The 144,179-nt window shown below is 45.7% G+C and overlaps 2 protein-coding genes across 6 annotated transcripts; both read right to left on the bottom strand.

Annotated features, from left to right (window-relative positions):
- Positions 1 to 24,702: 24,702 nt before the first annotated feature.
- LOC109776940 (uncharacterized) lies at positions 24,703 to 28,083 on the bottom strand. Of its 5 annotated transcripts, none has more exons than XM_020335599.4 (5): positions 27,595 to 28,083; positions 27,373 to 27,491; positions 25,597 to 25,671; positions 25,318 to 25,416; positions 24,703 to 25,088 (listed from the first exon to the last, which is right to left on the bottom strand). In XM_020335599.4, exons 1-5 carry the CDS (start codon positions 27,992 to 27,994, stop codon positions 24,846 to 24,848), a joined length of 936 nt encoding a protein of 311 aa, XP_020191188.3. In that variant the 5' UTR covers positions 27,995 to 28,083; the 3' UTR covers positions 24,703 to 24,845. The 5 variants fall into 5 exon arrangements, with proteins under 5 accessions (XP_020191188.3, XP_020191187.3, XP_020191190.3 ...); XM_020335598.4 differs by having other exon boundaries at positions 24,703 to 25,091; positions 27,595 to 28,082; XM_020335601.4 differs by having other exon boundaries at positions 25,327 to 25,416; positions 27,595 to 28,082.
- Positions 28,084 to 61,937: 33,854 nt separating this feature from the next.
- Positions 61,938 to 130,097, bottom strand: LOC109782467 (protein YABBY 1). The gene is made up of 6 exons (XM_045233012.2): positions 129,842 to 130,097; positions 109,628 to 109,747; positions 108,740 to 108,857; positions 105,248 to 105,296; positions 94,482 to 94,557; positions 61,938 to 62,419 (listed from the first exon to the last, which is right to left on the bottom strand). The coding sequence occupies exons 1-6, from the start codon at positions 129,911 to 129,913 to the stop codon at positions 62,354 to 62,356; spliced, it is 501 nt and encodes a 166-aa protein (XP_045088947.1). The 5' UTR covers positions 129,914 to 130,097; the 3' UTR covers positions 61,938 to 62,353.
- Between the last annotated feature and the right edge of the window lie 14,082 nt (positions 130,098 to 144,179).

Below are 144,179 nucleotides of genomic sequence, written 5' to 3'. Positions count from 1 at the left end.
GGACGAGATTCATTTTAAGGGTGGTAGGTTTGTAACATCCCAAAATTCTAAATTTTGGAATGTTATAATAAACAGATAGATTGGATTGATTGTTTGATTGATTGACTGAAAGTGAGTGGAATTCGAAATCTTTTGAAAGTTAAATGAGAGGGAATAAAAGGACTTTCCCAAACTTTCATTTTTGCTTTTATGATCTCCATGAAATCAAATTCTTTTCACCACAAAACCCTGGAGAGAAGATGACATGACTTCTTCCATTTATTTAAATGACAAGGGGTGTTGAAAATATTTGAATTTTATTTGAAAATATTTTCATTTCTGAAACTTTATGCAACTCAATGATTTTCACGAGAGAAGATAAAATGACTTCTTCAAAACAAATGAAATATGAGTTGGGAGTTTCAAAGGATTAAAAATCAAAGTCCCATTGAAATTCTTTTCAATATTGGAGTTATTTGAGTTTTATTCAAATTATTTTTCTCCAAAAACAAAATATACAGAAAATAGGGTAACATGATTCCCTACATGAGAAAATTGGAGAAAAATAAATTTGAAATCATTTTGGTATTTTTAAAATGATTTTTATTTGATTTTAATAAGGCAGCAGCACTGTTGGATTTATTAAAATTTGTGTGAATTTTATTTGACTTTACAAAAATGTTCACGTTGTAGGAAAAATTTTTCTGAAAATATTGATATATTATATGCCTATATAATATTTTACTTTTATTTGTTTTTATTTTGTTTGCCGGGGTTTTTTTTTTAAAACAAAAAAAACAAAACCCTCCGCCGAACTGGGCCGGCCCAGCACCCAGCCAGGCCACGGCCCAGCCCGACGCCCGTGCGTCCCCGACCTCCAGGCGGGAGTCCGCCGCCGCCACGGCTCGCCGGAGCCGTCTCCCCGCCGGACTCCTCCTCTCCTCTGCCCCCTCCCGCACGCCACCGCGCCGCCTTCCCCCCCTTAAATAGCGCCGCCCCGGGCCCCTCTCTCTCTCTCTCTGCCCGCCGCCGCCTCTCCCGCATCTCACCGCCGCCGCACGCCATAGCCGCCGCCCTCGTCGCCATCGACCGCCGCCGACGCCACCATCGGCTCCGCCGCACTGCGCCGCCCCTCCCCGACCTCTCCGTTGCCCTCCTCGACGACCGGAGCCACCTCGCCGCCCTCGCCGGAGCCCCGCGCCATCTCGCCGGAACCGCCGCCGCCGCCGGACCGCCGCGAACCGGTATAACCGCCGCCCGGTTTTGTCGGTTTTTTTTCTTTTGTTCGGTTTTTCTAAAAAAAACTAGACTAGATATGTTTTTTTTTTGTTTTACTAAACTGTGAACGTTCTCTGTTTAGAACTAGTTAGCGAGCGTTCGCTATTTAGACTTTTCCTTTTATTTTAGTTTTCTGCCAGGGACCCGTTTGTGGTGATTTTTATTTACATATTAGTCCCTGATTTTCAAACGTCTATAACTTTTTACTCGTTTGTCCAAATCCAACGAAACCAACGCCCACTTCCTCGTTATGATCTCCTCTATCCAGTAAAACAACTTAAACATGTTTTTGAAAGTTTTAAAATTTGATTTCAAACTGATTTGTATTCAAACTTCTTTTGATCATAACTTGAGTTTCGTAGCCCCGTTTGAGTTGATTCTTTTTGCAAATCGAAGCTCTTGACCTAAACTTTCTGATAAGGCCAAATTCATATAATTTTGGTACTGTTAGAAATTGTTTTATGTTGCAAGAGTTATTTGCTTGGTTTTGATGTTTGCCGAATCGTCTTCTTCGTTCTTCTCGATCTTTTGAGTGATTGCTTATGTGTGGTTACTATTGCTTGCTTACGATAGATTGACCGGAGTGTGACGAGTAGATCTATCAAGAGTTTTGAGTGCGAATCATCTTCATCAACATTGCAGGCAAGTTCACACTTTGATCATATTCCGTTCATACCCAGTTTTATTGCATTAGATCTTTTTTCCCCAAACACATTGCATGATTAGGATCTAAATAACTTGTGGGTATCTGGGAAGTAGTTGAGGTAGTACCTATTACCTGTTTTACTATATCAAACCCTTGGGAGTTACTTCTACGTTGCTATTATATTGCCATGCTATGCTCGTAGACGTGGATTGGGTTTGAGTGATATTCATGACAGATGTGAGATTGTTAATAATGGTTTACTTAAGGTGGCAACTAAAACTCACATCTGGGTGGATTGAGGCACCTGGAGAACCCAGTGTTGCCTGTATGTATAAGGTCCGCCACCCAGGCTCAAAGGGATCATAAGATTATTCATGCTAGAAACTTCCGTGTGCAGCCACAAGCTATTATGGGCTCTAGCATAGCTGAGTAGGTTACAGGATCTCTTGAAGAGGTGGACTAGCAGATGTAGGGGAAAGTAGGTGTACCGGTCCATCCAGAGTAAAGAGTGATTGTTTCTGAAAGACTGTGTCTCGGTCATCCGTTTCTCAAACATCATGCAGTGCGAGAATCAAGCGGAGGCGATCGAGTCTTGTGGGGAAAAGTGCACAAACCTCTGCAGAGTGTACAAACTGATCATGATTAGCCGTGTCCCCGGTTATGGACAATTAGAGTATCTAGTTCTTGGATTATCCCGTTGATCTCATCATGTTACTTTTAATTAATATTGTTGGGTTAATGATGTTACTTAATTGGGATTGAGATGCTGTCAACCATCTCAATGTTTCACAACCACCATGATAGTTAAATAAAATTTATTCCTTTGAAGTAGGGAAAAATTGGCTTTTCGCAAAAACCTTATAACCATAGAGCTTTTCCACCAGCCATATATGCATGTAGTGATAGCCTTTGTTCATCATTTCTCTATGGTGTAAATTTGCCAGTACATTCAATGTACTGACCCGTTTTCAGGCTGCAACGTTTCATGTTGCAGGATATCTTACGACGAGTAAGTGATACGTTAGGGTTACGATTTCTACACTCAACTTTGCCGTTGGTGTTGATGGGAATCCACAACCTTGTTACTTCCGCTATTTGGATTGAGGTAATAGTATTTACGTTACTTTATACATGTGATTTACCTCTGTTATAAATCCTCGAGTACTGTGTGTGTCAGCATACCGATCCAGGGATGACACTGAAGCACAGAGACTTGATCCATTCGGGTCGGGTCGCTACATTACAATCAATAAGCATTTCTCCTTCGGATTCATCTGTACTAGTTTTCTTAGGGAACTTTTCATCCACTCCAATCTCTTGTGAAGAAGGCTACATTTTTCTAGAATGTAATCAAATGCCCATGTTAATCATGTCAGATCGAAGATTGCATGTTAGTTCATTTTACAAATCCTGCAAACCAAATAGGCCTGTAGTAATGTTCAAAACTGCATGTAGGCACTAACACTGTTTCTTCTTTTGCAGATAATATTAGGCCCAGTGGTGGATAATGTGATACAATATAACAATCACGTCGAATGCCTGGATCTGCATCTCTCAGAAATTACTTTGAACTCCTACCGAGGGACCTTACCGGAGATTATATTCGCCAGGTTCTTTGTTCTCAGAGAAAGGGTGCTGAAGGAAATGAGGTTTTCCCTACATTTATTTCACAAAAATGAATGGTTTGTTGATCAGCGCCGGCGCCTGCAGCAGAATGGAGTAGGCTCCAAAAATGCTGAATTTCATTTTGGAACTTCAGATGACAAAGTAATCGGAAGTCATCGTGTCAACCCCATACATGACTTCTCAGTGGTTGACCCCTTTGCAAAAATTATGAGGTTTCAAAACCAGACTTAGAAGCAGTGATATTAGTTTGAACCTCTCTGATATCCATGTTCAGTGGATCAACGCGAGTGTTTGCGGCTGATGAGCTGAATTCCGTTACTAATATCAGTTTGAACCTTGTAATCTTTGAATTTGAGCCATATAACTCTAGAATTTCAACCATGTAACATTTTGACCTTTTGTGGTACAATCGTTGAAATGGCATCCTATGAGACTCGTATATTGCTAGCACTATTTTGACCTTAATATGCAATGGTCTTAGATTTTATTAACCATTCTCGAATCTGTTTACCTTGCTGATCTCACAGCACACGATCTGTATAGCTAACTCGACTGCGATCTTCGACATTATTGCACACAGTTGGTTTCTTCCACCGTGTGCACTGTAGAGCGCAGAATTAATTATCGCACTCGAGTGTCCATCATCACCCTTCTGTGTAACTTTGACCTCATCATCCACGGGTAAACTTATGACCGAAGTCATTCCACACACTTTGTTTTTACAAAGCTTTTTGCCAATAAACACCCACAATTTGTCCCTCTTCTAGCCGACGCGTGGCCAAACTAGCCGGGCGGGAAGCTTGCGCGGTAAACAGCGCAGGAACAGCCTCACCGACGATACATTTGGCGCCTCTTCGAGCCCACGCGTGCGGTACGGTGTTGTCAACCGTGCACTGGAATCCTCCGCTGTGAACGCCGTGACAGGACATGACGATTACCGGCCGGCCGGCCCCCATTTATTACAGCAGCCATTTAACCCTTTTGTCTCTTCAACCTTTTGATCGCGCCCCACCATTGCAAGAAGCACACCCACCACGAGAAATTCTTAGAGGGTATCCTGCGCGGCTCCAATGGCGCTCCAAGCGGCTGCCGCCGACGAGCAGCAGTTCACCATGTGTGACGTGGTGGACACCCACAGAAGGTTCATGGACCTCTCGGTGGTGTACACCAACAACCTGGTCTGGGTGGAGCACTCCATCCACATCATAGAGTTGTTGCTTGCTGAGGATAAGTACAAGGTGGTCGGGTTCGACCTCGAGTACACCCGCACTCCTGCCGGGTCTTGTCTCAAGGTCGTCGTCGCCTAGATGTGCATGCGCCACCACGTCCTCGTCTACCACTACTGCCTGGCCACAAGGCCTTGTGAGCCTTTCGCCAGGTTTGTCAATAGCCCCCACTACATGTTCGCTATGGTGGACATCACCAACGATGTAAAGGCGCTCGAGGATTTGGGCATCACCTGCCAGAATCTTGTCGACATCTAGGGCCAATACAAGATCTAGGGCAGCAAGGAGCATGAGAAGGACTCACTGGTTCACCTCGCTGAGGCCATCATCGACCCCTACTACAAAGACATGAAGGATTCGTGCAACAAGGACAAGCGTGCCTGGCACTCGGCCTGGATGGAGAAACTCAACAAAGCTCACGGTATGGTCATTTTTTGAATGCCCAAAATGAGTTTTTCTATGAAGGAGCTACCATATATTTGTTGCAAAATTGATCCATCAATTTTCTAAAATATTAGGCCATATTTAATGCACAATTGACCAAATGGTTGGGTGTCAAAAGTTTTGATCCACCTCTATGAAATAGACAAATTTCTGCCGATTCAGCTGGAAGTGGGTCAGATTTGAACTGCAGCTGCCTCATAGTTTGCTCATGATTTTTTCCAAAAACTATTTCTAGGTACCAAAGTATCTATTTAATCAGAGAAACACCAAGAGTTTCCAAGATTCAACCGCTAGCTAGGAACTGTCATGCCCGCCGTTTTGACCACATTTTGAAATGGGCATGAAAAAATCAAAATAAATAAAAAATTGGAAAACCTTCGCATTGTGTCATTATATGTGGCCAAGTTACCATGAAAAATAATAAACTTGTAATACGGTAATTATTTAAAAAAAGTGTTCTCAGAAACGAGCTATCATGTGTGAAGATCAATGGCTTTCAAGCCAAATGATCAATCTTATGGTAGCATTCATGGCATCGTTTGTTCAAATGATCTCATATTGTGCACAAGGGTGCTTTTTGGAATGGCAAAAAATGTTGCCTAAGGAAGTTTTCATTTTATTTGGATGGAAATTTCTTTTTCCATTTTCGAGTGCCCAAAATGAGTTTTTGTGAAGGACCTACCATATATTTGTTGCAAAATTGGACCAAATAAATTTTCTAAAATATTAGGCCATATTTAATGTACAATTGAAAAATGGTTGGGTGTTAAAAGCTTTGATCCACCTCTTGTGAAAAAGAAAATTTTCTATCGATTCAGCACGAAGTGGGTCAAATTTGAACTGTATCTGCATTATAGTTTGCTCTTTATTTTTTCCAAAAATAATTTCTAGGTGCATAAGTATCTATTTAATCAGAAATACATGGTTTGGTGGTGATACGTCAAGGTTTGGACAGTGGTCGAGGGCTCCAACTCGAGAGCATGTAAACTCGCATGCCTGCCGCGTGGTCACCGCGTGACCGTTGCCACGCGTTATGGGTGGCCTAGGCATGTCTAGTGGGTTGGGCACTCCCCCTGTAGGTGTTAGGAAGAAGAAGGCAATAGAAGAATGTCACGAGGGGACTGAACTAAGCTTAAACATGAATTAGCAACCAAGTGTTTGATTAGTCCTGGGGGAAATGCACATGGCCAATGGGTCTGAGTTTTGGCCGAGGATGATCATCTACTAAGGACACTGTCTTGGAAAATTTGCAGCTCAAATGGAGGATCCTCGGTGTCACTTGCTTTGCAAAGTACCACACTAGACAAAAATATGAATGCTGAAGCTGGACTCAAATGAATGAATGGATTGATCTGAATTTCGGGGAGGATGATATTTTGGGCATATGAAGGCACTGTAAAAATTCCATACCATTTGGATAAATAAAAATGGCACTTTCTTCATAGTGCTCTCCACTGAACAGAAAATTGGGAAAAATATTGAGGGAAATTGGCTAGATTAAATGAGATAAAATTTGGTGGAGGGAGGTTCTATGGGCACGGTCATGTCTTGGTAAATTATCAAGAATTATAAATTAACATAAAATATAGTTGCTTCACAAACTGAAAATATTACCAGAAACAAAGATTGGATGGTGAGCTCACATGGATTGTTAGATGGGGCTCAAATTTTGTGGAGAGCTATGATTCGGGAATATAGAAGATGTGGCAAAAATTCAGGTCATTATGATATGCATAGCTAGTACTTCCTTCACAACGGTTCTAGCTGAACAGAAACCTTGGAAATTTGCCAAGGAAGATTTACAAGGCAAATGGAGCTTAATTTTTTCATGAAGCAATGATTTGGATAGTATAGAATGCCCAATTTTTTCGAATTTTGGGAATGACTGAAATATAGGTTGCTTCACAACCTAGGGCAAAAATTGACACATAGGCTAAACTGATGAGGTGGCACCTAGTCATAGCAATGCACCACAATTTACAGGGCTATGACCATCTATATTGGTCGTGATCAGCTAGAAATAAGGCAGCGAACCAGTGTTGTTTGCTTTACGACCATTTCGTGTAAGGGAATTATGACCTTTCTGACCAAAATGGTCATTACAGTTTAGGGTTTGGAGCCCCGCGAACAACTTGTGACCAATTGGTCTCAAATGGTCGTAGATTTACGACCAATTCTTCCAAGGTCACTGACAGAAGGTCACAAGTAGACATATTTCTTGTAGTGCATGAGGTTCGCTCGGCTTCAGTAAGCACCAGCAGTGGTCGATCATGTTCAGTTAGCAGCGAAGGAGTCCGTCGGGTTCAGTTAGCAGCGAATTGATCGATCGATCGGCTTCAGTAAGTGAACGCCTCTCGCTTGGATTCAGTTATAGAGACACGGCTTGCACCACGCGTGCATACGAGAGAAACGCGCAAACCACACTACATCGCTCGGCCCCGACCGCCCACCTTAACCGGGAACTCCGCGAAAATTTCCTCCCCTCACTTCTTCCACGATTTTTTATGTCATGGATGGCCCAAAGAATGTCACGCAGGTGTGCCCCCGGCCCGCCCAGGACGAAAAGCCCATTTTCTGTCATGATTTTTTGTCATAGAAGTAGGAGCCCACCACATCTATGATGATACGTATTTTTGTCACAATTATCATCATAGAAGTGCCATAACCATGACATGATTTTTTTATTCGGGCCATAATGTCGACCAAGGTGGTGTGGAAAAAGTGGAAGACAGGCCCAACATCCACAGACTTCTGCTCCCACATCGGGTTGGCCCAGAGTTGGAGCAGGGGAATGCGGCGGTGGAGCATGACGATGACAATGTCAGCGAGCTAGAGGTTCCTTGTGGTAGAGCACCATTTGATCTTCTTGATCATGGCCTCCACCTCATCTGGGTTCCCCCAAACGACGCTCTTCTCCCTCTAGGACTTGAGCTTCTTTGGAGGCCCGACAAAAAAGGCTGGGACCTCAATTTGGCCAGGGGCAAGCGGCTCGGTGATGTAAAACCACTCGTGCTGCCACTCCTTGCCATCTAGATGAAGGTGCCCTTGAACCAATCAGCATTTTGGTTCTTGCTGACCATGGCCCCTCCACACTCCACCAGATCGGAGCCGCTGGACTTTGTCTTGACCCCGAAGATCTTCAACCACATGCCGAAATGCGATTCACAGCGGAGGTAGGCCTCGCAGACCATGATGAAGGAGGTGAGGTGGAGGATGGAGTTTGGAGTTTGGGGCCATGTGGTGGAAGTCGAGCCCGTAGCAGAACCTCATCCCCCGAATGAATGGGTGCAGCGGGAACCCCAGGCCTTGGATGAGGCGGGGAACGAATACTACCCGCTCCCCTAGGTTGGGAGCGGGCACTTGCTGGTCAGCACCGGGAGAGTGGACGCCGATGTTGGTGGAGAGGTATCCCACAGCACGCAGCTCCAGGATGGTGCCGTCCGTCACGGTTGAGCCACCCCCAATGCCCTTTGAGGGTATCGGCCATGGCTGGATGAGGGGGTGGATTTGCTGAGGAATAGGAGTGCGGGATTGGATCTAAGCGCTGGAGCTAGACGGAGCAGCAGGCGGGGGTAATGAGAGCGTGGTTGCTTGCGCTGTTCTCTTTTTACTCTTATAGGATATTGAAAGGCCAGGAGTCCCCTTGTCACGCCGATAAAAATGTCGCTCCCCCGCGAAAGATGTCGTTAAGCGTATAGGAAGAAACAAAATCTTGATGACATCCCTGAGAAAACAGGAACGATCTCCACCTTGATTGGACGCACCGGTAAAAAGGCCGCCTCAAGCCACAATTTAGGGGGAGCAGTAACTGCCCGACCCATCATGGGGTGCACCGCTTCAATAAAGTTGTCAGACTAGGTGGTACTGTTCACACCTATGTGGTTAGCCTTCAAGGCTCAGTTACCCCGTCTCTTCGGGCAGGATATGAGCTCGGCTAGGTCTTGTTTAACACCGCTCCTTTAAAGAGTGATCTGTGAATCTTCAAATCACAGAGGGTAACTCATCTGTCGAGCCAAGGACTTCGGATCCGAGGTTGTCCTTGTCCAGAGAATCGTCCTCGGCATAGAAGACCAGTTTGGGGGCTACTAACGGTGTCCTGGATTAGGGGGTACTAACCTAGTCGGCCCATGCTCCTCAGATTGGGCTGGTGGGCCCTCATTCTTATCAAGATGGACTTCGAAAGCTGCACGATGCGGTGGGATCAGGACTGCATCTGCCGAAGACTTGTTGTATACTCCAAGACTTCTCCTGCCGCCACCACGCCAAGATACTGACCTTGTGACCCTAAATACCCTACCTGGCGTGTATATAAGTCATAGGGTTTATCCCATAGAGGGGACATCAACACAATCTCATTCACCTAGCCCTAGAGTTAGACCACAACTTACGATCTCAAGGTAGATCAACTCTGTAATCAATACATCTCCATCAATATAAACAAGAGTAGGATGTAGGGTTTTACCTCCATCAAGAGGGCCCGAACCTGGGTAAAACATCGTCTCCATGTTCCTGTTACCATCTGTCCAAGATCCACAGCTCGGGCCCCCCTACCCCGAGGTGTGCCGGTTTTCACACCGACACCAAGGACATAGGTTCACAAGTGGCATCTCTCATAAGCATAACATTGTAGTGTGGTGAGTAAATTATATTTGGGAAGTGATTAAATTGGAATGTTTATATCCGTGACTATGATCATTCATGGTATAATCTCATATAGGCATTACGTGGGAAACTCGTATCGTAGAAGAAAACTTGTATGAATGATCATAACCACGGATATAGATATTCCTGGAATGATCATAGTAAAATCTTCTAGGATGCGGAGAAGATTAACAGAATAATATTCTTTCCATACTATGATCCTGGAATGTGCGACTCAGTGGAAAACTCGTATGCATGTGTGGAATGATAAACTCGTCTTCTTCCACTGCAACTCGGGGTCGGCAATGATCTGATACAAACCATTTATCACATCTTCATAGTATTCCTGGGTGATTGTAGGGCAATTTTGTTTGTTTTCTACTACGTTTCCCAATAGTGGCAATAATACAATATATGTATTGGACCTTTCCCTCATTGGTATAGATCACCTCAAGATTAGAACCCACTATAATGCACCACTCCCTCTAAATATCTACCGATCAAACTTGACCAAAGAAGACAAATAGATCGTAGAGCATACAAAGCTATTCAATTATAAAACAAATTTCAGAAGATTCAACTGATTTGAATGAACAATCTAATCATACAGTGACAATTCATCATATCGCAACAAACACACCACTGATTACATCAGATGAGGATCCCAATCATGTGAGGCAGCTCATGGGAACTTAGTATAGAAGAACAAGAAGAGAGAGAGGATGCCATCTACCTACTGCTATGGACCCTAAGGTCCTAAGGGAACGACTCACACATGGATTGAGGTAGGAAAGTTGAGAGAAGCCTCCCGTGGTGGACCCCCCCAACAGAGTGTCGTAACATGCCTCCAGATCGGATCTCCTCGGAACAGAAGCTTGCAATAATGAAAAAATCAGAGAAAACTGCTACTATGGGTTTCGCAAAATATGGGATTTATAGGCGGAAAAATGGAGCTAAGGCCATTCACAGGGGGCCCATAGGGCCAAGGGGCGCAGGTCAGCCCCTGGCCGCACCCCTACCCACATGGGGCCCTTGTGGGCCCTCTTGTTTGGCTCTGGTACTTTTCTGGACTCCTCTCTTGGAGAAAGAAATTGTATTAAATCCCCGTGGCTTTTTGACCCTTCGTAAATATTGATTTCCTGACAAACCAAAAACATGCAGAAAACAAAATTGGTACTAGACACTAAATTAATAGGTTAGTCCAGAAAGATAATATAAATTGCTATCAAAAGTGATAATATAGTAGCATGAAACGATCAAAAAAATTGATACATTTGAGATGTATCAGTGTTGATCTCCATTTGGGCGCCTTCGGTGTCGGTTGAGCTTCTTGGAGCCCAAAACACAGTATGTAGAAGGCGAGCGCTCGATTGCATTTGACTAGTTTCCCCATGTTCGCTCGACCGAATTGACCTGTTGCGGTTGACTAGTCAACTGTTGAATTTTTAAAAGTATATGGAAAACCGAGAACAAAATCATAAAATATCGAAAAAGTTCGTGAATTAAAAAATGTTCATGGATTTTTAAAAAAAATCACAAATTTGTATAAAGTTCAATGATTTTGAAAAGAAGTCCATCGAATTTGGAAAAAAGTTCATCAATTCTTGAAAAAGCTAATTTAATTTAGAGAACATTCATCAAATTCAAAAAAAAGTTCATCGAACTTGAAAAATGTTCATTGAAATTGAAAAAAGTACATCAATTTTGAAAAAAACTTCATCGAATTTAAAAAAATTGGATTTCCAAAAAATAGTTTATCATGTTTTTCATTCTAATGTCTCGAGTAGTGGCGCTGTGAACCCTAATTTGGGACTTCGATCCTATTGGGCGCCTTATGCTCGGTTGAGCTATTTAGCGCCCACACACATGATCAACTTGGCCGGCCTTATAGAAGGTAAGCGCTCAATTGCACTTGACCGGTGTCCCCTGGCTCATTCGGATGACATAACCGTGCATGATTGACCGATTAACTGTTGACTTTTGAAAAAGAGAAGGAAAAAGGAAAAGCATTAAAAAGTCCGTGCATTAAAAAATGTTCATGGATTTTGAAGAAAAAGTTCACGAACTACAAAAAAGTTCATGAAATTGATTTTTTTTCGCTAATGTCTACTACGCAACTTTATCCTTGTAGACGTTGTTGGACCTCCAAGTGCAGAGTTTTGTAGGACAGTAGCAAATTTCCCTCAAGTGGATGACCTAAGGTTTATCAACCCGTGAGAGGCGTAGGATGAAGATGGTCTCTCTCAAACAACCCTGCAACCAAATAACAAAGAGTCTCTTGTGTCCCCAACACACCCAATACAATGGTAAATTGTATAGGTGCACTAGTTCCGTGAAGAGATGGTGATACAAGTGCAATATGGATGGTAGATGTAGGTTTTTGTAATCTGAAAAATATAAAAATAGCAAGGTAACTAGTGGTAAAAGTGAGCGAAAATGGTATTGCAATGCTTGGAAACAAGGCTTAGGGTTCATACTTTCACTAGTGCAAATTCTCTCAACAATGATAACATAATTAGATCATATGGCAATCCCTCAACATGCGACAAAAGTCACTCCAAAGTTCCTATCGCAGAGAACATAAGATGAAATTGCTTGTGGGGTACGAAACCACATCAAAGTTATTCTTTCTGATCAATCCATTGAGCTATTCCTATAAGTGTCGCACACAGCCCCTAGAGTTCGTAGTAAAATAACACCATATGACACACATCAATCAACCCTAATGTCACCTAGATACTCCAATGTACCACAAGTATCTGTGGGTCAATCATACGATATGCATCAAACAACTTCAGATTCATAATATTCAATCCAACATAAAGAACCTCAAAGAGTGCCCCAAGATTTCTACCGGAGAAACAAGGACGAAAACGTGCATCAACCCCTATGCATAGATTACCCCAATGGTACCTCGGGAATCCGCGAGTTGAGTGCCAAAACATACATCAAGTGAATCAATAGAATACCCCATTGTCACCACAGGTATCCCACGCAAGACTTACATCACTCGTACAACGAGGTGCTATACAAACGGTTTTTAAACCCTTTCCGCGATGGCGTTCAGAACCGTCACCTAGTGAGTGACTGTGATAGGGGGGTCCTTCCCACATGATCCAGAAACCATCGGGGATATGCCCTCCTAGCACACACACTCGGCAAAATGAGGTCGTGTGCGACTGGCGAGCGACCAAATACGGTTATACGTATAGTAGTGCTAAAAAACTACAATTATACAGGCGAAATCGTTTTTGGTCGTAAGTACATCCCACACAGTCAGTCCCCACTAAACGCTTCCATTCGTATATACATCCCACACAGTCGCTACAAGGAAAATGTTTGCGCAAGGTGGCCTAACGCAAACAGTTTCCAAGAGAATGTCGTGTGTGATTGTTCATTGATCCAACACGGTTTATTCGTAGAAACTGTGTGCGTTGCCTGAGGTCATCGCCCATGGTTTTTTCTCAATAACCATTTGCAATAGGAAAACCCAATTAGCAGGCTAATTGGCCAATTAGCAAGCTAATTGCCCTATTATTAATAAACCATTTATTAATCTAATTGACATTCATATTAAGCACATAATATATTTCATTTCCATATTAAGGAAGCAGGATTTCATAATTGAAATACATCCGACTACAACATGATATAGCTTCAGCACTCAGCTACCCCATTACACAGCTGCACCAGCACCAAGTTTCACATGCAACATCTAGAACCTTTTGAAATTAGCATCATAGACGGTACATAGATAGATGCATCTCATTTGGAAAACTGCTGAAGCGGAAGGCAAATATTGAGCCTTCATTCATGTTGAAGGTCTTTGCAACTTTAGGCCAGTTCCTGTGGATGATTGACCATCCATCCTTCGTCCTCTTCAGGAACTCTTCAATATTGAACAGTGGGTGTTGTATGAAAACCTTCCTCGCCTCCTGACCATAGAGGTGGTTTGAGAGGTAATCATTAGTGAACTGCTTTGGAAAGGCCTGAAAACAAGGATGTGCAAAAACATCTTCTCTATATTGTAAATGGGGCAAAGGAATAAAAAAAGGGCAAGGCATAATAGTTAGTACCATCTTGTAGTGAACTGATGTCTTCTGCACTGTGCAGACAAAGATTTTGTTGTTTTTGTCGCTAATTTCTTTATCCTAACAATCTTTCTAAGTTTCTTGACTTGATTGGTATTCATGGACAACACATTTCCCCATATGCAAAAAGGGTCAAACAGTGGGTCAAAACCTCTGGCAGCAGGACCTACATGTGCAAGACCAAATTGTTAAAAACCTAAATATTAGACTGGTTCCTGCAATTGCACAATAATGTGCTATTAGACAATGGACCATGCACGTGCTAACCTCGATTGTAAACCTCAGTGCTTCCCATTGTTTCCCTGCAACACATATAAGGTAGTTAGTCATCAGGTTAACTTAGGGTTCGCATGCTATCAGTAAAATATGTTGATGAAAAATAAGCACATTGCAGATTCATCAGATTAATTCAAGCCACATGGAAACCCCATTTATCCAAACCAAGCATGATTAAGAACTAGGAAATATAGCACTTGTATATGTTTCTCATGTATTAGGTTCAGCCAAATTCGATTTATTCCTTACATGCACAACAATACAAAATTCTACCCACGACAATTGTACATCGCATTGCAGAATTGAACCAAGCAGTTAACTAAACACCACAACAAATAAACCAAATGTTAACTGAGCACCACATTGCACAATATAACATACTCCTAATAGAAGATCAGACAGTTAACCAAACCAAGCATGCTTAACAACTTGGAAACATAGCAATTGTATTTGTTTCTCATGTATTTAGTACAACCAAATTCGATTTATTTCTGACATGGTATACAATAACAGAATACAACTATAACAATTGAACATCGCATTGCAGAATTGAACCAAGCAGTTAACGAAACACCACAACAAATGAACCAAACGTTAACTGAGCATCACATTGCATAATATAACATACTCCTAATAGAAGATCAGACAGTTAACCAAACCAAGCATGCTTAACAACTTGGAAATATAGCAATTGTATTTGTTTCTCATGTATTTAGTACAGCCAAATTTGATTTATTTCTCACATGGTATACAATACAAGAATGCACCCACAACAATTGAACATTGCATTGCAGAATTGAACCAAACAGTTAACTAAACACCACAACAAATGAACCAAACGTTAACTAAGCACCACATTACACAATGTATAACATACTAGAAAATCAGATAGTTAACCAAACCAAGCATGCTTGACAACTTGAAAAACTGCACCCTGAAGAATTGAGCATCACATTTGCAGAATGGAACCAAACAGTTAACTGAACATGACAACTAATTAACCAAACAGTTAATAAGTGAGCACCACATTGCACGACATATAGAACATATACACTAGAGCAACAGATTGCATGGTAAAAGTAGATAACACAATTCACTAGAATTTGTTAACGATAGGCAGTAGCTAGCAAACTGAACATGGGTCCTTATAATGAGCTAATAAGACAAGCTACTCCTCATTGTCGGAGATATCAATGACGATTGGCTCCTTGGACATGGAAGAGGGCGAGGCCTCCGCATCGTGGGTGCCCTCGTCGTACTGGTAAGTTGCCTGAGCCGCTCAGGGCACCAACCTGCTGGCTCTCGAGATGAGGTAAGCATGTGCACGCTAAGAAAACACATCGTAGTCTTTGTCGAAGGCACCTAGGGTGGCCTCGAGAAAACGCCATGAACTGTCGTTTAAAGCAGCCAACCGCGTCGTGGCGTTGGTGCGCGAGGCGTCCACGGTGGCGTCCACGGTGAGGTGCTCCTCCAAGATCTGGGGGTCGGCATGAATGGCATCCATCGCGACCTCATCCGCTCGTGCGGCCACGATTTGCTTCTCCGCTGACAAGTGCTCCTTGAGATCCAGGCTATACTTCGTGCACCATGGCTTAGGGCGGTGCTTATTTGGTGGAGGGGTCAGTGATTTGGGTGGAAGGTGTCGTGCCGGTGGTCGGGGCATGTGGGCCGTGGAAGGAGGAGGAGGAGGATTGGGGTCGGGTGTGGATTACCTGCCTGGATAGGCGAGGCCGAGCAACATGAAGGAGGGTCGCCAGTGAGGAGGCGGCGCTGCAAGCAAGGAGTGAAGGTTTCAACTTGTAAAGGAAGGCAGAAACAGGGGAAATCTGGCTCTTGGTAAGGGGGAGGGGCGGGGAGGTAGATATTTCCGCGGAAGCCAAAAAATTTGAATCGCTTCAGCGAAAAAACTGGCGCGCAAAGTGTCATTACACGACACTCCAAGATATTTTGTACTGCATCTCACACGGTTGTTGATAATAAACTGTGTGGGATCTACTTGATTTTTCATCTTGATTTGAATTACATAATGGGGTCACAGCGGCAATGGGCGGTGTTTGAATTGCTAGAACTTTTATCTGCAGTGAACATGCAACTATATGTGTGTCGTAAAAGAATTGGAATTATTCAGGGTTTGTTTGGACATTTTATACATTAAATTGGTTTTCTAGACATTTCAGGTGCACAATTCAAAATTAAACTACATGCACATGCTCTGGTGCAACAACATGGGTTGTAAAATCATATATGTGTCCATGGGTCTATGCTTATGTCACATGCAAGAAATAGGGATGAATTTCGAACACCACAGCACCCTGGCTCTCCGACAAACATTGAGGTACTTGATTTTGTAATTCTAGTAAATCCAAACCCCGTCTGAAATTCATGAACCTTGGCATGCTATCATGGAATGGCATCAACATGCTGGGGTAAAAAATATTGTCCAATTCGGGGCAGGTTATGGTATAATCTTCTCACAAACCAGAGCTTCTCAGAAGAAGCCTCATGGTTTCGTTAGGGAAACGTGTCACCTTTGTGGACAAAACTATATTCGTCGCCTCTTCATCCTTTCAATTTTTTTCCTGGTGTCAACATAGAACAACACGAGTGTTTTGTCAATTTTTGGGATTTTTCGGGGTTTGCTTGGACATTTTTATATATTAACTGAGTTTCCTATGCATTCATGTGCATAATTCAAATTTGAACTACATGCACATGCTCCAATGCATATAAATTGGTTCAAAATTGGAATGTGTGTCCTTGGTTACATGCTTAAGTCACATGCAAGAAATGAGAATGAATGTCAAACACCTTGCCACCATCACTCGGCCGCTAACATTGAGATACATGGTTTTTAAATTCTAGTAAATCGAAAACGTGTGTGAAATTTATGAAACTTGACATGCTAGCATGGAACGGCATCAACATGCAGTGGTAAAAATATAAGCTTCTCACAAACCAGAGCTTCTCACAACAAGCCTCATGGTTACGGTAGGGAACGTTTCACCTTTCTGGACGAAACGATATCCGTTGCCTCTTCTTGATTTCAATTTTTTTCTAGTGTCAACATAGAACAACATGAGTGTTGTGTAAATTTTTGGAATTTTTTGGGGCTCGTTTGGTCATTTTTATACATTAACTGAGTTTTCTTTTCATTTATGTGCATAATTCAAATTTGAACTAGAGGCACATGATCTAATGCATATAAATTGGTTCAAAATTCAAATCTATGTCCTTGGTTGCATGCTTAGGTCCCATGCAAGAAAAGGGAATGAATGTCAAACACCCTGCCACCGTCACTCGGCCGCAAACATTGAGATACCTGGTTTTTAAATTCTAGTAAATCCAAAACTCGTCTGAAATTCATGAAACTTGGCATGCTATCATGGAGTGGCATCAAACATGCTGTGGTAAAAAATTGTCCCATTTGGGGCAGGTTTGGGTATAACCTTCTCACAAACAGGAGCTTCTCACAACAAGCCTCATGGTTTCGGTAGAGAATGTGCCACCTTTGGGGACGAAACGATATCCGTTGACTCTTATTGCTTTCCAAAATTTTCTAGTGTCAACATAGAACAACAGGAGTGTTGTGTTAAATTTTGGAATTTTTCGGGGTTCCTTTGGACATTTTTATGCATTAACTGGGTTTGGTAGGCATTTTATGTGCATAATTCAAATTTGAACTACATGCACATACTCCAGTGCATATAAATTGGTTGAAAAATCAAATCTGTGTCCTTCGATGCATGCTTAGGTCCCATGCAAGAAATAGGAATGAATTTCAAACACCCTGCCACCGTCACTCGGCCGCAAACATTGAGATACCTGGTTTTTAAATTCTAGTAAATCCAAAACTCATCTGGAATTCATGAAACTTGGCATGCTATCATGGAGCGGCATCAACATGTCGTGGTAAATTTTTTGTCCCATTTGGGGCAGGTTTGGGCATAAGCTTCTCACAACAAGCCTGATGGTTTCGGTAGGGAACGTGCCACCATTGGGGACGAAACGATATCTGTTGCCTCTTATTGCTTTGAAATTTTTTCTAGTGTCAACATAGAACAACAGGACTGTTGTGTTAAATTTTGGAATTTTTCGGGGTTCCTCTGGACATTTTTATACATTATCTGGGTTTGCTAGGCATTTTATGTGCATAATTCAAATTTGAACTACATGCACATGCTCCAGTGCTTATAAGTTGGTTGAAAAATCAAATATGTGTCCTTCGATGCATGATTAGGTCCCATGCTAGAAATGGGAATGAATTTCAAACACTACGGCACTGATAATTGCAGGCAAAACATTGAGATACTTTGTTTTTTAAATTCTAGTAAATCCAAAACTCGTCATGCTATGGCACCCGACATGCTGTGGTATTTTTCGTGTCCATTTTGAGAGAAGGCGCACTCGTATAACAGCCAACAAAGGCATTTTGAAAAAATAGTTGCCACTTTAATATCTCAGACGTTTGTATAATTCAAATCGTGTGTGTTCTGTTAACCATTCACGTGACGCCATGTGTCTTGGTTTTAATGGCTATAAGAGGTGCCGTGCGGACAGCTGCTTGACTCACTGGGAAGCGTGCGAGCGCAATCCGGTGTGCAGGCTCACCGGGAAGTGTGTGAGCTGTTCAATGCAGGATTTGTGCATCTCTTCAATGCAAACAGTTCAGATTGAATACGGTATGCAAATTAAAGCCACACTTCGATGCTAAGCCAAGAGACACTGCGGTTTGTCAAAATATGCACCTAAAAATCAATAGCACTATCTAATTTTTGCAACTAAAATTCAGTAATTAAGCATAGATTTCATTCATAGATTAAGCAGTCGTTCTCACCGGGAAGCGTGACAGCATTAGACCGCCGCCCGCCTCGCACCCACTGGTCTGTATTGATGGCGCGGCCGAGCGGCCGTACCCCCCATCCTCGCCACACACACAATCCTCTCTCCCGCATACTCAACGCCGCTCTCAGTCCTCAAATCCTTTAGTGTATGAGGATGCCGCCGAAGCACCCCATCGGAGGGAGTGGCGATGCCGGGGATGCTGAAGCACCGGAGCATGGCATGAATATGGAGACAGAGGTTTCCGATGCCGCCGACGAGGTGGAGAACGAGGCTGCCAACAAGCGGAGGCGGGTCGAGAAAGAACCGCAAGCGACTCCAGCAGGCCTAGACTTAATCGGCAACCTCCCCGATGATATGTTGAGAGTCATCATATCCCTCCTCCCAAGCAAATATGGGGCGAGACAGCCGCCCTTTCTCGGCAATGGTGCCCCCTATGGCTCCTCACCCTTGTCGACCTCCTCGACGCCCACGAGCTCTGCCATGGCTATTGCAAAAGCTTGGATGCATTCTCCCACATCCTCGGCAGTCATCATGGCCCAATCGGAGGCCTTATCACGGGCAAGTTCCGTTCCAATGGCAAGGACCGAGCCAAGCTTGACGAGTGGTTCCGATCCCCCGCCATAGATCAGCTCGAGAAGCTTGGTTTTAATGATCGGCATATGCACTCGCTGCCAACGTCCGCACTCCACTTCGCGCCCACGCTACCCCTCGCCAAGTTCATGAACTACCATTCCCCCCCTTAATGATGCGCCCGCTCTTTTTCTACCATGACTGAAGCACCTCGAGCTCGTCGCTGTCTGCATCCCAAAGGATGACATGGAGCGCCTGCTCTCCGGTTGTACTGCACTGGAGTTCCTTCGTCTTCAGGCGATGAATTGGTCAACTACCTTCCACATCACCTCCAGGCTCTCCGGACTATTTATGTGTGTTGCTGGTGCTACAATGAGAGATCACAAAAGGTGGACCACAGTATGGTCATTGAGGACACACCTTCACTTGAGAGATTACTTGTAGTTGATCAACAAGGTCCAACAAGAATCAATGTCATTTCTGTGCCGAAATTGATGGTGGTGGGCTACTCGTCTGTCAAATACTACTACTTTCAGGTACAACAGTCGCCTTATACCTCTCCTTCTTGATATCAACATTATTTCTAGTTTTGAAGATGTATGTTCGTCAGTCATCCAGCAAAGTTTCACCCAGATTCTGGGCACAGTGAAGGTCTTGGCACTAGAATCTATCGGTCCCAACCTGGACCAAGTGGTCAGTTGCCTGAGATGCTTTCCGTGCCTGAAGAAGCTGTATATTGAGGTGATGTTCCTTTCCTGTTAAATGTTAACCATAAGGGAGTTCAATTTTTTGCACCTTTTCCCAAGTTTACAATGACAATGTACTACGATTTCTGAAGGTATTTTGGAGGATTTCAGGACATACACCCCCACCCCATATTGGTTGCTTGATTCATATTGTTACAATCCATAAGCATTTCTCCTTTGGATTCATCTGTACTAGTTTTCTTAGGGAATTTTTCATCCAATCCAACCTCTTGTGAAGACGGCTGCATGTTTCTAGATTGTAATCAAATTCCCATGTTAATCATGTCAGATCGAAGATGGCACATTGGTGCATTTTACAAATCCCGCAAACCAAATAGGCGTGTAGTAGTGTTCAAAACTGCATGTAGGCACTAACATGTTCTCTTCTTTTGCAGATAATAATAGGCCCGGAGGTGGATAATGTTTATAACAACAATCACATCGAATGCCTGGATCTGCATCTCTCAAATATTACTTTGAACTCCTACCGAGGGACCTTACCCGAGATTACACTCGCCAGGTTCTTTCTTGCCAGAGCAAGGGTACTGAGGTTGAACACACGCATTTAATTAGGAAAGATGAATGGTATGTTGATCGGAGCCGGCAGGTACTGCGGAATGGAAGAGGCTCCAAAAAAGCTAAACTTCATATTGGTAGAGCATATGACAGAGTAATTGGAAGTCATTGTGTCAAACCCAAACATGACTTGTCAGTGGCTGATTCGTTTGTAGAAATGACGATGCTTGCAATGTTTGAATTTGGGCATTGTAATCTTTGAATTTGAACCTTGCAATATTTAAGGTATTTGTTATATAATGTAATTGGATATTTAATTTGGTATTGCAATCACGTCATGTTACAAGTGTATATATATATATATGTTGTTCTTCTGTACATAGAGCATAGATGTTCTGCAGACAGAGCATATCACAACACACACGGACCGCACTAGGTAACCCGTCAGCGATGAATTCATCAATCGCAAACGGTTATATACCAGCAAGCGTTTGCCCACAGTTTGTCTTATTTGCCACGTATCACTATGTCGGCCACTGCTCGCGTCCCTCGGCAAGCTGTGCTCGCTGTTAGGCACCACGGCGCACTCTGCTCACGTCCGTCGGCGTGCTCTGCTTGCGTCCGTCGGTGCGCTCAGCTTGTGGACAGCTTTTCCTTGCATGTTCAACTGTTATATGCATATATATGGTTGCTCGCCGTTGAGGCGACCGCGGAGCGCTCTGCTTGCGTCCCTCCGCGCGTGCTCTGCCAGCGGTTGGGCGTGCGCACGATCACGTGGGGGCTCCATATGCACGCGGTTTGCACCGCGCGCATTGCCACGCGATGCAGTTGCGTGCGGCACGATGGAACGCGCTGCAAATTAGAACTGCCATCAGGGTCTACCGATATTCCAGGCCATTCGGCTTCCCCTTCAATTCCCGTGGCCATTATAACCTTAGTCTCTTCAACCTTTCGATCGCGCTCCACAACACAGCAAGCACACGCAGGACGACACATAGAGAGGGGATGTCTAGCGGCGCTACAATGGAGTTCGACGAGCATAAAGTGGAGACCCACGCGAGGGAGACGGATCTCTCGGTGGTGTACACCATCGACCCGACCGTGGTGGATGACTACATCAACACCGTTGAGTAGTTGCTTGCTCGAGACAAATACAAGGTGGTCGGCATCGACCTCCAGTACACCGCCGGTCGTCCCAACATAAATCAGAAGGTTGTCATCACCCAGTTGTGCATGCGCCATCATGTCCTCATCTACCACTACTGCATGGCCACATAGCCTTGCGACCGTTTCACCAGGTTTGTCAACAGCACCGACTACAAGTTCGCCACGATGAAAACCACCAACGATGTAAAGGCGCTCAGGGTTATGGGGTTGGCTTGCCAGAACCTTGTCGAAATCCGTGAGCACTACAGGGTCTGGGGCAGCACGAAGGACTCCCTGGTTGAACTCGCCTCGGCCATCATCGACCCATACTACGAAAATATGAAGCAGGATGCCAACACAACACGTCCCATATCCTGGCAAGGGGCCTGGATGCGGCAACTGGATGAACCTCACCTCAGGTTCGCGGCCAAGAGCGTGTACACATGCTACGAGATGCACAGGCGGATCGTTGACATGAGGAAGTGCCTTGTTACGGAGATCGACGAGGCTGCATCGAGCCACAACCACAGAAGCCATGACAAGAAGTAGATGATGATCAGATGATCATTTATCCTAGTTAATCATGCATGTAATATATAGTTTACTTTGGTGTGTGGAAATGTCATGTGTGTAGTAGCCACGTATGTAATTATGCATGTAATAGTTTACTTTGGTGTGTGCAAATGCCATTGTTGTAGTAGCCACCTATGTAAGTGAATGTTTAATTTGGTTATGCAACCATGTCCTGATATGTGTGTGTGTCCATATATATATTACATGGACTTTTTGTGCTCTAAACTTTCACAAGGTATGTTTTTTCTATCAGTAAGTGTTCTTTTCTTCTGGGCATTCTTTTTTGTACCTTTTGTATGTATATATATATACATACATCTGGGCTATTCTGTTTTGCGTAACAAAATATTATTTTGTTACCCTACTTTAACTGATGGTTTCACGCGGTTGTACTGATGATTTTCATTTCGTCGAACTGATCATCTTTTCGTCGGAATGGGGCATGTAATATATTGTTGGAAAGCTCTTGACATCTACATTACAAATATACAGGAATTTTTTGTAAAATCATCACGGTTTAAGAGCAGTTTTAAAAAAACCATTTTTTCGAAACCGAAAATGTGAATCGTATTTTGGACTGAATTTTCAAACGGTTTGTCGGAATTGAGCAAATAAGATGGCGTTGGAAAGCTGGTAAAAATCCGCATATTCCATGTATCTATTGTTTTATCAAATTATATACAGTTTAAAAGTAATTTGATAAATGGTGAAATTCTGGGCGAAAAGTATTTTCGCTTTTTTTGCAAACGGTTTTTCGGATTGATGCAAATGATACGGCATTGGAAAGCTATGGAAAATGCGCAACTGTTTTGTATAGAAATGTTTTTCTAATTCCTTATGGTTTAAAAACAAATTCGAATACGGTCAAATTTGATTTTGAACGTGATTTTTTAAAAAAGTTTGTCGAAATGGGGCAAATAATATACCGTTGGATAGCTATCGAAAATGCGAAACTTAGTCATGTTTAACATTTTCTCAAATTCGCACTCGTTGATGAGTAATTTTGAATACGATGAGACACGTCGTGATGTTTTTCCGTCAAAAAAAGCAGAGTACTTGTACTGAACTATGCATGTGTCCGTACTGATTTATTTTTCATAGAGTAACTTTGAAAGGTTTCAAAAAGAGAGTACTTGAACGGATGTCCGTATGGATTTGTACTGAGCGTGTTTTGTATTCGGTGAAATTTATATCAGACGACATGGCTTGAACTGTTGAACCGTTTTCTGAGAACGGAGCATGTAACATACCGTTGAAAAGATGGGTGAATAGAACAAACTTTTACATGTTGAAGTTTTTTGAAATTAATTACAGTTTTAGGAGTAGTTTTGAAAAATGGTAGAAATTTTTCCTTTTTGTTTTTTGAAATCCCGAATCAATATTGGACCGATCTGACTGAACATTTTGTACTGATTTAGGATGAACTCATGGACACGCAAACTTACATCAATGGTTTTCTTGACCTTTTTCCTGCACCCAAACTTACAATGTCATCATCTCCAAACTTGTACCGTTTATCTACATGAACGGACCAAATTTTCTTCATCAAACGTTACATGAATAACATACAAACTCCCAAAATTATGTAGTTTTATCTACATAAAAATTTAGTTTTTGAACGGAAATAAAACCAAGAAGATTGAACTGATTGTACTTTCTTCAAAAGAAAATATTTTATGTGTTCTATTTTTGAACTTCTAATTTTTGTTTTGCATCAAAGTTATGCACTTCATTCTTTCTGCAACTTGAACTTTTTGTGCTCCATTCATTTTTTGTACCTTTTGTACAATAATATTCAAAATTATGGTACTAGAGAGTTTGTACTTCTCAAAAAATAATCACTTGAAGCTCTTTTTGTTTAGTTTTAATTTTTCCTTCTCATCCTTACTGACGGCGTCATCGCCATCGCACCTGCATGATTTATATAGTTGAACGGACTTAAATTTTTACCATTCCCTTGTTTTAAAAACTTCTGTTTTCTTCTCCACACTTTCTACCGGACAAGTCTTGAATGACATTTTCACTATTTTTCTTTGTTTTACCTCATCGAACAAGGGAACAACACATTATAAGAAACAAAATACACATTTGAAGAAACAAAATAGGGGGATAACCATAGCACATGATCTCATGTGTGCCTTCATCATAGAAAAATAGAGTGAATATCTCCAAGTTCTAAGGTTGAGCAAATCAAACATACATAATATTGTCACTCAATGAGATGGCGTTCTCACTGTGTGGGTGCTCAATGGGTGCAGCACTGGGTGAAGATGGTGGTCGCAGTTCCACTTGGACTGCGGTCATAGCTGGACTTGGACAGCTCCCAACGACTGTGGATCCCCTGGCTGTTGCAAGTTTGACTTGGTGAAGATGGTGCAGCAGCAAGTTCAACTTTGTGCGATAACTTTGCTGCTTGAGAACCTGGGGTGTCCGTCCTCGAACTGCAGGAAGCCGAGGGGAGCACGTCGGCAGCGCCGTGGAAGCCGAACTGCTGTAACAAACAAAAAGAAATTGTTGACCTCTAGAGTTTTTGCAAAGTGAATCAATTTTTCCAACCAGACAACATGCTATACTTAGCAAAGGTGAACTACTAACACATATAGGCTGAACTATTTTATTTAGTGTAGTAACCGCACCATGAGCTTGAAATAGTTCACATAGACAGTAAAGTTTGGAAAAAAAAAACAAGTGCACCATAGGTAATTAAGTGTACATACATCACACACCTCTCCCTCCTGGACTTCTTCTGCTCCAGCTTTCATTACAAGATCCAGTCCCAAACCTTCTGTATACAAGATAATTGATAGCCATGTTTCCTAGTATTTTGAAATATACATGAGTACAATAGATCAACCAAATAGGGAACCACGTAAGTGATGGAGAAGGCAGAGAATTAGTTCAACATCCAGTCAGCAATTTAGAAGTAAAGAGGGCACAAAATGTAGTTGAGCTATACTGCATCACACACAAAAAACTTGAACTTTACATAATCACACCTGCTTAGCGACGAACTCCAGCTTAAGCTGCATCCTGTATGAAAGCTTTATCAAGACCAATCTAGAGAACCAGAACTGCAGGAATTAGCAAATTTGAACTTTTAGTAATTCATTCCATCGGCAACTATGTACATCAACAACAAAATCGAAGCAACAACTGTAACCATATTTGAAAATCGCAGAAGCAATACATAGGTGTACTGATGCGCGGGGAATTTTAGAACTGATGCAAAGAGGTGCAGGTGGCTCGAGCGCCATGGGCAGAAGGTCGGGAAGAAGCTGCACTGTTGGACGATTGATGCATCACCTTGGACTTTTGTGTGTGCTCGACTTTGACGGCTGTGTAGCGCTTGGTGAAGATGGTGGCCGCGATTCTACCTGGACTGATGTCGGCGCTCCACTTGGACAGCTGCCAGTAACCATGGTGGACGAGCTCGTGGCCGAGGGTGGCCAAGGCGACCAGCGGGAACTGTAGTTGGCCGTGCTTGTTCTGGGCAGCGAACTCACACGAGGTGGAAGTGATGACGGGAAGCAGGGATCACGGGTGGCCTTCATCTCGCCGCCGGACACGGGGTGCTCACGCTCGTGGATGCCGAGGACGGGATCGACAGCAGAACATGACACTGCTGAAATTAGACAGCATTGACAACAAAACATGACACTAGTGAAAAAAATCCTCCAGAAAATGGCCGTTCTCCTAGATCGAAATCAGGGTGTATGTGTTTTCAAAAATAGGGAGATGGATTGAACTGATTTTCTAGGTACGGTGGAACTGAAGGAAAAGATTTTCAGAAAGGGGAGGTGGATTGAACTGAAGGCGTCGGTGAGCGCGTTCGAAGACGGGTGGCCACGGTCGGGGCGCAGGCCACCATGGATGACAGTGCACGTCACCGGGCGGACCGCGACGACGGAGGCCGTCTGGCGGAGAGAATTAGGGTCAATTGAGGTAGTTACTAAGCAGGAGTGTGAACCTTTATGTACTGAACTTTTTAAAGTTTTGAGCTTGAACTTCTGTTCTTATTTTAAGTACTGACACTACATAAAGCTTCTTTTTAAGTTTTGAGTGTGAACTATTTGTGTCCTTGCTCAGACATTTTCCACAAACAGATGACATGCACAAATTGTAGGTTTTTGCTTTTACCTCGACGCTTTTCTGGACTTCCAAAATAAACTCTGGTACATGTGCTCATTATCAGGCATAACGACAAGCACCTCTTGTACTATAGAAAGAACATGGGAACACAAAGGAAATTGGACTTATGATCGGGGAAGTTGATGCACTGAAAAGCAATCAAAATATGAACTGAAAACAATTGATGCTCTTCAAAAGCATTCGGGAGAGATAACAGCTTCAAGTTGTGTTTTGGGGGCTCTTCCATTAGCAGACTAGTAGCCGACCATCTACCATGTGCATGTAGGGAATGAGAGTTGTTCCATATATCTATATGAACATACATATTGCATAGGAATGCATCTAATTACTCTGTCCATCTACTATAGTAATACATCTAGAGAGAAGGAAAGTCGAGTAGTTCTATGTTAAATGATTCCAACCAAAATTCACATTTTCTTTAACAAAACCAAAATTCTTCAATTAACTTCTTTAGGTTTATGTGTTTGAACCTACAATCTTTCCAAACAAGTACTTAGCTCGCTTGTCTTTTTTCCTTCATGATGGGATCAGAAGTGCACAAGCAGCACAACATAGAAGCAATAACACAAGGATCAACTGGGGCAAACAACAGAACACAGAACTAAATAGATGAATGTGCTTACAGAAAATCTGCATCTTCTCAATGGGCATGACGCCGGCAATACTTCACGCACCGGAGAACCTGCACTGCTGGATCCGTCGACAGAGGACTGAGGGCAGCACGTCCCCGTGTGTTTATTTTCTGCAATAGTCACCATGAGAGGACAAGGGAGGAATTACTTCTCGGTGAGAAGAAAATGTATAGGGAGCAACGGAGAGCCGCGGAAGACGGGGCATTGACCAACGGCGGCGTGGCGCAGAAGCACCACGACTGCAGTGAGCCGCGCCGGTGGGATGGGGTTCAGGCACCGGCTGGATGTTGCCCATACTGACACGAGGAAGGGGAGGGTTAGGGCGGCGGGACGCGTCGGCGGGGGTGGACACACCGCGCGGGGAGGTCGGATGCATCGCCGGGAGGTGGAGGCGCCGAGCCATGGCGATGGTGGTCGGGTCGGATCCGGCAGTAAGAGGCGGCTGGGGGTGGCGGCGCACGGTGATAGGGCATGGGGCGGCGGCGCGCGGCGACGGGGCATGGGGCGGCGACGCGCGGCGGCGGGGCATAGGGCGGCGGGACGCGTCGGCGGGGGTGGACACACCGCGCGGGGAGGTCGGATGCATCGCCGGGAGGTGGAGGCGCCGAGCCATGGCGATGGTGGTCGGGTCGGATCCGGCAGTAAGAGGCGGCTGGGGGCGGCGGGTAGTATTCAATTCGATAAGAGTGAAACCTCAAAGGTAAAACTCAATTCATGACAAGAAGATAGAAGGGAAGAAGCACTATAGGATTCAACTATAATAACAAAGCTCGCGGTACATCAAGACATGCCAAATCAAGAACATGAGAGAGATCAAACACATAGCTACTGGTACATACCCTCAGCCCCGAGGGTGAACTACTCCCTCCTCGTCATGGAGACCGTCGGGATGATGAAGATGGCCACCGGTGATGGTTTCCCCCTCCGGCAAGGTGCCGGAACAGGATCCCGATTGGTTTTTCGTGGCTGCAGAGGTTTGCGGCGGCGAAACTCCCGATTTAGGTTTCTTTTCGGGTGTTTCTGTATTTATAGAAATTTTTGGCGTTGGTTTGGCCTAGGGGGTCCACGAGTCAATGACAAGACCGGAGCACCCTCCCAGAGGGGTAGGGCGTGCCCTCCATCCTTGTGGTTGGCTTGGGACTCTTCTGGCCCAACTCTTTTGCTTCGGGGGCTTCTTTTGGTCCGTAAAAAATCACCACAAATTTTCAGCTCATTTAGACACCGTTTGATATTCCTTTTCTGGGAAACTCAAAAACAAGAAAAAAAACAGAAACTGGCACTCGGCTCTAGGTTAATAGGTTATTCCCAAAAATAATATAAAATAGCATATAAATACATATAAAACATTCAAGATTGATAATATAATAGCATGGAACAATCAAAAATTATAGATACGTATCAAGCATCCCCAAGCTTAATTCATGCTCGTCCTCGAGTAGGTAAATGATAAAAACAGAATTTTTGATGTGGAATGCTATCAAGCGCACAAGTTTGATCAATGATAATTTCAGTCACTTTTTCTAGCATCATCATTATATATCATAACAGTAGCTCATATCATAAAACTTCTCATGATCAAGTAACAAGCTATTCACATGTTAAAGCATAGACCATAAACTTTCTTGAAAACTAACAAACTATGTTCTTGGTCATCAAACAAATGCAATTCATCTTATTTTCAGGAAGGGTCTATGTAAGAGCTTTGATTTAGCAAATCCCACATACTCAACTATCATATAGTCTTCCATGATTGCTACCACTCAAAGCATATTTTTAGAACAAATAACATCCATTGAACACAGAGAAAGATAGGGGCTTAATGTTTCGCCTCCCAACTTATTTATCATATAGATAATTGACAACAATAATAATTCATGATCAAATATATTTGAATGGCCATATATGTTTAGATCTTTCCCCATCACATGATGCTTGCCACCTAAAGAGTAGGTTGGAATGAGAAGGAATACTACTGAATCTTGCATAAAAGTAAAAGATAAGCCCTTCGCAGAGGGAAGCAGGGATTTGCAGAGGTGCCAGAGCTCGAAGCTTTTAAAACAGAGATGAAAATAATTTTGAGAGGTATGCTTTCATTGTTAACATAACAACCAAGAGTTCCCAATATCTTCCATACTAGAAACATTATAGGGGTTCCCGAACAGAATAGTAAAGTTTTTACTCCTCCACCACCAACAAGCATCTTCCACGGCTAGTCCGAAACAACGGCTACCATCCAACTATAACAATCCTGGGGGAGTTTTGTTTGCAATTATAATTTGATTTGATTTGAGCATGGAACTGGGCATCCCGGTTACCAGCCATTTTCTCGTGAATGATGAGCGGAGTCCACTCATCGTGAGAATAACCCACCTAGCATGGAAGATACTGACAGCCCCTAGTCGCTACATGAGTGATTCGGGCATACAAAACAGATTATTATTTGAAGGTTTAGAGTTTGTCACATGCAAATTTACTTGGAACGGCAGGTAAATACCGCATATAGGTAGATATGGTGGACACTCATTGTCGGCGTTCTGGGAACGGGGTCCCCAGACTTGCCTGCCTGCGGCCGAGCGTGGCTCTGCGAGCAGGCCCGAACAGCCCATCTTCACCAACAAGCACTCAAGCCCCTCGTGAGGCGGACAACGCAAGACCTCCTTAGGAGCGGCCTCACCAGGCTGGCTCGCGAGGGGCGGAGAGATCAAGGAAAGGCAAACCTCGCGAGGATCTCATGACGTAAGCCATGACGACCAAAGCCAGGCGGGCACCAGCGGGCACAGTGTCCTTGTTTCCTCTTTGGTGCTAAGGAGGCAAGCGCAGGCGAGGAGTACCGAGGCGGCAAGAAAAGGTTTCCATATCGGTGCAACGAGACCAAGACCAGCAGGACGGCAGGACGGAGGTCATCGTGGAGCCCAAGACGGCGTCATCACCAGAGCCTTTGGCAGTCGAAGACTACTTTCGTCAGGATAAGCTGTACTAGCTGTCCTCCTTCAAACTTGGCCGTTGTGGGATCCCTTTCCGCTCAATATTTGGGAAGAGGACCAGGGCCTCTATAAATAGGACTAGCCACCACATTAGAGGGAGGATGGAGATCGGATCCACACACCCACAAGTTCACCAAGCACAAGAACACCCCTCCTCAGGAGGTTGTTCTTCCCCTTGTACTGTTCATCCTCAGCCCAAGAGGCAATCCACCATCACCACACTGTAGTAGGGTATTACACCACAACGGTGGCCCGAACCAGTATAAATCTTGTGTCTTGTGTGTTGTGAGTTCGTCGTGCCAAGCTTAGAGATCGCGAAGCGTGTGAGGGTGTGATCGGCGAGGGGGAGATATTCGCGCGCACCCCAGTGTTCGAACCTTAAGGGTTTTGCCGGAACCCGAAATCCGACATTTGGCGCGTCAGGTAGGGGTGCGCAGGAGCTTTCCTTCCGTCGATTCGCGCTCCACCATCTTCACGCCCGCTCCCCATGGCTGGCGCTGCTCTTCCGGCTAGATCTGCGGGCGCCCACGGCGGCGCCTTGGGGCTCCGGGCCCTTACTCCCGCCCTGCGGTGGGTGCATTGGCCGCCCAAGTTCAAGCCGAAGATGCCGCCACGCTACGACGGCACGGCAGACCCGTCAGTTTTCCTGCTAGCGTATGAGGAAGCCGTCCTCAGGCCCGGGGGCGACGACAAGGTTATGGCAAACTGGCTTCCCTTGGCCCTAACTAGCGTGCCACGCGCCTGGCTACTCAACCTCCCCGGATCCACGGTGGCATCTTGGGAGGAGCTGTGCAATCTCTTCGTCGCGCGCTTCACGGCACCGGCCCCCCACGCGGTCGCGGCTCTCCTCGGTGGCTCTCAAGCGCCGCCCTTAGACCGTCACATCAAGCCGTTCCTCCGCCAGATCGGCGCGGCTTCCAAGCGGCCGGGGGCTCCCCCGGTTGGGCCGCACCCGAGCCCGACCTCACCTTCGACTCAGGGTATCATCCGGTCTCCACTGCCGGCTCGGGAATGCTCCCAATGCTTTGCACGCCCACCATCTGCAACATGTCCATCACCAAGACCCTCATCGACGGCGGCACCGGCCTCAACTTGCTCTCCGTGGAGGCCTTCAGCCTTCTTCACATACCACTCGAGCGGCTCCGCCTCAGCAAGCCTTTCTTAGGAGTTGGCGGTGTCGCCGCCCACTCCGTGGGACAGATCCGCCTTCTAGTCACCTTCGGCACGCGCGACAACTACCACACCGAGCTGATCGACTTCGACATCGCCCACATCGGCCTCTCGTACAACGCCATCCTCGGGTACCCGGCCCTGGCTCAGTTCATGGCGGCGACCCATCCGGCCTACAACCTCATGAAGATGCCCGGGAGCAAGGGTGTCCTCACAGTAGTTGGGGACACCAAGGAAGCCCTGATGACGCTGAAGCTTGCCCTCAAGTCCGCCGTGACGGCGCGGCCCATCGACACGGACGCCTCCAAGGCTGAGGGAGCCGCACCAACCAAGAAGAAGTAGTTGTTCACTCAAGACAAGGCAGAAACCAAGCAGGTGCCAGTCGATGAAGACGGGTCCTCAGGAGCCACCTTTACCATAGGCGCCGACCTCGACCCTAATCAAGAGGGAGCGTTGGTGAAGTTCTTGCGCGCAAACAAGGAGATATTCGCGTGGGAACCCAAACCCGAGAGGGGTGATTGAGCATCACTTAAAGGTGTGCCCCAACGTACGCCCTGTGCAGCAGCGGGCGAGATGACATTCCACGGAGAAGCAGGCCTTCATCATCCAAGAAACCCGCAAGCTGGAGGCGGCGGGTGCCATTCGCGAGGTTCGATACCCCGAGTGGCTGGCGAACCCCGTTGTTGTGCCGAAGAAAGGCGGGAAGGAGCGCATGTGTGTCGACTTCACCAACCTCAACAAGGCCTGCCCCCAAGACCCGTTCCCGCTTCCACGCATCGACCAGATCGTCGACTCCACCGCCGAATGCGATTTGCTGTGCCTCCTGGATGCGTTCTCTGGCTATCACCAGATCAAGATGGCGGTAGAAGATGTGGAGAAAACCGCCTTCCTGACCCCGTGCGGGGTGTGCTACTATACTTGCATGCCTTTCGGACTGCGCAACGCGGGAGCGAACTTCCAGCGGCTGATGCACATCGCCTTAGGGCGGCAGCTCAGGAAAAACGCGGAGGCCTACGTCGACGACATTGTAGTGAAGTCTCGGGAGGCGAGAACTTTGATCCAAGACCTGGAAGAGACCTTCGCGAGCCTACACCAGGTGAACTTGTGGCTCAACCCGGAGAAGTGCGTGTTCGGTGTCCCTTCCGGCAAGCTGCTGGGATTTCTCGTGTCCCACAGAGGGATCGAGGCAAACCCGGAAAAGGTCAAGGCAATCGAAGACATGAGTCCACCGCAGACCCTCAAGGAGATGCAGAAGCTTGCCGGTCACGTGACTGCGTTGGGGTGCTTTATCTCCAAGCTGGGAGAGCGTGCCCTACCATTCTTCAAGCTGATGAAGAAGAAAGGCCCATTCGAGTGGACTCCGGAGGCCGACCAAGCGTTTTAAGACCTCAAGAGATACCTGAACAGCCCGCCAGTGATGGTGGCGCCTCGGCCCCTCGAGCCCTTGGTGCTCTACCTGTCTGCCACACCCCACTCCGCCAGCTCAGCGCTGGTGACCCTCAGAGAAGAGCGCAGGGTTAAGGGCCCACCAAGCGGAACCTCCAGGCCGGACGAAGCGGCGTAGCACCAAGGCGAAGCTCCCGAAGCAGCGGCTGCCCTGACAGACCTCCAAGCCCCTGAAGCCGAAGACCCCGAAGAGACACCTCAACCCTCGGAGGTCGAAGACTCCGTCAGCTCTCCCGCCCTCGTCGAGCACTCGGTGTACTTCGTCAGCGCGGTGCAGCGGGATGCGAGGGCACGATACCCCATGCCTCAGAAGATCCTACTCGCGCTCCTGGTGGCCTCGCGCAAGCTGCGCCACTACTTCCAGGGTCACCCCATCAAGGTCGTCTCGGCTTACCCGCTGGAAAGAGTGCTCATGAGTCCCAATGCTATTGGGCGAGTCGCTGAATGGAACATCGAGCTGCAAGCATTTGACCTAGAGTTTAGCACGACCAGGGTCATCAAGGGGGCTGCGCTCGCAGACTTTGTGGCGGAATGGACTGATGCCCCCGAGCTCGAAGCAGGCGAGAACCAATCCCTATCTCCAGGGAGCAAAGCGCCAGACGGCTGGGTCATGTACTTCGACGGCGCGTTCTCGCGCCAGGGCGCGGGGGCTGGAGCGGTGCTCATCTCGCCCACCCAGGACAAGCTCTACTACGCCGTGCAGCTCTGCTTCTAGCAGGGCGAGAAGGTCTCCAATAACATAGCAGAGTACGAGGGCCTCATAGCTAGCCTCAGGGCTGCGGTGCACCTGGGGGTGAAGCGTCTCACCATCAAGGGTGACTCGCAACTCCTCGTCGACTTCTCCAACAAAGTATATGAGCCAAAGGACGAGCACATGGAGGCATACCTCGCAGAGGTGCGCAAGATGGAGAAGCAGTTCTCGGGCCTGGAGTTGCAGCATGTGCCCGTGGCACCAATAAGGAAGCCGACGACATCGCCAGAAGGGCATCCAAGCGGCTACCCCAAGAGCCCGGCGTCTTCGAGGAGCGGCTCTTCAAACCATCGGCAACACCGCCACTCTCAAGAACAGCGCTACCTCGGGAGGAGCTCCCCCAACCACCCACCTTAGGAGCCCCGGCCTGCGGCCTGACCTCGGGAGCGCGTTTGCTCTTGGCGCTCGAACCTCAGGAGGGGTGTTGGATCAAGGAATTCAAGGAATACCTGACGAAGGGGACGCTGCCGGAAGAGGAGGAGGACATGGAGCGTGTGGCCCGACAAGCCACGGCATACTGCATCCGGGACAGTGAGTTATACAGGAAGCGGCCAAATGATGTTTCCTTGCGTTGCATCTCCAGGGAGCAAGGAAGAGAGCTGTTGGCCGAAGTACACGGAGGGGACTGCGGGCACCACTCGTCGTCACGAACCCTCATCGGCAAGGTGTTCCGCAGTGGATTCTACTGGCCCACGGCACTCAACGACGCGACTGAGTTGGTGAGGTCCTATGAGGCCTGCCAGTTCCACGCCAAGCAGATTCATCAGCCTGCTCAGGGCCTCCAGACCATCCCACTCTCATGGCCATTCGGGGTCTGGGGGCTGGATATCTTGGGCCCGTTCCCTCAAGCGCCCGGGGGTTACCGCTACCTCTATGTCGCCATAGACAAGTTCACCAAGTGGGCGGAGGTAGAAGTCGTCCGCACCATCCCAGCTGGCTCCACGGTCAAGTTCATCAAGGGTCTCGTTCGGGGTCCCCAACCGCATCATCACCGATAACGGCTCACAGTTCACTAGTAATCTCTTCAAGACATATTGTGCTAACCTTGGAACGCAGATCTGCTACGCTTCGGTGGCGCACCCCAGGAGCAACGGTCAGGCCGAACGCGCCAACGCGGAGGTCCTGAGAGGCCTCAAGACCAGGACCTTCAAGAAGAAGCTCGAGGCCTGCGGCAGGGGCTGGCACGACGAGCTCCAGTCCGTGTTGTGGTCCATCCGCACCACCGTCACCAAGCCGACGGGCGAGACCCCATTCTTCCTCGTCTACAGAGAAGAAGCAGTTCTCCCTCACGAGGTCAGGCATCGCTTCGCACGGGTCCTGGTGTTCGATGAAACGCAACAGGACGCCAGGCGGGGGATGGACCTCATGATGGGGGAGGAACGCCGCCGTGAAGCCGCGCTACGGGCGGCAAGATACCAGCAGGCGCTGCGACGGTACCACTGCCGCATCATCCGCTCCAGGACGCTCGAGGTGGGTGACCTCGTCCTGAGGTGGGTGCTCTCTAGGGAAGGGCTGCATAAGCTTTCACCCATGTGGGAGGGCCCGTTCAAGGTCGTCCATGTCTCCAGGCATGGCTCTGCGCGCCTGGAGATGCAGGACGGGGTACCCATCCAGAACGCCTGGAACATCCAGCACCTCACAAAGTTTTAACCATGAAGAAAGGCCCGGTGCCTGTGAAGGTCTCCGCTCGTGACACTCTCACGTAATAATGAGTGGGGCTGTACACGCCCTGGAGTCTCAGGAGTGCCGCCCTTGGGCCTCAGGGGCTCCCTCCCACGTCCTAGTGGAAGCACTTAGCTCCGCGCTGGTGAGAAGACATGAAGACTAGACTAGATGCCGGACGCGGCTTTTCATTTGCTTTCCGAAGTTGGCTCGCCCCTCTTTATTTGCTTTCTGGTGTCTCTTGCTGGTCTCGACTTGTCGCTTTCCGCCTCTGTTTCTGCCTTCGTTTCTCTGGTCGGCCTGTACTCTCTCTCGCGTCCCTCGCGAGGGGGCTGAACAGGTACCCCCGTGAGCGTCCTCCTTCTGTTTTTCGCGAGGCACCCTCGTTCGAGCCCGCAAGCTGGCGCACCTCTCTCAATCCATGCCCCACAGGTACCGCGATACGAAGTGCTGGGCCATGGCCAGCGGCGCCGCCGACCAAGGCTCGGATCCCCTAACAAATTTTTGCAGTTCCTCCTTACCAGGTACTGAGAAACGCGCGCCTCCCGAGGCGGAAACCGCTTCAAGCGCGTCAAGCTAAGTTTTTCTTACGTACCTATATAAAGCATGGATGTTGCAACATGTCACGGGAATAGTAAATACAACATAACAATTTGGAAATCATAGTTGTTGCGCGCCCCCACGGGGCACCATACTTGTCTCTCTCAATGCAGGAAGGAAAAGAAGAATGAAAAAAAGCGGTGCGTGCCCCGGCGGCAGTTCGCGGGGACAGGCCCATGACGCTCTCCCGAGCTTAGCCGGACCCTTCCTCGCGCTTCACTGGGACGCGGCAGTGAGACGACCCGCTGCCACCTTCGAAGCGAGCGCGGCGGCGTGGCGGCTGGTCATAGCCGCCGCTGCTGGAGCTATCGCCGGGGGAAGAGCCGCCGTAGCTGGACGAGACGCGGTCGGCACCAGGGGCAGGCTCGCCTTCATCCTCGTCACGACCATCACCAAGACCGAGCACCTCGTCACCGTCGTTGATCTCGGGGCAGCACCCAGCGCGGCGACCGTCTTCCCCGAACACCCTCACGTAGAGGGTCGCGTCGCCGTCTTACTTGAAGTGGAGGGTGCACCGCCTGCCCAGGCCTCACGCGCGGGCAAACGTCTGCCAGCCGCGAGCCAGGGCTATGTTGCCCACGACGGAGACCTCAATCGCGACCCAGGAAGCCCTGCTGCAGCAGTCGTCCGCCTGCAGCCAAAGCCCGCCTGGACCGACGGCCGGCAGCTCATCGGCGAAGAAGCGCGGGAGCTGAAGCCAGTTGCCGGCCGGGTTTTCCGACCAGACGACGAACTCCGGCAGCACCTCCGCCGAGTGAAAGCGCGGTCGGGGAGGCCGCGCGACCACGTCACATCTCTCCTCACCGACAGGGCTGCCACGACCAGGGCGACCCCCACCACGCGAAGCGGCGCCGCCGCGGCCGCCGGGGGCAACAGCGGGGGTCGCGGCGTGCTTGCGGGGACGACCGCGTCCACGCTTGGGCACTAGTGAGCCGGGCCCCTCCTGACGGGCCTTCCCCTTCTCCGCGGCGGAAAACCCCTTCGGCGGCACCATTGGTGTCGCTACTAGTAATGGAGCAAAGGGGGAGAAGCGAGCGGAATGGGAAGAGATGGGCGACGGGGGCTCAGCCCCCCTCCCCATTTATAGCAGGAGAATGCCAACCAGCGCCCCCCACGATCACAGGTAATGATGGTTTTTCCTTGCATGCAGCAGTGACTCGTCATGTCGGGCAGTTGCCGAGGCAGTGTGGGGAAGCGAAGACGCCCACGTCCAATCAACCGCCACGCGTCGACCAAGGCCGCAGGCTGTTGGGGCCCGCGGCGCTCCGCACTTGCCCTTTGGCTTCGCCCCGAAGCCAAGTCCGAGCACGCCTTGGGCCCGGGGGCTACTGTCGGCATTCTGGGAACGGGGGTCCCCAGACTTGCCTGCCTGTGGCCCACGGCGTGGCTCTGCGAGCAGGCCCGAACGGCCCATCTTCACCAACAAGCACTCAAGACCCTCGTGAGGGGCCAAGCCTCGCGGGGCGGACAACGCAAGACCTCCTCAGGAGCGGCGTCACCAGGCTGGCTCGCGAGGGGCGGAGAGATCAAGGCAAGGCAAACCTCGCGAGGATCTCATGACGTAAGCCATGACGACCAAAGCCAGGCGGGCGCCAGCGCGCATAGTGTCCTTGTTTCCTCTTTGGCTCTAAGAAGGCAAGTGCAGGCGAGGAGTACCAAGGCGGCAAGAAAAGGTTTCCATATCGGTGCAACGAGACCAAGACCAGCAGGACGGCAGGACGGAGGTCATCGTGGAGCCCAAGACGGCATCACCACCAGAGCCTTTGGCAGGCGAAGACTACTTTTGTCAGGATAAGTTGTACTAGCTGTCCCCCTTCAAACTTGGCCGTTGTGGGATCCCTTCCCGCTCAGTATTTGGGAAGAGGACCAGGGCCTCTATAAATAGGACTATCCACCACATTAGAGGGAGGATGGAGATCGGATCCACACACCCACAAGTTCACCAAGCACAAGAACACCTCTCATTAGGAGGCAATTCTTCCCCTTGTACTGTTCATCCTCAGCCCAAGAGGCAATCCACCATCGCCACACTGGAGTAGGGTATTACACCACAACGGTGGCCCGAACCAGTATAAATCTTGTGTCTTGTGTGTTGTGAGTTCGTCGTGCCAAGCTTAGAGATCGCGAAGCGTGTGAGGGTGTGATCGGTGAGGGGAGATCTTCGCGCGCACCCCGGTGTTTGAACCTTAAGGGTTTTGCCGGAACCCGAAATCCGACACTCATGGAAGAAACTTGGTTCAAGGATTTTGGATGCACAAGCAGTATTCCCGCTTAGTAGAGAAATTTTGGCTAGCAAAAAGATTCTAAATAGCAAGCACCACATGTTGGAGGATCCATAACAATATAACTTCTATACAAATATACCCAAGCATAACTCATTATGTTGTCTTCTTTGTTCAACTTTAACTAATTTACTCAGGTTTGAAAATAATTAATGGGGCTCACAATCATGGAAGATGTCCAAGATAGTATATTTATATGTGAAATCTCTCTTCCTTCAATATTCTTTCATGAATTGTTCAAGTGACCAATACTATGTTTGCTAACTTTCAATAAATTTACCACCTCTACTTCTTATATGTGAAGTCATTACTCCCCATGGCATAATCATATGAAACATATATAAATTCAGATTTGTGATATTCAATTCATTCAACCATTTACTCATAGGATATAAGTGAAGCACACCAGTAAATGACAAACTACTCTAAAAAATATGAGTGAAGATCAATGAGTAGTTGAATAATTATGTAGCTATGTGAAGACTCTCTCTCATAAAGAAAGTTTTGACCTTAAGTACTTCATTCAAACATCAAGCAGAACAAAATAAAATAAAATTCCAAGGATAGCACATATCATGTGAAGAAGCAAAAACTTAGGCTCAACCAAAACTGACCAATCATTGTTGAAGAAGAAAGGTGGGATGCCAACCGGGGCATCCCCAAGCTCAGATGTTTGAGACTTCTTGAAATAAAATAAAAAATATATTCACATTCTCAAAAATTCTACGGGATTTTCAAAAAGAAACATTTACAATTGTTCCCCTAACTCGAACCCACTACTCACGTTTACCCCTAATTTTTCATCTAGTTCAAAGTCGTTTGACCATTTCTTTGAAAATTCATAACAAATTTATATGAAATCAAAAGAATGTAAATAAGATATGAAAACGTTCACAAAAATTCTCCCCGGTCCCGAAAAGCTTGTCTTAGATATGCGTGAATCTAGGACCAGGTTTTTGGGACGGAGATAATATCACCTATACACCCATGTCATTTACGTTCATCACCTCTACTGCATTTATTTTCATTCACCATAAATAGTATTTTAATGTTGTAATCCCTAAAAAATTAAACATTACTTTTTTCATGAATGCAAACTACATCCACAAGTGATGTTTCTATGAACATTTTAATATATTATTTGCATTATTCTAACTTGGTATGAATTTGTTATAAATCAGAAGGGCATTCAGGTGACCTAAAATGATTTTATAGGGGAAAATTTGACCACATTAAAAACTGGGGTAAATTTAAGTAGTGGGTACGAGTTAGGGCACAAAAAATGGTCATAATGTCAAATCTCAAAATGCAAACAAAATATTGAAAACGAACAATTTTCAGTTCTCTAAAAAGTTTCTCAAAACAAGGAAAAAGTTAGGAATTTCAAACATTTCTCAACAAAACAAACAAACAATTGAAACCACTATATTTTTTTAATTTCTCTAACATTTTTAGTTTGTGAACAAAAAATTGAAAACCTGGACATTTATGAGATTTTTTTTTTGAAAGCATGAACAATATTTTAAACTCCCTATTTTTTTGAATCCGTGAACAAATTTTGAAAGAAGGAACTTTTTTGAATTTTGAATGAATTTTGAAAATGGGATCATTTTTCCAAATTCCGAACAAACTTTTGTAACCGAGAACATTTTCTGAATTTATGAACAAGTTGAGAAAACACATTTTTTTTAATCTGTGAACAAATTGTGTAAACGAAAACATTTTCTGAAATTCTGAACAATTTTTCAAAAAATTTAACAAGTTTTAGAAAACAAGCTTGAAAATATAAAGGAAAAAGGGACAATAAAATTAAAAAACAGGAAAATGAAAATTTAGAAGAAGTAAGAAAAAGAAAAAATGAAATGAAAAAGGAAAAAGGGGAAGGAAATTTGAAAACTAAAAAAACGGTGAAAAGATGTTGAGGAAGTTTCTAGAAGGTTCCCAAAAACAGTCATGAATCTTCTGGAAGGTTCCCAAAACCAGGTACTGTAGCGCCTTTAATACCTGATAATTAGGCCGACCTATATCATTCTTTGGTCGCTCGCCTCTGTGTGATTCAGCAAGAATCTTCTGATGAATGCGGTAGATAGGATTTTCATGAGAGCAACTAAGTGAGGAGTACCCTTTGCTGGAGCCCCTTAAGGGTCATTTTTGTGGGCCGAGAGCGCGTCAGTTGCCACACTATTAACCGTCGCCCCGTGTCGCCGTGCTGGGTGCTCCCTCAGGATTTTAATTTTTTAAACGTGTTTTCGGGCTTGAGATAATTTTTTCAATTTTCACCGTTTTTTCCTAGATTTTTGGAGAAAAAAATGCGCAAACAAATTATTTTTTTTTCTTCCACGAGAGGCATGGATTTGCTTCCATGAGAGGAGAGGGGCATAGTTATGTCTCTCAGAAAGGAAAAAAACATGTTTTTTTGTTTCCATGAGGGACACCAATTTGCTTCATGAGGGTGGCGCCTCTCGAAAAAGGAAAAAACACATTTTTTGGCTTCCACACGAGAGGTGCTTTTCATGGATGCATAGATTTTGCTTTAGGAGAGGCGTAGTTGTGCCTCCCAGAAAAGGAAACAAAACACGTTTTTTGCTTTCATGAGAGGCATATGTTTGCTTGCACAAGTGGCGGAGCTGTGCCTCTCGAATAAGGAAAAACCATATTTTTTGGTTCCACGAGGGGCACAGATTTGCTTCTGCGAGAAGCACTACTGTGCCTCTCGCAAAAGGGGAGAAGTGGAAAAAGCGAGTTTTCAGCTATGCTTTTTTCTATCGGGGTTTCCACACATTTTTTGTGAAAAAAGTTTGTAGAAACCTATTAACATATGATCTAGTTTCGAATATCTCGACGCGAGGAATCCAACAGTGAAAACGGTTTAGAATCTGGACGCACGGTTCAAGAGGTAAAGCGTTTTGAAAATTGAATCTACAAAAATCAGGAAAAGTCCAAGGTTGCCACTTGTCAGCTTCTGAGGAGGTGGGATTGACCTTTGCAAAGGGTATCCTTAACTAGTGATTTTGGCTTGGAATTGACCTTTGCAAAGGGTATCCTTAACTATTGATTTTGGATTTTTTCTGCTCGCAACGAGATAGAAGGTTGTCTCGCCGCAAGAATTGATTCTATTTGGCCGCACAATTTGTTCGTTTATTCGCTCTTGGCTCGCTCACACAGGGACCATAGTTTCTTCGTGTGGTTTTCTTCTGCCAGCTTCTTTCTTTTGATTTCTCATCGAATTCTCAAAGATAGTGCATTGTTTAACAGAGAAAATGGAGACATGAGCACATACACATAATTATAGTGTCCTTTGACAGTGTATTGAAAGAATTTCCATCAGCTAGTTGACAGAAAAGTTCACCCATTGCTTTGAGAAAAATGCTCAAAGGTGAAAAGAAACTGTTAGTTGTGTTCTTGATAAATTATATCTGCAATACTTGAAGTTGCACATAAACTTAACTAGAAGCAAGTTGAAAACTAAAGTAACCTGTTACTTATGTAAAAAAAAAGAGAATTCCATCTGGAGTATAAGTATAAATAACAGTTAGATATAATTTCAAAAGCTGATAGGATAACACTTGAATAAGGAAACTGAATAACAAGAAACGATGGTATGAGCAAAATACTACCCGAACGGGTACCTACTGGACACGGTGTTCGCGTCTGATGCTTCCCCGGCTTGGCGAGGTATTAAATTCGGTCTTAAACTTTTAAAGTAAGGGGGTGATCTGGAGGGTAGGAAACGGAAGAAGAATTCAAATTACCAGGGACCAGTGGATCCCAAGGGAAGAGGGCCTTAAAATAGCTAACTTCATTTGTAGAACTCGGCTAAGATGGGTGAACCAACTACTGAACCCAGGGGAGAATGAGTGGAACACAGCTTGGTTAGGCAACTGTTCCACCCTTTTGACGTAGAGGAGATATGCAGAATTCGCATCCCCATGGGTGATGTGGAGGATTGTGTGGCACGGCATCATGAGAGGTCCGGGATGTTCACTGTCAAGAGTGCATATAGGCTTGCAGACACTATTAAACGGAATGGTAATGAGTTGGCTTCAAGTTCTGGCAATGATCCGGGCGAGAGGACCATATGGGACGTGATATAGAAAACAAACATCCCAGGGAAGATCAAAATTTGTGGGTGGAGAGCTGCCACCCAATCCCTAGCTACCAAGCATAATGCGCTCAGAAGAACTCTGGCCAAAGAGGACGTGTGTGCCATATGTGGAGTAGAAAGGAAAGATGAGTATCACACCGTGATCACGTGCACCAGAAGCAGGGCATTGCGATTCGCTATGAGGGCAATCTGGGTACTGCCGAAAGAGTCAGCCTTTAGGTGGACAGGTAATGATTGGTTACAGATACTTCTAATACCGCAGATCGAGGAAATCAGGAAAAGAATACTGCTGATTCTCTGGAAGGCCTGGCACCTTAGGAATTATATCATCCACGGGGATGGAAAGGACACGGTCTCAGGAGCCGTGAAACACTTGATCCGACTGGAGGATGACCTGTCATTGGTCGCGCTTGTAGATTTCCCGACTACTGGGCAGCAAAACCATTCACTACTGGCTGACAAAGGATGCAGACCACCAGACCCAATGCCAAATGTGTGGCTTGCCCCGCCAGTGGGTAGAACAAAAATAAATTGTGATGCCGCCTTTTTATCAGAGTCAGGTAACACCTGGGGAGGCACAGTGGCAAGGGATCATCGAGACTTAGTCCTCCTCTCGGCTGGCGGTAGCTCCCTCAGTGTAAGTCTATAGAAGAAGTAGAGGCTGCTGCGGTGCTGATGGGTCTGATGGAGATGTCAAAAGTGTTCAACGGCCCAATAATCATAGAAGTTGATTGCTCCACCATCGAGAAGGAAATCTAGGTTGGAGGGGCATGCCGATCGCCTTGGTACGCAGAGCTGATGGATATTAACAGAATGAAGACTCACTTTGACAAGGTGGACGTGAGGGCGATCAAGAGAGGGCAGAATTTCCTGGCACACGGGATCGCTGCGGCAACAAAGGAGTCAGGGGATCACCTGCTGATAGCGGGCGTCCATGCAAGTGTCAGAAGTGCCATGAGCTCTGAATGTACCACCACCAACGCATAATTTATGCTTTGGTTCTAAAAAACGATGGTACGAACATTTGAAAAAGTTATGCCTGGATTCCATTGTACGTTCAGATGAACTAGTTGGTATCGGCAATCCAGTTCAAAATCCCTATCCTAGCCTTCTCCGCCATGCGATAATGGCATGAGGGTGTTTATCCCTTCTTGAAGACTTTGCTGAGGAAAAAGTTGAATTAGTCGTCGGTTTTAAATTTATGTATTCCGTTTGTTGATGATTTTGGTGGTGTTGCCCTGCATCAACTTTAGTAAATATTGTCGTGGATGCAGGCACTACAGGAATCAGCTGATTTGCCATCTGCTATGGCAGACGCAAAGAACCAACAGTTTTCTGTTGAGGTCTATCCCGTAGAGGTAGTCAAATTGGATCCACCCACTTTCCTTCGTTATCTTCAACTCTTTCTCTTTTGATAGAGGAAGGCATTCCCAGTATAAATGATGATTCTTGCTTTCGTATTGTTAATGTTTTCAATTGTACACGGAGGACTTAATGATTATTCGTTCGCCGGAACCAGAAGTAAAAATTGAACCTCTCTACATCTGCGGGCCGGTAGGCCAGCCAACTAACTCTTCAAATTTTTCGATCTGGTAAAAATGAAATTAGTACTATAATGAGTCATATTTATTGTAGAAAGCTGGCGGCAAAGGTCTTTGCCGTCAGCCGCGGATGGCAAACATGCCCAGCACAGTAAGTTACGGTAATGAGCTTCTTTACCGTCTGTTTTCGCGCAGCGGACGACAAAGACATTTGCCGTCAACTTTCCTAGTGAAGCAGACGACAAATAAGCTGGACGGCAAAAAATAGCCGTTAGCCACGTTAGGTGGCTAACGGGAGGTTTTGCCGTCTGCCAGCTGACGGAAAACATTCCCTCCCCTTTGTCGTCTGCCATTTGACGTTAGCAGACGCCACTCCTCCCCGCTCTTTGCCGTCTGCCACCGACGGCAAACCACCCCAGCCTTTGCCGTCTGCCACAGACGGCAAAGTGACCAAATGGGTTAGCTCCCAGGTTGCACAGGGTTGCTGCCACATGGCCACTTTGCCATATGTGGCAGACGGCAAAGAGCCTGCACTGCCTCTTTTTTCTATTTTTTCTTATATCCAAGCATTTTCACAACAAATATATATATATATATATATATATATATATATATATATGGGCAAGTTTCACAGCAAACATGTGAGATATCCAACACATAAGTTTCATCCATACATACATAGCAAGTTCCACATACATAGTTCCATCCATACATATTACAATAGTTCATGCATATAGCACGTTCCACATTGTTCGCCGATAGAAAATGAAAACAGAAAGGGAAAATAAGCACTCCATCAATGCAAGCTTCCGTGAAGTGAATGAAATTTGTAAAATGGGAAATAAGAAAGTTAGAAGAAGAAGAATAGAAGAAGAAGACTAGAAGAAGAAGAAGAAGAAGAAAATGAAGAAGTATATGCCAAGGTTATCATGCCATTTTGAGCTAAGTGAGCTAAGTATATGACATTTTATTAGCTTACCAAGGTTATCATGCCATTTTTTACCTAAGTAAGCTAACTATATGACATTTATGAGCTTACCAAGGTTATCATGCCATTTATGAGCTAAGTAAGCTACTTATATCATAAATGAACTAAATAAGCTAATTATATGTCATTATTGAGCTAACCTAGGTAATTATGCCATTTTTGAGTGAACTAAGCATATTATGCCGCTTTTGACATAAGTAAGCTAAGTATAGGTCATTATTGAGCTAACCTAAGTAACTAAGCATATTATAGCTAACTTAGCATACTAGAGCTAACTTAGAGCTAACTTAGGTAAAATTGATCATTTTGGTGCTAAGTAAGCTTATTATGTCATTTTTGAGGAAAATAAGCAAAGTATATGACATTTATGAGGTACCAAGGTTGTTATGCCATTTTTGACCTAAGTAAGCTAATTATGCCATTTTTGACATAAGTAAGCTAAGTGTATGTCATTATTGAGCAAACCACAGTAACTAAGCATATTAGAGCTAACTTAGGTCATTTTGGAGGAAACAAAGTTAAGTATAGATCATTTTAGAGCTAACTTAGGTAAAATGGATCATTTTGGAGCTAAGTAAGCTTATTATTGTCATTTTGGAGGAAAATAAGCTAAGTCTAGGTCATTATGGTAAGCATATTGTCATTATGCATTTGTTAAGCAAAACACTAGAGAAAACTTACCGTCATCACGAAGGTGAAGCACCGGGGTTGCTCGTGCCGGTACCACCTGGAGAAGGATCGTGCGATGCTTGTTTGGAGTTACACTGCACCAAAGATCATTTGCAATGTCTCGTTAGCATGATGACACCCAAATGTTAAGACTAGTAACTAATGACCATCCAAATGAAACTCATCATGGTCCCCGGAGCAATGACTGGCATCGACGGAGGGGTCTGACCGGTCTTCTTGCACACAAACTGCACATTTGGTTTTGATGAGTCAGTCATACTAGTTAGTAATGAAACGAACATTGCGTGCATGATTTGGCTAATATGCAGAAGAAACTTACCACGAGGTGCTCGTACATGGCCCGCTTCTCCATGCCATTCTGGGCCCTCTCCTCCTCCAACAACCTTGCCGTCCTCTCCTCGAACTCTCGCTCCTTCTCCGCTGCCTGCCGGTCCCTCTCCTGCATGAGCGCCTTGGTTCTCTCTCTCTCTCTCTCTCTCTCTCTCTCTCTCTCTCTCTCTCTCTCTCTCTGAAGAGCAGCCAGCAACACCACTCCTTGTTAGCATTGTAATCATTGATGGCCGCACACACAATGTAATGGAGGAAAGATAGATGAGTCCGTATAACTAACGTCGAAGGCGAGCTCGATTGGCCGTTGACGAGGCCTTATCTCAGGAGCGGAGCTCAACTGGCGCGCCTTGATCTCCGAGAGAGTGCGAGGACAACGTATAAGTCCATCTCCAATAGCTATCGAGCCATGGGACCTCCTGCCACCAGATATCATCACCAGATCTGGATCAATGGGACCCTGGCTCGGGTTAAAGTCTTCCTCTTTCCTCGAGTTCCCCTCATCTCTGTACCTCACGAGCTTGTTGTGGGAGGAGATGTTGGTGAAGTTCTCTGGATGTTCGAGGTCAGACGCAGAGAATGCCTTGACCTTCTTGTACGAGGCAGTATGGGCCATGGCATAGAGGTCGTACACCTCTGGCACCTCCTCCTTATTGTGTCGCGCCAAAAATAGAGGAACAAAGTAAATTAGAATTAAAGGGCTCAAGCTAGCATGAAGAATGAATTGCACGAATCATGAAGCAAACCACATACCCAGTTCCACCCGAACTGATATAAGTTGGCGCTGCCTTAATGGTGTGACACACCTTCCATTTGGGCACACCGGTCCTTGGCATTGTTGTGGAGGGCTAGCCATTGGTCTGAGCACCACTCATCCGCCAACACCTCCCAACAATCCATTGATCCGCACACCATCTCCGGGGCACCTACGTTAGTAAAGAGAACTTGAGCGCTACGCCTACGAATCAAATCAAGGAAACTAAGTACAAAGCCTTAAGAATAGGTAATTACCGTCATGTACTACTCCTTCTTCAGAAACTTCTCGCGGCATGCCAGCTTGGTCTTCTTAATACCACGCGAGGCGTAGTAGTCTCGAACAGCCTGCACCCGAGCCTCGTGCCATAAGTTTTGTAGTAGGCCCTTGCACTCGGCATCGATAACCTGTGCCACAGCCTCCTCGTATCCCTCCTCACACCTGTAGATGTCTGCAATCAAACGAGACAACATTGATTAGTACAATAACTAGCTATTTGAAGATTTTTAATTGTGTAAAGGAGAAATTACCCAAAACTTTCTGATCACCATGTCTGCCCTCGTGTGGCACAAGACACCATCGATCATCTCCTCAGGCGGGGCCGGAGAAGCCAAGTAGTGCTCCTAGCTCAATCCTAGCTATGGAAGCTGACCCTCACCGGGCAACATGACAAACCCCGGGAAGTTTTGCTGGCAAAGCACACCAAGGACGGTGTTGGGCCTGCGGACAACCTGAGCGCGGTCCCAACCCCTGCAGTATGACAAGGCCAACACATTAGATATATTTGAAGAAACGTGAAGGCAAAAGGTACAAAAAGAGTAAATGCACTTACCTCCCCCATCAGGGAAAATCAGCCACCTCTGCTCGCGGGTCGCCGGCACGGGAGGGAGCCGTGTACAACCACGATGGTAGACGGTGGCCCCCTCAACCACCTCGCCCTCGCTATCAGTTGGATCCCAGCCACCATCAGCATGGCCACTCGGCCCCTCGGGCGGATCCGGACAGGTACCCCATCCGGACGTCTCCTGGGATGTACCCTGGTCCGGAGTCTCGTGAGCTGAAGTCTCGTGGGCCAGAGGCTCGTGGACCGGAGTCCGCGTAGCCTCCTCCTCAGACATGTCCACCATACCAGTCCTATGCTCGGGTGAATCAGCTGGGGGTGGCGGCGAGGAAGGCGTAGGAGCCTGCCTACCTCTCCGACCACCACATCCTCCCCGACCTCCTCTCTTCTTCCCTCCCCGACCTCCTCTCCCGGTGGGCAACGAACCCGACGAAGAAGCGCCCACAGGTGTCTGCATACTGTCGAGCAATGCTCTCCGGAGAGACTGGCATGGAATGGAACTACCCCTCCCACCACGCGCCGACGAAGAAGGAGCCTCGGAGCGGTCCGGACCCGCGCACACCATCTTTCAACACCTATCATGACAAAGAGTTAAAAAAATTAGTACAACATAAAAAAATTTAATACCGACATGAAGAATAATATGTATATGACTTAAGTGTATCATCATCAAGTACAACATAAAAAAATTGAATACCTAACATGAACTAACAATATATATATATATATATATATATATATATATATATATATATGTATGTATATATATGTATATAATAGAAATTGAATACCTGACATGAACTAATAATAATCTTGATCGTCTATATATGCTCCGGGATCAATAAATGCATCATCATCATCACTATCATGAACGACGTCCTCATCGGGTTCAGCGGCATCAACATGTGAAAGGCCACCTTTATGTAATCCGTCAAGCATTGACAGGTCATCCGCAACAGTAACCTCTTCTTGTTCCGGCTCAGGGTGAAGTCGGATTCACTCTCGCTGTCTACTTCAATGTTCTGGGGTGAAGTAGAGTGGTTCTTGAAATGTTTTTTGGAAAGACGTGTTTCTTGGACTAATTCTCCTTCATATGTGTCTGGGTTAATGTGTGGTTCATAATCCTCTTCATTGGGGAGAGGTGGTCTAACACGTGGCGGCACTTCATAAACGACATCCCAACCATTCAGATTTGGATCAGTTTGGCAAGCCCACGGTAGATAGAAAACTTGGGTCGCCTGTTGAGCCGTAATATAGACACCGGGAACATCTAAATGTGTGCTTTGATTGATTTCGACTAGCCTTATATCTTCATGGTTCCTTCTAGTCTCCTTCGGCTAAAACCAATAACATTTGAAGACTACGACATTCGGTGGGCTTTCACCATAGAATAGAAGTTCATAAATTGCTTGAACTCTCCCATAATACTCGGTACCTCCTTCGCCGATAGTAGACACAACAATTTGTAGACTTTTGGTCGGCCATAGATAGCTCTTTGCTGAAGGTAAGAAAGCGATACTCGTTGATGTCGTATTTGTCAAATGAACGGACCTTATAGTCAAAACAATTAGCGACTTGTCTCAATTCGGCGTCCATAGACTCTGAATTAGCCTACAAGTTTAATACGAAAGGATTGTTGCATTGGCCACAAATTAGACGAAGAAATGAGAATGGTCTAATGGAAATAACCATTTGTTTCAACCAAGAGATGAAACCGGGAAAGCCGCCTCCATGCTTTGCTAGAAGCTCATACTCTTTGATGGATTCCTTTTGGATCACCGCTCCATCCGAGAATTTGGCGACATATCGACTGTATCAAATATCCGGGAATAAGAGCAGTTCAAAGGAATTAAAAGTTGTGAAACAATGTACCAAGAACTTACTCGATGTACGGCCGCACTTCTGTTAGGTTGTTGAAGATATACAACGAAATGGTCCGCCATTCTTCGACATCCAACGATATTGTTTTCAAAGCACCAGCTGGTGCGAGATTCCCTTTGAATAGGCCGAGGTTGGATCCACCTTTTTTAGGGTCGCCAGCATTGTACCTAGGCTTCAGATTATGCAAATGATGATTTTTGGCTTCGTAGTGTGCTGTCACGAAGTTTGTCGCCTCCTCAGTAATGAATGCCTCGGCCATCAATGCTTCAGTTCTACATTTATTTTTACATTTTGCTTGAAGCGTCTTCTGCATCCTCTCAGTTGCGTAGCACCAACGATTTTTCACGCCCCCCAATCTTGCCTCGGTCGGGAGATGCAAAATCAAATGCTGCATTGGATTAAAGAAGCCCGGTGGAAAGATCTTCTCTAACTTGCAGATCAACTCCGGCGCCAACTCTTCCATTTCTTCTAGCACGCCAGGCGATAGTCATGTCGCACAAAGAACATGGAAGAAATAGCTCAGCTCTGCTAGTACTAGCCATTCATCCTCAGGGATAAAGCCACACAACATCACCGGCATTATCCGCTCAAGCCATATGTGCCAATCATGACTCTTGAGACCAATTGTTTTCAATTTTTCAAGACTTCCTCCCCTCTTTAGATTCGCTGCATACCCATTGGGGAACATCAACTGCATTTTCACCCACAAGATAATTTCCCTCATAGCTGGCCTTCCAAGACCGAACCATGCCTTTGGCTTCGTCTAGTTCCGCTTTCCTTTCGGTTCTTGCATGTTTTGTAACGGTCTATCACATAGTGCCTCCTGATCGACTCTAGCCTTAGTATTATCATTTGACTTCCCCTCTATGCCGAACAATGTACCAAAAAGGGCCTCGGCGATATTCTTTTCAGTGTGCATCACGTCTATGTTGTGTGGGCAAAGGAGGTCTTTGAAGTAAGGCAGATCCCACAAGCATGTCTTGTGAGTCCAGGCGTGTTCCGAATTATACCCCTTGAAATACCCTGGACGCTCTGGATCTGGCTCGAGAGCATTTAACTGATCTAGGGTCTCTTGGCCTGTCAACGTAGGTGGTGCAGAGTTTTTGACAACTCTACCTTTGATGAAGTTCTTCTTGTCTTTCATGAACTTATGGCGAGGATCCAGAAACTATCTATGCAAGTGGAAGAAAGAAAACTTGCGACCCACCTATAGCCAATGAAACTGAAGAGCTGCCTTACATGTGGGGAACGGGAACCTTCCATGCACACACCAGCCAATGAATAGCGCATACGCTAGCAAGTCATGCATCGAGTCAATGTACCAGACATGCATTATGAAGTTCTGTTTGCTAGCGGTGTCGTATGTCTTGAACCCATTATCCCAAGCTTCTTGCAATTCATCCTTAAGCGGCTGCATGTACATATTCATATTCTTCCCCAGATAGTTGGGCCCTGGAATTATCAACGTGAGGAAAATGTTCTTTCTTTGCATAATCTGTCCAGGGGGGATTGAGTGGAATGACAAATACGGGCCAACAACTGTATTGCGTTGCCATCAGGCCAAACACATTGAACCCATCCGTGCTGATGGTGACTTGAGGATGCCTTGGATCTGTCGCTCTTTGCTCATATAATGCATCGAAGTACTTCCACGCAGAACCATCCGATGTGTGTATCATCATCAGATTCCCATCTGCATCTAGTTCGGTTCTTTTGCCCATTTTGTGCCATGTCATCTGTCTGGCCGCCTCTTCGACCATGAAAAGATGGTGAAGTCTTGGTATTGGCATATACCGAGGAACATTAACGGGGATTTTGGTCTGCGTCTTCTCACCCATACCGTTGTCTACCACAACATACCTGGAAGACTTGCAAATGGGACAATAGTTCAAGTCCGCATACTCAAGCCTAAATAAGGCACATGCTTTCTCACAGGCATGTATCTTCTCATAGGGCATCTTAAGTGCACGGAGGATTTTGTCCAACTGGTACAGGTTTGCAGGCATTACATGGCCTTTGCGTAGAAAGCATCCAAATACTGTCATCATCGCGTCGTAGCATTCTCTTCCCAAGTTGAATTGAGCCTTTAGAGCCATTACTTGTGAGATGACATCCAACTGACAAAGCTTAGTGTGCTCATGGAGAGGACGTTTTCAAGACTCGGACATTTGGTTGAAGGCCTTTGCAGATTCCTCCATCTCATCGTCCGAATCCCGAGCATCATCGAAGTCTTGCACCATGTCTTCCATACGGTACCATGCTCGTCGGGGCGACGACGAACCACCTCAACTCTGGCTCGTTGAGCAGACTCACCATGAAATGTCCACGCCGTATAACCGGGCATAAAACCACTCTTCTGCAGGTGTTTGCCCATTTCATCCTCTGTCCTCGTGTGCCAATTGTTGCACCGGACACAGGGGCACCAGGTTTTCCTCTGGCCATTTGCAAATGCGACTCTCACAAATCCCTTGGTTTTTGTTAACCATTCATTGGTCATGTCTTTCTGACTAGTGTGACCAGTGTACATCCACGCACGATCACTCATCTTGCCTCTCTACTGAACACACAAGAAATATATATATATATATATATATATATATATATATATATATATATATATATATAATTCAGCATGTATATATTCATCAGTTAATCTAGTTTGTCAATTTTATTACGTCCATGCAACCTACACTCTAATAGGTAAAGATAGGTCCTAATCCCACCCGAGTATGTGTACATTGGGTTCATTTTCCCATGCTCTGCTCCGAATCCGACGCAAAATTTCGGTAGCACCTCCCTACTGTTCTCCTGATACATGTCTCTGCAATAAAAAGAGAGGATGTGTACCCGGAGAACAACATGGAGGCACTGACGAAATTTATGGGTCGGATCCAGAGCAGAGCATATGGGAAAACGAATCCAATCAACACATACTTGGGCTGTCCATGGATAACGTTGGACAATTCGAAAGAATCATGGTTATAAATATGCAAATGCATGCCTATTTATAACTGTAACCCTTTCAAACGGGAGATGCATACTAGTCATGCATAATGATGATTGAAGACACCTATAGCTAGCAAGTTTCATCGGCACGAAGACCGGATCAGAGCAAATAATGAAGGGGGGAGGAGGAGATGTCATTTGTGCTCACCCACGAACGCAGGGGCGGAGCTCGTCGAACACCAGACCCTCGCAGCAACGAAACAACTTCACATTTAAATCCAAAGATGAGTGCTACTTCTTGAGCTTGCGTTGGTTTTTCCCTTGAAGAGGAAAGGGTGATGCAGCATAGTAGAGATAAGTATTTCCCTCAGTTAAGAACCAAGGTATCAATCCAGTAGGAGAAACGCGCAAGTCCCCAATCGATGCACCTGCACAAACAATCAAACACTTGCACCCAACGCGATAAAGGGGTTGCCAATCCCTTCAAGGCCACTTGCAAAGGTGAGATCTGATAGAGATAAATAAAACTAAACAAAAGATAATTTTTTTGGGTTTTTTGGTTTATAGATCTGAAAATAAAAGGTTACAAAATAGTAGATCGGAAACTAGTATGATGGAAAATAGACCCGGGGGCCTTAGGTTTCACTAGAGGCTTCTCTCATGAAGGCAAATAATATGGTGGGTGAACAAATTACTATTGAGCAATTGATAGAAAAGCGCAAAGTTATGACGATATCCAAGGCAATGATTATGCAATATAGGCATCACGTCCGTGTCAAGTAGACCGACTCCTGCCTGCATCTACTACTATTACTCCACGCATCGACCGTTATCCAACATGCATCTAGAGTATTAAGTTCATAAAGAACGGAGTAACGCCTTAAGTAAGATGACATGATGTATAGGAATAAACTCAAGCAATATGATGAAAACCCCATCCTTTTATCCTCGATGGCAACAATTCAATACGTGTCTCGCTACCCCTACTTTGTCACTGGGTGAAATCGCGCAAGATTGAACCCAAAGCTAAGCACCTCTCTCATTGCAAGAAAAACCAATCTAGTTGGCCAAACCGAACCGATAATTCAAAGAGAAATACAAAGATATCAAATTATGCATATAAGAATTCAGATAAGATTCAAATAATATTCATAGATAAGCTGACCATAAATCCACAATTCATCGGATCTCGACAAACACACCGCAAAAGAAGATTACATCAGATAGATCTCCAAGAACATCGAGGAGAAAATGGTATTGAGAATCAAAGAGAGAGAAGAAGCCATCAAGCTACTAGCTATGGACCCGTAGGTCTGTGGTAAACTACTCACGCTTTATCAGAAGGGCAATAGAGTTGATGTAGATGCCCTCCGTGATCGAATCCCCCTCCACTAGGATGCCGGAAAAGGCCCCAAGATGGGATCTCACAGGAACAGAAGGTTGCAGCGGTGGAAAAGTGTTTTCGTGGATGCTTCTGGTGGTTCTGGAATAGTTGTGAATATATAGGAGGAAGTGCTAGGTCAGGAAGTCACCGAGGGGCCCACAAGGTAGGGGCGCCCCCCTAGGTCGCGCCCTCCACCCTTGTCGCCGCCTCGTGGCTCTTCTGACTTGCACTCCAAGTCCCCTGGGTGTCTTCTGGTCCAAGAAAAATCATCGTGAAGTTTGTTTGGACTCCGTTTAGTATTCCTTTTCTGCGAAGCTCAAAAACAAGGAAAAACAGAAACTGGCACTGGGCTCTAGGTTAATAGGTTAGTCCCAAAAATAATATAAAATAGCATGTTAATGCATATTAAACATCCAAAATAGATAATATAATAGCATGGAACAACCAAAAATTATGAATACGTTGGAGATGTATCAAGCATCCCCAAGCTTAATTCCTGCTCGTCCTCGAGTAGGTAAATGATAAAAACAGAATTTTTTATGTGGATTACTACCTAACATATTCATCCATGTAATTTTCTTTATTGTGGCATGAATGTTCAGATCCATAAGATTCAAAACAAAAGTTTAATATTGGCATAAAAACAATAATACTTCAAGCATACTAATAAAGCAATCATGTCTTCTCAAAATAACATGGCCAAAGAAAGCTATCCCTACAAAATCATATAGTCTGGCTATGCTCCATCTTCATCACATAATGTATTTAAATCATGCACAACCCCGATGACAAGCCAAGCAATTGTTTCATACTTTTGATGTTCTCAAACTTTTTCAACTTTCATGCAATACATGAGCATGAGCCATGGATATAGCACTATAGGTGGAATAGAATATGGTGGTTGTGGAGAAGACAAAAAGAAGGAGATAGTCTCACATCAAGTAGGCGTATCTACGGGCTATGGAGATGCCAATCAATAGATATCGAGTGAGTAAGGATTTCCATGCAACGGATGCACTAGAGCTATAAGTTTATGAAAGCTCAAAAGAAAACAAAGTGGGTGTGCATCCAACTCGCTTGCTCACGAAGACCTAGGGCAATTTGAGGAAGCCCGTCATTGGAATATACAAGCCAAGTTCTATAATGAAGAATTGCCACTAGTATATGAAAGTGACAACATAGGAGACTCTCTATCATGAAGATCATGGTGCTACTTTGAAGCACAAGTGTGGAAAAAGGATAGTAACATTGCCCTTTCTCTCTTTTCTCTCATTTTTTGGGTGGGCTTCTTGGCCTCTTTTTTTTGTGGGCTTCTTTGGCCTCTTTTATTTTTTTGTAAAGTCCGGAGACTCGTCCCAACTTGTGAGGGAATCATAGCTTCCATCATCCTTTCCTCACATGGGACAATGCTCTAATAATGATGATCATCACACTTTTATTTACTTACAACTCGATACTTGGAACAAATATGACTCTATATGAATGCCTCCGGTGGTGTACCGAGATGTGCAATGACTCAAGAGTGACAAGTATAAAAATTATGAACGGTGGCTTTGCCACAAATACATGCCAACTACATGATCATGCAAAGCAATATAACAATGATGGTATGTGTCATAATAAACGGAACGGTGGAAGTTGCATGGCAATATATCTCGGAATGGCTATGGAAATGCCATAATAGGTAGGTATGGTGGCTGTTTGGAGGAAGGTAATATGTGGGTGAATGTCAGCGGCGAAAGTTGTGCGGTACTAGAGAGGCTAGCAATGGTGGAAGGGTGAGAGTGCGTATAATCCATGGACTCAACATTAGTCATAAAGAACTCACATACTTACTGCAAAAATCTATTAGTCATCAAAAAAAAGTACTATGCGCATGCTCCTAGGGGGATAGATTGGTAGGAAAAGACCATCGCTCGTCCCCGACCACCACTCATAAGGAAGACAATCAATAAATAAATCATGCTCTGACTTCATCACATAACGGTTCACCATACGTGCATGGTACGGGAATCACAAACTTTAACACAAGTATTTCTACAATCCACAATTACTCACTAGCATGACTCTAATATCACCATTTTTATATCTCAAAACAATCATAAGGAATCAAACTTCTCATAGTATTCAATGCACTTTATATGAAAGTTTTTATTATATCCCTCTTGGATGCCTATCATATTAGGACTAAATTCATAACCAAAGCAAATTACCATGCTGTTTAGAGAGACTCTCAAAATAATATAAGTGAAGCATGAGCGTTCAATAATTTCTACAAAAATAAAACCACCGCCGTGCTCTAAAAAGATATAAGTGAAGCACTAGAGCAAAATTGCCTAGCTCAAAAGATATAAGTGAAGCACATAGAGTATTCTAATAAATCATGATTCATGTGTGTCCCTCTCAAAAGGTGTGTACAGCAAGGATGATTGTGTCAAACTAAAAAGTAAATACTCATATCATAAAAGTCGCTCCAAGCAAAACACATATCATGTGGTGAATAAAAATATAGCCTCAAGTAAATTTACCGATAGACGAAGACGAAAGAGGGGATGCCATCCGGGGCATCCCCAAGCTTAGGCTTTTGGTTGTCCTTGAATATTACCTTGGGGTTCCTTGGGCATCCCCAAGCTTAGGCTCTTGCCACTCCTTATTCCATAGTCCATCAAATCTTTACCCAAAACTTGAAAACTTCATAACACAAAACTCAACAGAAAATCTCATGAGATCCGTTAGTATAAGAAAATAAATCACCACTTTTGGTAGTTTTGTGAACTCATTCTTTATTTATATTGGTGTAATATCTAATTTATTCCAACTTTTCCACGGTTCATACCCCCCGATACAACCCATAGATTCATCAAAATAAACAAACAACACATAGAAAACAGAATCTGTCAAAAAACAGAACAGTCTGTAGCAATGTGTAACTCTCGAATACTTCTGTAACTCCAAAAATTCGGAAAAATTAGGAAAACCTGGAAAATTTGTATACCAATCTTGTGCAAAAAGAATCATATCAAAAGCACGCTTATGTAAAAAATGAAAATTATTTTCTTGGGCTCAAAAGTTCTTTTTTTCAGCAAGATCAAATCAACTATCACCGTAAGCCATCCCAAAGGTCTTACTTGGCACAAACACTAATTAAAACAAAAAAACAAATCTAACCAGGGGCTAGATGAATTATTTATTGAATAGAACCAAAAAAGCAAGAACAAAAATAAAATTGGGTTGCCTCCCAACAAGCGCTATTGTTTAATGCCCTTAGTTAGGCATAAAAACACATAGATCTAAGTATTGCCATGTTTGGTATGCAATCCATAAGTAGCTCTCATAATAGATTCATATGGAAACTTAATTTTCTTTCTAGGGAAGTTTTCCATGCCCTTCCTTAACGGAAATTGAAATCTAATGTTTCCTTCTTTCATATCAATAATTGCACCAATCATTCTAAGGAAAGGTCTACCAAGAATAGTAGGACATGTAGGATTGCAATCTATATATAGAACAATGAATTCTACTGGCACAAAATTCCTATTTGCAACAATAAGAACATCGTTAATTCTTCCCATAGGTTTCTTAATAGTGGAATCCACAAAAGGCAAATTTAAAGAACAATCATCAAATTCACGAAAACCTAACACATCACATAAAGTTTCTGGAATTGTGGAAACACTAGCACCCGAATCACACAAAGCATGGCACTCATAATCTATAATCTTAATCTTAATAGTAGGTTCCCACTCGTCATAAAGTTTTCTAGGGATAGAAACTTCCAATTCAAGCTTTCCTTCAAAAGATTTCATCATAGCATCAACGATATGTTTAGTAAAAGCTTTATTTTCATTATAAGCATGAGGAGAATTCAACATGGATTGCAACAAGGCAATGAAATCTATTAAAGAACAACTATCATAATTAAATTCCTTGAAATCCAAAAGAGTGGGTTCGTCGCTACTTAAAGTTTTGACCTCTCCAATCCCACTTTTATCAATTTTTGCATCTAGATCTATAAACTCCAAATCATTGGGACGCCTTTTAACTAAAGTTGACTCATCTCCAGTCCCATCTTTATCAATATTTATATTGGAAAACAAAGATTCAATAGGAGTCACATCAATCACTTTAAGATCTTCATCATTATTTTCACAAAAACTAGAAAAACACGCTTTTACAAATCAATCTCGCTTAGCACGCATCTTAGCGGTTCTTTCTTTGCACTCATCAATAGAGATTATCATAGCCTTTAGAGATTCATTGATATCATGCTTGGGTACAATAGATCTAATTTTCAAAGAATCAACCTCAAGAGAAATTCTACCAACGTTCCTAGCCAAATCATCAATCTTAAGCATTTTTTCTTCAACCAAAGCATTGAAATTCTTTTGCAAACTCATAAATTCATTAATACTATTCTCAAGATCAGAGGGCATCTTATTATAATTTTCGTAAGAATTGTTGTATGAATTACCATAATTTTTAGAGAAATTACTAGGGAACGACCTAGGATTAAAATTGCCTCTATATGCGTTATTACCAAAATTGTTGCTACCAACAAAATTCACATCCATAGATTCATTATTATTTTTAGTCAAAGTGGACAAAGGCATATCATTAGGATCAATAGAAGCACTCTTGCTAGCAAACAATTTCATAAGCTCATCCATCTGTCCACTCAAAACATTAATCTCTTCAATCGCATGCACTTTTTTACTAGTGGAAGATCTTTCGGTATGCCATTGAGAATAATCAACCATAATATTATCTAGGAGTTTAGTAGCTTCTCCTAAAGTAATTTTGATAAAAGTACCTCCTGTGGCCGAATCTAAAAGATTTCTAGAAGCAAAATTCAATCCGGCATAAAAAAATGGTATGATCATCCACAAATTTAAACCATGAGTAGAGCAATTTTGTATCATCAATTTCATCCTCTCACAAGATTGTGCAACATGTTCATGATCAAGTTGCGTAAAATTCATAATATCGTTTCTAAGGGAGATGATCTTAGCGGGAGGAAAATACTTGGAAATAAAAGCATCTTTACACTTATTTCATGAATCAATACTATTTTTAGGCAAAGATGAAAACCAAGTTCTAGCACGATCTCGTAGTGAGAACGGACATAGCTTCAATTTAACAATATCATTATCCACATCTTTCTTCTTTTGCATATCACAGAATTCAACGAAATTATTTAGATGGGATGCGGCATCTTCACGCCGGAAAATTGATCTTTCATAACAAGATTCAGCAAAGCGGCATTAATTTCATAAGATTCCGCACTAGTGGCGGGAGCAATCGGAGTACTAATAAAATCATTATTATTAGTATTGGAAAAGTCACACAATTTGGTATTCTCTTGAGCCATCGTGACAAAGCAAGCAAACAAAAAGCAAACGAAAAGTCAAACGGAAGAAGGGAGAACAAAAAGGAAAATCTTCTTGAAAATCATTTTAGAAGTGGGGGAGAGGAAAGCGAGAGGAGAATGGCGCATAATGTAATGTAAGAGATGAGAGTATATGATGGGTACTTGGTGGGCTTGGCGTAGATCTCCCCGGCAACGGCGCCAGAAATTCTTTCTGCTACTTCTTGAGCTTGCGTTGGTTTTCCCCTTGAAGAGGAAAGGGTGATACAACACAGTAGAGATAAGTATTTCCCTCAGTTAAGAACCAAGGTATCAATCCACTAGGAGCAACGCGCAAGTCCCCAATCGATGCACCTGCACAAACAATCAAACACTTGCACCCAACGCGAGAAAGGGGTTGTCAATCCCTTCACGGTCACTTGCAAAGGTGAGATCTGATAGAGATAAATAAAACTAAACAAAAGATAAAATATTTTGGGTTTTTTTGGTTTATAGATATGAAAATAAAAGATTGCAAAATAGTAGATCGGAAACTAATATGATGGAAAATAGACCCGGGGGCCATAGGTTTCACTAGAGGCTTCTCTCATGAAGGCAAATAATATTGTGGGTGAACAAATTACTGTCGATCAATTGATAGAAAAGCGCAAAGTTATGACGATATCCAAGGCAATGATTATGCAAAATAGGCATCATGTCCGTGTCAAGTAGACCAACACCTGCCTGCATCTACTACTATTACTCCACACATTGACCGCTATCCAGCATGCACCTAGAGTATTAAGTTCATAAAGAACAGAATAACGCCTTAAGTAAGATGACATGATGTAGAGGAATAAACTCAAGCAATATGATGAACACCCCATCTTTTTATCCTCGATGGCAACAATTCAATACGTGTCTCGCTACCCCTACTTTGTCACTGGGTGAAATCACGCAAGATTGAACCCAAAGCTAAGCACCTATCCCATTGCAAGAAAATCCAATCTAGTTGGCCAAACCAAACAGATAATTCAAAGAGAAATACAAAATATCAAATCATGCATATAAGAATTCAGAGAAGATTCAAATAATATTCATAGATAAGCTGATCATAAATCCACAATTCATCGAATCTCGACAAACGCATCGCAAAAGAAGATTACATTGGATAGATCTCCAAGAACATCGAGGAGAACATGGTATTGAGAATCAAAGAGAGAGAAGAAGCCATCTAGCTACTAGTGATGGACCCATAGGTCTGTGGTAAACTACTCTCGCTTCATTGGAAGGGCAATATAGTTGATGTAGATGCCCACCGTGATCGAATCCCCCTCGGCAGGATGCTGGAAAAGGCCCCAAGATGGGATCTCACGGGAACAAAAGTTTGCGGTGGTGGAAAAGTGTTTTCGTGGATGCTTCTGGTGGTTCTGGAATATTTGTGAATATATAGGAGGAAGAGCTAGGTTAGGAAGTCACCGAGGGACCAACAAGGTAGGGGGCCCCCCTAGGGCGCGCCCTCCACCCTTGCCGCCGCCTCGTGGCTCTTCTGACTTGCACTCCAAGTCCCCTAGGAGTCTTTTGGTCCAAGAAAAATCATCGTGAAGTTTTATTTTTTTTTGGACTCCATTTAGTATTCCTTTTCCGCGAAGCTCAAAAATAAGGAAAAAAACATAAACTGGCACTGGGCTCTAGGTTAATAGGTTAGTCCCAAAATTAATATAAAACAGCATATTAATGCATATAAAATATCCAAAACAGATAATATAATAGCATGGAACAATCAAAAGTTATAGATACGTTGGAGACGTATCAATGAGTAACATAGCATTATTGTTCTTGCCATCAACCTAGCTAAATATTTACAACAGTATGCCACCGAAATATATGTCATTCAGGGTTCCGTCGACGTCGAGGCACCCCTAACCTATATAGATGTCATTTAGGCTTTCGTCGACGCTAAGGCAACCCATAACCCGCTCGTCCCCGGGCGCCCTCAGGTATGGCGACGCACGGTCGATGGGTCAGCACTCGGACCGGGGGATTCTCGGCCTGGGCGACGGCGCTGGGACCTGCGGGACCCACTGGCTCCACCATCTATCCCCTCAGCGACCGGCGATCCTCGACCCTCTGCCCCGACCCTCGACCCCTCGGCGACCGGCGATCCTCGACCCTCGTTCCCGACCCTCGACCCTAGTTTTGGCGACCGGCGATCCTCGACCCGGTTCCGTCGGCGCCGACCCACCCCTCAACCCGGTTACTACTACTACTCTTCTTTTCTTCTCTTCCTCTTCTTCTTCTTCTTCTTCTTCTTCTTCTTACTCTTCTTTTTTCATCTTTCTTCTTAACCTAAACTAAACTAAATCTAAACCAAAACCTAAAAAAATAGAAAAAACCTAAACTAAACCTAAACTAAACTAAACTTAAACTAAACTAAAAAACAAAAAAAAAAGAGGAGAAGAGCTCACCTTGAGAGGGGCGGCCAATGGAGCAATGGAGGAGAGGGTGGTGGAGGAGGCGGCCGGTGCAGGAGAGCCGCCGCAGGGGAGGGAGGCAAGGCGGCCTGGGGCAGGGCAGCGGGGCGGTTGCGCCAGGCGGCGGGCCGGGGCGGCGGGGGGTCTGGGGCGGCGGTGGCGGTGGGGGTCGGGGGCGGCGGCTGCGGTGGGGGTCGGGGTGGAGAGAGATGGAGGCAGAGAAAGAAGAGAGAGAGAGGAGGAGGAGGAGGAGTGGGGGGTGGGCCGTTAGCCGTTAGGTAGTAACCTCTTTACCGTCTGCTAGCAGACGACGACTAAGAGGGAGGGTGGGTGGGCCGTTACAGTGATGACAAATAGGATCTTTGCCATTAGCGAGTTCTTTATCGTTTGTTTTTTAAAAGCAGACGGCAAAGACCTCCTTTACCGTCTAGAGGACAAAGTCTTAACTTTTTGAAGAAAAAGACAGACATCATTATCAGCGCATCAAGTCTTTATCCACAACACCATGATAGTACATCTAATAAAACAATAATTAAACACACTCCTGTCCATTTATTAAGCGTAGGATCTAAATCTACGCAGGATCGACATGCAATAGTCCAGAGATCGATCGATGGCATGAATCATGTAGTAGCAACTTAGACTTAATTAGGCACACGCACGATACGTGACAGAGCATGCATGCATGCACACACATGCATAAACAGATAGCTATACGACGATGGAGAACGATGAACGTGAACACACGGTGTCGATTGCACGAACCATCGTCTTCTGCATGCATGCGTGGTCTTGATTGGAGCTAATTGGCACCGCCGCCGCCGTCGGCAACGCTCAGGCCGAAGTGCAGCCGAGGAAGATGGGCCCACTGCAAACATGCACGCAAACCCACACAAATTAATGTCATATTTGATAGTGTAAATTAAGCGCTAGTATTAAAAAAATTACAATTAAGCCAGATCAAATTATTAAATGAAATTAAACATGAAAAATCAGCAGCGCGGGTTCACCAACAGATCCTACTGTATTATTGGTTAAACAAACACAATGTCAAGCATCAAGTTGTGCACAAGTAGTGTACGGCTAAATGCTAAAGAACCAACAAAAACATGAAGATCATGGACCAGATCATCACCTTTTTGGAACGAAGGCTCAAGAAGAGCCCGGCTTTGAATTAACAAAGCCATCAACCGGCCAGGATTACACAAGGTCACCAAGCATGAGCGACCGAAAGATACATGAGAGCTGACTGAACAGCTAACAACGCAACGCCCACTACTGCACACCAAGACAACACACGAGAAAATCCTGCAAGTAATGTCGAAGCCCGCTGCACCCGGGACCAGATACAGGAAAACAAAGAAGCATCGAGGAGCAATCAGTAGCATGGAAGCACCGAGGGTCGCCTGACCATGTAGCATCGGACGAAAACAAACACTTGTCTTCCAACGCCGAAGAGGAACCCTATCCTCTCGCCTAGGCTCGAAGGCGCCGTACCATCGGATCGTTGGGAGCTCACCCGAGAGCTAGAGCAAGCGTCGGCCGACACACCTGAGCAAGCACACAATCGGTCCTCGCCACACCGAAGACACACCACATCCGCTGCACTGCCCCCTTCCTTGGACACCGAGAAACAGAAGGAAAGCTGCCAGGAGGATCGTCGAAGAAGCACAACAGAGCACCTGGGGCGAAAAGTGGAAGCACTAGGAGTCGCTCCAGTGACCGCACAGGGGGAGATGCATCTGCAGTGGGCGTCACGGCTGTCCACAGGACGGGGAACCCTATCCCCCTCCGAACATGGCACAACCACGACCTTGCCGCCGCAGAGCAAGACTCCGTCGAGGCATACACCTGCAGGAACGCACACCCTACACAAAAAAATCACCCCTTGGGCTCGCCGCCGACGAGAGCTCTCCAATCTCACTACCACTCTCCCGAAGAACCAGAGAGCCCCAGGCGGCGTCTCCAAGAAGAGAACGGCGCGCAGGGCGCCGCCGCCGCCCAACCCCGGGACGGGTTTTGAGCTTTCACCCGGGATCTGGGACGGGGGTGGATAGAGCAGGTCCTCAGCGGCGCCTCCAGGGAGAAAACCACGCGCGCGCGCGCCGTCGCCGCCGTGGCCGGAGAACCGGCCAAGGGATTACCCCAGACGCAGTCGTATACCACCGACACCCCGCCGGCACCGGATCTACTTGCCAAAGCAACAGATCTGACACGGCCAGAGGGGGGAGTGGAGCAGAGGAGGAGAGAGGCCCGACCTTCAGATCTGGAGTGGAAGAAGCCCACGCCACGACCACCTCCTGCCGGCTCCTCGCTGCCCAAGCTGCCGAGGAGGCCGTCCGCCGCATCCCACGCCCGCCACCTGCCGTGAAGGTAGCGCCGCCTCGCCGTCCGGGGCCGCCGCCCCGGCGTCCGGGGTCCTTCGCCAAGGGACGAAGCGACGGAGAGCCTCGCCGCCACCTTCATCGGCAGCCTCCTAGGCAGGCGTACCTCTGGTGGCGGCAAGGGGAGGAGGGGCTGGAGGGGGTGGCGGCGCGGGGAAACCCTAGTCGCCCCGAGTCGCCCTAGGAGGACGACACGGGAGCCGCGGGAGGGGGGCCCTACAAGTAGATACTCCGACCAGATCATCACCTTCAAGGTCAAAACGAACCAACTATCATATACTAGCTTCATGTGGAAACTGCATATTCGACAACATAATAAACAAAGAAAGGAATGTCGGCTGACCCCTATTGCAAAGCAAACCACTATATCTCATTGGTGAGTCTCGACGAAGTCCACAATCGATGTTGTCCATCCAAAGACGATGCCAAATTTGGACATATATACTCGTACACTAAACTGTTACTCGTTGCCAACGAAGAGGTGAGGTCCAAAACTCAAAAACAACACCTCCAAAATCGTGGCCTCAACCGGCAAAGCCAACCCATGGGGGGTTTTGTTCACCCGGGGAAGGAACCTGACTGGAGAATACAATGCTTCATTGATAGAGAGCAGCGCACCACCGTGTCAATCTCTCTTTGTCTGCAAGTGTCAAGCGCCTATCTTTCTTACACAAGCTTTCGGCTTTCTAAAAAGGAGGACTTATTCAGGCTAATTGTTGTCGGCTTTGACTTATTCTCCATACAGGAGTTTTTCAGGCTCACACATCCTCGCTCGATCATGGACTACCTCAGTAAGGAGGAGGAAACAGAGCTCAAAGTTTTATTAGCTGCAAAGTTATCTCCAGAAGCTTTTGGGGAGTTATTCGCCCCTGACAAATCACCCACTCATGAGAAAGGTTCTGCAGTGCCAGTCTCTTCGGTTTTTGATCGACTCCAGTAGGACTTGGCTGCTAAGTCTGTGACGGTGGATACTGCTAACATGACAGCAGGACGGGTCTCAGTTTTTGACAGATTGGATAGGCCAGTTCTTCAGAGGAATGTCACGGCTCATGAAGGAAAACAATAAGTATTTGAAAGACTGGAATGGCCCAACACATCGGCTCAGCCCGGTCCGCAAGTGTAACGCCCCGGACACACCCGCCGGTGGTTGTTACTCCTGGCATTTGTCTGAAACCAGGGCACATCAGCCGAGACTGCGAGTCTTTTTTGCTTCGAAAGGTCAATCCCAGACCAACCAAGTTTGGGTCCCTAAAGCTCATCCCAAGCCTCCCAGTGGATCATCTAAACAGGCAAAAAATCATACTATTTTGGACACAAATCAGGCAAATCATGTTAATCATTTAAATTAGGCAGGTTTCGATTTGGACTTGAATTTGTCCCCTGGGCAAGCGCGACACAAGGTATGTCTCGATCTCAACCTTGGCCGGTCGCAGGACTTAAATGATATACCAACTAGTAGTTATCCCCTACATGATTTTTTATCCTTTTCTTTGGGTAATAATCACTTACCTGCCAAACTGCTGGATGAGACGGGAGGTAAAGAAAGGACAGCCAGCATTTACCCCAAGGAAATAGAGCCCTCCCCCCTTGCCGCTTCGCCTTCTAGCCCCCTTCAGCTTGACGTTGCCGCCTCTGCTTGCCCCGTGCCGCCGCAGCATTCGCTCATGGCCGCCTACCCCATCGATCCCACACCTTTCCTTCCGGGTAGGTACAATGCGATGGAGGTGGCCGGGCGGCCGACATAGTGTCGGTATCACGTCAGTGCGCAAGTATCGGGAGTAATTGAAAAAAAACTACCACATTTCATGTATTCGTTCCACAGAACTACCACATTTTGAAAACTGAACAAAAACTCCAGATTAGTGCTAATTTCGTGACAAAAAACTACCAAGTTGAGTTGATGACCGTTTTTATGATTTTAAACCTGTTTATGACATGTGGGACCAACAGCAAAGTCAACTCTGTTTATTTTGACCGTGAAGTTAACCGTTATGACAAATGGGACCCACATGTCATCATCAACCTTCTTCTTCCTCCCCTCCTTCTTGTTTGACATTTCAACAAGCACCTTATGTGCATCGGGCAGCACCACCGTGCCGACGCGTCGACGCCGGTGAGCAGCGCCAGCCCGTGGCACCGGCGACCTTCTTCCTCCTCCTCCTGCTCCCTGCTCCCTGTTAAGTGACAGCGCCCCTGCCTACTGATGCACTGCTGCTGCCCCGCCCCGCTAGCTCCGCTCACTGCCGCGCTCGCCTGCCGACAGCGCCCAGCCCCCCGCTAGCTCCGCCCACTGCCGCGCTCGCCTGCCGACAGCGCCCAGCCACGCCCTGCTAGCTCCGCCCACTGCCGCGCTCCCGCCGTCGTTGATGCTCACCATGGCCGGAGCACCACTGCCGCCCGCGCTCGCCACGACTCAGACGAGGTGCGCGCCGACTACACCGCGCAGCTCAGCCACTCCTTCCGCTTCCTCGCCTGGTTCCTCCTACCCTGCTCCCTCGCCGGCGGGCACGACGCCATTCTCGGCTTCTCGTGACCGTCGTGGCAGCAGGGGCCGCCGGGGAGCAGCAGTGGTGGGGGCGGCAGGGCAAGCTGCTTCTCATGGCCGTATTGGTCTCTGCTGCTACTTGTCGCCTGTGGCCGCGGCTGCAGCCGGTGGCCGTGCGTGGGCACAGGTGCAGCTCGTCCCCATGTGTGCACATGTAGTGTTTGTTGAAATGCCACATAGAGAGAGAGGAGGAGGAAGAAGAAGGTGATGCTGACGCGTGGGCCCCATCAGTCAACTTGACGGTCAAAATAAACGGAGTTGACTTTGCCGCCACGTCAGCCCTGACGAGTGGGCTCCGCTTGTCATAAACACGTTTAAATCGTCTAAACCGGCTATTTTTCAGAAGTGGTAGTTTTTTGTCACGAAATTAGCACTAATCTGGAGTTTTTGGTCAGTTTTCAAAATGTGGTAGTTTTGTGGGACGGATATGTGAAATGTGGTAGTTTTTTGTCAATTACTCCAGTATCGGCGAAGCACGAGGATGTCGCCATTGCCACCATCACTCCTGCTCCTCATGCTCAAGTTCCGTTCAGTCAGGTTCGGGCTTTTCTCCGTGGTTTTCTTGAGGATCACCTGCAGTTCTCGTTGGAGATGACACAGCGCTGTCCTCTTGGTACTGCTTTTGTGCAACTGGATTCTGTCGCTGATAGAGATTGGCTTGTGGATCATAGCCGACATATGTTTCAAAATCATAGCATTAGTTTTGTCAAGCACAATGAGGGGATTAATCATCGCAGTTTTACTTATAATCAAGTCTACTGGTTGGCTCTGCTTGCTTTTCCTGTCGATTTGTGGGAGCTACAACACATCCAGGATGCCCTGAAAGACTTTGCTAGAGTTGAGACGTGGGATAAGATGGCAAGTGACTATACCAGGGTTGTCGTTAAGTGTTAGTTGCGGATATTGCCTTAATCCCTCATAGTTGTATGGTTTCCGTGTGCAATAAGAATCAAGTTGAATCTTGGTCTGTACCAATTATCATCCTAGGACATAATTTATTGGGTGCTCTGCCAGCGGATGAGGATGATCTGAACCCTATGGGGGGGATCCACATCCCATGCCTGCCCCACAGGAGATCCCTGCTCCTCCACCTGTGGAGCTATGGCCAGGATGGGCACCACAAGCACAGAACAATCAGTTTGGTCAGAACCTGCAACATGTATGGGGAATTCATGGTGAACATCATCAGCAGCCTAATGCTCAGGGCCATAATGCGGTGCCCAATGATTTTCTTGAGCTCAATGATCTTCAGCAGCCGCATGAATTGGATGAGATGGAATTTGAACAGCTGCAGGAAATGCTCAATCCTGTAATCCAGAATCACTTAATCCCTGGAGATGAAGAGGTGGTTGCACCCTTTGATCTAAATCTTCCAATTGCTGACAGTGACAGTGATTTAACTGTCACCATCAGTTCAGCTTCTAGCCATTCCTCAGAAGGGGCTGCCAATAATGATATTGTTCAACCACTGAATATAGTCCAAGTTTCAATCCAGCAAGAGAATGGCCCGTTCTTTCAGAATATTCAGCTTGGTATGGTTTTTATTCAGGATCAGGTTAACTATGCTGCTCTTCCTACCCCTACACCATATACTTCCTCTCCCATGAACACCATGACTATGCTTCTCAGGCCTCGAATCGGTCCCATGTGTCACTGTCCAGTCTGAGGTTCAGATCATTGAGAAAGAGGACCATAGGACTCTCCACATGCTCCTGTTGTCTCACAAGCAGAGTTGGTGGTCCCTTTTGCAGCACAGCAGGACACATTTGTTTCTGAAGTAGATCAAGATCAACTAGAGACAAACAGACTTTTCACATCTGGCTTTGTCGATCTCGGTTTCCCAGGAGGGGGAAAGAGCATGGGCGCAATTCTTCTGTCCCATGGACTCATCTCAGACATATGTTTCTGTTCCTGCCCAGTGGGTGGATTTCTTCACAGCAAAACTATTATCACCAGCGGATTTTGATTGGGCTAGGTCCATTCTTAAGTCCAAGCTGTGCGAAATTTTTCGGCAATGTTGCTCGGCTAGTTCTCTTAGACAGTTTGTGCTTCCCACAACATGTCCAACCAGTTCACCTCCATTATGTTTTCTGCAGGCTGCTAGTCAGCAAGTTAGTAGAGGCTTCTCCACCCCTCAAGCCACCAAGATTGCACCAGTTGTTCAGGTTGAGTTGCTCAGTACTTCTCTGGTTCATGCTCGAAAGAAGAATGTTAAAACACCTCTGGTTATATCATAGGTGCGAAGGAGTGACAGGCTCAAGCACCTTCATAAAGGTTATAAGGGAAAAACATGCTTTGATAAAAACTGCCTGGCTTGTTCTGCTGTGGAGCCACCCCTTAGTAAGCAAATTGTGAAAAATCTTTATGATAAGTTTGGTCTGGCTGAGGATCAACCACAGCCAAAGAAAGCAAAGAAGGCAACCAAGAAGAATGTGGATGACCACAAGAATGTCAAGCCCAAGAAGAAGTGAAGAGGGGGCCTTTGCTCTTCTGAAAAAGTTTCTTATGTTATTTTTATATTCTAAGTACTCTGTAAGGAGTTTGCTTTTGGACATGCTTATGTGGATCTGTTATTATATCTCTATCCTTATGTGGACCAGTTTACATGTTCAGTCCCTTGATATTTGCAGGCCTGGTCCAATCCAGGCTATGATGTATGCTTATATCTTGCATGTTCCTGGTTGTTTTGGATTTTGTCCTGTTCAGGCAGTTGATAGTGACACTCTTTCCCTGTGGGATTGGGGCAGTGGTCAGTGGGAAATCAGTCCCTTGTTTTATCAAGTCCATTCTAATGACTAAACAACACTGGGAAGTATTAAACTGGAATATTAGAGGACTTAACTCCCCAGAAAAATGGTTGCATATACAGAATAAGATTTCTGAAAGTGGTTGTTCCATAGTATCTTTTCAGGAAACTAAGAAGGAAACTATTGATATTTCTTTCATCCGGAATTTTTGCCCCTCGCGGTTTGATGCTTTTGCTTTCACACCTTCTATTGGTCGGTCTGGGGGAATACTTATTGTTTGGAACTCTACTCACTTCAAAGGGAAATCTTATTTCAAAATAACTATGCAATTTCAGTTGGTTTGCAATCTACTAAGTGTGGTAGTTGTTGGACACTAACAAATGTTTATGCTCCATGTCAAGATGATAAGAAAACATAATTCTTGGGATGGTTAGAAGGAATTCAAATCCTAGATGATGCAGATTGGCTTCTGGTAGGAGATTTCAATCTCATTAGGAACCCTGATGACAGAAACAAACCTGGTGGTAAAATTTCGAACATGTTGCACTTTAATGTTGCTATTAGCCAGCTGGGTATGATTGAGATTCCATTGAAGGGGAGAAAATATATTTGGAGCAACATGCAAGATAGCCCACTCTTAGAGAAGCTAGACTGGGTTTTCACATCTAGTGCCTGGACCATTTCCTATCCAAATACTATGGCTTTTCCTATGGCAATGACAACATCTGATCATATACCATGCATTATTTCTATCCAGAATTCCATGCCCATAAGCAATGTGTTTAGGTTTGAAAACTGGTGGATGGATCATGAAAGCTTCTTACCCTTGGTTGAGTCTGTCTGGAAGCAAAGCATTCACTATGCAGATGCAGCAAAGAGGATTAATGCAAAAATGAAAATCTTGCGAAAAAGTTTGAAGAACTGGACCAAAACACTCTCCAATCTTAAAGAGGATATCATATCACTCAATGCTCTGATTGCTATGCTGGATACTTTAGAACAATCCAGGGATTTATATCCTTTTGAATCCTCCTTTAGAAAGGCTCTCAAGCTTCACTTGGAGAAATTGCTCTCACAGTAGAAGGAATATTGGCGGCAAAGGGGCAAGATTAATGGGGTAACTTTAGGCAGTGAAAATTCAGTTTTTTTCATGCTTTAGCCTTTGTTCAGCACAGACATAACTGCATCACTTCTCTTGTTGGCTCTGATGGTGTAGAGGTTTTCAGCACACACAATCCAGTCTTTCAACAAGAAGCATGGAGCCAAGGCAGATCAGGATGGGCGACGGGCGTGAGTCTCCACCACCGCCGATCCAGCCAGAGCCACCGCCGCCGCTCTTGCCAGCCGATGGGGAGGGCTTGGGGGCCGACGGAGGGGGGATTTCACCGCCGCTGATCCGCCTCGCGGAGTGACGACTCCGCCTCAGCCACCGCTGCGGTTGTCGCCGGATCCGCCTCTTCCTCTGGATGAGGTGCGGCCGACGCTCGTGGTGGCTCCCGTGGCGGCGCTCGATCTGCCCTCTTCCCCGGCTTCTCGTCGAGATCCCTCGACGGAGGATCGGGATCGGGGTTTTTTGAATCCTACGAAATGGTACGTGCATTTTGAAGATGCTCGAGAGGTGGGGAGATGGATCAATGGCCTGATCTACTCGCACCCGTCTCATTGGATGACGATCCGAGATGAAGAAGGAGAAATTTTGTCCGGACGACATCTCAACATTGACGAAGAGCTTGATATCGGTAAGCATTTAAAGATTGATTTTTTCCATATCGAGGTTCTTGAATGTGTGCAGGTCCCCATGGACTGCGAAGAACAAACTGCCGTAGTTGATCTTACGGAGGACGACGATGGACCCAAGCCTTCGCAGCGGTTTGGGGGACGTTTCTGGATTCTTGCTGATGACGATGAAGATGATGAGGATCTGCCGGAACCGACAGTTCGGCCGCCATCTACGAGTGGCTTGGTAACATCTATCCCTGTGACTAAACCTGTGGTGAGTTGCAAGAAATCGTTATCGCTCGGTACTCCGGTTCCTTCGCAGAAGTCGAAAGTGAAACCATGGAGTGGTCCGTTGCCGAAGGAGGGGCCGCCGGCTATCACCTTGTCCGATTTTTTCGTCCCGAGTGCTAGACGAGAGTGGCTAGGAGAAAGAAGAAGGGTGGTCGGATGGTGTCGCAGCAATTGCCGGTGGTGACCGGTACGCGTGATATTCGGGAGGCTAGATCGGCGCGTTTGAATTCGCTTTTGGGCATAGTTGGGCCGCAAGCGAGCGATGGCGATGTGGGTTTGGCTAGTACTGGGCTAGAGGCCCAGGGGGCTGGCCAGGCCTGCATTGAGGTGGGTGTGGGCGACGTGCATGTGGTGGCCTCGGGTCGGTCGCCCCCGCATGCACGTTCTCCCTCCTCCTCTCACCCCGTTCATGCTAGGGTTCGCCGCCGCGGGAGGCCTGGTTTTCCGTCCGTGTCCTTGCGCCGTCTTGCTCCGGGGATCGCCGGCGTTGGCCGCCGCCTGCCACCTGGACTTTGTCCGGCTGCGATGCCGCCAAAACCACCTCCGCCGCCGGTCGCGCCGGTGGTGAGGAACCCGACCGGGGCTGCGGGGGTCTCCGCTGCTCAGGCTGCGGCTACTGCCGCGCCGGCTCCCGCGCGGGCGGCGCCTGCACCTCGGGGGGCTCCGCCGCCGCCTCGGGTGGCGCCTCCGTCTCGGGTGGTTCCGCCGCCGCCTCGGGCGGCGCCTCCTCCGCCTCCGGCTAGGGCAGCCCTTCCCCAACCGCTAAGGGCTGCGCCTCCACAACTCCAGCCTAGGGCAGCCACGCCGCCGCCACCTAGGGCCGAGCCGCCGCCGCCCCAACAGCCGTGGCCGAGGCAGATGGCGGGTGGTAGCGGTGCCTCGGGCCAAGGCTCGATCGGCCGCCGGGCGGGTGCATCTGCGGGCGATGATCGTAACCCTCCGCGTGGCCAGTGGGGCGATGATGGATATGATGCTTATGGTTCTGGTCTGCATCGGGGCTCTTCGTCTACCGGAGGTGGCCGTGGCTATGCTTGGGTGGACAAAGGCAATGCCAACCAGGGTTTTCAAGGGCCGCCCGGCAACTTTGTGGAGGGTGCGGCTGGCCCTAATAACCGCTCTTTCTAGGGTCATTTCTGTGAAGGTCGGGGCGGGAACCGGCGTCACTTTCCGCCAAAGCACCTGAAGACTTCTGCCGAGCCGGAGGTGGCTGACGGTGGATCGGCTTTACCGCAGGTGGCGGTGGAGACGGTTCAGGCACCGGCTGCAGTCACGTTGCCGGAGCCCATGCAGACTGGAGACTCTGTTTCTGAGCAAGGTACGGAGAAGTCCGAGGTTGACAAGGTGTCCAAGTGGGCGACTAAAAAGAAGAAGCTAACCTGTTTCCGTTGTGGTGAACCGGGACACTTTATGGTTGAATGCACTGTGGAGTTATGTGACTTGTCCTGGAAACCTAAACATTCAGCTGCCGAGTGTCCTCTTATGTTGGGGCCTAAACCTTCCGTTGAGACATACGGGGTTTGCTGCTCGGAGTTGATGCTTTTCGAGTCTCCCAGTGTGGAACCCTTGACACCCGCGGTGGAGACCTCCTTCCCCGGTGTGGTGAAGGTGGTTCATGGACCGTTGACCGAGGCGCAGATCATTCAGCAGTTGAGGGAGCTCGCTCCGGGTAATTTTCAGTGGTCGTTGCTCAAGCTCACAGATACAACTTATAAAGTAGATTTCCCGTCTAAGGAGGATCAGTTGAGAATCCTCAAGTTCGGTATGAGCAAGGTCATGGGCACTAGTTTTGTGTTGTAGTTTGATGAGTGGAAAAAGAAGGAGCCGCAGGGCACGCCGTTAACTCAGATTTGGGTTCGTTTCTCTGGGGCGCCATCTGAGCCACTGGACAGCTTTTTGGTGACACGGAGCCTGGGTTCGTTGATTGGCAAGACTTAGCAGGTGGATATGCAGTTCACACGTGCTCACGGGGTGGCGCGTCTACTTGTCAGTGTTGCTAACATTGAGTTCCTGCCAGACGTGGTGCCTTGGCATATGAAGGCGTTCTGTATCAGTTGGATGTTGAGTATGAGGATCCTAACCTTTTCAGTGAGTTTGAGGATGATAACCCCATGGACACCTCTGAGGGAGGAGGTGCTCCGGGGAACCAGGATGATACTGCTAAGAGTGATGATGATACGGCCAAGGGGCCTTCTAGTCTGTCTGATTCTGGTGACACTACTCCTGTTGGGTCAACTGGTGCGGTCCCGATGAGCACCTTGCAGCTTGGTTCCTTGGGGGCATTCTCGGCTCCGCCTAGGCTTTGGGGTGACCGAGTTGATACCGTGAGCCCTATGGTGAGTCCGTGCGTGACGAAGCCTGTTGAGGTGGGAGGTTGTAAGGGCATATTTATCCCTAAGATATTTTGGTGATTGATGACAATGCTTTTGCGGACTAATCGTGTGCATTGAGTTTTTCAGAGATTCATCCTTTGGCACGAGACGATTCCCTCCCCTCGGAGTTTGAAGCGAAGACGGTGTAGTACTTTCAAATTAGTTTGGTGGACTAGTTTCGTAGGGATCACCGTACTATCAAGAGGAGGTCCGCTTTGGAAAGGCTAGGGTGGAATCATCACGTACACTTCCTTTGCACACCCTCCGAGCCTTTCCGCTTCGTTGATGAGCTCGTTCCCCTCTCTCAGTGTGCCCTCTCTGGTCCCAGCGGTAGTACCGCGGGCCGGAGCGGTAGTACCGCTTGGGTGCTACAAGCGGCAGTACCGCTGTAGCCCCCAGCCGTAGTACCGCTGCGGCTTCGTGCTAGTACTGCCTCGATTCGAGGGGTCTTTTTCCGTGTCGGGTTTTACGGTACTTGCCGCGGCAGTGGGGGGGGGGTAGTACCGCTCGAGTGCGGTAGTACCGCCCTGACCACCGCGGTAGTACCGCTCTGGGCCCAGCGGCAGTACCATGAGAGGGAACGGTAGTATCGCTGGCTAAGCGGTAGTACCGCTGGCCAAGCGGTAGTACCGCTCTCTGCGGGGCTGAAGTGGGGGTAACGGTTGGATTGCTTCCCCCACTATAAAAGGGGGTCTTCTTCCCCAAAGTTGACTCACCTCTTCCCCCAAAAGCTCCATTGTTGCTCCAAGCTCCATTTTCGCCTGATCTCTCTCCCTAGCCAATCAAACTTGTTGATTTTCTCGGGATTGATTGAGAAGGCCTCGATCTACACTTCCACCAAGAGAAATTTGATTCCCCCACTTATCCCTAGCGGATCTTGTTACTCTTGGGTGTTTGAGCACCCTAGACAGTTGAGGTCACCGCGGAGCCATAGTCCATTGTGGTGAAGCTTTGTGGTGTCGTTGGGAGCCTCCAATTAAGTTGTGGAGATTGCCCCAACCTTGTTTGTAAAGGTCCGGTCGCCGCCTTCAAGGGCACCAATAGTGGAATCACGGCATCTCGCATTGTGTGAGGGCGTGAGGAGAATACGGTGGACCTAGTGGCTTCTTGGGGAGCATTGTGCCTCCACACCGCTCCAACGGAGACGTACTTCCCCTCAAAAGGAAGGAACTTCGGTAACACATCCTCGTCTTCACCGGCTCCACTCTTGGTTATCTCGTCCCTTTACTTTCGCAAGCTTACTCGTGTTATATCTCTTATTTGCTTGCGTGCTTGTTGTCATTGCATCATATAGGTTGCTCACTTAGTTGCATATCTAGACAACCTATTTTGATGCAAAGTTTAATTTGGTAAAGAAAAGCTAAAAAATTTTAGTTGCCTATTCACCCCCCTCTAGTCAACTATATCGATCCTTGCAATTGGTATCAGAGCCTCGTCTCTTTCTTAAGGACTTTACCGTCCAAAGAGTATGGTTGACGTCGTAGACGGTGTGGAGGAGCACTTCGGTGTGAATCCGGTCTCGTCTACGGGAGATGGGGGAACCGCGGTCTCTCGTGAGGGATTCAATGTGGCGTTGGACACATTGAAAACCTCCATGACGACCGAGGTCGAAAGCATGTTTAATAAATTCTTAGAAGGGCTTAAACTTTCCACCGCACGGTTGAAAGTGGGTGATCCCGCTAATAAGGTGACGGATGCTACCACCGACAAGGGGGAAGCTACTAGCGAGAAAGCTCCTTCTTCTAGTGGTAAAAATGGGACCGGCATCTTTGCCCATGTGGAACCTCCACCTGTCTATGGTGGACCGCTCCCTTCCACTCATTTGAATCATGCCGGCCCGGCCCCTAAGATTGAGAAGAATGTAGATTTTGATTCTTGGGTCTATCGTTTTAAGCGTCATTTAAATCATGTGAACACTAACCTTTGGAGAATCACTGAAGAAGGTTTTTATCCGCATGACCGAAGTAACTTCACTCCTAGAGAAGTTGTGGATCATCAATTCAATGAGAATGCTCTCTTCATCATCCAAGAAGCAATCCCACCCGAAGATCTTCCTCATCTCCGGCCTTACACCGTGGCCAAAGATGCTTGGCTCCAAGTTGTTTCCCTCTATCGGGGAAGCGCAAGCATTCAACGCTCCAACTATGAAGTGGTGCAAGATGAAGCCGACGAGTTTGCAATGAAAGAAGATGAAGAACCTCGTGAGCTTTTTCGGAGAGTAACCAAACTCGCGGTCTCTCTCCGAGATCATGGAAGTAAGGACATGGATGACAATTGGATCAAGCGCAAATTCCTCAAGGCAATGATGCCCTACCACAAAGCCATGTCCTCCGTAATTCGTCAAAGGCCGGACTTCCACACCTTGTCATCAAGTGAAGTGTTGGATGAGTTTGTTGCTATGAGCATCTTGGACAAGACCGCCGACAATGCGGTTCTTCGCTCTCAAAGAGTAAAGAAGCCCAACCTTGCTCTAAAGGCCAAGGTTAGTATGGAGGAAGAGGATGAAGAGGAAGAAGAGGAGGGCAACCTCGAAGATACGAAGTATGCCTATCATGAACACATGGCTCTTGCTTCAAGGCAATTTTGGAGCAAGAAGAACACAAGGCCAAACTTCAACAAGAGAAATTCAAGTGGCGCAAAGGGCAAGCAACGAGTGAGGACTTGCTTCAATTGTGGCAATGTGAGCCACTTTGTTGCGGAGTGCCCTTACGAGAAGAGGGAAGACAATGGTGGCAAGCTCATTAGAAAGGACAAGGCCAAGTCGTTCCCCAACAAGAGCAACTTCACCAAGAAGACTCCTCCCAAGGCATTGGTGGTACAAGAAGAGTACAATGAGGATGATGATGATGATGAAGATGGTGAGTCGGTTGCCATGGCCTCCGTTGCCATTGCGAAGACTCCACGGGTGTCTCTCTTCAACCCACCCAATGAGAACATCACCGCCAAGCGCCTCATGGCTAAAGCCACCAACAAGGTAACCCCCAACATCAAAACTACCATCATTAATCATCCTTCTTCGACGGATAGCATTGATGGACATGAGGGGACAAATGTGGAGGAAAATGAGTTTGAGACCTTTATGGGTAAACTCAAGGGTAAATCCAAGAAGCACTTCGTTGCTCTCTTGGAACAACTTGGTGAAGCCAATGACATGATCGAGGCTCATGAAGATACCATCTCTAAGATGGAGGGGCATAGTCGTGACTATGCCGATGAGATTTCGGATCTTTCCAATGCTCTTGATGAAGAGCGTGGTCTTCGTTTGGCTCTTGAGGAGTCATACAACGATGATCATGCTAAGTTAAAGAAAGATCTTGATCATGCTCTTGTTGTGTCTCGTGTGCTAAATTCCGAGAAGGCAAAACTTGGGGTTGATCTTGCTAGACTTAAAGAGGAGTTTGACATTCTCGACAAGGCTCACAAAGTCTTGAAGGGTGTTCATGCTAGCCTCAAGGAGTCTCATGATCAACTCCAAGTAAAGCTAACTAAGGAGAAAGCCACCTTTCCTCATATGGTGTTAATTGATAATGCAAATGCTACTAACCCTTGTTGTGAGCATGTGCACCTTGTTGAGGAGAATGCTAAGTTGAAGGAGCAACTTGAGAAAGGCCTTGTGTCATGCATACAAGGTGAGAAGAACCTCAACGACCTTTTGAGAAACCAAAAGGAAGTTGTGGCCAAGGAGGGGATTGGGTTCGCACCCAAGCCCAAGAACAAGAAGAAGAATGACAAGACCAAATGACCTCCTCCTCTCAAGCAAACTTTTGTGAAGGAGGGAGAGGGTGCTTCCAAGGAGAATAAGAACAATGCGAAGGGTGACGGTGTCAAGAAGGGCAATACCACCCCATCCAACAAAGCCGGCGACTTTAATCCTTCTTATGTGTTATGCCATGCTAGTGATGGGCATGTTTATGCCAAATTTGTTGGTTCTCCTCATGAGTATATTGAATGGTCCATTTGGGTTCCTAAGACCCTTGTTACTAACATCAAAGGACCCATTACAAAATGGGTACCTAAAACCAAGCATTGATCTCTTGTAGGTGTTTGCTTCCGGTGGGGGATCATGGTTGCTTGATAGTGGAGCTAAAAATCATATGACCGGAAGCAAGGACTTGGTGGTGGACGTGCACAAGATTCCATCTATGCCCACCAATGTCGAGTGGGGTGATGCCTCGTCTTCTAAGGTATTGGGACTCGGCAAAGTTGTCATTTCTCATGATCTCACGATCGAGAAGGTCATGCTAGTTGAGTCCCTTGCATACAATTTACTTTCCGTTCGTCAACTTGCTATCATGGGCTTTGCCACTTTCTTTGATATTGATACCGTGGCCCTCTTGTGGAGCAAGACTCTTAAAGTAGCCTTTGTTGGGCATGTCGAGAACGATCTCTATGTGATTAACTTTTCGGAGCGACCCACTAAGACCGCGACATGCCTAATGGCTAAAGTTGACGTGGGATGGCTTTGGCATCGCCGTTTAGCCCATGTCAATATGAGATCTTTGCAAAGTCTTCTCAAGGGGGACCATGTCCGTGGACTAACGAACGTTAGTTTTGCTAAAGATCGTGCTTGCAGTGCTTGTATCGAAGGAAAGCTTCATGAGAAGGCTCACCCTCCCACGACTCTCATTTACTCGAAGAGGCCTTTGGAGCTCCTTCATTTGGATCTCTTTGGACCTCCATCCTTTGATAGTCTTGGGGGTAGAAAGTATTGCTTGGTAATTGTGGATGACTATTCAAGATACACTTGGGTGTATTTCTTCAAGAGGAAGAGTGAGACCCAACAAACCGTCATTAACTTTGCAAATGAAGCCCAACGTCAACACAATGCAAAGATCTTGACAATAAGAAGTGACAACGGCACCGAGTTCAAGAACTACACCTTGGATGAGTTTCTTAGTGATGAGGGGATCAAGCATCAATATTCCGCACCTTACACCCCTCAACAAAACGGTGTTGCGGAGAGGAAGAACCGGACGTTGATGGATGCCGCAAGGACCATGATGGCGGAGTTCAAGTCTCCATACAACTTTTGGGCCGAAGCCATCAACACCGCGTGTCATGCATCCAATCGGCTCTACCTCCGCAAAGGCTTGAACAAGACTCCATATGAGATACTCACCGGTAACAAGCCCAACCTCAAGTACTTTCGGGTGTTCGGGTGTAAGTGTTTCATTCTCAAGAAAGCTGTTCGATTGTCTAAATTTGAGGCTAGAGCATATGAGGGCATATTTGTTGGTTATGCTACAAACTCTCATGCTTACCGTGTCCTCAATAAATCCACAGGACTTATTGAGGAGACGTGTAACGTGGAGTTTGATGAGAATAACGGCTCCCAAGTGGAGCAAAGTGGCACTTGTGATGTAGGTGATGAAATTCCTCCTCAAGCCATAAGAAGAATGGGTGTTGGTTTTAACCTACCCATTGAGGAAACCCTTGTGGCTGAAGGAGAAGGACAATGCTCCACTCAGGTGGAGCCATCACCAACCCAAGGCCCACACGCTTCCGAAGAAAAAAGTGAAGGCCCTCAACCTCATGAACAAGACCAAGGGCAAAATCATGATCAAGACGGTGGAGACACACCAAGTAATGACCAAGGTCAAGTTCTCTCCTCCGAGCAAGTTCAAGATCAAGAACAAGCTCAAGACGGCGCTCAAGATGATCAAGTGACCGCTCCTCAACTCACCTCCGAGGAGGAATTGGAGCGTCGTGCCGCCAAGATTGCTTCCAAGCTCTCCACCAAGGGTCATCTCATGAAGAATGTACTTGGAAGCATTCAAAAGGGGGTAAGCACTCGTAGACAATTGGCAAACTATTGTGAACATCACGCGTTTGTCTCTTGTGTGGAACCCCAAAAGGTATATGAAGCTCTCGAAGATCCGGATTGGCTCAATGCCATGCATGAAGAACTCAACAACTTCGAGTACAACAAGGTGTGGAGATTAGTGCCAAGGCCAACGGGGAACCACAATGTCATTGGAACAAAGTGGATATTCAAGAACAAGCAAGATTCTCATGGGACCATCATCCGCAACAAGGCATAATTGGTGGCACAAGGCTACTCCCAAGTCGAGGGTATCGACTACGGTGAAACCTTTGCTCCCGTTGCTCGCCTTGAATCTATTCGTTTGTTGATTGCTTATGCTTCTCGTCACAACTTTAAGTTGCAACAAATGGATGTGAAGAGTGATTTTCTTAATGGACCTATTAATGAGTTGGTGTATGTCAAACAACCCCCCGGGTTCGAGGATCCCTACTTTCCCGATCATGTGTATCAACTCGATAAGGCACTCTATGGCCTTAAACAAGCCCCACGTGCGTGGTATGACCACCTTACCGAGTTGTTACAAGATCGTGGGTTTGAAGTTGGGCTAATCGACCCCACTCTTTTTACTAAGAAGGTCAAAGGGGAGTTGTTTGTGTGCCAACTATATGTTGATGACATTATCTTTGGTTCCCCTAACAAAGCTTTCAATGAGGAATTTGCCGCACTCATGACCTCAAAGTTCAAGATGTCTTCCATGGGAGAGTTGAAGTTCTTTCTCGGTTTCAAAGTAAAGCAAAGAAGAGAAGGAACCTTCATCAACCAAGCCAAATACACTCAAGACATGCTCAAGAGATTCAAGCTAAGTGATGTCAAGCCGGCGTCCACTCCAATGCCCACCAAGTGCCAACTTGACATCGATCCCAATGGTAAAGTAGTGGATCAAAAGGTATATCGCTCCATGATTGGTTCATTACTTTACCTTTGTGCATCTAGACCAGATATCATGTTGAGTGTGGGAATTTGTGCACGGTTTCAAGCCGCACCTAAGGAAAGCCACTTTGTGGCGGTCAAGAGAATCTTTTGATATTTGGCTCATACCCCAAACTTTGGCTTATGGTACCCAAGAGGAGCAAACTTCAAGCTTGTAGGTTATTCGGACTCCGATTGGGCGGGAGACAAAGTGGATAGGAAGTCCACTTCCGGAGGGTGTCAATTTCTTGGTTGCTCGTTGGTAAGTTGGTCTTCTAAAAAGCAAAGTTGTGTGTCTCTCTCGTCCACCGAAGCGGAGTATGTGGCGGCCGGGAGTTGTTGTGCACAACTCTTATGGATGAGGCAAACTTTAAAGGATTACGGTGTCATTTGTGACAAAGTGCCTCTTTGGTGTGACAATGAAAGTGCCATCAAGATTTCTCTCAACCCGGTGCAACACTTCAAGACGAAGCATATTGAGATTCGGTATCACTTCATCCGGGATCATATTAGGCAAGGGGAGATCGAGCTCAACTATGTCAACACTCATGATAACCTTGCAGATATTTTCACGAAGCTATTGGATGAAGCAAGATTTCGCGAGTTAAGGCATGAGCTAAATATCATTGATTCGAGCAATGTTGCTTGAACACTTGCACTCCCCACCATACTCGACTTGTTATCTTGTTTAGGTGTAGGCATAGACATAGGGGGAGTGTTGTTCTCTTAATGAACTCTCCCTCCCCTTATTATGCATAAATTGATCAACTCTTTCACATTAGCCATTTTTGATGGTAATTGTGCTTCAAAGACGAGGTTTGGTCATGGGCCCAAGGATAATTCTTCGCGGTGCCATACCAATTGACTCAAACATAGGTGGCCTCGGCCACCGCCCTCTCTTGTAGAGGTGTGTGGTTCTTGTCCTCGTGCTGATGCTTTTGTTGCTGTGTGTTTTGCTCTCTTTTCTTGCCGTTTGTTTCTCTCTTCTTTTGAGCTAAGCCTCTGTGTCTAGTCTTTGGAGTATTGGCTGGGCGGTACTACCGCTGGTGGTGCGCGGTACTACCGCTTATATGGACAAGCGGTACTACCGCCCACCCGAGCGGTACTACCGCTGGGGGGCGGGATCAGGGGGTTATGTCGGGGCAGGGGGAGGTTTCTCCTCCCCCATACCCATTCGCACCACCCCTTCGTCCCTCTCCCTCTCTCCAGCGACTCCTCGCCGCGGGAGGGCTCCGGCGGGCCGCCGTCTTCGGGCCATCCCTCTCCATTCCCTTAGGTGGAGTCGATCCCCACCTCGTCCTCTTGCCATGGATGCCGGTATTGCCCTCGTTCTTTCTCTCTTTTTGTCTAGTTCTCAGATCTAGTGTTTTTGGGGCAATAGTGGTTGCATCTCTAGATTTTTGGCTAAATCTCGGCTTGAGTAGTTTGGAGAAGGCGTCTAGACTATGTGGATTAAGTTTTGGTAGGATTATTTTTGAATTTGGCAGTACGGTAGTGCTGGATCTGACCACGGCAGTAGGAACTGCCGATTCCCCGTCTTGCGCGGTACTACCGCTCCCGCTGGGGCGGTACTACCGCTTGGGCGGTACTGCCACCTATGGCCAGCGGTACTACCGCTGTCTGCCAGATTCCATCATTCCCTACCTTTGTTTGATCCATGTTGTTTTGTTTGGAGGCTTACGCTTTTTTTCTTTCGTGTTGGTTTTCTGTTCGTGTGTTTGGTTCCAGGTGATGAACATCCTGAGCAGCAAGTCCGCCGTGTCAACCCCGGGCGTTCAACGTCAAAGCAGTACCGCACATCTGAGTCTGCTGGTGGTTCCTCCAGTGCTCCACCGCCGCCAGTGGGTGCTTCCTCAAGTGCTAATCCTCAACGTCAGAAGAAACTTGCCAACAAGCCGAAGCCAAGGGCCAAGACTGTGACTGAGATGTCTGCAAAGGAGTTCTGGGCAAAGCGTCGCCGCAACCCCTATGCGGAAGACCAAGAACCCAGTTTGGTCAACCGCCCGTTCTGGAACCGCTTTCAGTTTGCCATCTACTTTGATGTGATCAAGGCCAAGAAGAATCTCTTTGTTAATGTTCGCTCCATCGACACGGATGCCATGGAGAAGGATCCCGAATACTTTGGTGAAGCTCTTCAGATGTGTACTCAGCTCAACATTCTCAGAATCATGCAGTTCAACAAGGACTTTGATGCAGATTTGGTGGCTCAGTTCTTTGCTACTGTCCATCTTGGAACTGATGAAGAAAGGACTCTGACCTGGATGACAAATGGCAAGTTACTGTCTGTCAAGTGGAAGGCCTTCATGGAGTTACTTCATGTGGAAGATCGCGGGCTTGAGACTCCTGTTGGCTTTCGCCCTCACCACAACGTCAACTCCACTCACAAGCAAGCCCTCTGGCCCTACTACACTGTGAAGGTTCACCCTGTGACTAAGAAGGAGACCTATGAGTTGTCCGCCTACCTGGACATCCTTCATCGTATCTTTCGAGAGACCCTCTTTCCTCGCATCGGGAATCTGGATATGGTTCACTCCTATCTCGTGGATATGCTTCTCTTCTGCCAGTGTGAGAAGGAAGCAAACACTGGCGAGTCCCTGGACATCTCTCATGTTATGTGGTCTGAACTTCTCACTGCCATTTCTGAGCGCAAGTGCCCGATCTATGGTCCATTCATCATGTTGCTCATTGAGAAGGCCTGGAGACGTTCCTTTCCCGCGGAGCAGCTGGAAACTGGGAGTTGGTTTCTCATGAGATCAAGCGTCTGAGGAAGAATGATAATTGGGGCACCTCCGTTCCTACATCTGGGGTTCCGTCTTCTGCTGCTGCCATGGAGACCGAGGGCGAGGATGAGGCCGATGATGACGAGGAGGATTATGTGCCTTCTGGGACAGAGCTTTCTGCGGCAGAGCCCTCTTGGGCAAAGAAGCTCAAACACAAGATGAAGAAGCTGTTCTGCATAGAGTCTCACGGTCAGTACATTACTCATGTGGCTGAGAAGAAGGCAAGGGGACGTCACAAGGAGCTTATGCGTCTGTTGGGTGCGACAGTCACCAGCGGCTCTAAGGGTCAGATCACTAAGGAGGAGGAGTGGATCCAACAGCACTGTCCGTGGACCGATTCAGATGCCGAGTAGTTTCCGGCCGAGGATGGTGGTGCAGATGATCACGCAGAGTCCTGATGTTCGAGATCCTCAGCATGCTCTCACCTGGAGCCGTAGGTTAGCTCTTTGCCCCTTTTGGTGTCTCGATGCCAAAGGGGGAGAGAGTTTAGGGATTTGCGTCGTTGTGTTGCGAGTGTGTCTTTGTCTTTGTGCTTTCATTGTGTTTGCTACCTTGTGCTTTGTTTGGTTTTGTGTTCCGTGAGACCTAAGTTCCAGTCATATGGTGTGAGACATATGCTACCTTATCCCTTATCATATATTTATCTATGTCTCTAGTCTTTTGGTATCTCATGAGTTGCATGCTTATTATGTTATATATCCTGCTCTCTTGAATCACGCTTAGGTTGTTGGTCTCTAAAATACAGGGGGAGTGTTGATCCTAGTATGTGTGTCGTGCAGACCAAAGCACTTATCTTGATGGCACACGTCTAGGGGGAGCCCGTCTATATTTTAGAGACTTGGGGGTTTGCTTATGTCCTTTGTCTTTTCCCGTTTGTGCAAATCCCGTATTGTCATCAATCCACCAAAAAGGGGGAGATTGTAAGGGCATATTTATCCCTAAGATATTTTGGTGATTGATGACAATGCTTTTGCAGACTAATCGTGTGCATTGAGTTTTTCAGAGATTCATCCTTTGGCACGAGACGATTCCCTCCCCTCGGAGTTTGAAGCGAAGACGGTGTAGTACTTTCGAATTAGTTTGGTGGACTAGTTTCGTAGGGATCACCGTACTATCAAGAGGAGGTCCGCTTTGGAAAGGCTAGGGTGGAATCATCACGTACACTTCCTTTGCACACCCTCCAAGCCTTTCCGCTTCGTTGATGAGCTCGTTCCCCTCTCTCAGTGTGCCCTCTCTGGTCCCAGCGGTAGTACCGCGGGCCGGAGCGGTAGTACCGCGGGCCGGAGCGGTAGTACCGCTTGGGTGCTACAAGCGGCAGTACCGCTCCACAGCGGTAGTACCGCTGTAGCCCCCAGCCGTAGTACCGCTGCGGCTTCGTGCTAGTACTGCCTCGATTCGAGGGGTCTTTTTCCGTGTCGGGCTTTACGGTACTTGCCGCGGCAGTGGGGGGGGGGGGGTAGTACCGCTCGAGTGCGGTAGTACCGTCCTGACCACCGCGGTAGTACCGCTCTGGGCCCAGCGGCAGTACCGCGAGAGGGAACGGTAGTACCGCTGGCTAAGCGGTAGTACCGCTGGCCAAGCGGTAGTACCGCTCTCTGCGGGGATGAAGTGTGGGGTAACGGTTGGATTGCTTCCCCCACTATAAAAGGGGGTCTTCTTCCCCAAAGTTGACTCACCTCTTCCCCCAAAAGCTCCATTGTTGCTCCAATCTCCATTTTCGCCCGATCTCTCTCCCTAGCCAATCAAACTTGTTGATTTGCTCGGGATTGGTTGAGAAGGCCCCGATCTACACTTCCACCAAGAGAAATTTGATTCCCCCCACTTATCCCTAGCGGATCTTGTTACTCTTGGGTGTTTGAGCACCCTAGACGGTTGAGGTCACCGCGGAGCCATAGTCCATTGTGGTGAAGCTTTGTGGTGTCGTTGGGAGCCTCCAATTAAGTTGTGGAGATTGCCCCAACCTTGTTTGTAAAGGTCCGGTCGCCGCCTTCAAGGGCACCAATAGTGGAATCACGGCATCTCGCATTGTGTGAGGGCGTGAGGAGAATACGGTGGCCCTAGTGGCTTCTTGGGGAGCATTGTGCCTCCACACCGCTCCAACGGAGACGTACTTCCCCTCAAAAGGAAGGAACTTCGGTAACACATCCTCGTCTTCACCGGCTCCACTCTTGGTTATCTCGTCGCTTTACTTTCGCAAGCTTACTCGTGTTATATCTCTTATTTGCTTGCGTGCTTGTTGTCATTGCATCATATAGGTTGCTCACTTAGTTGCATATCTAGACAACCTATTTTGATGCAAAGTTTAATTTGGTAAAGAAAAGCTAAAAATTGTTAGTTGCCTATTCACCCCCCTCTAGTCAACTATATCGATCCTTTCAGAGGTGCCGAGGGGCAGGAGGCCCCTCCCTCTTCTCTTACCTTTCCTCCGGCTACGGTGGAGGTGGCTGCGATGGTGGTTTCGGTTGGAGGTGTCGGGCAGGAGGTCCGGCGCTCTGAGTTGCCGTCACCGTCGGTGCCGAGGGCGAGCTCGGCGTTCCCTCCCTTGAGGCCGGCTGCTTGTGGAGGGGTGGGCGTGCAGGAGGCCGCCGTATCCCCTCTGGCCAGGACGCGTTCGGCCTTGGAGGGCGGGTCAGGTGGAGTGGCCGTATCACCACACTCCTGGATCGCCCTAGGCTGGTCTCGCCGGTCTCGGCTGTCGGTGGGACTTCCGTGGACAGGCCGCGGGAGTTGGCGTCGTCCTGTGGTGCTGCGCCGGTCATCCCGGCCGAGGTCACCGCTGTTGGGGGAGGGCAGGAGGCCTTTCCCCTAGCAGAGCTTCGCGCGAGGAGGTCGTCGCCTTTGGTGGGATCCCGGATCCTGTCTCTGAGGGGAGGCGGATCAGCGGGAGGCTACAGGAGCAGCTGGACGTTGATGACATGCAGCTGAGGTGTGCTATGAGGGCGGCCAAGCTGCGTGACGTCGAGATCTCCACTGGTATGTCTGTTATTAATTCGAATTCAATTTTGCATTTTACCAATGATGAGATTGTTCACAATGCAAACCAACTAGGAGTATCACTTGGTAATAATGATATAGAAATATCTAGGTCTGTTAATGACATTCTTGATTTGGAAGCTGAATGAGCGTTAGAGAAATGATCCGTCACATAGCTGCCGTTAAGCCTATGAATGAGTCGGAGATTGATGCGCTTGGGGTTAGGGTTCTTGATGGTTTGTGTGCCGATCTTGACCCTGCGGTACCGGAGACGGAGGAGGAGGAGGGGTATGCCTACCCTGAGATCTCTAACCATGTATAGAAGTCTTTGGTGATTGCGGCAGAGCCCGAGTGTGGTGTTCGATCTGATGATCGCATTAAGCCTAAACGAACTTGGAAACGGAAGGTTTATCCGGTTTCGGCTGTGCGTAGAAGTGCTAAGATCCGTACCTCTAAAAAATTTCATGATGAAATATGAGAGGCATTTTCTGGAATAGCAGAGGTCTTAAAGATTGGCTAAAAGAAGATTTCTACCGGATGCTTCTCTTGAACATCATTTGGACTTTATTACTCTGTCTGAAACTGGAAGAGGCAACTTCACTCCACATTTTCTTAGTACTTTATCTGGGGGTAGATTTCGACTGGCATTGCCTCCCCCTCGAGGAAGATCCGGTGGGATTTTACTTGGGGTTAAGTGTGAAACTTTGGAAGTTCGGAGTGTAGTTTTGGGAGAGTTTGCGGTAAAGTTTCGAGTCAGAACTAAGGCCGATGGATTTGATTGGGCTTTGGTCGCGGTTTACGGAGCCGCGCAACCAGAACTCAAGCCAGATTTCTTGGCCGATCTGGTCCGTGTCTGTGGTAATGAGCAGCTCCCTGTTTTAGTGGGGGGTGATTTCAACATTATTCGAAGAAGGGAGGAAAAGAATAATGAGAATTTTGACGGCAGATGGTCGTTTATGTTCAATACTATCATTGAAATCTTGGATCTTAGAGAGATAGAGCTCTCGGGTAGGAAATTCACTTGGGCTAACTCGTTACCGGTACCGACTTTTGAGAAGCTTGACCGGGTTTTAGCTAGTGTCGAATGGGAACAGAAGTTTCCCCCTGGTAACAGTGCAGGCGTTGACTCGAGGGATCTCGGATCACACGCCGCTACTAGTTGACTCGGGAGCTCAAACTCATGTGGGTAACAAGAATATTTTCTCATTTGAACTTGCTTGGTTTGAAAGAGAAGGTTTCCTCGAGTTGTTAGCTAGAGAGTGGGCTAAAGACTCAGGAGGAAGGTCACCCATTGAGAGATGGCAATGCAAGATTCGTCATCTTCGAAGGTTCCTTCGTGGATGGGCTAAGCATACGCATGGGATATATAAGGCGGAGAAGGAGCGACTCCTTCTACTTATCCAGACCCTTGAAGTAAAAGCTGAAACTTCTATCTTAGGTGCCAGTGAGATGGAAACTAAGATGGAGGCTGAGTTGCGGCTGAAAGAGCATCTCCGTGAGGAGGAATTGAAGTGGGCATTGCGCGCTAAGGTTCGCAAAATCGTCCAAGGCGAGGATAATACTCAATTCTTTCACATGATTGCTAATGGGAAGCATCGTAAGAAGAGAATTTTCCAATTAGAACAAGACGAAGGAACGATAGTTGGTCAAGAGAACCTGAAAGTTTACATTACCAACTATTATAAGCAGTTGTTTGGACCTCCGGAAGAGAATTTTGTGTCTTTGGACGAGTCAAGGGTTGAGGATGTTCCTCAACTTGAGACTGTCGAGAATGAGATTCTGACTGCTCCCTTTACGAAGAAAGAGGTGTTTGAGGCCATCGCACAAATGGAAAATAATAAGGCTCCAGGACCGGCTGGATTTCCGGCGGAGTTTTATAAAAAGTGTTGGCACTTCATTAAGGGAGACCTGATGCCGATGTTTCATCAGTTTTTTAATGGCCAGCTTCATTTGTTTAAGCTGAATTTTGGAACGATAACTCTTCTTCCTAAGAAGACAGAGGCCGTTCGCATTGAGTAGTTCAGGCCTATATGTCTGCTTAATGTTTGTTTCAAAATATTCACCAAGGTTGGGACGAACAGACTTACGCAGATTGCGCATTCAGTTGTGCAACCGTCCCAGACTGCTTTCATGCCAGATAGAAATATCCTTGAAGGGGTTGTCGTCTTGCATGAAACGCTCCATGAGATTCACTCAAAAAAACTAGATGGCGTTGTTTTTAAAGTGGATTTTGAAAAAGCATACGATAAAGTTAAATGGCCTTTCCTTCAACAGGCTCTGCGTATGAAAGGATTTGACATGGCCTGGAGAAACCAGATTGAATCCTTTACGCAAAAATGGAGTGTTGGGATTAAAGTGAATGACGATATAGGTCACTATTTCCAGACTCACAAAGGGTTAAGGCAAGGAGATCCCATGTCACCGATCCTATTCAACATAGTGGTTGATATGCTGACTATTTTAATAGGACGGGCTAAGGATGCGGGGCAGGTAGGTGGCCTGGTTCCGCATTTAGTTGATGGCGGTATCTCCATCCTTCAGTATGTTGATGATACTATCATCTTCATGGAGCACGACTTGGCGAAAGCGAGAAACATGAAGCTTCTGTTATGCTTATTTGAACAATTGTCCGGGCTCAAAATTAACTTCCACAAGAGCGAATTGTTCTGTTTTGGAAGAGCTAATGATGACCAGGAGGCGTATAAACAATTGTTCGGATGTGAGTTGGGCACGTTACCGTTCACGTATTTAGGTATACCCATCCATCATCGTAAGCTGACTAGCAAAGAGTGGAAATGCATCGAGGATCGTTTCGAGAAGAAACTGAGCTGTTGGAAAGGGAAGCTCATGTCATATGGAGGGCGATTAATTTTGATTAATTCGGTCCTCACCAGTATGCCTATGTTTCTTCTATCCTTTTTCGAAGTCCCGGTGGGTGTCAGGAAGAGGCTAGACTTCTATCGATCTCGATTCTTTTGGCAGAGTGATGAGCTTAAACGAAAGTATAGGCTTGCTAAATGGGATATAATCTGTAGGCCGAAGGACCAAGGGGGTCTAGGTATTGAAAATTTGGAAGTCAAAAATAGATGTCTCCTTAGCAAGTGGCTGTTTAAACTTTCGTCCGAGACAGAGGCTACTTGGGCTCAGATTTTGCGAAATAAGTATCTTCAGTCTAAAACCTTGGCCCAGGTGACAGTGAGGCCGACTGACTCACCATTTTGGAAAGGATTGATGAGAGTCAAGCCACTCTTTTTCAACAGGACAAGGTTCTTAGTCGAAAATGGAGCTAATACGAGGTTCTGGGAGGATACGTGGCTTGGGGGGACTCCCCTTGCACTTCAATATCCTTCTTTACGTTGCAACCGTTCTACAATCCACTCCCCTCAATATTAGTTTTCGGAGGACGCTAGTTGGAAATCGTTGGGAGGCCTGGCTTCATCTTGTAAGACGTTTGATGGATGTCCAGTTGTCTTAGCAGCCAGATCAGTTGTATTGGAAACTAACTAAGAACGGCGTGTTCTCGGTCAAATCCATGTATCTGGACGTCATAAACTCTAGCGTCATTCCTTCCTTGAAGCACGTTTGGAAAGTAAAGGTACCTTTGCGAATCAAAGTCTTTATGTGGTTCGTGCATAAACAAGTTATTTTGACTAAGGATAATCTGGCAAAACGCAATTGGGTGGGTTCTGCTAGATGTAGTTTTTGTGACCATAACGAAACTATCAAACACCTCTTTCTTGATTGTTCGCTCGCTAAGATTCTATGGTGGTCGATTCATATTGCTTTTAATATTAATCCGCCTACGTCCATCAACATGTTATTTGGAACGTGGCTTGATGGGGTTGACTCCGATACAGCGAGGCACATTCGCGTTGGCGTCTGTGCTTTATTATGGGCAGTCTGGAACTGCAGAAATGATTTGGTTTTTAACAGATCAACGAACATGTGCAGAAATGATTTGGTTTTTAACAGATCAACGAACATTCATTTTTTGCAGGTTATCTTCAGGGCCACAGCGTTGATCCGTATGTGATCGCTACTCACTCCGACGGAGGCCAGGGAGCGTTTGATTACTGCGTCTACCCGATGGGAGATGGTAGCTCGGGATATTTTCAACCGGTTTGGATGACGGTCATGTAATAGGATAGGCATGTAGTGCTCCTATTTTTTTGCCAGCCGGTTGTGGCTTTTCTGTTTAGCTCTTATGAGCGTTTTGTTTTTTTTCATACTTCGAGACTTGGAGACTTGTTGCTGGTTTTTATTAATAATATGAGCCGTATGCATCTTTCTGATGCAGAGGCTGGGTAAAACCCCTTTTCAAAAAAAAGAAAAAAAATCGGTAGTCAATGACTTCAGACTAATATCACTCTTGAGTTGCACTATTAAACTCTTGACAAAACTACTGGCTAATCGATTGCAATCTGTTATTCTGGAATTAGTACGCACTAATCAATATGAGTTTCTCAAATCAAGGACGATCCAAGACTGTATTGCCTGGGCATATGAGTTTCTATTTCAATGTCATAAAAGTAAGAAGCCAACTATTGTACTCAAGTTGGATTTTGGGAAAGCCTTTGATAAGATGGAACATGGTATGATTCTAGCAATTCTTAAGGGAAAAGGTTTTGGAGACACTTGGTGCTCTTGGATCAAGCACATTCTTGGCTCTGCCACTTCATTTGTCCTCCTTAATGGCATACCTGGAGCTCAGTTCAAATACAGATGCGGGGTGAGATAGGGGGACCCCCCTCTCTCCTTTGCTCTTTGTTTTGGCCACAGATTTCCTACAAACAATTCTCAATGATGCAATGCATAGAGAGCTCATTCAGCCACCCATCCGGTTTCGGACATGTCCAGATTTTCCCATTCTTCAAGATGCGGACGACACCTTGATTATCATGCCTGCTTGCTCCAATCAGTTGGAACATCTCAAACACCTTCTGGGCATTTATTTCTAAGGCCTCTGGTCTCAAGGTAAATTTCCAGAAATCCAACATGATTTCTATCAACGTGGAAGAGGAACAAATGCAATTACTATTCGCTATCTTGGGTTGTGCAATTGGAAAGTTCCCATTTACCTATTTGGGAACACCCCTTAGCTTTACTAAACCAAAAATGGAGCACTTCATGTATCTCATTGCGAGGATTCAGAAGAGGCTTTCCACATGCTCTCAGTATTTAAGCTATGACGGGAGACTGCTTATGGTCAATGTTGTCTTTTCCTCATTGCCAACCTTTCTCATGAGCTGCCTGCTCCTTTATAAAGGTATTATTGAGCAAATTGATAAATATAGAAGGCATCTTTTTTGGGAGGAAAAGACCTTGAAAAGAAAAACCCACCTTTAGTAGCATGGGATATGATTTGTTGACCCAAGAACAAAGGTGGTTTGGGTATCTTAAACCTGTGGCTTCAAAACAAATGTTTACTAATGAAAATGGTGCATAAATTCATCGATCATGCAGAAATTCCATTTGTGCATCTGGTTTGGGAAATATATTATCCAGAGGGACTCTCACCAATTAGTACTCAAACTTGCTCCTTCTGGTGGAGGTACTGTCTTAAGCTACTTCCTGATTACAAGGAACTTGCGGTCTGCTCTTTGCGGGATGGAAAATCTCTCTCCTTTTGGTCTGATATATGGGATGATTTACCCAAAAGGGACTTATGGCCACACCTATTTTCCTTCTCACGGAATCAGAATATTTCCGTCAACAAGCTGGGCAGTTTGGAGGATTTAGCTACAACTTTCATGTCCCTCTGTCAGAAGAAGCTTATGAGCAATTTCAACAATTGAAACTTTTGTTGCATAATACTAGTCTAGTTTCAGAGCATGATATCTGGCAACTACCACAAGGAGCACATGCTTACAGCATCTCTAAGACATATAAGCTGATAGTCACTCATCCAGAGCCCATTCCAGTCGTTAAATGGTTATGGAAAACCTGCTGCCAACTAAGACACAAAATCTTCTACTGGCTTTTGATCTTTAACAGATTAAACACGAGAGCTATGCTACACCGGAAAAATTTCTTCATTGAGGATTACACATGTGTTATGTGTAATCATCACTCCCTGGAAACAAGAGATCATCTCTTCTTTCAATGCCCATATGCTCAGCTATGTTGGCAATATGTGTGCCCCTCATGGCAGCCCCACAACACAAATATTCAGGATGAAGTGACGCATCTCAAGCATCTTGTCAATTTGTCTTTTACTTTGGAAATCATAATTCTGGTCTCCTGGGCAATATGGACAACGAGGAATGATTTCATATTTAAAAAGATTCCCCCAAATCTATATACTTCCAGGCGCAAATTCAAAGAAGAGATGAACTGGCTCATTCATAGAGCAGGAAGACAGGAATATTCTGGCATGGCGGATTGGGTTGCAATGTTCAGATAATTCGCTGGTTCAGATTCAGATTGAGACTGTTTTTCCTTTTGTGGGATGTTACTGTTGCTTGTATTTGTTGTATGCTTATTATTTTTTTACCTTTCCTAGGTTTTCTTTTTCTTTTTGATGTATAGTTCTTTTTCTCTTTCATGGACTATTTGCATTCATTTATTTGAAATTAATAAAAATACGCAGCACAGTCCTGCTGTTTTCCTCAACAAAAAAAATTCTAACATGACACCTCCACGAAGGTGAGTGGCCGCATGTGTGCACCGTCATTGCTAAATCATCGTGTCAAGTTTTATCCCGAAGTTGACACCAGACCATGTTCATTTCTTTTCACGAATACACAAAAGATTTGCGTATCTTTTCATTGATAGAGAGTGTTCAAGAATAACAACTAAGACTGCCCATGGAGCGCGTATACAACCTATTGGCGTGCACAGGGGTGGGTTTGAGAAGCCTAAGAGGCCACTCGAGCTACAACCTACGTCTACGTCTCAGGTAGGATGACATCCAGGCCGCTGGCCTTAGCACATGCCCAACGGCGAGCCTCATCGCGTCTAGACCGAGTCATGTTAGAGACAGAGGGATGTTCCATGTTGTAGATGCAACCACTCCGAGCCTTCCAAATCCACCATGCAGTGAGAATGACCAAGGTTGATAGGCCCTTGCGTTGGCCAGTGGGCGATGCATCGAAGGCTGAGGCCCACTAGTCAATGAAATCCCCGCCGGCGTCGAGCGGTCAGGTGCTCGAACGACACCACGAGAGCATATTATGCCACGCTTGGCGACAAAATAGGCAATCAACAAGCAGGTGAGTCATTGTCTCAAGGTCACAGAGCACGCAACACGGGGCATGTGGAAGGCCATGTTCCAACAACCAATTAGCCGCCCATTAGCGAGCGCTAGCCAGGGAAGAGTTTTATTGGTGCGGGGCCCAGGTGCATCAATCGAGCTCCCAGCGATGTTGAGTCGTGAACCCAAGGAACATCTCTTCATAGTAGGAACGCGCTATGTAGATGCATTGGGTGCACCACTTCCAGGAAAAACCGTCATGCTCCGTCGTTAGCACGAATTGGTGCAATCGCAGCCACAGTTCAACGTACTCGATGAGAACGGAGGGTCCATGACTGCCGTGGATATCATGGATCCAATCTCTCATGTGAAGGCCCCTCAGCGACCATACAACACTTGTGATGTTGACATGGCACCAACACGAGGACGGCGGGAGCGGCCTCAACGATGGATTGACCATCAAACCAATGATCCTTCCAGAACAGATGGGTCTCACCATTTCCAACATGCCAAGTGGTCGAAGCGCGGAAGATGGTGCGTACATCCACCGAGTGACTGCTCGGGAGGCACGGCCAAGGTCTGGTCGGGTCGGTCTTTTGGAGCCTTGGCCAACGGGTGCGGTGTGATGCCCATGTGATGAAAGTCATGGATGCGGAGAGGATGACACACACGCTGCTCATTGACGTAGCAGTAGCCGTCACTAGCGTCTTTGCGTGCATGCCAGAGGAAAACGCGGCGAATGCAATCCATTTTATGCAATAGTCCAAACACATAAACATAACAGAGAACCTTTGAACATTGCGGTGCATGTCGGAAGTCGCATCTTGGTTGGGACGCCTAGATCCACGAAACATTCTCCCTAGACGTTAGGCAGTGGGCTGAAGCGACTTTGGGTCGTTTTAGATTAGAGTAATTGTGGTTGTACTTTCTGGAGTATTTTTTTCTTGTGTCGCTGTTCTTTGGACAGTTTGTATTGGTCGTTTGTATTTTCTGAATAATTCATGGTAGTTTGCGGGCCTACCTCGGCCTGCACTTGCATCGGCATAGGAGCAAACCTGGCCGGGAGGCTATTCATGATAACGTTACCTCAGTCCATTGAGAAATGGCAACGTATTGTGTTTATATACTCAAGTTTATGTACCGATGATGACGCGCGCACATGAATAATAAAAATGTACTATAATTAAGAGTACTTACGTTTTTTGCAGCAGTACTGAATGCCTCTCGGTGGCTAATCTCAGGATTGCTTGACTTTATCCTTTGTATCTCTTCCCTGTCAATCGAAGCGAGCTTAAATATGTATAATACGACTCCTGCATGTCTCCTCATCTTAAACAATCATCATACTTGCGTGTATTCAGGGTCTCGTATGTATACATGAAATTTGAGACCAGAAAATGCAATAGCTTAAAAACATAAATTAATTAACTACCCATCAACCTTGACATATACTTCTGATTCACGCTGCACGTGGTTTCTTTTTGCAGGGCACCATACACGTAGTTTTTTAGGTGATTAGTGAAGCAAACTAAAGCTACCTCATTAAATTCTAGTTTCATTTTAATTTGGATTTTTTTGCTCCCAGTGGGCTACACCTCTCTGCCATCTATTGCCTCCTCTTAGTGTTAAATACATCTGTTTGAGTGACAATTAATATAGAACGAAAGGATTATATATCTTCCAGTTGTGCTTTGAGGTTACACATTTCATGTGTCTACACTATGCAACATTGTACTAGCCGTGATGAACCAATTCGTATTTAACTTGAACTAATCCATATGAGTGCATATTAATTAGATGTAAAATCAATTAAACATAAAATAATACTCAAATATAGACCATATTGTTCATGTTTTAGACATGATAGTACTCTAAACTAGAATTTATTAAGACATAAAATGAGGATATGCTGCAATAAAGATGGTAAAAATATGCAAATATCAAAGCACGAAGTAACTTTAGTCCTAGGTGTGATATATCCCAGCGGGGCCAGCAATATATTCCCCATATACACGTAAAGGGTTATCAAGCAATGTTGTTTTATTGTATGAGGAACCACATCTGTGAATAGATATAAAACTTTATGTATAGTCTAACCATCTAAAAGATTGCTTAAATTACGGAATTCATAACACAGTCCAGTTTAATCCACGAAATGTTTCAGGTTAAACACACCAAATAACAATGAAAGGCACTAATATGTAAGCGGTTGTTTCTGTCGCGCGTTTCCAAAGATAAAGTTGAAATTGTTTTGTCCTAGCAATACCTCCAGGAAATCTTATTTAAGTAATCAGTACTTGATCTGACCCTGTTTACACGAATTAAAAAGAACTAATCTATTGCACTAGAAAAGGTATTATATTGTCTATATGAACAGGAAGAAGCAGAATTCAATAGTTTTTGTTGAGGGAGATACTCCCTTCCGTAGTTCCATCTGGGTTTAGAGGCCTATTATTAATGTTGCCTTTTGCCAGACCATTTCAAATTTCACTAAGCCTATAAAAAAACCAATCAATGTCTAGATCTATCATGAATATGTATTAAAATTCATTTACTAGGTACTTTATATACTGGGGCCGCGAGGTTGCTGGTCAGTGTTGTGAGCATTGAGTTCATACTAGATATGGTTAGATGGACACATGCTGGAGTCACTTACGCTTTAGAGCTTGAGATCGAGGACACTCTGATTTCCCAGGATGGGGATGAGATTTAGGATATGGACACAATTGAGGGGGGCGGAGCCCCCGGGAATCAGGATAAGGGGTCAGATAACTCACCACGGGAGTCGGCCAAGGGGCCCAATGCGCAACCAGATAAGGCAGATAACTCCGCCAAAGAGGCGCCCCCGTCCATAACTCCGACGAACACACTTTGCTTTGGTTCGTTTGGAGCGAGGTCGGCTCCTAGTCGGTTATGGAGCTCCAGAATCGAGGCGGACGACCTGGCGGAACTTGAGCTACCACCGGTGTTGGTTCCGGCCTGTGAGGCGATGACGGCCCTTTAGGTTTCCGATACCCCACAGCAGGCACCACAGGGACTACGACACGCTGACAGCGACCCAGTCAGGATGGGCTCTACGCCCGGTGGGCAGGTGGACACTTGCGGGTTGGCCGCGAGTTGGGGGGGGGGGGGGGCGTGGGCAGGAGGCCCGGCCCATAGCGCCTGCCTACACGTGTCCGACTCGACCTCTCTGGGAGGGGCACCTGGACAGGAGGTCCGAGGTGCTCTTTCTATCCCGGTTATCCCGGGCGAGCTGGGAGTGAGGTGCGGGCAGGAGCCCAGTGCCTTAACCCCTCCGTAGGACCGTGCCGTGCAGAACGGACAGGGGCCGCGCTGCTATGTTGGCAAGGGGGAGCGGGACTAGTGAGCAGGTGGCTCCATGGTCCTCTTCCCCCTTGACCACTTCGGCTGATTTCCGCTCGACTACGCCTTGCGCTCCTTCACCGACGCTAGGGGAAGTGTGTGGGAGTCGGGAGCATACCCCCCGGGAGAGGACAGCCGAGGAGCTTATCGCTTTCGGCGGGATCGCAGATCCGGTGACGGCTGGCAGGCGTGTCAGCAACCGGATCCAGGGACAGCCTGACGCGGACGACCTGCAGCTACCGCGTGCCAAGAGGGCAGCCATGCTTCGTCATGTCGAGGCTACTACAGGCGCGTCTTTTGATAAAAGTTGTTCAATTTTGCACTTTAGAGAAAATGAAATAGTGGATAAGGCAAACGACTTAGGAATTTCTTTGGGGACTTGGAAGTGGAGAGGGCTTCCGAAATTATTTGTAATCTTGCATCTATCAAACCCATGAATGACAATGAAATGAACAATTTAGGAATGGTTGATCTCGCAAATATATGTAACAATCTTTTGCCTAGTGCGGAGGCCGAGGATGAGGAGGGATCGGAGACTACAGACACGGTAGAGCCTCTCCTGATGGAGGGCGTAATTTTTGTCATCGCCAATCCTATTTTCCTGCAGGGTGTTGGGGAGAAGCCCAAACGACCCTGGAAGCGGAAAATTTATCCTACTTCGGCAGTACGCAGAAGCGCTAGAGTTAAGCTTAAGAAAAAAATTTCATGATGACTTATGAAAGGACTCTTTTGGAATAGTAGAGGTCTAGCTGACTTGGCTAAACGAAGGTTCTTAGCGGAGACAACGATAGAACATCACTTAGACTTTATTGCACTTTTGGAAACAGGACGAGATAATTTCACATCATAGTTTCTTCAAACTCTCTCTAGTGGTATCGATTTTGACTGGCACATCTTACCTCCTAGAGGAAGATCCGGCGGGATTTTATGGGAGTGCAGTGTGAGATGCTAGAGGTGCTTAATGTGGTTCAGGGAGACTTTTCGGTTAAATTTAGGGTGAGATCAAAACTGGATGGGTTCCGTGAAGGAAATATGCCCTAGAGGAAATAATAAAGTCATTATTTATTTCCTTATTTCATGATAAATGTTTATTATTCATGCTAGAATTGTATTAACCGGAAACTTAGTACATGTGTGAATACATAGACAAACAGAGTGTCACTAGTATGCCTCTACTTGACTAGCTCGTTGAATCAAAGATGGTTAAGTTTCCTAGCCATAGACATGAGTTGTCATTTGACTAACGGGATCACATCATTAGGAGAATGATGTGATTGACTTGACCCATTCCATTAGCTTAGCACTTGATCATTTAGTATGATGCTATTGCTTTCTTCATGACTTATACATGTTCCTATGACTATGAGATTATGCAAATCTCGTTTACCGGAGGAACACTTTGTGTGCTACCAAACGTCACAACGTAACTGGGTGATATAAAGGTGCTCTACAGGTGTCTCCGAAGGTACTTGTTGAGTTGGCGTATTTCGAGATTAGGATTTGTCACTCCGATTGTTGGAGAGGTATCTCTGGGCCCACTCGGTAATACACATCACTGTAAGCCTTGCAAGCATTGTTACTAATGAGTTAGTTGTAGGATGATGTATTACGGAACGAGTAAAGAGACTTGCTGGTAACGAGATTGAACTAGGTATTGAGATACCGACGATCGAATCTCGGGCAAGTAACATAGACAAAGGGAACAACGTATGTTGTTATGCGGTTTGACCGATAAAGATCTTCGTAGAATATGTGGGAGCCAATATGAGCATCCAGGTTCCGCTATTGGTTATTGACCGGAGACGTGTCTCGGTCATGTCTACATAGTTCTCGAACCCGTAGGGTCCGCACGCTTAAAGTTTGGTGCCGATCGGTATTATGAGTTTTTGTGTTTTGATGTACCGAAGGTAGTTCGAAGTCCTGGATATGATCACGGACATGACGAGGAGTCTCGAAATGGTTGAGATGTAAAGATCGATATATTGGACGACTATATTCGGACACCGGAAGTGTTCTGGGTGATTTCGGCGAAAACCGGAGTGCCGGAGGGGTTACCGGAACCCCCCGGGGAAGTATTGGGCCTTAGTGGGCCTGAGGGGAGAGAGAGGGCAGCAGCCCAGGAGGTGACGCGCCCCCTCCCATGAGGAGTCCGAACTGGACTAGGGGAGGGGGTGTGGCCCCTCTTTCCCTCTCCCTCTCCCTCTCTTTCCTTCCCCCTTCGCTCTTCCTAGTTGGACTAGGAAAGGGGAGTCCTACTCCTACTAGGAGGAGGACTCCCCCCTCCTTGGCGCACCCCAAGGGTCGGCCGGCCTCCCCCCTTGCTCCTTTATATACGGGGGCATGGGCACCTCTACACACACAAGTTGATCTGTTGATCTCTCCCAGCCGTGTGCGGTGCCCCCCTCCACCATATTCCACCTCGGTCATCTCGTAGCGGTGCTTAGGCGAAGCCCTGCGTCGGTAGCAACATCATCACCGTCACCACGCCATCGTGCTGACGGAACTCTCCCGTGAAGCTCTGCTAGATCGGAGTTTGCGGGACGTCATCGAGCTGAACGTGTGCTGAACTCGGAGGTGCCGTACGTTCAGTACTGGGATCGGTCGGATCGTGAAGACGTACGACTACATCAATCGCGTTGTGCTAACGCTTCCGCTTTCGGTCTACGAGGGTACGTGGACACACTCTCCCCTCTCGTTGCTATGCATCACCATGATCCTGTGTGTGCGTAGGATTTTTTTTGAAATTACTACGTTCCCCAACATTCTGGTGGTCTCTTGTAGCTGTATATGGGGCAGCACAACCTGAATTTAAACCAGACTTTTTGGCCGATTTGGTGCGGATTTGTGGAGATGAGAATCTGCCAATACTAGTCGGGGGGGGGGGATTTTAATACAATAAGGAGGAGAGATGAAAAGAACAATGACAAGTTTGATGGACGTTGGTCTATGATGTTTAACATGATTATCGAGAGTCTTAATTTGAGAGAAATAGAACTCACCGGTAGACAATTTACATGGGCCAACTCGTTACCCATTCCAACTTATGAAAAGTTGGATAGGGTACTTGCTAGTGTGGAGTGGGAACAAAAGTGTCCGTTGGTGTCGGTCCATGCGATGCAGAGAGCGATCTCGGATCATACACCACTTCTATTAGACTCGGGTGAGGCTACACATGTGGCAAATAAAAATACCTTCTCCTTCGAACAATGCTGGTTCGAGAGAGAAGGATTTTTGGAGATCATTGCACGCGAATGGGCTAAGCCGGTTAGTGGAAGGATGCATGTTGAGAGATGGCAAAATAAAATTAGACATCTCCGACAGTTTTTGAGAGGTTGGGCCAGAAATGAGAGTGGGATTTACAAACAAGAAAAAGAGCGTCTTACTCAATTAATTGAGGCACTAGGCTTAAAGGCCGAAGACACTCTTCTTTCTGTTAATGTGCAAAGAACTAAGTCCGAGGCTGAGCAAGGTCTACGAGCTCTCTTGAGAGAGGAGGAGCTCAAGTGGGCATTGCGTGCTAAAACGCTTAAGGTTGTCCAAGGGGAAGACAATACACAATTCTTCCATATGGTTGCAAATGGTAAACATAGGAAGAAGAAAATCATACAGCTTGAACATGACGAGGGGACAATAGTTTGACATGAAAATCTGAAAGCGTATATCTCTAATTATTATAAGCAACTTTTTGGACCCCCGAATACAAGTACGGTGACACTCGATGAATCTGTGATTGATGATATACCTCAATTACAGGCAGCGGAGAATGATATTCTCTCTGCACCGTTTACTGAAAAAGAGGTTCTTCAGGCAATATCACAAATGAAGCAGAATAAAGCATCGGGACCAGATGGGTTTCCAGCTGAATTCTATAAAAAATGTTGGCATATTATTAAAGATGATCTTATGCCTATGTTTCACGATTTTTCAACGGTCATTTAGAGTTGTTTCATCTTAACTTCGGTACGATAACGCTGCTACCTAAGAAAGATGAGGCAGTTCGGATCGGACAATTCCGGCCCATATGTCTGCTGAATGTGAGTTTCAAAAATTTCACAAAGGTTGGAACCAATAGATTGACACAAATTGCTCATTCAGTGATCCAACCAAGCCAGACAGCGTTCATGCCGGGGCGACACATACTGGAAGGGGTGGTCGTTCTGCATGAAACGCTTCATGAGATCCACTCGAAGAAACTGGATGGGGTTATCTTCAAAGTGGATTTTGAGAAGGCGTATGATAAAGTAAAGTGGCCTTTTCTTTAGCAGGCAATGCGCATGAAAGGTTTTAGTGAAGCCTGGAGGAACCAAGTGGATACCCAAGTCCAGAAGGGTAGTGTCGGAATCAAGGTGAACAATGATATCAGTCACTATTTTCAGACACATATGGGGTTGAGACAAGGGGATTCCATGTCTCCTCTTCTGTTCAATATTATGGCAGATATGTTGGCCGTCATTATTGGCAGGGCCAAGCAGCATGGCCATGTTGAGCGGTTAGTTCCTCATCTAGTCGATGGAGGGGTATCCATTCTACAGTATGCTGATGACACTATTGTTGGGGATCGTAGCAGAAATTTAAAATTTTCTACGTATCACCAAGATCAATCTATGGAGTCATCTAGCAATGAGAGAGAGGGGAGTGCATCTACATACCCTTGTAGATCGCGCGCGAAAGCGTTCAAGAGAACGGGGTTGATGGAGTCGTACTCGTCGTGATCCAAATCACCGATGATCCTAGCGCCGAACGGACGGCACCTCCGCGTTCAACACACGTACAGAGCGGGGACGTCTCCTCCTTCTTGATCCAGCAAGGGGGGAGGAGAAGTTGATGGAGATCCAGCAGCACGACGGCGTGGTGGTGGAAGTAGCGAGATCCCGGCAGGGCTTCGCCAAGCGCAAGCGGGGAGGAAGAGGTGTCACGGGAGGGAGGGAGGCGCCAGGGCTTGGGGTGCTGCTCCCATGCGCCTCCCCACTATATATAGGGGTGGAGGGGGATGGTTTCTTGCCCTCCAAGTCCATTGGGGCGTTGGCAAAGGTGGGGGAAAGAAATCCCATCATTTCCCTTCCCCACCGATTGTTATCCCCCCTTTTTAGGGATCTTGATCTTATCCCTTCGGGATATGATCTTATTCCTTCTAAGGTGGGATCTTGATGCGCCTTGACCAGGGGTGTGGGGCCTTGCCCCCACTACCCACGTTCATGTGGGTCCCCCCATGCAGGTGGGCCCCACTTCGGAACCTTCTAGAACCTTCCCGGTACAATACCGAAAAATCCCGAACATTTTCCAGTGGCCAAAATAGGATTTCCCATATATAAATCTTTACCTCCGGACCATTCCGGAACTCCTCGTGACGTCCGGGATCTCATCCGGGACTCCGAACAACTTTCGGTTAACCGCATACTAATATCTCTACAACTCTAGCGTCACCGAACCTTAAGTGTGTAGACCCTACGGGTTCGGGAGACATGCAGACATGACCGAGACGACTCTCCGGTCAATAACCAACAGTGGGATCTGGATACCCATGTTGGCTCCCACATGTTCCACGATGATCTCATTGGATGAACCACGATGTCGAGGATTCAATCAATCCCGTATACAATTCCCTTTGTCAATCGGTACGTTACTTGCCCGAGATTCGATCGTCGGTATCCCAATACCTTGTTCAATCTCGTTACCGGCAAGTCACTTTACTCGTACCGTAATGCATGATCCCGTGACCAAACACTTGGTCACATTGAGCTCATTATGATGATGCATTACCGAGGGGGCCTAGAGATACCTCTCCGTCATACGGAGTGACAAATCCCAGTCTCGATTCGTGCCAACCCAACAGACACTTTCGGAGATACCCGTAATGCACCTTTATAGCCACCCAGTTACGTTGTGACGTTTGGCACACCCAAAGCACTCCTATGGTATCCGGGAGTTGCACAATCTCATGGTCTAAGGAAATGATACTTGACATTTGGAAAAGCTCTAGCAAACGAACTACACGATCTTGTGCTATGCTTAGGATTGGGTCTTGTCCATCACATCATTCTCCTAATGATGTGATCCCGTTATCAATGACATCCAATGTCCATAGTCAGGAAACCATGACTATCTGTTGATCAACGAGCTAGTCAACTAGAGGCTCACTAGGGACATGTTGTGGTCTATGTATTCACACATGTATTACGATTTCCGGATAACACAATTATAGCATGAACAATAGACAATTATCATGAACAAGGAAATATAATAATAACCATTTTATTATTGCCTCTAGGGCATATTTCCAACAACTATCATATTCATGGAACATGACATGGCTAAGGCACATAATATGAAACTTAACATATGTCTCTTCGAACAATTGTCTGGCTTAAAAATTAATTTTTATAAGAGCGAGTTGTTCTGCTTTGGGAAAGCCAAAGACGAGGAACACATTTATAGACAATTGTTCGGATGTGAATTAGGTGCTTTACCATTCAGTTACTTGGGTATACCGATCCATCGCTGTAAGCTATCCAATAAAGAATGGAAGTGTATTGAAGAACGAATTGAAAAAGAACTTAGTTGCTGGAAGGGCAAGCTTATGTCATATGGAGGTCGGCTAGTCCTGATTAACTCAGTGCTGACTAGTATGCCGATGTTTCTACTTTCGCTCTTCGAAATTCCGAAAGGGGCTCGGAAGAGACTTGATTTCTTTAGATCTCGTTTGTTCTGGCGGTCTGATGAGGCCAAGAGGAAATACCGTCTCGCGCGATGGGATATCCTTTGCCGACCTAAAGACCAAGGGGGTCTCAGTATTGAGAACTTAGAAATTAAGAATAAATGTCTTATGAGCAAATGGTTATACAGGCTAGAGACAGAGCCAGGGGGTATGTGGTCACAAATCCTGCGCAATAAGTATTTACACTCGAAAACACTAGCCCAGGTTACCAGGAGACCAACTGACTCGCCATTCTAGAAGGGACTTATGAGAACGAAGGACTTGTTCTTTCGTAGGGTCAAATTCTTGGTTGGCAATGGGATGTCAACAAGATTTTGGGAGGATACGTGGTTGAGAGAGACGCCCCTGGCCATCCAATATCCTATTCTTTATAATATTGTGCAACGTAAGGAGGATTACGTAGGCACAGTCCTTCAAACTATTCCCCTGGACATCCAGTTCAGACGTGTGTTAGTTGGTGAGAGATGGACTGCCTGGATGCATTTGGTTCGGAGACTGATAGAAGTTCAACTCTCTCCGACCAGCCGGATTCAACACAATGGAAGTTAACTAAGAATGAGATTTTTACGGTGAAATCATTCTATATGGAATTGATTAATTCTGGCCCCCTCTCAAGGTCGTTGCACATCTGGAAGGTTAAGGTTCCTTTGCGTATTAAAATCTTTATGTGGTTTGTCCACAAGCAAGTGATACTCACAAAGGACAACTTAATTAAAAGGCGATGGGTAGGAAGTTCGCGGTGCTATTTTTGTGATCCTGATGAAACAATATAACACTTATTTCTTGAACGCCCACTTGCCAAGCTACTTTGGAGAATGATTCATATAGCTTTCAACATTAATCCTCCAGTCAATATTGCGTCATTGTTTGGGACGTGGTTAGCTGGGGCTGAACAGATTACTGCGGCTCGTATCCGGGTTAAAATATGTGCGCTATTATGGGCTATATGGAACTGCAGGAATGATATGATTTTTAACAGACAACACACTTTAACTTTCTTGCAGGTCATCTTCAGAGCTACAGCTTGGATCCGTACGTGGTCCTCACTCACTCCTATGGACTCCAGGGAGCCTTTGGTTACTGGGTGCAACCAATGGGAGATGGTAGTTCGGGTTATCTTCAACCGATTCGGATGGCGCTCGCATAACAGGATAGGAGTCTAGGGAGCTTATCCTTCTTATTACCGTATCGGTTGCCTTTGTCAGCATGTAATTTTCCTTTTTTTTACTTTGCTCTGCTCCGTTTGCGAGCTGTAAAACTTTTATGACGATACTTTGTGGATTTTTAATAAGATGGCTGCATGCAACACCATGACGCAGAGGCCGGGGGTATGCCTCCATTTCCAAAAAAATACACTGATATTTTTCCTATAAACTTAGTCAAACTTGAACAATAAATTAAGATAAGATCAATAGGCCTTGTAAACATGGATGGAGGGAGCAGTCACTAACAAATCCTAATAACCAAACAAAACAAACAAAAACATATCTCTGCAATAATTTCTGCAATACGTGCTTACAAAATCTGTCTTCCAAACAAACCTAACAGAAACACATGTCATTAAGAATATACCTAGTGATGCAAAAACAATCTTAGAATACTTTTTATGGTTACAATGCAACATAAGCCTAATCCTAGCTTGTTGTAACCCAAAAATCTGGTGTTCAAACTTTCTTGCAAAACTCATTAACAAGACCACATAATAGTTAGTTCCGTAATCATTTTTATCGTGTTTGAACTGTCCATCATTATTGTTGCTAGCTAATTAGCTAATGGAGCGATCGATCTGTTCAATCTAGATTAGTTTGCACAGGTTTATACCAAACTTGGTTTGTAGCAACAATATTATGTAAGTGATCAACATATATATGGCCTGAAATCTCACTTGATGAATCTGTTGTACGCAGATGGAACACGTTGTCTCTTCTCCGGTGCTGGCGACAAAAAAAAAAAAGATTACGTGAGGTACTTGTAAAATAAAAAAAGATAATTTAATCAGTAATGTAATTAAACTGGTCATATTTATATATGCAATACACACAGATCAGTGAGAGGGAAAAGGTAATGTGAAAATATGTTGGAATCAAGGTTAAGTTCGACTATTTTGAGCATGCGCAGTCATGGTATATTTGCAAAGTAGCTAGAGCATCTTCAACCAAAATGTGCATATTTGACCCTCAATATGTCCGCCGGAAGGAACCGGTCACCCCTCATTTGTCTATCATTGCAACCACACCCCTTATTTGCAAACTCTCATTTCCATATACTACTCCATGAAACATTCATTTCACCACGTACTAATCACATGAAAGAAACAAGCTACATTCAAAAAAGCGAAGTACCCAAATCTACTCATCGTCATCGGAGATGTAGATCGATGAGCCCCTTTCCAGAGCCACCTGCCTCATGGTCATTGGCGCCGGTGCGAAACTCCGGTGCCTCCTCCATGTCCGCAAGTAGCCTCTCATGACTCAGGTCGGCGAGGTGGATATGCCAGCGGTTCACCTCCACCTCCCGCTCGGACTGGAGCGACTCCAAGATGGCCTGGTTTTTGTCCATGAGACGTGGGTTGGCGACGCGCACCGTGAAGGCGGCCGCGCCTGCTTGCTCCGCCATCAACTGTGCCTCCGCGAAGAGGTGCACCACCTCTGCCTCCACGGCTTGGGCGAGGTCGAAGTCACCCTCCGCTTGCTTCCGGCACAATCGGCCAGGCTCAACCTCTAGGCCCCGTGGCTCCTCCTCTATCACCTCCTCCTATGGAACCTCCATGCCCAGTCCTGGCACATTCTCCTCCCCCGCAAGGTGAGGGACACCACATATCTCGGCGACACACATCTCCCACATGACCTCCACCAGCACTCGAGTGTGAGAATTGTGTAATGTGTGATGTTCTACCCGACCATGGTAGACGACAAGGTCGAAGTGGATGGGATGGAAAGGACGGAATGGGGGCCGCTAGGTTTTACCCTCACCATCCGGCTTAAATAGCCGGATTTGGCCCCTCAGATGGTGCACCAGAGCGACGCCATCAATGTGTCCTCAACAAACCAGTGACCTCATCAGCAGTTCTCGTGTGGGTCCTGCCTGTCAGTCCCACGTGGTGGACGTGTCCATGCGTCCCCATATCCGCCCCACATATGGGCTGAATATGAGGGGTGTCGGACAGCCTGGGCGTATGTGTTGTTGCCGCAGCCTTGCCTCGCCTTGCGCCGGAGCTCTCTCTTTCTCGCACGAACGTAGAAGAAGGAAGGAGGAAAGGCAAGGAGCACACAGCAAGAAATGGCCGGCGCACGAACGCCGCCAGCCGCACGAACGGCCACTTGCTTTCTTTCTCTGAGCACGAACTCAGCCACTTCCCGACAATACACAGAGGACCCAGCGAGTTCTTATACGCGCACTCGTACGCACGCAGTGCCCACGGCGCTCCCACTCACCCACGCCCCGCACCCCGCAGCCTACTTGGCTCGCGCTCCCGTCGCGCCCATACGCGGATGAGCGGCCACAAACTGCCCGGGCGACGCGGTCACACCTCCGGCTCCATCGCCAGCAGACCCACGTACGCACTCATACACATGCTGGTACACACACACACGCAGCTACTAGCCTGATGCGGACCGGAGCATGCACGCCATGTCTGGCACACGCACGCACGCGTGGCCGACGTGCTCTGGCCGAAGCCGGCAAGCCACGGCTTATTCGTCTAACATTCACCCCTCTAAGCCGTGGCTCAGAGGAGTCCGCCGTCTTCAACGCCGACGTCCGCCATCAGCGCGCGCTCCGCCGCCGGCTCCCTCCACAGCTGGGGGCAGTCGCGTTCGAAGTGTCCGCGCTCGCCGCACTTGTAGCAGCGGCCGCGCCGGTTCCCGCCACTGCTCAATGCCACGCTCTTGCCGTCGTTGTCGTCCCGAGCTCCGCCTTGACGCCGCTCCCGCGCCCGCCACTGCGCCGCAGTGTACAGGAGCTGTCCGTTCGCCCGCTCGCCGTCGTCTTGTCCACGGCGCCGAACCCGCTCGTCGAACGCGCGCAGTCGCCCGAGCGCCTCGTCGAATGACATCGTCGTCACGTCGTGGAACTGCTCGATGCCGGCGATGAGGGGGAAGAGGCGATCCGGCACCGTGTCCAGCAACTTCTTGACAAGTGTTGCGTCGCCCAGCATCTCCCCGAGGTTGGCGTACCTCGCCGCCATCGCCGCGAGCCTCCCACCGTACATGTCGAGCTACTCGCCGTCCGCCATCTTCATGCGGTCAAAGTCGCCGCACAGCGTCGCCAGCCATGCCTCGCGCACCCGATCGGCGCCGACGAACCTCACCTTCAGGGAGTCCCATACCTCCCTGGCGGTGAGCTTCGTCGACACCTGCAGCAGCACATCCTCCGGCAACACCCCGAGGAGCAACGCGCGCGCCGTCTTGTCCTTCCGCGCGTTCACCGCCGTGTCGCCTGGCACCACTGCCTCCCACACGGTGTGCACGTCGAGGATGGCCTGCGCCTTGATCTCCCACACGGTGTAGTTGTCCACCGTGAGCATCGGCATCGCCATCGACCCGATCCACCCGCGCCACCGCCATGAGGGACGAGCGCCATGGTCGCCGGTGATCGCCCGAACCAAAGCTCTATATACCAATTGTTGTTGCCGCAGCCTCGCCTCGCCTTGCGCCGGAGCTCTCTCTTTCTCTCGCACGAACGTAGAAGAAGGAAGGAGGAAAGGCGAGGAGCACACAGCAAGAAATGCCCGGCGCACGAACGCCGCCGGCCGCACGAACGGCCACTTTCTTTCTTTCTCTGAGCACGAACTCAGCCACTGCCCGGCAATACACAGAGGACCCAGCGAGTTCTTATACGCGCACTCATACGCACGCAGCGCCCACGGCGCTGCCACTCACCCACGCCCTGCACCCTGTAGCCTACTTGGCTCGCGCTCCCGTCGCGCCCGTACGCGGACGACGCGGCTACTAACTACCCGGGCGACGCGGTCACACCTCTGGCTCCATCGCCAGCAGACCCACGCACGCGCTCATACACATGCTGGTACACACACGCAGCTACTAGCCTGACGCGGACCGGACCATGCACGCCATGTCTGGCACACGCACGCACGCGTGCCCGACATGCCCTGGCCGAAGCCGGCAAGCCGCGACTTATTCGTCTAACAGTATGTGTTGGGTTTTGGGGCTCCGGTTGGGTTATGTTTTTTGATCTGAAAGTGTTCGAGCTATCTGCATGGATGTTTAGGGAAAAGTAGGGGTTCCGGTTATAGATGCTCTTAGTAGGTAAAGTGTGTGGTTATATGAAACAAAAATAGTAAAATGATATGCAGTTCGTCAATAACGACAATTCAAGAAATGCGGCAAATTAGTAAACATGAAAATAAACAACATACGGCGTATCGGCGACACTTGCTGCTGATTGTTCACCATCAGATACATGGGCATTGCCCGCTGATTCCTTGCAGCAGAGTCGTAACTCCCAGAATTATTCAATATAACTCTGTTCTGCACCTAAATAAACAAATATGCATGTAACCATTAGTTGTAAATATTGGTCAAACTATATTTATGAGATGTACCCTTATTTATTTTCTCAAAAAACACTATACCACAATATATATGAGATTAAAACAGTCGACAATGTTGTTGTCAACCTGTTTAGCTATCACAGATTATGTACGAAGTTAAAATGTAATCATCAGCAGGCCATCCAAAAAAGGACAGATGTCGGGAGAAAAGGAAATTGTACATCGTCAGTCCACGTTCATAAGGCGTAATATGTATTTTGAATACTTTGTTTTTTTAGACTTTTAATAATATGGCTGCATGCATTGCTCAGATGCAGAGGCCGGGGACAAGCCTCCTTTTCCAAAAAAAAAATCAGATGGAGCGCTAATATATGAGTTATATGCCATGTAATCATACTGTTAGAATCTTCTTTCAAATATAAACTCACCGCTATACTTTTTGTGGCACACATCGTATATATTGTTGGTCTAACTGATGGCCATAGTAAATCTCGAAAAACATACTAGGCCTTATAAACCCGGGTGAAGTAGTCCTCTAGGGCAAAAGAAACAATTAAGCGTCCTATTAGATATTTATATAACCTAGTAAACACATACTTTCTCTGTTCCGTAATGTAAGATGTTTTTTGACTCTAGTGTAGTAAAAAAAAGTCTTACATTATGGGACGGAGGAAGTATATACATAGTGCCACAATAACTCTTGCTGTTATATTTGTGGATCCACAATTTATTAGAACCGTTTGCATTCTACACCTGGTGTTCTTGAGCGGTGCGTGCTTGGTGGAAAGGTCCAAGATCCATGGAGAGAACCATCGTGCAATGCCCACATCTAACAGTCACAATATTGTAGGAACAATTGTTTGGCACGTTGACCTGCAAATATGTTTGTATACGTTAACTGCTAATAATTAAACCTGTGTATACATGTGTTTTATTATTAAAGGTACTGATGCATAGAACTGTAGTATTTTGGAGTATGAATTATATCACGTGTATTTGTTTTGCAATAAATAGTGTACAGGATAGACGTGTGGCACTGTTGAACTATTATTGTAAGTATAGTAGCTAAATGGAGTATCTTGAATAGTTATCTGTATATGGTAGTCATTCATAAATCATGTAAGTTAGATCCAAATGAACAGAAACAAGTCACAGGCTAGATTAAATGCTTGCTATCTTGCACCAGCGCTAGCTTGCAAATGGTTCAAGTACAGTCAACAAAACTTGCTAGCTATGTGCAACAGTGCTTATTTAGACTTCATAGATACACACAGGCATGCGCGCGGAGAGAGGGAGAGAGAGATAGGTACAAAATCATGCGTGCTCTAAAAAGTAGAGTTGCAAGAGCTATATGGGGTCAATGCAAACGGTCAATGTGTGGTGCCCACTAGGTAGAGAGTTATACTAGTAGCTAGGAATGCATGGTAAAGTTGCACCATGTCTCGGAGCATCACCAGCCGCGCCTCCAGAAAGGCCTTCCCAGGCGATTTTTTCGCGCCGGCGCCGAAAAAACGGCCCAGTCGCGCCCTCAGGAGCCCGATTTTCGCCGGCCGAAATCAGCGCCGGCGGACCCAGTCCGAACCCAGCGCGCTGGGGGGCGCCAGGGCGAGTTGTTTTGGTGCGAAGCAGCCGCGGGCCCGCCGAGTCAGCGAGACGGGCGCTTCGTCGCCCTCATCGCCTTGGTTCCCGCGGGAATCAATGCCAAGGCTGCCGCACTGCCGCCGCCGGTCAGCCTTGCCATTGATTCCTCACGGGCGGCGCGCCGACGCCTCCCCTCCCGCGCACGCGTACACACGGGCGCGGCTATATAAGCCGGTGACCTCTCTCGCCTCTGGCCACACCCCGAGCTCTACCTCTCCCGTGCGCAGCCGCCGAGCTGATGAGGACATCAATACCATTGTTACACCCGTAGCCCCCTGCTGCTATACATACTGGACCAATTACTAGAGCTCGCGCACGCCAATTAAATTACCAGGTACTTTCGTTTCTTGGTAATGATTTTAATGTTCATGAGAATATGATGCTGCCTAAATTGGATACATTTGTTTTGCTTACAAATGAAGGGCCTAGCTTTGAGAAGGATGAACATTGGAGCAAGAACAAGCATGGAGATGATGGCATGCGCATGGGGGACAAGAACGGAGTTACAAGTGATTATTTCAGGACGTTGAAGCCACCATAATGCGTGCATGAAGCCTTGGACGAAATATACAAGATGCTACTTCATAACTTTCGTCCAGAGGCTATTTTAGGTGCTGCGTCACCTTATTATTGGGCCAGGCCCATGTAATTTCGAAATACTTGAGTATAGGCTATTTTTAGAGTCCGTATGTGTGGGGAAACAAGAGATAGGGTTGGTTTCGGACCCCTTCCCCAAGGGCCACGAAATTCCCCCCTCTTCCTCCATATATACAGCCCTTAGGGTGTCGTTTAGACTTTGGGTTTTGTTTAGATTAAAAGTTCGCCATAGCTGCAACTTCGCGTACTTCGTTTGTGTTCAACGACCAGACAAAGGCGTCACAGAACCCCACCTTGATCAATAAAGCTTTCATCTTATATTCGCAATATCCAGATTGCAATCTCAGTTTCTTGCTTGTTCTTCGTTTGCTCGCAGGAAACAGACCCTCGTAGTCAGGTTGATCGTGCTCCGGCGTGGTCAATAACCTCTCGGAGTTGGTTTAGCGATTGCTAAGGCGCGACGTCCTCGCACGTTCGTACTCGGATCGTCAAAGTCGACTTCCATCAAAGCGATATCCATCATCTCATCGAAAGACGGGACACCTTTGCCTCTATCAAGTGGTATCAGATTTCCAGGTTGCTCGGTGAGATTTTGCAGTTTTTCGTAGTTTAGATCGAGTCTGTTCTTCATACCTACAGTCCACGAAAAAGCCACAAAAAAAATTAGGGTTAGTTCAGTATATCCGAACCAATCTGAGCCTTTGCATAATCTTTTTAGGATTTTTGCTTTGTTGAATTTGCGGTTGCATCGTCGTGTCAAGTTGCTGGTCTTAGAGTCTAGTCTTTTAGAGTTTCGAGTTCTGGTCATAAGTTGTCACGCCGCCGCCGCACCATCATCATCGCCTTGCCATCTACCACTATTGCTTATCCGCCACCGCTCTGAATCCGTATCCATATACCACAAGACCACATCCACATCCTTACTACATCCAATGGTTCAACAACAGCGGCAAGGTTAAGGTAACACGTACTGTTCGTGTGCTTTTTAGTATCTCTACATATGCTGATTATGTTGATTGTGATGTGGTACCCATGCAAGCATGTTCCTTATTACTTGGTAGACCATGGCAATTTGATAAAAATTCTGTACACCATGGTAGAAACAATCAGTATACTCTTGTTAATAAGGATAAAAATATTACTTTGCTTCCTATGACTCCTGATTCCATTTTGAAAGATGACATTAATAGAGCTAATAAAGCAAAAAAGGAGAAAAATAAGAGTGAAAATCAGATTGTGGCAAAAGAATTTGAGCAACAAATGAAACCTAATAATAAACCATCTAGTGTTGTTTCTGAAATTAAATTGAAAAGTGCATGTTTACTTGCCACAAAATCTGATATTGATGAGCTAGATTTCAGCAAATCTGTTTGCTATGCTTTTGTGTGCAAAGAGGCATTATTTTCATTCGAGGACGTGCCTTCCTCTTTGCCCCCTGCTGTCACTAACATTTTGCAGGAGTTCGCTGACGTCTTCCCACAAGACGTGCCACCGGGATTACCACCTATTCGAGGGATTGAGCATCAAATTGACTTAATTTCCGGTGCATCGCTACCCAACCGTGCACCATACCGTACCAATCCAGAGGAGACGAAGGAGATTATGCGTCAAGTACAGGAGCTGCTCGACAAAGGTTATATACGCGAATCTCTTAGTCCTTGTGCTGTTCCTATTATACTAGTGCCTAAAAAGGATGGTACGTCGCGTATGTGTGTTGATTGTAGAGGCATTAATAATATTACTATTCGTTATCGTCATCCTATTCCTAGGCTAGATGATATGCTTGATGAATTGAGTGGCTCTACAATATTCTCCAAAGTTGATTTGCGTAGTGGATACCATCAAATTCGTATGAAATTGGGAGATGAATGGAAAACTGCATTTAAAACTAAGTTTGGTTTATATGAGTGGTTAGTCATGCCTTTTGGGTTAACTAATGCACCTAGTACTTTCATGAGACTAATGAACGAAGTTTTACGTGCTTTCATTGGACGATTTGTGGTAGTCTATTTTGATGATATACTGATTTATAGCAAATCTTTGGAAGAACATTTGGAACATTTACGTGTTGTTTTTATTGCTCTACGTGATGCACGTTTGTTTGGTAACCTTGGGAAGTACACCTTTTGCACCGACCGAGTATCTTTTCTTGGCTATGTTGTTACTCCACAGGGAATTGAAGTTGATAAAGCCAAGATTGAAGCTATTGAGAGTTGGCCGCAGCCCAAAACGGTCACACAAGTGCGGAGTTTTCTTGGACTCGCTGGTTTCTATAGGCGTTTTGTGAGAGATTTTAGCATGATTGCTGCACCTCTCAACGAGCTTACAAAGAAGGATGTGCCTTTTGTTTGGGGTACCGCACAGGAAGAAGCCTTCACGGTATTGAAAGATAAGTTGACACATGCTCCTTTACTCCAACTTCCTGATTTTAATAAGACTTTTGAGCTTGAATGTGATGCTAGTGGAATTGGATTAGGAGGTGTGTTATTACAAGATGGTAAACCTGTTGCATACTTTTCTGAAAAATTGAGTGGGCCTAGTCTGAATTATTCTACTTATGATAAAGAACTATATGCTCTTGTTCGGACTTTAGAAACATGGCAACATTATTTATGGCCCAAAGAATTTGTTATACATTCTGATCATGAATCTTTGAAACATATTAAAAGTCAAGCTAAACTGAATCGTAGACATGCTAAATGGGTTGAATTCATTGAAACTTTCCCTTATGTCATTAAACACAAGAAGGGTAAAGAAAATGTTATTGTTGATGCATTGTCTCGTCGCTATACTATGCTGTCACAACTTGACTTCAAAATATTTGGTTTGGAGACCATCAAAGATCAATATGTGCATGATGCTGATTTTAAAGATGTTTTGCAGAATTGTAAAGAAGGAAGAATCTGGAACAAATTTGTCATTAATGATGGATTTGTGTTCCGTGCTAACAAGCTATGCATTCCAGCTAACTCTCTTCGTCTTTTGTTGTTGCAGGAGGCGCATGGAGGAGGATTAATGGGACACTTTGGCATGAAGAAGACGGAGGACGTACTTGCTACACATTTCTTTTGGCAAAAGATGAGACAGGATGTTGAGCGTTTTGTTGCTCGCTGCACTACATGTCAAAAAGCTAAGTCACGACTCAATCCTCATGGTTTATATATGCCTTTGCCTGTACCTAGTGTTCCTTGGGAGGATATATCTATGGACTTTGTTTTAGGTTTTCCTTGAACAAAGAAGGGGAGGGATAGCATATTTGTTGTCGTGGATAGATTCTAAAAAATGGCACACTTTATACCATGTCATAAAAGTGATGATGCTATTAATGTTGCTGATTTGTTCTTCCATGAAATTATTCGTTTGCATGGTGTGCCAAATACTATTGTTTTAGATCATGATACTAAATTTCTTAGCCACTTTTGGAGATGTTTATGGGCTAAGTTGGGGACTAAACTGCTTTTTAGTACTACTTGTCATCCCCAAACTGATGGACAAACTGAAGTAGTCAATAGAACATTGTCTACTATGCTTAGGGCTGTTTTGAAGAATAATAAGAAAATGTGGGAAGAATGCTTGCCTCATATTGAGTTTGCTTATAATCGTTCATTGCATTCTACTACTAAGATGTGCCCTTTTGAAATTGTGTATGGTTTCCTACCTCGTGCACCTATTGATTTGTTGCCTCTTCCATCTTCGGAGAAGGTTAATTTTGATGCTAAACAACGTGCTGAATTGATCTTAAAAATGCATGAGTTAACTAAGGAAAACATTGAGCGTATGAATGCTAAATATAAACTTGCTGGAGATAAGGGTAGGAAACATGTTGTGTTTGCACCTGGAGATCTTGTTTGGTTACATTTGCGTAAGGATAGATTTCCTGATTTGTGCAAATCAAAGCTAATGCCACGTGCTGATGGTCCTTTTAAGGTGTTAGAGAAAATAAATGATAATGCATATAAACTTGAGCTGCCTGCAGATTTTGGGGTTAGTCTCACTTTTAACATTGCAGATTTGAAGCCTTATTTGGGTGAGGGAGATGAGCTTCTGTCGAGGACGACTTCATTTCAAGAAGGGGAGGATGATGAGGACATCAATACCATTGTTACACCCACAACCTCTGCTGTTGTACATACTGGACCAATTACTAGAGCTCGCGCACGCCAATTAAATTACCAGGTACTTTCGTTTCTTGGTAATGATTCTAATGTTCATGAGAATATGATGCTGCCTAAATTGGATACATTTGTTTTGCTTACAAATGAAGGGCCTAGCTTTGAGAAGCATGAACATTGGAGCAAGAACAAGCATGGAGATGATGGTATGCGCATGGGGGACAAGAACGGAGTTACAAGTGATGATTTCAGGACGTTGAAGTGTAACATCCCAAATTTTCAATTTGGAATGTTATACATTAGATCATCATTGCATAGCATATTTTATTTGCATTCTGGGAAATCCTCGATAAATCCTAAGCAACTCAAGGACCCTCGGAGAGAGTTGGGGATTTTCCCGGTTTTTCATATTTGATTTTTATCAAATAATAAAACGAGGATTTTTGGTTTTAATTATTTTTCTCTCCGAAAAATATTTCATATTAAAATAAATGAGAGGAGAAAATATGACTTCTCCAAAATAATGGAAATATTGGAGGAAATATTAAAATCAAATATTTGATTTTATCGGATTTTATTTGCAATTTTAATTGCATTTAAAAAAATTGCACGTTTTCAAAACTGCATTTTTGGGCCAAAAAAATGTTCATCTCGTTCTAATTATTTTAATTAGACGGGGAAAATTTGTTTTAACATTTTTTGGATTTTTATTTATTTTTCTGCGATTTGTTTAGATTCGGCGAATATTTTAAAAAAACCCGCGCCCGACTGGGCCGAGGCCCAGCCGAGCCAGGCCGGCCCGTCCCGTCGTCGTCTCCCTCCCGAGCACGCTCGCGCGCCGCCGCCGAGTCCGGCTCGTGCACGCCGCCCGCCGCCGCCTTGCCCCCTCCTCCACGCCACCCCCTCCCCCTCCTTAAATACCCCCTGCCCCGCCACCTCTCCCCACCCCGCCGCCCAACCCGCACCCGCCGCCGCCCGCAGGAGCGCCCGCGCCGCCGCCGCAGCCGCCGCCCCGGAGCCCGTGCGCCGCCGCCTCCCGCCGTCGCCCCGACGCCGCCCGAGCCCCGCCGCCCCTCGCCGCTCCGCCGGAGCTGCCCGCCGAGGTAGCCGAAGCCGCCGCCGCCGAGTCCGGTTTTAAAAAAAAACGATTCGGTTTATTTTTTTCTAAACCCTAGTTTTTTTAGATCGGTTTTTTTTCTGGTTTTATTAATTAGAGAACGTTCACCGACCCGTTCGTTTTAACGAACGTGTTCGTCGGATTGTCGCTGTTAACGAACGTTCGTTCGTTTAACTGTTCGTCAGTTTTCTTTTTCGTCGGATTTTCCGCGATTATTCCAGATCGCGATTTCTGATCAGATCTTCGCTTTCGTTTAACTTTTCGCTCGTTTATCGGAATCAGGCGATTCAAGCGCCTAGAGTTTCGTCTCGAAATTCTCTTTCCGTTTAACCTACTCAAACAAGTTTTTGCTACTGTAAAATTTGACCTAGATCCAGATTAGTAAATGAAGCTTGTTTCTCTCGCCGTTTGATTTTCGTTGCTTCGTTCGATTTGATTCTTTTTGCAAACCGGAGTTCTTAAGTTGAACTTTCTGGTTGGATCGTTATTTGAGTTTTACTTGTGCATTAGATGAGTACTTATTGTTTGCTTGTTTGTTTGCGATAGAGTACCCGGAGTGCGCCGCTTGCTACTTCGAATCTCTAGGTTTCGCGGATCATCAGCAAGGCAAGTAAAACTTTGATCATACTCTTCCATACCCAGTTTTTATTGCATTAGATCAATCCTTGAACATTGCATGGTTAGGATCTAATTAAATTGTGGGTATTGGGAAGTAGATGAGGTAGTACCTATCACCTGTTTTATTATCAAACCCTTGGGAGTTACTTCTACGTTTGCTTATATTGCCATGCTATGCTTGTAGACGTGGATTGGGTTTGAGAGATATTCACGAAGATGTGAGATTGTTAATTAATGGTTTACTTAAGGTGGCAACTAAAACTCACATCTGGGTGGATTGAGGCACCTGGAGAACCCAGTGCTGCCTGTATTTTTGGATATCCCGGAGTACCCGTGTGATCATCCTATGGACCGCCACCCAGGCTCAAAGGGATCATGAGATTATTCATGCTAGAAACTTCCGTGTGTAGCCACAAGCTATTATGGGCTCTAGCATAGTTGATTAAGTTGTGTGAGCTCTTGAAGAGGTAGACTAGCATATGTAGGGGATGTAGGTGGTACGGTCTACCCGGAGTAGAGAGTTTACGCTTCTGAAAGACTGTGTCTCGGTCATCCGTTTCTCAAACAACATGTAGTGCGAGAATCAAGCGGAGGCGATCGAGTCTTGTGGGGAAAAGTGCACAAACCTCTGCAGAGTGTACAAACTAATCATGATTAGCCGTGTCCCCGGTTATGGACATCTTGAGTATCTAGTACCTGGATTATCATATGAATCTCATCACCATGTTACTTTAATTAATTTTGTTGGGTTAATGATGATACTTAATTGGGATTGAGTTGGAGGTACCTTCTCAATGTTTCACAACCACCATGATAGTTAAATAAAATTTATTACTTTGCAGTAGGGAAAAATTGGCTTTTCACAAAATTGTAACCATAGAGCCTTCTACCAGCCATATATGCATGTAGTATAGCCTTATTATGTTCATTATTCTCTATGTGTTACATTACCAGCATATTCCATGTGCTGACCCGTTTTCGGGCTGCAACGTTTCATATTGCGGACTTTTCAGACGACGAGTAAGGTGCCTTAGGTCGTGGTCTTATACTCAGTGATGCCGTTGGAGTTGATGGACTCACTTATCTTCGAAGCCTTCCGCTGTTATCGTATTTAGATGGCCTTAAGCCATATTTGTCATACTTATTCTCTCTTGAGATTTTCGTTGTAATAAGTGTGTGATTGCTACTCTGTTAAAAATCCTCCATTTGTACTGTGCATGTCAGCATTACTGATCCAGGGATGACACTGGTGCACAATAGCACAGACTGTTTGAGGTCTGGTCGCTACAAAGGTGGTATCAGAGCACACGCTGACTGTAGGACACGACCACTAAGCTTAAACCCTAGAACACTTCTCTCTTCTCATTTCTGACTCCTCTCCACTTTCTACTTTTTTAGGAATGGCGGATGCAAGGAGCAAGTTCATGCAACCAGATGAAGATACGCCTTTTGGACGACACTTGAAGGAAGTCACTAAGTACTTGAACATTGGAATACCAAGCATCACCGGAACCTACAACGCCACATTACCTGAAGAAGAGAGCTGGAAGATTCAAGTTCAAGTTCCAGGAAGGACGTTTACGCCAGTCACTGAGCCTATAAAGTTGGCTTTTGAAGCACCAACCTGGAGTTTAGGGAAGAGCATGGCAGCCCACATCTCTATGGGATGCATTGGAGAAGTCTACCACAGGGAGCTTAAGGATACTATTTATCAGATTTTTGGACGCCGAGACGAGCAATGGGAGATGATTAGCACTAAGAAGGATGGATCCATTGCAGCTTTCATCCAGGAGCAAAACCAACACATTCGTCGCCAGGAGAACCATATGTGCTCAGACAAGATAGATCTGAAGAAGGCATTGACGAAGATCAAGGAGTTGGAGGAAGAACTCAAGGCTACACGCAAGGATTATTTGGAGGAAATCGTCGCGCTAGTAGGGAAGAATGACGACCTGGAGAAGAAGATTGGAGTACTCATGGGAAATCCAGTGCCAAAAGCAGAAGATGATGAATGCGCTTGCCCGGATAACTACATCATCATCGACGACACCGACTCGGACCCTAGTGAAGATGACTTTGTTGATGAAGCTGGAGCGGATATCATGGAGTCTTCGACTGATCAAAATTTCTAGTAGACCACCATATCAGTAGTAGTATTCTCCCATATATATAGTATAGTTCAAGCACTTTTGTAACGCTAGTTAGATCGATTGTATGCCTTGTTTGAATTGATTGAGTGATATTGATTGTGTTTGTCTCATGAGCATATGGGTAGTGTTTTCTCTCTAGACCTCATTCTATTCTAAACTCTCATCTTTTCTAACCTATCAGATGCCTCCGAGACGCGACACCGGATTTGTTTTCCCACCGGAGATCACCCAGTTGATTCAGCAACAGAATGCCCTGATGCAAGTGTTAGTACAGAACCAAGGCAACAACAACAACAACAACAACCCACCACCACCACCTGTTGATCACTTAGCCCGTTTCTTGAGGCTAAATCCGCCGGTGTTTTCCAGCAGCACCGAGCCGATAGTTGCAGATGATTGGCTCCGCAAAGTTGGAAGGGAGTTGGCCACTGCAGGATGCACAGATGCGGAAAGAGTGCGTTTTGCCGCACATCAGCTTGATGGACCCGCAGCATCATGGTGGGAGAATTACACAGCCACACATCCTATTGACACTGTCACATGGGACCAGTTTCAGCAAGCTTTCCGTACAGCCCATGTTTCAGCAGGAGCTATGGCTATGAAGAAGCGCGAGTTTCGTAACCTACGCCAAGGAGGACGCACCGTAGGCCAGTATGTGGAGGATTTCAGTAAGTTAGCACGTTATGCACCAGATGACGTTGCTACAGATGCAGCCAAGCAGGAGAAGTTTTTGGAAGGATTGAATGATGAGCTGAGCATGCAGCTAATGGTAGCAACCTTCAACAACTACCAGGAGTTGGTAGATAGAGCGCTCATGATTGAAGGGAAGCAACAGCAGATTGAAAACCGTAAGAGGAAGTATGGACAAGGGAAGTATAATTCTGGAGCCCAGCAGAAGCCATGTTTTGCCCCGAAGCCGGGAGGACAGTTTCAGCATACCCATGGAGGAGGTAGTTCGCACAACCATAATGGCTCCAAGAATGGTAATGGGAATGGACGAAGCAACGGGCAGAACCGCACCAACCCTTCAACCCCAGCCAAGAGGGATCTAAGTCACATTACTTGTTTCAAGTGCCAGAAGACTGGACATTATGCAACCGACTGTCCTGAAGCCCAGAATGGAAATGGCAATGGAAGCTCTGGGAAGAAGCCGAACCCTTTCAACAAAGCACAAGTGAACCACGTGAGCGTGGAAGAGGTTGAAGCACAGCCTGATGCAGTAATAGGTAAGTTTATGGTTAAGTCATTTACTGCACTCGTTCTTTTTGATACTGGTGCATCGCATTCATACATATCAAGGGGATTTGTGGATAAGTATAAACTGCCAACCCAAGCCCTTAGGTCACCCATGTTAGTAGCCTCGCCAGGAGCAGAGTATACGGCTAGTTTATGGTGTGAACGGTTACCATTAAGGATTGGTAACTACCTGTTTCCCTCAGACCTAATAATATTGGAATCGCAAGGATTGGATGTGATATTAGGCATGGATTGGTTATCAAAGTATGAAGGGAACATTGAGTGCGCCAGTAAGTCGATTTTGCTTACCACCCCAGAAGGAAGAAGGATTAAGTATGTATCCCGGCATGTGCCGAAGAGGACTCAGGTGAATTCCTTATCAGGAGTTGTACAGGAGGAAGTACCAGTGGTGAAGGATTACCCGGATGTATTTCCAGAAGAGTTGCCAGGCATGCCACAGGATAGAGACATTGAGTTCTTGATTGAACTTTTGCTAGGCACATGGCCAATATCTAAGAGACCGTACAGGATGCCCGCAAAAGATTTGGAGGAGATTAAGAAGCAGATTAAGGAGTTATTGGATAAAGGCTATATTCGCCCAAGTTCGTCACCTTGGGGATCACCAGAACTTCTAGTGGAGAGGAAAGATGGGTCGTTGAAGATGGTTGTTGATTACCGTGGATTGAATGAAGTGACCATCAAAAACAAGTACCCACTGCCGATGATCAATGATTTGTTTGACCGCTTACAAGGAGCTAAAGTATTTTCCAAGATCGATCTACGATCAGGATACCATCAGTTAAAGATTCGAGAGCAGGATATACCTAAGACGGCTCTTACCACCAGGTATGGGCTATATGAGTATACCGTTATGTCATTTGGTCTGACTAACGCACCTGCCTATTTCATGAACCTGATGAACAAAGTGTTTATGGAGTTTTTTGGATAAGTTCGTCGTGGTGTTCATTGACGATATTTTGGTCTACTCAAAGAACGAAGAGGAGCATAAGGAGCATTTGCGTTTGGTACTCGAGAAGCTCAGAGAACATCAGTTATACGCCAAGTTCAGCAAATGTGAATTTTGGCTGAAGGAAGTTGGATTCCTCGGACATGTTATATCCGGAGAAGGAATAGCAGTAGACCCCGCCAAAGTTGACACAGTAACAAGTTGGGAATCACCCACGTCAGTTGGAGAGATCCGGAGTTTTCTTGGACTTGCAGGATACTACCGGAGGTTCATCGATAATTTCTCGAAGATTGCAAAACCCATGACTGAGCTATTAAAGAAGGACACCAAATTCAATTGGACTGAGGAATGTGAAGCTAGTTTCCAAGAGTTGAAGAAACGATTGGTTACATCACCAGTGTTGATTCGGCCAGATCAGCGCAAGGATTATGAAGTTTATTGCGACGCTTCTCGTCGAGGACTTGGAGCAGTGCTTATGCAGGAAGGAAGAGTTGTGTCATATGCTTCACGACAACTTAAACCCCATGAGAAGAATTATGCCACGCATGATTTGGAATTAGCAGCCGTAGTGCATGCGTTGAAGACCTGGAGACATTTTCTCATCGGAAACCATTGTGAGGTGTACACGGATCACAGGAGTTTGAAGTACATTTTCACGCAGAAGGAGTTAAATCTCAGGCAGAGGAGATGGTTGGAGCTTATTAAGGACTATGATATGAGATTGCATTATCACCCAGGGAAGGCTAACGTAATAGCAGATGCGTTGAGCCGCAAGAGCCATGTCAACACACTCATGACAGGAGAGTTACCCCAGGAGTTAGCCGAGGATCTTCGCGATCTATGTTTGGAGATAGTTCCAAGAGGCTATTTAGCAACGTTGGAGATTCAGTCTACCTTGATGGAAAAGATCAGAGAAGCTCAGAAGGCAGACAAGGAGATTGACGAGATAAAGGAAAAGTTGAGCAAAGGAAAAGCCAAGGGATTTCGTGAGGATGAGCACGATACCTTATGGTTTGAGGACCGCGTTTATGTGCCCAATGATCCGGAGATCAGGAAGTTGATCTTGCAAGAGGCCCATGATTCACCGTATTCGATTCACCCAGGAAATACCAAGATGTATTTGGATTTGAAGGATACGTTCTGGTGGACCGGAATGAAGAAGGATATTGCGGAGTATGTAGCAGTTTGTGATGTATGTCAGAGAGTGAAGGCAGAACATCAGAAGCCAGCGGGATTGCTACAACCGTTGCCGATATCCGAATGGAAGTGGGATAAACTAGGCATGGATTTTATCACGGGATTGCCCAGGACTCGTTCAGGCTATGACTCAATATGGGTTGTAGTCGACCGTTTGAGGAAAGTAGCTCATTTCATCCCAGTGAAGACCACTTACACCAGTGCTAAGTTGGCAAAGATATACATGACCAGAATCGTATGTTTGCATGGAGTTCCGAGGACCATTGTATCAGACAGAGGAACCCAGTTTACCTCGAAGTTTTGGAATCAGTTACATGAAACCTTGGGAACCAGGCTAGAATTCAGTACAGCCTTTCACCCACAGACAGATGGACAGACCGAGAGAGTCAATCAGATTTTGGAAGACATGTTAAGAGCTTGTGCGCTAGATTATGGATCTAGTTGGGACGACAATTTGCCGTATGCAGAGTTTTCTTACAACAACAGTTATCAAACCAGTTTGAAGATGGCCCCTTTCAAAGCTTTGTAAGGAAGGAGGTGTAGAACACCATTGTTATGGGACGAAGTTGGGGACCGTCAGTTGTTTGGACCAGATTTGATTAAAGAGTCTGAACAGAAAGTGAGGTTGATTCGCGATAGGCTCAAGGTAGCCCAGTCCAGACAGAAGAGTTATGCGGATTCAAAACGTAAGGAGACAGTTCACGAAGTCGGAAACAGAGTTTATCTTCGAGTGTCACCACTTCGAGGAGTAAAGCGCTTTGGAGTTAAGGGAAAGTTAGCGCCTCGTTTTGTAGGACCATACAGAGTTTTGGAACGTATGGGAGAAGTTGCCTACAAGCTGGAATTGCCTGAAGGATTGTGAGGAGTTCATGATGTATTTCACGTTTCCCAGTTGAAGAAGTGCCACGCAGAGATGGCTGAGATACCGCTGAGAGATACAGTGCCACTGGAAGCGATTCAGCTGGAAAGTGATTTGACCTATGAGGAGAAGCCAGTTAAGATTCTTGAGTATGCCAGCCGAGTCACCCGCAGTAAGGTTATCAAGTTTTGCAAAGTCCAGTGGAGTCACCATACGGAAGATGAAGCCACCTGGGAGCGAGAGGAAGATCTACGGAAGAACCACTCTCACCTATTTTCTAGCCAACCCGAATCTCGAGGGCGAGATTCATCTTAAGGGGGTAGGTTTGTAACATCCCAAATTTTCAATTTGGAATGTTATACATTAGATCATCATTGCATAGCATATTTTATTTGCATTCTGGCAAATCCTCGATAAATCCTAAGAAACTCAAGGACCCTCGGAGAGAGTTGGGGATTTTCCCGGTTTTTCATATTTGATTTTTATCAAATAATAAAACGAGGATTTTTGGTTTTAATTATTTTTCTCTCCGAAAAATATTTCATATTAAAATAAATGAGAGGAGAAAATATGACTTCTCCAAAATAATGGAAATATTGGAGGAAAAATATTAAAATCAAATATTTGATTTTATCGGATTTTATTTGCAATTTTAATTGCATTTAAAAAATTGCACGTTTTCAAAACTGCATTTTTGGGCCAAGAAAATGTTCATCTCGTTCTAATTATTTTAATTAGACGGGGAAAATTTGTTTTAACATTTTTTGGATTTTTATTTATTTTTCCGCGATTTTCTTTAGATTCGGCGAATATTTAAAAAAAAACCGCGCCCGACTGGGCCGAGGCCCAGCCGAGCCAGGCCGGCCTGTCCGTCGTCGTCTCCCTCCCGAGCACGCTCGCGCGCCGCCGCCGAGTCCGGCTCATGCACGCCGCCCGCCGCCGCCTTGCCCCCTCCTCCACGCCACCCCCTCCCCCTCCTTGAATACCCCCTGCCCCGCCACCTCTCCCCACCCCGCCACCCAACCCGCACCCGCCGCCGCCCGCAGGAGCGCCCGCGCCGCCGCCGCAGCCGCCGCCCCGGAGCCCGTGCGCCGTCGCCCCTCGCCGCCCCACCGGAGCTGCCCGCCGAGGTAACCGAAGCCGCCGAGTCCGTTTTAAAAAAAAACTGATTCGGTTTAATTTTTTTCTAAACCCTAGTTTTTTTAGATCAGTTTATTTTTTTTTCTGGTTTTATTAATTAGAGAACGTTCACCGACCCGTTCGTTTTAACGAACGTGTTCGTCGGATTGTCGTTGTTAACGAACGTTCGTTCGTTTAACTGTTCGTCAGTTTTCTTTTTCGTCGGATTTTCCGCGATTATTCCAGATCGCGATTTCTAATCAGATCTTCGCTTTCGTTTAACTTTTCGCTCGTTTATCGGAATCAGGCGATTCAAGCGCCTAGAGTTTCGTCTCGAAATTCTCTTTCCGTTTAACCTACCCAAACAAGTTTTTGCTACTGTAAAATTTGACCTAGATCCAGATTAGTAAATGAAGCTTGTTTCTCTCGCCGTTTGATTTTCGTTGCTTCGTTCGATTTGATTCTTTTTGCAAACCGGAGTTCTTAAGTTGAACTTTCCGGTTGGATCTTTATTTGAGTTTTACTTGTGCATTAGATGAGTACTTATTGTTTGCTTGTTTGTTTGCGATAGAGTACCCGGAGTGCGCCGCTGGCTACTTCGAATCTCTAGGTTTCGCGGATCATCAGCAAGGCAAGTAACACTTTGATCATACTCTTCCATACCCAGTTTTTATTGCATTAGATCAATCCTCGAACATTGCATGGTTAGGATCTAATTAAATTGTAGGTATTGGGAAGTAGATGAGGTAGTACCTATCACCTGTTTTATTATCAAACCCTTGGGAGTTACTTCTACGTTTGCTTATATTGCCATGCTATGCTTGTAGACATGGATTGGGTTTGAGAGATATTCACGACAGAAGTGAGATTATTAATTAATGGTTTACTTAAGGTGGCAACTAAAACTCACATCTGGGTGGATTGAGGCACCTGGAGAACCCAGTGCTGCTTGTATTTTTGGATATCCCGGAGTACCCGTGTGATCATCCTATGGACCGCCACCCAGACTCAAAGGGATCATGAGATTATTCATGCTAGAAACTTCCGTGTGCAGCCACAAGCTATTATGGGCTCTAGCATAGTTGATTAAGTTGTGTGAGCTCTTGAAGAGGTAGACTAGCAGATGTAGGGGATGTAGGTGGTACGGTCTACCCGGAGTAGAGAGTTTACGCTTCTGAAAGACTATGTCTCGGTCATCCGTTTCTCAAACAACATGTAGTGCGAGAATCAAGCGGAGGCGATCGAGTCTTGTGGGGAAAAGTGCACAAACCTCTGCAGAGTGTACAAACTAATCATGATTAGCCGTGTCCCCGGTTATGGACATCTTGAGTATCTAGTACCTGGATTATCATATGAATCTCATCACCATGTTACTTTAATTAATTTTGTTGGGTTAATGATGATACTTAATTGGGATTGAGTTGGAGGTACCTTCTCAATGTTTCACAACCACCATGATAGTTAAATAAAATTTATTCCTTTGCAGTAGGGAAAAATTGGCTTTTCGCAAAACTGTAACCATAGAGCCTTCTACCAGCCATATATGCATGTAGTATAGCCTTATTATGTTCATTATTCTCTATGTGTTACATTGCCAGCATATTCCATGTGCTGACCCGTTTTCGGGCTGCAACGTTTCATGTTGCAGACTTTTCAGACGACGAGTAAGGTGCCTTAGGTCGTGGTCTTATACTCAGTGATGCCGTTGGAGTTGATGGACTCACTTATCTTCGAAGCCTTCCGCTGTTATCGTATTTAGATGGCCTTAAGCCATATTTGTCATACTTATTCTCTCTTGAGATTTTCGTTGTAATAAGTGTGTGATTGCTACTCTGTTAAAAATCCTCCATTTGTACTGTGCGTGTCAGCATTTCTGATCCAGGGATGACACTGGTGCACAGCAGCACAGACTGTTTGAGGTCTGGTCGCTACATGAAGCCACCATAATGTGTGCATGAAGCCTTGGACGAAATATACAAGATGCTACTTCATAACTTTCGTCCAGAGGCTATTTTAGGTGCTGCGTCACCTTATTATTGGGCCAGGCCCATGTAATTTCGAAATACTTGAGTATAGGCTATTTTTAGAGTCCGTATGTGTGGGGAAACAAGAGATAAGGTTGGTTTCGGACCCCTTACCCAAGGGCCACGAAATTCCCCCCTCTTCCTCCATATATACAGCCCTTAGGGCGTCGTTTAGACTTTGGGTTTTGTTTAGATTAAAAGTTCGCCATAGCTGCAACTTCGCATACTTCGTTTGTGTTCAACGACCAGACAAAGGCGTCACAGAACCCCACCTTGATCAATAAAGCTTTCATCTTATATTCGCAATATCCAGATTGCAATCTCAGTTTCTTGCTTGTTCTTCGTTTGCTCGCAGGAAACAGACCCTCGTGGTCAGGTTGATCGTGCTCCGGCGTGGTCAATAACCTCTCGGAGTTGGTTTAGCGATTGCTAAGGCGCGACGTCCTCGCACGTTCGTAGTCGGATCGTCAAAGTCGACTTCCATCAAAGCGATATCCATCATCTCATCGAAAGACGGGACACCTTTGCCTCTATCAAGAGCCCTCCCTCTCCCTCTCCCGTGCGCCACCGCCGAGCCCTCCCTCTCCCTCCCCTGATGGCCGAACGTTTCCCCGGCGACGAGGCGGCGGCCGAGTCGTGGCTCCTGTTCGAGGCCAACATCCCGGTGCCGCCGGACATGCGTGCCGGGCCGACGGGGTGGAGGCTCAGCAACGGGGGAGTGCCCATTCCCCCGTTGCCCGACGCCGTGGCGCGCCCCAACTACTTCGCCGCCGAGGTGGAGATCGAGCAGCTCGCCCTTCCCCAGTACGCCGCCGACAACCACGCGGCGTGGGCGGCGTACTTCGAGCGCCGTCAGCAGCAGAGGCTGGCGTCCACCAACGGGGCGCCGGTGGTGAGCGGCACGAAGAACAGCGAGGGGCGCCACCTGTGGTGGGGCGTCCCAGGCCGCACGCTCGAGGGCGTGCTGACGCACCTTGAGGGCGGCAACAACCCGCCGCTGGCATACCCTCCTCGGCGAGGGCGGCCGCCCCGGCCCACCGCCGACGCGGCGGGCAATGGATGCCCAGGAGGTTCGGCTCCTCCTCGTCGTCCTCCTCGCACTCCTCCTCACGGGCTTCTTCCCATTCCTCCGGCTCTTCGGCGCTGCTCGGCGTCAAGGCCGAGCCCGCGGCGGAGACGCCGCTCGGCCGGCGCACTCGAAGCGCAGGCATCGTCATCAACGAGGGCGGCCGGCGCGCCTCCTCGTCGGCTCTTCCGCGCTTCGTCAAGCCAAAGACGGAGCCGGGTCTCCCCGCCGTGAAGACGGAGTACGGCGACGTGGAGCTTGACGACGACGCGGCCCTGGAATGGGCGCGCAAGGACTCCTGAAGATGGCGAGGGAGCGCCAGTCCGCTGCCCTTCGGCGGTTCGAGCAGCGCCGCCGGGGCCGCGACGAAGGAGGAGTCGTCGTCATCGAAGACAGCGACGACGACGACGACGACGCGCCGCTGCCACCAGTCCGCGTTGGTGACGCCGGTCAGGGGTCCACCAGGGACGGCCGCGTCAAGGAGGAGAAGGCCGACGACGATCACCGCGGCGAGGATGGCGGTGACGACGGCGACTACTCGGCGTTCAGCGATTTCTTTTTTTAGTTATATTTGCTATGTACCGCGTCGCGAACATGTCAATATATGCCAAAGTTTACCGAAATTTAGCCGTGTTTAACCGAACTTCGCCGAACGTTTTTTTTAAATTAGACGCATCTGGGGCGGTCCTGAGACCGACGACTGAGGACCAACTCACCTCAGGCCTTTTTTTACGCCGACTCGTCCCTTTAGGCGTCGCTCTGGAGGGCAACTGCTGGAGATGCTCTCATATCCATATCGTACCCTGATGTATGATGAGAAAGCAAATGGCATCTCCTCCAGGTGACAGGCAATGACATCTCTGGTCGAAAACGACAACATCCTCTCTCTCTCTTAGTAAGGGCATGCATGATGAAAACGTAAAAAAGTAGCGGAAACTTTATACAGGTGAAAGTTCATGCCACCCTCTCTCGATCCAGCCTCTCTTTCAGCACATGACACATACACAGACCCCCACCTGCCCAAACATCGAGAAAGAGGAAAATGACATGACAAGCAGATCCACTTCCCTCTCCACATCCGCAGAATGACTCTGTTTGGAGAGGAGAGAGATAGAATTCAAGGTTGTGGCAGCTTAAATTTTATCAGTTAATTAAAGTAGTAACGGCTCAAACTAAGCTATCTTGTAAAGCAGCGGTACTGGGTAATATCGCATGAAAAACTAAACAAATATGTGGTCAAAGAGGATTTAATCAGCTGCAGCCTGTACGCATGCATGTCTAGTCTTGACTTGAAAAAAAAAATTATATTTCAATGAACATATGAAGATTATTTCCTATTTATTACTCTCAGAAATGTATACACAAAAAGAAAATAGGTTATGGCGGTTTCTTGAATGGAAATCGAGGAGGCTCGTTGTTTCAAAAAGAAAGCGTTACTCTCAGAAAATCTATTATCCCATGCAGCAGGTTTCCTTCCCAAATTACATCCAATGAAGAAACATTATGTATCTTTCTTGATCTACAGGGATAAGTTTATTTAGTTCTAGAAAGCATGAAAACCTGCCATTGTGCAGAACATTTCTGCGAAATTATATGTGAAGATAAGACCAAATTAATTGAGATATAATTTGCTATCTAAAACCATTGCATCAAAGGGTAGTGGCTAATCCCAGTTATGCACGCGAGATAGTCTATGGATCTAATCCCAAGTAAAGCACCACTAAAAAGAACAAAACTAGATAGTTCAAGGAGAAATAGTTTTCCATTTGTTACCGAAAAAATGGTACATCTGCCCAAAGTGAAGAAGGCAAAACAAACCAGAAATGGACAGTGCAAAAGAAATCGACGCAGTAATATAGTACTTGTTGCTGATGATATGTATGAACAGATCCGTGTATTCATATTTAATGTTGTGAAAATATTGAGAAGGGAAAACATCAGTGTTACCTTATTGATGCACTATGAAGTTTACTGAAAACACCGAATGTTCAAACTAAAATGTAAGTGGGCAACTGAAAAGACAAAAAGGATACTGTACAACTTGATGGAAATTAAATTATTGTAGCAACGAGTGTGCAGCGAAGGCCTGTTCCCCAAAACTACATGAATTGAACTGTTGACCTAAAAAAAAAACTGCTGTTAACCCCTTCAGAAAATCGAACAGTACCGAATAAATAAAGATGGCCTCAAATTGGGGGAGAGAGACAGAGAGAGAGAGAGGAGGAGGAGGGGGGGGGGGGGGGGGGGGGGGGGGGATGTGATACCACAAGGATGGTGTTGCAATAGTTGCAGTTTACATAGCAAACATGCTCCGAGGCGAACTGGCTAGATGACATTTTTTTCCTTGCAATCTCGAAGCACCGAAGAGGGGGAGGAAGCAACGCAAGATATATGTGTAAACAGAACGATGCCTCTTATGCTCTATATATGGAAGATCTGGGAGAACATAGCCGAATTATTTCCTCTGTCCTTTGAGTTATGTAGAGAGAGGAGAGAGCGCGCCTGAGTGGGAGGAGAAAAGGTCGGATGCAGCCGCGGGGGCAGCAGGTATCTGGTGTCAGTGACTAACAAGCTACCAATTGCAAGCGGCTAGCCACAATTTGTGAATTACTTTGTTTGTATACTTGAAAATAATACATGCTATTTCGGGTTGCTGTGTTGCCGTTAGGTACGTCACTGACTTTGCTGGACCTACCATCTTCTGTTTGTAGTTTACCTCTGGGTTAACTGTCCATGGATAATGTCAAATCGTGAAGCAACTCAGCCGCCGCCTCCTCCTATTCCAAAACAAAGCTAGGGTCCGTGCCACTCGTCGACGCCGCCGTAGGTCCACCTCGTCTCCAGTGGCCCTAGGTCCATGGGACGCGGTGGATCCTGGCAAGGGCCGGCGGGGAGGCTTCATTGTTAGTCGTTCCTTTGATTTTTCTTAGCGTTTATGTCCTGCTCAGGAAGGCGAGACGGCGGCGGTTCCCTGTAGATGTAACAAAGGTCTTCCCGCCTAGCCCCCGTTCCGGTGGCGCGTCTAGCATCATTGGTGGGCGTGTGGAGGTGTGTCTCTGGCGGATCTATCCTCGATAGATTTGCTTGGATTTGGTTGTTGTTCATCTATGTTTGTGTGTCTTCAGGTTGGATCCTTTTGATCTACCGTTATTCTTCATCGAGGACTGTTGCTGTTCTGGTGTGCTGGTCCTATGGGGCCTTAGCACAACGACTTCCCGACTGTCTACTACAACAAGTTGTGGCCGACTCTGGCGAGGGAGGGGCGATGACGGCGGCGCGCCTTCGGCTCGCTTCAGTGCTTGTAGTCGTCGCTAGGTAGTGTATGGATCTAGATGTAAGTTTTTTTTTATTTCTGGTGTTCGTTGTACTGTATTTTTTTAGCCGATGGAATTTTGTTCATGATCAGGTGAACTTCATCATATACTGAAATGCCTCTTTGTTTACTAGGAGTGATGGAATTCCAGCACCTCAAGGCAAATTGGCAATCCCAAAAGAGATGAGTTACTGTTTCCTCAGTGGCATTTGAACATAGTGCGTAGTTGTAATCCTCCAGATACATACTTTTCCTTTGAATTAAATTCCTCATGCTTATTCTGTCACTGATTAACAGCCAAAAGAAAATCTTGTGCCTGAGCCTGCATGCTGTTTTCCATAATAGTCTGAAGATATTGTGTGTTGTGCCTTCCCCTTTAATGGCCTTGTACATTTTCATGGATGAATATTTGGGCTCTGACCATGCATAAGTCTAGTTGTCCTTCTCTAATGTAATAGCTCTGTTGTTAAAGTATGCTTGCAGTGTAGTGGATTTGTCACCAGTAAATAGCATGGTTGAGCAACCCATTAATCTGTTCTCAATTCTGTTCAACATAGGCACAAAGTCCTCCACTCTAGGTTTGGTAAGACAAAGAGGTAGACCAAGATAAGTGTGGGGTAGTGTACCAATCTTGCAGCCTAGAAGGTTGGAGAGTTCATTCATCTTCTCAATAGGTGTGTTGATTGAGATCAGTATAGACTTTGAATAGTTCACCCTGAGCCCAGTGTAACCAGCATAATGCAAGAGTAAGTTTTTGATGTGTTGGATTTGCTTGGTATCAACCTTTTCCACCAGGATAGTATCATCTGCATATTGAATAATGGGGTAGTCTAGACAAGAGTTGTGGATGAGTGGAGATTCTATCATGGCAAACTGGTAGGCTTCATTGAAGATAGATTGAAGCACATCAGAAGCGATCACAAAGATGAGAGGTGATAATGGATCTCCTTGCCTAACTCATTTCTTACATAAGAATTGTTTCCCTAGAACTCCATTGAGTAGGACAGAGGAGAAACTAGTGCCATAAATCATTTTAGTCCACGAAATCCATTTGGCTCCAAAACCTTTGGCTTGTAGTATCTCAATTATGGTGTCATGTTTCAACATATCAAAGGCCTTTTCAAAGTCCAATTTCAGGAGGATGATTTCCTTTTTGCTCTGATGACATTGGTGGATGTATTCATATGACCAAGCCAAACAATCCTGGATGCATCTGTTATTGAGAAACCCATATTGATTCTTGTGAACCATTTTGAGAATGTACTACTGCAATCTGTTGGCCAGCAATTCAGTAATGATCTTAAGAGTGCAATTAAGCAATGAGATAGGCCTGAATTCAGTTGGTCTTGAGGAAAATTCCTTCTTGGGAATGAGGGTTATGAAGGAGTAATTGATACTCTGTATATTCATCTGACCAGAGTGGAAATCTTCAATAAGCTTATGGAAATCTGTGGCAATGATATCCCAGAAGTTTTTGAGGAAGGCTGCACTGAAACCATCTGGTCCAGCAGATTTATATGACTCTGTCAATATCTTCCTTAGTAAATGGATCTTCCAATTCAGATAGTTCATTGTACTATCATGGTGTTCGTTGTACTATCATGATTGAAGATGAATAGATCGGAAGTTTTCTCGCAAAAAAAATTGTCCATGCAGGTATCTGGTGTCAGTGACTAACAAGCTACCAATTGCAAGCGGCTAGCCACAACTTGTGAATTGCTTTGTTTGTATACTTCAAAATAATACATTTTGTTTTGGGTTGTTGTGTTACCGTTAGGTACGTTACTGACTTTGCTGGACCTACCATCTTTTGTTTGTAGTTTAATTCTGGGTTAATTGTCCATGGATAATGTCAAATTGTGAAGCAACTCAGCCACCGCCTCCTCCTATTTCAAAACAAAGCTAGGGTTCGTGCCTCTCTCCGGCGCTGCCGCAGGTCCGCCTCATCTCCAGTGGCCCTAGGGCCATGGGGGCGCGGTGGATCCTGGCAAGGGCCGGCAGGAAGGCTTCATTGTTAGTCGTTCCTTTGAGTTTTCTTAGGGTTTGTGTCATGCTCAGGAAGCCGAGATGGCGGCGGCTCTCTGAAGATGGAATAAAGGTCTTCCCGCCTAGCCCCTATTCTGGTGGTGTGCCTAGCATCATTGGTGGGCGTGTGGAGGTGTGTCTCGGGCGGATCTATCCTCGGTGGATTTGCTCGGATCTGGTTGTTGTTCGTCTATGTTCGTGTGTGATACGTCTCCGTCGTATCTACTTTTACTAACGCTTTTGCTCTTGTTTTGGACTCTAATTTGCATAATTTGAATGAAACTAACCCGGACTGACGTTGTTTTCAGCAGAACTGCCATGGTGTTGTTTTTGTGAAGAAATAAAAGTTCACGGATTGGAACGAAACTTTTTGGAGATTTATTTCAGAATAAATAAAAAATACTGGGACCAGGAACCACCGGAGGGGGTGCTTTGGGTGAGCACGATACACCAGGGCGCTCCACAACCTCCAGGCGCGTCCTGGTGGGTTGTGCCCACCTGGTGGCCCCCCTGACCCTAATTCCGAAGCTATAAACTCCTATTTTTTGAGAGAAAAATCGAGGACAAAGCTTCATCGCGCCTCACGATACGAAGCCGCCGCCACCTCCTGTTCTTTGTTGGGAGGCCAGATCTGGAGCCTGTTCGGGGCTCCGGGGAGGGGAATCTTCGCTCTTCGTCATCACCAACCCTCCTTCATCAGCAATTCCATGATGCTCCCCACCAGGAGTGAGTAATTCCTTCGTAGGCTCGCTGGTCGCTGAGGAGTTGGATGAGACTCATCATGTAATCGAGTTAGTTTTGTTAGGGCTTGATCCCTAGTATCCACTATGTTCTGAGATTGATTTTGTTATGACTTTGCCATGCTTAATGCTTGTCACTTAGGGCCTGAGTGCCATGATTTCATATCTGAACCATTTATGTTTTCACCATTATATATATGTTCTAGATCCGATCTTGCAAGTCATATTCACCTATTACGTGTTATGATCCGTAAACCTGGGGTGACAGAAATCAGGATACTTTCCGGTGATGACCGTAGTTTGAGGAGTTCATGTCTTCACTATGTGTTAATGCTTTTTTCCGGTTCTCTATTAAAAGAAGGCCTTAATATCCCTTAGTTTCCTTGCGGACTCCGCTGCCACGGGAGGGTAGGACAAAAGATGTCATGCAAGTTCTTTTCCATAAGCAAGTATGACTATTTACGGAATACATGCCTTCATTATATTTATGAACTGGAGCTAGTGCCGTATCGCCCTAGGTTATGACTGTTATATGATGAATATCATCCAACGAATGCACCGATCCAATGCCTACGAATTTTCCACATATTGCTCTTGCTAAGTTACTACTACTGTTGTTACTATTACACTTGCTACAAAAACATCACTGATGTTACTGTTACTATTGCTACTGTTACCACTGCTATTAAAACTATCATATTACTGTGCTACTGATCACTTTGCTGCAGATATTTAATATCCAGGTGTGGTTGAATTGACAACTCAACTGATAACACTTACAAATATTTTTTTGGCTCCCCTTGTGTTGAATCTATAAATTTGGGTTGAATACTCTACCCTCAAAAACTGTTGCGATCCTCCATACTTGTGGGTTATCAAGACCTTCTCTGGCACCGTTGCCGGGGGGCATAGCTATATTTGTTGAGTCACTTGGGATTTATATCTGTTTATAACTATGAAGAATCTGAAAGATAGAAGAACCAAGATTTTTCCCTCTAAGACGAGGGGAGGTAAGGAACTGCCATCTAGCTTTGTACTTGATTCGCCTTCTATTATCGATACACTTGCAACACCACCACATGCTATTAATCCTGATATGTCGCAAGTTATTGATGATGCTACTTCTGCTATGAGTAATGCCTTTGATGATACTAGTACCTTGCTTGATGATAGTGTGCCATTAGGTGAATTTCTTGATGAACAACTTGCTAGAGCTAAAGATATTGAGAATGTTCAAACTGATGAAGCTCCTGAAACTAAAATTCTTGAAACACCTATTAGACCTAGCTCTCCTAGATATACAATGCCTAAGATACCTGAAGGTTATGTTATGGATGGGAGATAGCTATAGACTTTCTTGCTTGCAATGATAGGGACGATCTTAAGAAATTACTATGCAAACTGAAAGAAAAATCTTTGAATGCTAGAATGAAATGTGAGCCTAAGTTTTCTACTTCACCTATCTTTGTTACTGATAAGGGTTATGAATTCTCTGTCGACCCAGAGTTAATTACTTTGGTTGAATCTGATCATTTCCATGGCTATGAAAATGAAACTGTTGTGGCACATCTTACTAAGTTGAATGATATAGCCACCCTTTTTGCTCATGATGAGAAAATTCACTACTGTTATAATCTCAAGCTATTTTCGATCTCATTAAAGGGTGATGCTAAGATATGGTACAATACACTTGCTCCTAGTTGTGTGCGTAGTCCCCAAGATATGATTTATTACTTTTTTGAAAAATATTTTCCCGCTCATAAGAAACAAACTGCTTTACAGGAAATATTTAACTTTGTGCAAATTGAAGAAGAGAGTCTCCCACAAGCTTGGGGGAGGCTTCGCCAATTGCTTAATGTTTTTCTTGATCATCCTCTTAAGAAAAATGAAATACTTGATATCTTCTATAATGGACTAATCGATGCTTCTATGGACTTCCTAGATAGTTGTGCTGGTTGTGTTTTCAAGGAACGGACTATTGGACAAGCTGAGGAACTATTGAATAATATTTTGAAGAATTATGATGATTGGACTCTTCCTAAACCACCGCCTAGACCCACTCCGAAGAAGAGGGGTATCTTATTTCTCAGTCCTGAAGATATGCAAAAGGCAAAGAGATGTATGAAGGAAAAAGGTATTAAGGTTGAAGATCGTAAAATTTTACTCCCTCCATTCCATATTATAATGCGTATAGATCTTTTGTCTAGATTTCGAAATGTAGTGCGCATAAGCTACTTTGGACAAAATTAGCCCTGGCCTAGTTCAGAGGAACGCAACAGCAGACACCCATGTGCTGTGAAGAGAGAGCAGCAGGAGGGCAATTCCTGTCCAAATAAGAGTGCCAGGTCATGCATTGGTATAAACGTTGCACACACAGACGCGTTATAAAGTGGAACGGAGGGAGTACCTCCTATTGAAGAAATACATGGACTTGACACACCACCACCACCGGTGGTAAAGGTAAATTCTTTTATAAAGTTTGATGAAGGTGACATCCCTTACAATAAACATCCTAGTCAATGCCTTTACGAATTTGATAGATATATCATCCAACAAGATCACTTCAATGCAAATGTTATGAAACAATTGAAATGCAACTCTAATATGATTGCTCGCTTGAGTGACCTGCTATTTAGAATCACTAATGATGTTAGAGGTGTAGGGAAACACGCCTCTATGGTCCAAACTCAATTAGAACAAGTTGCTAAATCTCAAAGAGAATTGCTTAATGAAATGAATAATAATATAAATAATTTTGCTGTTAGAGTAGCAACTAGATGAGGTAAGATGACTCAGGAACTGCTTTATCCTGACGGTCATCCTAGAAGGATTGAACAAGACTCTCAAAGAATTAACACTGATGCACCCAGTTCTTCTAAGAGGAAAAAGAAAAAGAAAAATGATAGGAGTTTGCATACTTCTAGTGAACCTGATATAGAAAAACCTCCTGAAGATAATAATGATGTCTCTATCTCAGATGTTGAAACTCAATCTGGTAATGAACATTCACCTAGTGATAATGAAAAGGATAATGATGATGTTCATGAAAACACCCAACCGGACAATGATAAAGAACCAGATAATGATGTTGAGATAGAACCTGTTGTTGATCTTGATAACCCACAACCAAAAAATAAACGATATGATAAAAGAGACTTTGTTGCTACAAAACATGCTTAAGAAAGAGAACCATGGGTTCAAAAACCCATGCCCTTTCCACCTAAATCAACTAAGAAAAAGGACGATGAAGAATTTGAACACTTCAGAAATGATTAGGCCAGTCTTTTTGCGCACCCGCTTGACTGATATTTTAAAGATGGCCCCTTATGCAAAATACATGAAAGACATCATCACTAATAAGAGAAAGACACCGGAAGCTGAAATCTCCACCATGCTTGCTAATTATTCTTTTGAAGATGGAGTACCTAAAAAACTTGGAGATCCAGGAATACCAACTATACCTTGATCCATCAAAAGAAATTATGTTAAAACTGCTTTGTGTGATTTAGGAGCTGGTGTTAGTGTTACGCCTTTCTCTTTATATAAAAGACTTGAGTTGAATAAACTCACACCTACTGCAATATCTTTGCAAATGGCTAATAAATCAACTGCCATACCTATCGGTATTTGTGAGGATGTGCCCATTGTTGTTGCAAACGTTACTTTCCTAACAGACTTTGTTATACTTGAGATGCCCGAGGACGACAACATGTCGATTATCCTTGGTAGACCCTTTTTGAAACTGCAGGGGCTGTTACTGATTGCAATGAAAGCAAGGTCACTTTTCATATCAATGGCAATGAGCATATGGTGCACTTTCTGAAGAAACAATTCCAGGTGAATGGTATTAATGTTATTGAAAAATCTTCGACACTCACTATTGGAAGTTTTCAACTACCTTTACCTACTGCCAAAAATAAATATGATATACTTATTGTTGGGGATATGCATATCCCCGTTGAGGTAACTTAGTGTTTTACGAAAGTTCTTCGGTTTCATGGTTACCGAAAGTGGTTGTTAATAAGACTTGATCAACCTTATTAATGGACCATTTTTTAGACGTATGAAGATGATGAATTTAGTAGGCACAACCTTCTACTCTAAACTTTTGTTTTCTATTTTCCTTAGTTAAATAAAATAAAATTATGTGTTTTGTCTATTTTCTGATTTATTCCGTGCAATAAAAAGTGGTAAAAAAATAAAAATGCTCAGAATGCCTTGAAAATTTAATATGATTTTTTCTGAATATTTCTGAATTTCTCGTGCAAATAACATTAGAGGGGGTGCCCCTGGTGACCACAATACACCAGGGCACGCCAGCAACCCGAGGCGTGCCCTGGTGGGTTGTGGCCCCCATGTGGGTCCCCTCACTTACCTCTTTAGCCCATGTCATCTCCTACCTCCAGAAAAAAATCACCATAGCTCTCTCTCTCTCTCTCGTGTTCTTGCTCTCAAACCCACGGATTTTGATCTCTTTGCTCGAAGCTCCATTTACGAAACAGTTTTGGGGGATTGCTACTTGGTATGTGACTCCTCCATTGCTCCAATTAGTTTTTGCTTTAGTGGTTTATATTTTGAATAATTAGCTACTCTTGGTGTTGGTGTAAATGGGCTTGCATGTTGAATTCATAGAGTTCTAAGTAGTTTAAATGCTTGATATGGCCTCTATGCATCCTTATGACTAGTTGCTATCAATCTTGTGAAGTTTTGTTGACAAAAAATTTGTGTCCCAAATTTTTTCAGAAATTGTTCGCAAATAAAAATGCAATTATTTAGGAGTTCTTCGAGGACGCGGTCTACGGAGGCATCATCTAGTAGTGGCTCGATACGCCAGTCTTATGTTGAACCAAGTGCAAGCGCAATGCGGGATGCCGCTATCAAATCATGCCTATGGCCGTGTAACGATTTCATGGTAAGCGCAGGCATTAAGGAAGAATTTGATCAATATGTTCACAACGCCGAGCTCGGCCCTACATTGAAGATAAGTGCATCTAGCATCTCAACCTCACAGAAAATTCTACTAAGAAATTTAAATATTTTCCTCGTGCGTTGATGTCTACTACACAACCTTCTTCTTGTAGACGTTGTTGGGCCTCCAAGTGCAGAGGTTTGTAGGACAGTAGCAAATTTCCCTCAAGTGGATGACCTAAGGTTTATCAATCCGTGGGAGGCATAGGATGAAGATGGTCTCTCTCAAGCAACCCTGCAACCAAATAGCAAAGAGTCTCCTGTGTCCCCAACACACCCAATACAATGGTAAATTGTATAGGTGCACTAGTTCGGCGAAGAGATGGTGATACGAGTGCAATATGGATGATAGATATATGTTTTTGTAATCTGAAAATATAAAAACAGCAAGGTAACTAATGATAAAAGTGAGCGTAAACGGTATTGCAATGATAGGAAACAAGGCCTAGGGTTCATACTTTCACTAGTGCAAGTTCTCTCAACAATAATAACATAATTGGATCATATAACTATCCTTCAACATGCAACAAAGAGTCACTCCAAAGTCACTAATAGCGGAGAACAAACGAAGAGATTATGGTAGGGTACGAAACCACCTCAAAGTTATCCTTTCTGATCTATCTATTCAAGAGTCCGTAGTAAAATAACATGAAGCTATTCTTTCCGTTCGATCTATCATAGAGTTCGTACTAGAATAACACCTTAAGACACAAATCAACCAAAACCCTAATGTCACCTAGATACTCCAATGTCACCTCAAGTATCCGTGGGTATGATTATACGATATGCATCACACAATCTCAGATTCATCTATTCAACCAACACAAAGAACTTCAAAGAGTGCCCCAAAGTTTCTACTGGAGAGTCAAGATGAAAACGTGTGCCAACCCCTATGCACAGGTTCATGGGCGGAACCCGCAAGTTGATCACCAAAACATACATCAAGTGGATCAATAGAATACCCCATTGTCACCACGGGTATCCCACGCAAGACATACATCAAGTGTTCTCAAATCCTTAAAGACTCAATCCGATAAGATAACTTCAAAGGGAAAACTCAATCCATTACAAGAGAGTAGAGGGGGAGAAACATCATAAGATCCAACTATAATAGCAAAGCTCGCGATACATCAAGATCGTATCACCTCAAGAACACGAGAGAGAGAGATCAAACACATAGCTACTAGTACATACCCTCAGCCCCGAGGGTGAACTACTCCCTCCTCGTCATGGAGAGCGCCGGGATGATGAAGATGGCCACCGGTGAGGGATTCCCCCTCCGGCAGGGTGTCGGAACAGGGTCCCGATTGGTTTTTCATGGCTACAGAGGCTTGCGGCGGCGGAAGTCCCGATCTATTCTGTTCCCCGAAGTTTTTAGGGTATATGGATATATATAGGTGAAAGAAGTCGGTCAGGGGAGCCACGAGGTGCCCACGAGGGTGGAGGGCGCGCCCAGGGGGGTGGGCGCGCCCCCCTGCCTCGTGCTCTCCTCGTTGATTCCCTGACATGTACTCCAAGTCCCCTGCATTGCTTCCGTTCCAAAAATAACTCTCCCGAAGGTTTCATTCCGTTTGGACTCCGTTTGATATTCTTTTTCTGCGAAACACTAAAACAAGGGAAAAACAAGAACTGGCACTGGGCTCTGGGTTAATAAGTTTGTCCCAAAAATAATATAAAAGTGTTTAATAAATCCCATAAACATCCAAAACAGATAATATAATAGCATGAAACAATCAAAAATTATAGATACGTTGGAGACGTATCAGCATCCCCAAGCTTAATTCCTGCTCGTCCTCGAGTAGGTAAATGATAAAAACAGAATTTTTTATGTGGAATGCTTCTTAGCATAATTCTCAATGTAAATCTTTTTATTGTGGCATGAATATTTAGATCCGAAATATTCAAGATAAAAGTTTAATGTTGACATAAAAACAATAATATTTCAAACATGCTAATCAAGAAATTATGTCTTATCAAAATAACATAGCCAAGGAAAGCTTATCCCTACAAAATCATATAGTTAGGCCATGTTTCAATATTGTCACACAAACGTTCTCATCATGCATAACCCCGATGACAAGCCGAGCAATTGGTTCATACTTTTAACGTGCTTCAACCTTTTCAACTCTTACGCAATACATGAGCGCAAGCCATGGATATAGCACTATGGGTGGAGTAGAGTATAATGATGGGGGTTATGAGAGAAGACAAAAAGGTAGAAAGTCTCACATTGACGCGGCTAATCAATAGGCTATGGAGATGCCCATCGATTGATGTCAATGAGAGGAGTAGGGATTGCCATGCAACGGATGCACTAGAGCTATAAATGTATGAAAGCTCAACAAAAGAAACTAAGTGGGTGTGCATCCAATTTGCTTGTTCATGAAGACCTAGGGCATTTGAGGAAGCCCATCGATGGAATATACAAGCCAAGTTCTATAATGAAAAATTCCCACTAGTATATGAAAGTGACAAAACAAGAGACTCTCTATCATAAAAATCATGGTGCTACTTTGAAGCACAAGTTTGGAAAAGGATAGTAGCATTGTCCCTTCTCTCTTTTTCTTACTTTTTTTTTGTTTGGGCCTTCTCTTTTTTTTGGCCTCTTTTCTTTCTTTTTTTTATTTTAGTCCGGAATCTCATCCCGACTTTTGGGGGAATCATAGTCTCCATCATCCTTCCCTCACATGGGACAATGCTCTAATAATGATGATCATCACACTTTTATTACTTACAACTCAATACTTAGAACAAGATATGACTCTATGTGAATGCCTCCGGCGGTGTACCGGGATATGCGATGAATAAAGAGTGACATGTATGAAAAAATTATGAATAGTGGCTTTGCCACAAAATACGATGTCAACCACATGATCATGCAAAGCAATATGACAATGATGAAGCGTGTCATAATAAACGGAACGGTGGAAAGTTGCATGGCAATATATCTCGGAATGGCTATGGAAATGCCATAATAGGTAGGTATGGTGGCTGTTTTGAGGAAGATATAAGGAGGTTTATGTGTGATAGAGCGTATCGTATCACGGGGTTTGGATGCACCGGCGAAGTTTGCACCAACTCTCAAGGTGAGAAAGGGCAATGCACGGTACCGTAGAGGCTAGAAAATTGTGGAAGGTTGAGAGTGCGTATAATCCATGGACTCACATTAGTCATAAAGAACTCATACACTTACTGCAAAAGTTTATTAGCCCTCGAAGCAAAGTACTACTACGCATGCCCCTAGAGGGATAGATTGGTAGGAAAAGACCATCGCTCGTCCCCGACCGCCACTCATAAGGAAAGCAATAAAAGAACACCTATGTGTCAAAATTGTTACACAACTTTTACCATACGTGCATGCTACGGGACTTGCCATCTTTAACACAAGTATTTCTCAATTTCACAATTACTCAACTAGCACACTCTAATATTACCACCTTTACATGTCAAAACACTTATCAAGTATCTAACTTCTCATGATATTCAATGAACTCAATATGGAAGATTAATTTCACAATTAAAGAAAATTACCATGCTACTTAAGACTCTCAAAATAATATAATTGAAGCATGAGAGTTCATATATTTCTTCAAAATAAAACTACCGTCGTGGTCTAAAAGGATATAAGTGAAGCACTAGAGCAAATGACAAAACTACTCCAAAAAGATATAAGTGAAGATCAATGAGTAGTCGGATAATTATGCAACTATGTGAAGACTCTCTAAGATTTAAGACTTTCAAATCTTGGTATTTTATTCAAACAGCAAGCAAAACAAAAGAAAATAAAATGACGCTCCAAGCAAAACACATATCATGTGGTGAATAAAAATATAGCTCCAAGTAAAGTTACCGATGAACGAAGACGAAAGAGGGGATGCCATCCGGGGCATCCCCAAGCTTAGGCTCTTGGTCATCCTTGAATATTACCTTGGGGTGCCTTGGGAATCCCCAAGATTAGGCTCTTGCCACTCCTTATTCCATAGTCCATCGAATCTTTACCCGAAACTTGAAAACTTCACAACACAAAACTTAACAAAAAATCTCGTGAGCTCCGTTAGCGAAAGAAAACAAAACACCACTTCAAGGTACTGTAATGAACTCATTGTTTATTTATATTCGTGTTAAACCTACTGTATTCCAACTTCTCTATGGTTTATAAACTCTTTTACTAGCCATAGATTCATCAAAATAAGCAAACAACACATGAAAAACAGAATCTGTCAAAAACAGAACAGTCTGTAGTAATCTGTAACTAACACAAACTTCTGGAACTCCAAAAATTCGACCAAAATAGGACGACCTAGATAATTTGTTTATTGATCTACTGCAATTGGAATCAGTATTTTATCACGTTCTGGTGACTTTTAACAATTGTTTTTTTGAACAGAAAGTTTCTGGAATTTTCAGCAAGATCAAATAACTATCATCCAAGAAGATCCTATAGGTTTAACTTAGCACAAACACTAATTAAAACATAAAACACATCTAAACAGAAGCTAGATGGATTATTTATTACTTGACAGAACCAAAAAGCAAGAAACTAAAATAAAATTGGGTTGCCTCCCAACAAGCGCTATCGTTTAACGCCCCTAGCTAGGCATGATGATTTCAATGATGCTCACATAAAAGATAAGAAGTGAAACATAAAGAGAGCATCATGAAGAATATGACTAGCACATTTAAGTCTAACCCACTTCCTATGCATAGGGATTTTGTGAGCAAACAACTTATGTGAACAATAATCAACTAGCATAGGAAGGCAAAACAAGCATAACTTCAAAACTTTAAGCCCATAGAGAGGAAACTTGATATTATTGCAATTCCTACAAGCATATATTCCTCTATCATAATAATTTTCAGTAGCATCATGAACGAATTCAACAATATAACCAGCACCTAAAGCATTCTTTTCATGATCTACTTGCATAGATATTTTACTACTCTCCACATAAGCAAATTTATTCTCATCAACAAAAGTGGGAGCAAACTCAACAAAATAACTATCATGTGATTGAAAATTAAGATCAAGATGACAAGTTTCATGATTATCATTATTCTTTAAAGCATACGTGTCATCACAATAATCATCATAGATAGGAGGCATGCTTTCATCATAGTAAATTTGCTCATCAAAGCTTGGGGGACAAAAAATATCATCTTGATCAAACATAGCTTCCCCAAGCTTGTGGCTTTGCATATCATTAGCATCATGGGTATTCAAAGAATTCATACTAACAACATTGCAATCATGCTCATCATTCACATATTTTATGCCAAGCATTCTATGTAATTCTTCTTCTAGTACTTGAGCACAATTTTCCTTCCCATCATTTTCACGAAAGACATTAAAAAGATGAAGCATATGAGGTACCCTCAATTCCATTTTTTTTGTAGTTTTGTTTTATAGACTAAACTAGTGATAAAACAAGAAACTAAAAGATTCGATTGTAAGATCTAAAGATATACCTTCAAGCACTCACCTCACCGGCAACGGCGCCAGAAAAGAGCTTGATGTCTACTACACAACCTTCTTCTTGTAGACGTTGTTGGGCCTCC

Source organism: Aegilops tauschii, chromosome 2 (assembly GCF_002575655.3).
Source record: "Aegilops tauschii subsp. strangulata cultivar AL8/78 chromosome 2, Aet v6.0, whole genome shotgun sequence".
NCBI lineage: Eukaryota > Viridiplantae > Streptophyta > Magnoliopsida > Poales > Poaceae > Aegilops > Aegilops tauschii.
Note: the sequence above shows the minus strand (reverse complement) of the source record. Positions and strands in the feature narration are given on the sequence as shown.

Bases quoted from the DNA above. Each gene is read 5' to 3' on its own strand.
- LOC109782467 (XM_045233012.2), bottom strand. From the start codon at position 129,913: ATGTCATCTAGCCAGTTCGCCTCGGAGCATGTTTGCTATGTAAACTGC. The intron at 108,858-109,627 runs GTGTAGAATGCA...TTGTTTATTTAG, and splicing joins GCACCGCTCAAGAACACCAG to GTGCAGAACAGAGTTATATT. The intron at 94,558-105,247 runs GTGAGATTTCAG...TTCGATTGACAG, and splicing joins GCGTACAACAGATTCATCAA to GGAAGAGATACAAAGGATAA.
- LOC109776940 (XM_020335598.4), bottom strand. From the start codon at position 27,994: ATGGCTCGGCGCCTCCACCTCCCGGCGATGCATCCGACCTCCCCGCGC. The intron at 25,672-27,372 runs GTAAGCACATTC...TAATTCCTGCAG, and splicing joins TGAGAAGATGCAGATTTTCT to TTCTGGTTCTCTAGATTGGT. The intron at 25,417-25,596 runs GTGTGATTATGT...TCAAAATACTAG, and splicing joins TGGAGTTCGTCGCTAAGCAG to GAAACATGGCTATCAATTAT.